Source organism: Triticum urartu, chromosome 6A (assembly GCF_056163025.1).
Source record: "Triticum urartu cultivar PI428250 chromosome 6A, HENAU_Tu73, whole genome shotgun sequence".
Classification (NCBI taxonomy): Eukaryota; Viridiplantae; Streptophyta; class Magnoliopsida; order Poales; family Poaceae; genus Triticum; species Triticum urartu.
In genome coordinates this window covers 586,769,089-586,913,267 of record NC_141878.1, presented here as the reverse complement: position 1 = coordinate 586,913,267, position 144,179 = coordinate 586,769,089, and the positions used below count along the sequence as shown (strand labels likewise).

The following is a 144,179-nucleotide window of genomic DNA, read 5'->3' as shown; positions in this document are numbered from 1 at the left end:
ACTGGATAAGGGATATATTCGCCCAAGTTCTTCGCCTTGGGGATCGCCAGTACTTCTAGTGGAGAAGAAGGATGGATCGTTAAGGATGGTTGTTGATTATCGAGGATTGAATGAAGTAACGATCAAGAACAAGTACCCACTACCAATGATAAATGATCTGTTTGATCGTTTGCAAGGAGCTAAAGTGTTTTCCAAGATTGATTTGCGATCTGGATACCACCAGTTGAAGATTCGAGAACAGGATATACCTAAGACAGCATTCACCACAAGATATGGACTATATGAGTATACCGTTATGACATTTGGACTGACTAACGCGCCTGCCTATTTTATGAACATGATGAACAAAGTGTTTATGGAGTTTTTGGATAAGTTCGTCGTAGTTTTCATTGATGATATCCTGGTTTATTCAAAGAATGAAGAGGAGCATAAGGAGCATTTGCGTTTGGTACTTGGAAAGCTTAGAGAACATCAGTTATATGCCAAATTCAGCAAATGTGAGTTTTGGTTGAAGGAAGTAGGATTCCTCGGACACGTTATATCTGGAGAAGGTATACCCGTAGATCCCGCTAAAGTCGAAACCATGACCAAGTGGGAAGCCCCAACAACAGTTGGAGAGATCCGGAGTTTTCTTGGACTCGCAGGATACTACCGGAGATTTATTGAGAATTTCTCAAAGATTGCAGAACTTATGACGGAGTTGTTGAAGAAGGATACTAAGTTCAAATGGACCGAGGAGTGTGAGGCAAGTTTCCAGGAGTTGAAGAAACGTTTGGTGACCTCACCAGTGTTGATTTTGCCAGATCAAACCAAGGATTATGAGGTGTATTGCGACGCTTCATGTCGAGGACTTGGAGCAATGCTTATGCAGGAAGGGAGAGTTGTTTCGTATGCTTCACGACAACTGAAGCCCCACGAATTGAATTATGCTACGCATGATTTGGAGTTAGCAGCCGTAGTGCATGCATTGAAGACATGGAGACATTTCCTCATTGGAAATCATTGTGAGGTGTACACGGATCATAAGAGTTTGAAGTACATTTTCACGCAGAAGGAGTTGAATCTCAGACAAAGGAGATGGTTGGAGCTTATCAAGGATTATGATATGAAATTGCATTATCATCCCGGGAAGGCTAATGTAGTAGCTGATGCATTAAGCCGCAAGAGCCATGTCAATACACTAATGACGGGAGTAATACCCAAGGAGTTAGCAGAAAATCTTCGTGAACTATGTGTGGAAATAGTTCCGAGAGGCTATGTAGCAGCACTAGAGATTCAGTCAACTTTGATGGATAGAATCAGAGAAGCTCAGAAAACGGACAAAGAGATTGCCGCTATAAAGGAGAAACTGAGCAAAGGAAAAGCTAAAGGATTTCGTGATGATGAGCACGACACCTTATGGTTTGAAGACCGTGTTTACGTGCCCAATGACCCGGAGATCAGAAAGTTGATTCTGCAAGAGGCACATGACTCACCGTATTCGATTCACCCAGGAAATACCAAGATGTATTTGGATTTGAAGGATATTTTCTGGTGGACCGGAATGAAGAAGGATATTGCGGAGTATGTAGCAGTTTGTGATGTATGTCAGAGAGTAAAGGCAGAACATCAGAAGCCAGCAGGATTGTTGCAACCATTGCCGATACCCGAATGGAAGTGGGATAAGCTAGGTATGGATTTTATTATGGGATTACCAAGGACTCATTCAGGCTATGACTCGATTTGGGTTGTAGTCGATCGATTGACAAAGGTAGCACATTTCATCCCAGTAAAGACCACTTACACAAGTGCTAAGTTGGCAAAGATATACATGACCAGGATCATATGTTTGCATGGAGTTCCGAGGAGCATCGTATCAGATAGAGGAACCCAGTTTACCTCAAAGTTTTGGAAGCAGTTGCATGAGACTTTGGGTACTAGGCTAGAGTTTAGCACAGCTTTTCACCCGCAGACAGACGGACAGACTGAGAGAGTCAATCAGATTTTGGAAGATATGCTGAGAGCTTGTGCGCTAGATTATGGATCTAGTTGGGACGATAATTTGCCATATGCAGAGTTCTCTTACAATAATAGCTATCAGACCAGTTTGAAAATGGCACCTTTCGAAGCTTTGTACGGAAGGAGGTGCAGGACACTGTTGTCATGGGACGAAGTTGGAGACCGCCAGTTGTTTGGACCAGATCTGATCAAAGAGTCTGAACAGAAAGTGAAGTTGATTCGCGATAGGCTCAAGGTAGCCCAGTCCAGGCAGAAGAGCTGCGCAGATTCTAAACGCAAGGAGACAGTTTACGAAGTTGGAGATAGAGCTTATCTTCGAGTATCCCCACTTCGAGGGATTAAGTGCTTTGGAGTTAAGGGGAAGTTAGCGCCACGATTTGTAGGACCATATCGAGTTTTGGAGCGTATGGGAGAAGTGGCCTACAAGTTGGAATTACCAGAAAAATTGGCCGGAGTGCATGATGTGTTTCACGTTTCTCAGTTGAAGAAGTGTCACGCGGAGATGGCTGACATACCTTTGAGAGACACAGTGCCATTAGAAGCAATTCAGTTGGATAACAATTTGACCTATGAGGAGAAACCAGTCAAGATCTTCGAGTTTGCCAGCCGAGTTACTCGTAGCAAGGTTATCAAGTTTTGCAAAGTTCAGTGGAGCCACCACACGGAGGATGAAGCCACCTGGGAGCGAGAGGAAGATTTGCTCAAAGACCACCCTCACCTATTTTCTAGCCAACCCGAATCTCGAGGGCGAGATTCATCTTAAGGGGGGTAGGTTTGTAACATCCCAAATTTTCAGTTTGGAATGTTATACATTAGGTCATCATGCATATCGTACTTTATTTTGCTTTTGGTTTTGATCCTAGAAAATCCTAAGCAACTCAAGGACCCACGGAGAGAGTTGGGGATTTCGTTATTTACATATTTGAGTTTTCTCAAATTATTGAAACAGGATCATTTGATTTTATTTATTTTATCATCAATTATTTCTATTACAAAAATATGAGAGAGGGAATAAAATGACTTTCCTAAAATATAGAAATATTGAGGATTTAATAAAAAAAATCAAATAAGTTTTATTTCGGAGTTTTTCGGTATTTTTATTTGAATTTAGGAAAAAATGCGCGTTTTTCAAAGTTGTAGTTTGGGCCCAGATAAATGTTCATTTTATCGGGCTTGATTTTAGGAACCCGGCAAAATTTATTTCGTGATTTTTGGAGTCCGTTTAGTATTTCTTTTTATTTTTCTTCCGAGCGGATTTATAAAAAAAAACACAAACCGACTTCGGGCCGTACCCGGCCAGGACTCCCTGGCCGGGGCCTTTATATAGCGCCCGAAGGCCCGCGAGAGCCAGCCCCACGAAACCCTAACCCTAGCCGCCGCCTTCCAGCCGCCACCGCCGCCGCCGCCGCCGTCGCCGGAGCGCGCCGCCCGAGGTTCGCCGCCGCCGCCTCGTTTTCCGTGCAGTTTTTTAAAAAAAAAATTCTGTTCGTCGTTTTTCTTTTTCGTCGGATTTTCCGCGGTTATTTTCTGATCGCGATTTCTGATCCGATTTTCGTTTTAGTATAACTTTTCGCTCGTTTATCGGAATCAGGCGATTCAAGCGCCTGGAGTTTCGTCTCGAAACCCTCTTTCCGAATAATCAACTTAAACATGTTTTTGCTACAGTAAAATTTGCCCTAGATCTGGATTACTAGAACGGAGTTGTTTTCTTTCGCCGTTTGATTTCTTTTGCTTCGTTTGATTTGATTCTTTTTGCCAACCGGAGTTCTTAAGTTCAACTTTCTGGTTAGATCTTCTATTTGAGTTTTACCTGTGCATTAGATGAGTACTTATTGTATGCTTGTTGTTTGTCTGCGATAGAATACCCGGAGTGCGCCGCCTGTTACGTTGAATCTCTAGGTTACGCGGATCATCAGCAAGGCAAGTAACACTTTGATCATACCTTTTCTACAACCCAGTTTTATTGCATTAGATCAATCCTCACACATTGCATGATTAGGATCTAATTAAATCGTGGGATGGGAAGTAGATGAGGTAGTACCTATTACCTGTTTGTTATCAAACCTTTGGGAGTTACTTCTACTTTTGCTTATTATGCCATGCTATGCTAGTAGACGTGGATTGGGTGAGTGATATCCATGGCAGATGTGAGATTGTTAACTGATGGTTTATCTAAGGTGGCAACCTAACACACATCTGGGTGGATTGAGGCACCTGGAGTTCCCAGGACTTGCCTGTTTTTATTGGACCGCCACCCAGGCCCAAAGGGATCATGAGATTATTCATACTAGAAACTTCTGTGTGCAGCCACAAGCCATTATGGGCTCTGGCATAGTTGACTAAGTTGTGCGAACTCTTACAGTGGTGGACTAGCAGATGTAGGGGTTGTAGGTGGTACGGTCTACCCGATCGTAAGGTGCTAGCGCTTCTGAAAGACTATGTCTCGGTCATCCGTCTTCTCAAACACCATGTAGTGCGAGAAACCAAACGGAGGCGATCGAGTCTTGTGGGAAAAAGTGCGCAAACCTCTACAGAGTGTAATAAACTAATCATGGTTAGCCGTGTCCCCGGTTATGGACATCTTGAGTATCTAGTACCTGGATTATCATGTGAATCTCAACATGTTACTCTAAATTAATTTTTGATGGGTTTTAATGATGTCACTTAATTGGGATTGAGGATGCTGTCAACCATTCTCATTGTTTCACAACCACCATGATAGTAATTAACTTTATTCCTTTGAAGTAGGGAAAAATTGGCTTTACGCAAAAACAGTAACCATAGAGCTTTCCACCAGCCAAATATGCATATAGTATAGCTGTTGCATTCCATTATTCTCTATGTGTTACCTTGCCAGCATATTCCATGTGCTGACCCGTTTTCGGGCTGCAACGTTAATGTTGCAGACTTTTTAGACGAAGATTAAGGAGTTTTTAGGTCGTGGTTCTATACTCAGTGATGCCGTTGGAGTTGATGGACTCACTTATCTTCCAAGCCTTCCATTGTTTTCGACACTAGATGGCCTTAAGCCATATTTATTATAATAAGTTCTCTTTTGAGACACTCGATGTAATAAGTGTGTGATTGCTACTCTGCTATAAATCCTCCGAGTACTGTGTGGTGTCAGCATTACTGATCCAGGGATGACACCGGAGCACAGAGATCAGACTGTTTGAGGTCTGGTCGCTACATGGATCCTATCTCGGATTTCATGGCCTCTAACCATTTGTCAGAATCCGGGCCCAGCACCACTTCTCCATAGCTCGTAGGTTCATCGTTGTCCAACAACATGACATCTAAGATAGGGTTACCGTACCACTCAAGAGTTGTACGTGCCCTTGTCAACCTATGAGGTTTGATAGTAACTTGATCCCAAACTTCATGATCACTATCATTAGCTTCCTCTTCAACTAACATAGGTGTCACAGAAACATCTTTCTATGCTGCACTACTCACTGGTTGAAGTAAAGGTTCAACAACCTCATCAAGTTCTATCTTCCTCCCACTCAATTCTTTCGAGAGAAACTGCTTCTCGAGAAAGGACCCGTTCTTAGCGACAAACACTTTGCCTTCAGATCTGAGATAGAAGGTATACCCAACTGTCTCTTTTGGGTATCCTATGAAGATGCATTTGTCCGCTTTGGGTTCGAGCTTTTCCGGTTGATGCCTTTTGACATAAGCATCACAGCCCCAAATCTTAAGAAACGACAACTTAGGTTTCTTGCCAAACCATAGTTCATACGATGTCGTCTCCACGGACTTAGATGGTGCCCTATTTAAAGTGAATGCAGTTATCTCTAATGCATAACCCAAAAAGGATAGTGTCAGATCGGCAAGAGACATCATAGAACGCACCATATCCAATAAGGTTCGATTAGGACATCCGGACACACCATTACGCTGTGGTGTTCCAGGGGGCGTCAACTGTGAAATGATTCCACATTGTCTTAAGTGATTGCCAAACTCACAACTCAGATATTCTCCCCCTCGATCGGATCGTAGGAATTTAATCTTCTTGTTACGATGATTCTTAACTTCACACTAAAATTGCTTGAACTTTTCAAACATTTCAGACTTATGCTTCATTAAGTAAATATACCCATATCTACTCAAGTCATCGGTGAAGGTGAGAAAGTAAGGATATCCACCACGCGCGTCAACGCTCATCAGACCACACACATCAGTATGTATGATTTCCAACAAGTCACTTGCCCGTTCCATTGTTCCGGAAAATGGGGTTTTAGTCATCTTACCCATGAGGCATGGTTCGCATGTGTCAAGTGATTCAGAATCAAGTGACACCAAAAGTCCATCAGCAATATGATCTAAGTGGCAGTGCCACAAGAAAGTGGTACTATCATTATCAACTCTACGTCTTTTGGCATCAATGTTATGAACATGTGTATCACTAGGATCAAGATTCAATAAACCATTCACATTGGGTGCATGACCATAGAAGGTATTATTCATGTAAAGAGAATAACCATTATTCTTCGACTTAATTAACAACTGTATTGCAATAAACACGATCTAATCATGTTCATGCTCAACGCAGACACCAAATAACATTTATCTAGGTTCAACATTAATTTCGAAGGTAGAGGGAGCATGCGATGGTGATCACATCAACCTTGGAAACACTTCCAACACACATCGTCACCTCGTCCTTAGCTAGTCTCCGTTTATTCCGTAGCATTTGTTTCGAGTTACCAATATTAGCAATTGAACCGATATCTATACCCAGGTGCTACTAGGAGTATTAGTAAGGTACACATCAATAACACGTATATCAAATATACTTTTGTTGAAGTTGCCAGCCTTCTCATCTACCAAGTATTTGGGGTAGTTCCGCTACCAGTGATCGTTCCCCATACAATAGAAGCACTTAGTCTCGGGTTTGGGTTAAACCTTGGGTTTCTTCACTAGAGCGGCAACTGGCTTGCCATTCATGAAGTTTCCCTTCTTCCCTTGCCCTTCTTGAAACGAGTGGTCTTGTTAGCCATCAACACTTGATGCTTCTTCTTGATTTCTACCTTCGCGGCCTACCGCGAACGACTCCGGGATTATCTCCATACCTTTCATGTTATAGTTCATCACGAAGTTCTAGCAACTTGGTGATAGTGGCTGGAGAACTCTGTCAATCACTATCTTATCTGGAGGATTAACTCCCACTTCATTCAACCGATTGTAGCACCTAGACATTCCGAGCACTCGCTCACTGGCTGAGCTATTCTCCTCCATCTTGTAGGCAAAGAACTTGTCAGAGGTCTCATACCTCTCAACACGGGCATGAGCCTGAAATACCAATTTCATCTCTTGGAACATCTCATATGTTTCATGGCATTCAAAACATCTTTGAAGCCCCGATTTTGAGCCGTAAAGCATGGTGCAAAACTATGAAGTAGTCATCAGAATGTGTCTGCTAGATGTTCACAGCATCCACATATGACGCTAGAGGGGTTGGCACACCGAGCGGTGCATCTAGTACATAAGCCTTTTGTGCAGCAGTGAGGACAATCCTCAGACTACGGACCTAGTCCGCATCATTGCTCACAATATCTTTCAACTTAGTCTTTCTCTAGGAACGTATTAAAATAGGGAGCTACAGTGCGGGCTATTGATCTACAACATAAATTTTCAAAGGCACTATTGTTCATGATAATGAGTTCAATTAATCATATTACTTAAGAATTCCCACTCAAATTAACATCCCTCCGATCATCCGAGTGTAACATGATCCAAATTCACCAACACAAGTTCGATCATCACGTGAGATGAGGTGGTTTCAATGGTGAACATCTCCATGTTGATCATATCTACTATATGACTTATGTTCGACCTTTCGGTCTCTTGTGTTCCGAGGCCATGTCTGTTCATGCTAGGCTCGTCAAGTTTAACCCAAGTGTTCCACATGTGCAACATTGGCTTGCACCCATTGTATGTGAACGCAGAGTCTATCACACCCGATCATCACGTGGTGCTTCAAAACGACGAACTTTCGCAACGGTGCACACTTGGGGAGAACTCAATTTTATCTTGAAATTTTAGTAAGGGATCACCTTATAATGCTACTGTCGTCCTAAGCAAAATAAAATGGATAAAAGGATTAACATCACATGCAAATCATAAGTGACATGATATGGCCATCAACTTGTGCTTTTGATCTCCATCTCCAAAGCACTGACATGATCTCCATCGTCGCCGGCATGACACCATGATCTCCATCATCGTGTCCCCATCAGGGTCGTCACGCCAACCATGCTTCTAGTATTATTGCCAATGCTTAGCGATAAAGTAAAGCATTACATAGCGTTTAATGATTGACAAGCAGGTCATACAATAATTAAAGACAGCCCTATGGCTCCTGCCGGTTGCCATATGCATCGACATGCAAGTCGATATAAACTATTACAAACATGATCATCGCATACACCAAATATATATCATCATGTCTTTGGCCATATCATATCACAACATACCCTGCAAAAACAAGTTAGACGTCCTCTAATTGTTGTTGCATGTTTTACGTGGCTGCTATGGGTATCTAGCAAGAACGATTCTTACCTACGCAAAGCCACAATGGTGATATGCAAGTTTCTATTTAACCTTCTACAAGGACCGCCTTTGTCGAATCCGATTCAACTAAGGTGGGAGAGACAGTCACCCGCCAGCCATCTTTATGCAACAGAGTCACATGTCAGTCGATGGAACTGGTCTCATGTACGTGGACATGTAAAGTTGGACCAGGCCGCTCCATCCCATGATACTGATAACCCACAAGTATAGGGGATCGCAATAGTTTTTGAGGGTAGAGTATTCAACCCAAATTTATTGATTCGACACAAGGGGAGCCAAAGAATATTCTCAAGTATTAGCAGCTGAGTTGTCAATTCAACCACACCTGGAAATTTAATATCTGCAGCAAAGTGTTTAGTAGCAAAGTAATATGATAGTAGTGGTAACGGTAGCAAAAGGTAATGATAGCAAAAGTAATGTTTTTGGTATTTTGTAGTGATGATAGCAATAGCAACGGAAAAGTAAATAAGCGACGAACAATATACGGAAAGCTCGTAGGCAATGGATCGGTGATAGAGAATTATGCCGAATGCGGTTCATCATGTAACAGTCATAACATAGGGTGACACAGAACTAGCTCTAATTCATCAATGTAATGTAGGAATGTATTCCGAATATAGTCATACGTGCTTATGGAAAAGAACTTGCATGACATTTTTTGTCCTACCCTCCCGTGGCAGCGGGGTCCTAATGGAAACTAAGGGATATTAAGGCCTCCTTTTAATAGAGTACCGGACCAAAGCATTAACACATAGTGAATACATGAACTCCTCAAACTACAGTCATCACCGGGAGTGGTCCCGATTATTGTCACTTCGGGGTTGCCGGATCATAACACATAGTAGGTGACTATAGACTTGCAAGATAGGATCAAGAACTCTCATATATTGATGAAAACATAATAGGTTCAGATCTGAAATCATGGCACTCGGGCCCTAGTGACAAGCATTAAGCATGGCAAAGTCATAGCAACATTAATCTCAGAACATAGTGGATACTAGGGATCAAACCCTAACAAAACTAACTCGATTACATGATAAATCTCATCCAACCCATCACCGTCCAGCAAGCCTACGATGGAATTACTCACGCACGGCGGTGAGTATCATGAAATTTGTGATGGAGGAAGGTTGATGATGACGATGGCGACGAATTCCCCTCTCCAGAGCCCCGAACGGACTCCAGATCAGCCCCCCGAGAGGTTTTAGTGCTTGGCGGCGGCTCCGTATCGTAAAACGCGATGAATCCTTCTCTTTGATTTTTTTTCTCCCCAAAAGAAAATATATAGAGTTGGAGTTGAGGTCGGAGGAGCTCTAGGGGGCCCACGAGGTAGGGGGCGCGCCCAGGGGGCAGGCGCGCCCCCACCCTCGTGGCTAGGGTGTGGGCCCCCTGGTCTTCATCTTTTGCAAGGATTTTTTGTTATTTCCAAAAAGATGTTCCGTGAAGTTTCAGGTCATTCCGAGAACTTTTGTTTCTGCACATAAATAACACCATGGCAATTCTACTGAAAACAGCGTCAGTCCGGGTTAGTTCCATTCAAATCATGCAAGTTAGAGTGCAAAACAAGGGCAAAAGTGTTTGGAAAAGTAGATACGATGGAGACGTATCGACTCCCCCAAGCTTAAACCTTTGCTTGTCCTCAAGCAATTCAGTTGATAAACTGAAAGTGATAAAGAAAAACTTTTACAAACTCTGTTTGCTCTTGTTGTTGTAAATATGTAAAGCCAGCATTCAAGTTTTCAGCAAAGATTATGAACTAACCATGTTCACAATAACGCTTAGATCTCATGTTTACTCAAATCAATAGCATAATCAACTAGCGAGCAATAATAATAAATCTCGGATGACAACACTTTCTCAAAACAATCATAATATGATATAACAAGATCGTATCTCGCTAGCCCTTTCTGAGACCGCAAAACATAAATGCAGAGCACCTTTAAAGATCAAGGACTGACTAGACATTGTAATTCATGGTAAAAAAGATCCAGTCAAGTCATACTCAATGTAAACTAACAGTAATGAATGCAAATGACAGTTGTGCTCTCCAGCTAGTGCTTTTTAATAAGAGGATGATGACTCAACATAAAAATAAATGGATAGGCCCTTCGCAGAGGGAAGCAGGGATTTGTAGAGGTGCCAGAGCTTGGTTTTGAAATAGAGGTGAATAATATTTTGAGCGGTATACTTTCATTGTCAACATAACAACTAAGAAATGGCGATATCTTCCATGCTACACACATTATATGCGGTTCCCAAACAGAATGGTAAAGTTTATACTCCCCCTCCACCAACAAGCATCAATCCATGGCTTGCTCGAAACAACGAGTGCCTCCAACTAACAAGAGTCCTAGGGGGAGTTTTGTTTGCAATTATTTTGATTTGATTTGCATAAAGCATGGGACTGGGCATCCCGGTGACTAGCCATTTTCTCATGAGTGAGGAGCGGAGTCCACTCCTCTTGAGAATAACCCGCCTAACATGGAAGATACGGACAGCCCTAGTTGATACATGAGCTATTCGAGCATACAAAACAGGATATTTATTTGAAGGTTTAGAGTTCGGCACATACAAATTTACTTGGAACAGCAGGTAGATACCGTATATAGGTAGGTATGGTGGACTCATATGGAATAACTTTGGGGTTTCTGGGATTGGATGCACAAGCAGTATTTCCGCTTAGTACAGGTGAAGGCTAGAAAAAGACTGGGAAGCGACCAGCTAGAGAGCAACAACAGTCATGAACATGCATTAAAATTAATCAACACCGAATGCAAGCATGAGTAGGATATAATTCACCATGAACATAAATATCGTGAAGGCTATGTTGATTTTGTTTCAACTACATGCATGAGCATGTGCCAAGTCAAGTCACTTAAATCATTCAGAGGAGGATACCACCCTATCATACCACATCACAACCATTTTAATAGCATGTTGGCACGCAAGGTAAACCATTATAAGCTCCTAGCTAATTAAGCATGGCATAAGAAACTATGATCTCTAATTGTCATCGCGAACATGTTTATTCATAATAGGCTGAATCAAGAACGATGAACTATCACATTTACAAAAACAAGAGAGGTCGAGTTCATACCAGCTTCTCGCATCTCAATCAGTCCATCATATATCGTCATAATTGCCTTTCACTTGCACGACCGAATGATGTGAATAATATTAAGAGTGCATGTGCATTGAATTAAGCTGGAATCTGCGAGCATTCAATAAACAGGAGAAGACAAGGCAGTATGGGCTCTTTTGTCAGATCAACAATAATGCATATAAGAGCCACTTCAACAATTTAATCATGGTCTTCTCCTGTCGACCCCCAACGAAAAGAAAAGAAATAAAACTATTTACACGGGAAAGCTCCCAACAAGCAAAAGAAGAACAGGAAATCTTTTTGGGTTTTCTCTTTTTTTTTATTACTACTATAAGCATGGAAATTAAAACTAGCTAAAAGCTACAACTAATTTTTTTGGTTTTTCTTAAGGTTTATTAAACACACAAGAAGAAAGCATAAAAAGGAAATAAACTAGCATGGATGATACAATGAAAAAGTATGAGCACCGACACCTAACAATGAGTGTGTGAATATAAATGTAATGTCGGTGAGAAATACGTACTCCCCCAAGCTTAGGCTTTTGGCCTAAGTTGGTCTATGGCCACGGCTGGCCTGGCCGATATCCATAGTAATAGTTGGGGTCGTACTGCGAAGAAGAAGACTCTGATTGCCACTGGTTGGCAATCATCTCTAGATCCCAATGGTAATTAGACTGTCATGGAGGATCAACTTGTGGTTCCGACTCTGGCTCTGTGGCTGATGTAGGGTTCCGGTAGGAGTGAATAGCCTCTAACGGAACAAGGTACTTGCCTGCAGATAAATCAAACAAGGAAGGAGCAGACAGGGTAATAGTCTCAGGATGATGTTAATCAAAGAACAATTTGTATTTAAGCTCCCCTTCCCTATTATTAACAATAAAATCGTGTGCCACCATACTCTTATAATCTAAATAAACAGGGGGCAGTAATTTTTCTTCCTTCTCATAATGCCTAATAGGTATGTTAAAATGTGCAGCTAGGTGTGAAGCATAGATGCCTCCAAAGATGGGGCCCTTTGTACGGTTCAGACTTAACCGTTTAGCAATAATACCGCCCATACTAAGAGTGTTATCACAGAATAAATCGTCCAACAAAATAATAATATCAGGAACACTAAGGTTTCCACCGTTTCCGCGACCAATTAAGCAACGATTATTCAATATTGCAAAGTAGCGTAAAACAGGAAAATGTATGCTAGTGATTCGTGCATCGGAAACCTTCCTCGTTTCCCCTACCGTGATGGTATCAATAAACCCATCCACATCACCACGGTGTGGTTCCTCTATTGTGCCCTCGGAAGGGATCAAACAAACCCGACAAAAATCATAAAGTGACATCTCCTTATGCTCATCATATAAATAAAACTCCACCGTAGGTGGTGAGCTCCTAGCATGGAAATGAAAGTTTTCCACAAAGATATTGGTGAGTAATAGATACTGTTCGCGTTGGTCGTAGAGGAAGGCAGTGAGGCCTGCATTCTCAGCAAATTCATAAAAATCATCATAAATCCCGGCTGCTCTCAAGAAATCATCGGAAGGCCATTCACACGACCGAACCTTCGCTGTGCGAGGCAGATTATATTTGGGCCTCTCTGCTTTTTCATTTTGCTTTTCCTTCGAGCTTCGGCTCGATGAGTGCTACGTCTTGAGCTTGCGTTGGTTTTCCCCGAAGAGGAAGGGATGATGCAGTAGAGTAGCGTAAGTATTTCCCTCAGTTTTTGAGAACTAAGGTATCAATCCAGTAGGAGCCCACGCTCAAGTCCTTCGTACCTGCACAAATCGATAGCTACTCGCAACCAACGCGATTAGGGGTTGTCAAGCCCTTCACGGTCACTTACGAGAGTGAGATCTGATAGATAGAATATTTTTGGTATTTTTGATATAAAGATGCAAAGTAAAAAGTAAAGGCAAAGTAAAAAAGCAAAGCAATATAAATGTGATGGAGATTGATATGATGAGAATAGACCCGGGGGCCATAGGTTTCACTAGTGGCTTCTCTCAAGAGCATAAGTATTCTACGGTGGGTGAACAAATTACTGTTGAGCAATTGATAGACTTGTGCATAATTATGAGAATATCTAGGCATGATCTTGTATATAGGCATCACGTCCGTGACAAGTAGATCGAAACGATTCTGCATCTACTAATATTACTCCACTCATCGACCGCTATCCAGCATGCATCTAGAGTATTAAGTTAAAAACAGAGTAACGCCTTAAGCAAGATGACATGATGTAGAGATATAAATTCATGCAATATGAAATAAACCCCATCTTGTTATCCTCAATGGCAACGATACAATACGTGCCTTGCTGCCCCTTCTGTCACTGGGTAAGGACACCGCAAGATCGAAACCAAAGCTAAGCACTTCTCCTGTGGCAAGAACTACCAATCTAGTTGGCCAAACCAAACAGATAATTCGAAGAGACTTGCAAAGATAACCAATCATGCATAAAAGAATTCAGAGAAGATTCAAATATTATTCATAGATAGACTTGATCATAAACCTACAATTCATCGGTCTCAACAAACACACCGCAAAAAGAAGATTACATCGAATAGATCTCCACAAGAGAGGGGGAGAACTTTGTATTGAGATTCAAAGAGAGAGAAGAAGCCATCTAGCTACTAACTATGGACCCGAAGGTCTGAGGTAAACTACTCACACTTCATCGGAGGGGCTAGGATGATGTAGAAGCCCTCCGTGATGACGGCCCTCTTCCGGCGGAGCTCCGGAATAGGCCCCAAGATGGGATCTCGTGGATACAGAAAGTTGTGGCGATGGAATTAGGGTTTTGGCTCCTGTTCTGATTGTTTGGGGGTATGTGTGTATATATAGGAGGAAGGAGTACGTCGGTGGAGCACTGAGGGGCCCACGAGGCAGGGGGCACGCCCTAGGGGGGCGCCCCCACCCTCGTGACCACCTCTTTGATCCCTTGCAGTAGGGTCCAAGTCTCCTGGATCACGTTCGGCGAGAAAATCACGTTTCCGAAGATTTTATTCTGTTTGGACTCAGTTTGATATTATGTTTATCCGAAACACTGAAATAGGCAAAAAAATAGCAATTCTGGGCTGGGCCTCCGGTTAATAGGTTAGTCCCAAAAATAATATAAAAGTGGAAAATAAAGCCCAATATAGTCCAAAACAGTAGATAATATAGCATGGACCAATCAAAAATTATAGATACGTTGGAGACGTATCAGGCATCCCCAAGCTTAATTCCTGCTCGTCCTCGAGTAGGTAAATGATAAAAAGAGAATTTTTTATGCGGAGTGCTACTTGGCATAATTTCAATGCAAATCTTCTTAATTGTGGTATGAATATTCAGATTAGAAAGATTCAAGACAAAATTTTATATTAACATAGAAAATAATAATACTTCAAGCATACTAACAAAGCAATTATGTCTTCTCAAAATAACATGGCCAAAGAAAGTTATCCCTACAAAATCATATAGTCTGGCTATGCTCCATCTTCCCCACACAAAGTATTTAAATCATGCACAACCCCGATGACAATCCAAGCAATTGTTTCATACTCTAACTTTTTCAATCTTCACGCAATACATGAGTGTGAGCCATGGATATAGCACTATAGGTGGAATAGAATGGTGGTTGTGGAGAAGACAAAAAGGAGAAGATAGTCTCACATCAACTAGGCGTATCAACGGGCTATGGAGATGCCCATCAATAGATATCAATGTGAGTGAGTAGGGATTGCCATGCAACGGATGCACTAGAGCTATAAATGTATGAAAGCTCAATAAAAGAAACTAGTGGGTGTGCATCCAAGTTGCTTTCTCACGAAGACCTAGGGCAATTTGAGGAAGCCCATCATTGGAATATACAAGCCAAGTTCTATAATGTAAAATTCCCACTAGTATATGAAAGTGACAACATATGAGACTCTCTATATGAAGAACATGGTGCTACTTTGAAGCACAACATATGAGACTTGCTATATCATGGTGCTACTTTGAAGCACAAGTGTGGAAAAAAGGATAGTAGCATTGCCCCTTTTTTGGGCCTTCTTTTTTTTCTTTGGCATTTCTCTTTTTTTGGGACAATGCTCTATTGAATGATGATCATCACACTTCTATTTATTTACAACTCAATGACTACAACTCGATACTAAAACAAAGTATGACTCTATATGAATGCCTCCAGCGGTGTACCGGGATATGCAATGAATCAAGAGTGACAAGTATGAAAGAATTATGAACGGTGGCTTTGCCACAAATACTATGTCAACTACATGATCATGCTAAGCAATATGACAATGATGGATATGTCATGATGAACTAGATGGTGGAAAGTTGCATGGCAATATATCTCGGAATGGCTATGGAAATGCCATAATAGGTAGGTATGGTGGCTGTTTTGAGGAAGGATATGGTAGGTGTATGATACCGGCGAAAGTTGCGCGGTATGAGAGAGGCTAGCAAAGGTGGAAGGTTGAGAGTGTGTATAATCCATGGACTCAACATTAGTCATAAAGAACTCATATACTTATTGCAAAAATTTAGAAGTTATTAAAGCGAAGTATTACACGCATGCTCCTAGGGGGATAGATTGGTAGGAAAAGACCATTGCTTGTCCCCGACCGCCACTCATAAGGAAGACAATCAATAAATAAATCATGCTCCAACTTCATCACATAACGGTTCACCATACGTGCATGCTACGGGAATCACAAACTTCAACACAAGTATTCTTTAAATTCACAACTACTCAACTAGCATTACTTTAATATTATCACCTCCATATCTCAAAACAATTATCATGCTTCAATCTTTTCTTAGTATTCAACACACTCAAAAGAAAGTTTCACAAATCTTGAATACCAAGCATATTATTATTAGGCAAATTACCATGCTATTAAGAGACTCTCAAATTAATTTAAGTGAAGCATGAGAGATCAATAGTTTCTTTAAAACATATCCACCACCGTGCTCTAAAATATCGAAGCGAAGCACATAGAGCAAAATTATCTAGCTCAAAGGATATAAGTGAAGTACATAGAGCAAAATTATCTAGCTCAAAAGATATAAGTGAAGCACATAGAGCAAAATTATCTAGCTCAAAAGATATAAGTGAAGCACATAGAGTATTCTATCAAATTTTAATTCATGTATGGCTCTCTCAAAAGGTGTGTACAGCAAGTATGATTGTGGCATACTAACAAACAAAGACACAAATAATACAAGACGCTCCAAGCAAAACACATATCATATTGGTGAATAAAAATATAGCTCCAAGTAAATTACCGATGGAAGTGGACGAAAAGAGGGGATGCCTTCCGGGGCATCCCCAAGCTTTGACTTTTTGGTGTCCTTGGATTATCTTGGGGGTGCCATGGGCATACCCAAGCTTAGGCTCTTGCCACTCCTTGTTCCATGATCCATCAGAATAATTCACCCAAAATTTGAAAACTTCACAACACAAAACTCAAGATAGAAAACTCATGAGCTCTGTTAGCGAAAGACAACAAAATACCACTTCAAGGTACTGTAATGAACTCATTCTTTATTTATATTGGTGTTAAACCTACTGTATTCCAACTTCTCTATGGATTATAAACTATTTTACTAGCCATAGATTCATCAAAATAAGCAAACAACACACGAAAAACAGAATCTGTCAAAAACAGAACAGTCTGTAGTAATCTGTAGCTAGCGCAAGATCTGGAACCCCAAACATTCTAAAATAAATTGCTGGACGTGAGGAATTTATCTATTAATCATCTGCAAAAATAATTAACTAAATAGCACTCTTAATATAAAAATGAAAGCAGTTCTCGTGAGCGCTAAAGTTTCTGTTTGTTTTTTACAGCAAGTTCAACAAGACTTTCCCCAAGTCTTCCCAACGGTTCTACTTGGCACAAACACTAATTAAACACAAAAAAACAACCAAAACAGAGGCTAAATAATTTATTTATTACTAAACAGGAGAAAAAAGCAAGGAATAAAAATAAAATTGGGTTGCCTCCCAACAAGCGCTATCGTTTAACGCCCCTAGCTAGGCATAACGAGCAAGAATAGATCTTGGTATTGCCATCTTTGGTATTAGGAAAGAAAAGAGCAAACTTGCTATCTATATAATTAATCCTTCTATTTTGATAAAGCACATGGCCATTAATGGTAGAAGAAATATTAAGTAAGTTACGGAAGTTTGTATCTAGGCTAGCCTTTATTTCTTTAATAGATTCATTTTGGTAAGAGAGCAAAAGAGATGTAGATTCAACTTTCTCATTCATGGGGTGCCCAAATATAGTTTTTATTTTTTCATAAGTGTCTACCACATCCCCTTGAAGGAAACCTTCTTCAAATATAGAATCTAGGACATGCTTAAAGGAAGAAGGAAGGGCAATATAAAAGCTCTTTAGGTAAACTTCAATTTGATATTGAGGAACATAACTAGCCCTGATCCTTAATAGTCTATACCAAGCATCTTTCAAAGATTCATAAAGATTCATCAAGTAAATAACTAAAAATTCCAGAATCATCTTCATCAAAATTATTAAGACTCTCGTTGATAACTTCGGTAGGTTTTTCCACAGTATCCTTTTTATAAGTTTAGCGAGGATAGAGGGGTTGTCCAAAGTACTAAAACTCTGGAGAGAACCCCCAACCCTTTTTGACTCACGCATAGCGGAAAAAGAGGGAGGATAGGGAGAGAGGGAAAATAAAACGGCAAGGGTGAATTGGGGGGAGAGGAAAACGAGAGGCAAATGGCAAATAATGTAATGCGAGAGATAGGGATTGTGATGGGTACTTGGTATATGACTTTTTACGTAGACTCCCCGGCAACGGCACCAGAAATCCTTCTTGCTACGTCTTGAGCTTGCGTTGGTTTTCCCCGAAGAGGAAGGGATGATGCAGCAGAGTAGCGTAAGTATTTCCCTCAGTTTTTGAGAACCAATGTATCAATCCAGTAGGAGCCCACGCTCAAGTCCCTCATACCTGCACAAAGCGATAGCTACTCGCAACCAATGCGATTAAGGGTTGTCAAGCCCTTCACGTTCACTTATGAGAGTGAGATCTGATAGATAGAATATTTTTGGTATTTTTTATATAAAGATGCAAAGTAAAAAGTAAAGGCAAAGTAAAAAATCAAAGCAATATAAAAGTGATGGAGATTGATATGATGAGAATAGACCCGGGGGCCATAGGTTTCACTAGTGGCTTCTCTCAAGAGCATAAGTATTCTACGGTGGGTGAACAAATTACTGTTGAGCAATTGATAGAATTGTGCATAATTATGAGAATATCTAGGCATGATCATGTATATAGGCATCACGTCCGTGACAAGTAGATAAAAACGATTCTGCATCTACTACTATTACTCCAGTCATCGACCGCTATCCAGCATGCATCTAGAGTATTAAGTTAAAAACAGAGTAACGCCTTAAGCAAGATGACATGATGTAGAGAGATAAATTCATGCAATATGAAATAAACCCCATCTTGTTATCCTCGATGGCAACGATACAATACATGCCTTGCTGCCCCTTCTATCACTGGGTAAGGACACCGCAAGATCGAACCCAAAGCTAAGCACTTCTCCCGTGGCAAGGATTACCAATCTAGTTGGCCAAACCAAATGGATAATTCAAAGAGACTTGCAAAGATAACCAATCATGCATAAAAGAATTTAGAGAAGATTCAAATATTATTCATAGATAGACTTGATCATAAACCCACAATTCATCGGTCTCAACAAACACACCGCAAAAAGAATATTACATCGAATAGATATCCACAAGAGAGGGGGAGAACTTTGTATTGAGATTCAAAGAGAGAGAAGAAGCCATCTAGCTACTAACTATGGACCCAAAGGTCTGAGGTAAACTACTCACACTTCATCGGAGGGGCTAGGATGATGTAGAAGCCCTCCGTGATGACGGCCCTCTTCCGGCAGAGCTCCGGAACAGGCCCCAAGATGGGATCTCGTGGATACAGAAAGTTGCGGCGGTGGAATTAGGGTTTTGGCTCTTGTTCTGATCGTTTGGGGGTACATGTGTATATATAGGAGGAAGGAGTATGTTGGTGGAGCACCGAGGGGCCCACGATGCAGGGGGGCGCGCCCTAGGGGGGCATGCCCCCACCCTCGTGACCACCTCTTTGATCCCTTGCAGTAGGGTCCAAGTCTCCTAGATCATGTTCGGCGAGAAAATCACGTTTCCGAAGATTTTATTCCGTTTGGACTCCGTTTGATATTCTGTTTATCCGAAACACTAAAATAGGCAAAAAAACAGCAATTCTGGGCTGGGCCTCCGGTTAATAGGTTAGTCCCAAAAATAATATAAAAGTGGAAAATAAAGCCCAATATAGTCCAAAACAGTACATAATATAGCATGGAGCAATCAAAAATTATAGATATGTTGGAGACGTATCAATGAGCCCCTCAAAAATCTCTTCATTATTTTCTGAAAAATTCTGAAATTTTTAGTAACTTCAAATAAAAGTGAGCCAAGCTCAACAATATTGATAGCAACTACTCCCACAAGTGACTAGAGCCTATATCATGCATCAAGACTACTTGGAACCACATAAATTTGACATGCAAGCTCAAGAACAGGGTCACCTAGGCAGCACAAATTCGCAATGAATAAAGCACTAGAACAAAAACTAATTGGACCAATGGAGGAGTCACATACCAAGGAACAATCCCCTCAAGCAGTTTTGTGAGAGGTGCTTTGAGCAAGGAGATCGAAAATGGCAGCAAAATGAGCTTGGACTCGGGTTTGAACTGGATAATCGTGTTTGTGGGAGGAAGGAGTGTGTGGGTGCAGGAATAAGTGGAGGAGGGCCACCGTGGGCCCACGAGGCAGGGGGCACACCCTCCACCCTCGTGGCCAGGTGGATGACCCCCCTGCTGTGTTCTCAGTGCCAAATATTCTCAAATATTCTAGAAAAAATCATATTTAAATTTTAGGGCATTTGGAGAACTTTTATTTTTGGGGTATTTTTATATTGCACGGATAATTCAGATATTAGACAGAAAATACTTATTTTTTTTATTTAATATAAATAACAGAAAGTAAAAGGAGGGTATAGAAGGTTGTGCCTCCTAGTTTCATCCATCTCATGCTCATCAAAAGGAATCCACTAACAAGGTTGATCAAGTCTTGTTAACGAACTCATTCCGAATAACATGGAACCGGAGAAATTTCGAATAACACTATGTTACCTCAACGGGGATATGCACATCCCCAACAATAAGAATATCATATTTCTTCTTGACAGTAGGAAGAGGAAATTCAAAACCTCCAAAAATAATCGATGGAATTTTTCCAATAGAATTGATACTGTGGACTTGAGGTTTTTTCCTCGGAAAGTGTACCATATGCTCATTACCATTAACATGAAAAGTGACATTGCCTTTGTTGCAATCAATAACAGCCCCTGCAGTATTCAAAAAGGGTCTTCCAAGAATAATAGACATACTATCGTCCTCGGGAATATCAAGAATAACAAAGTCTGTTAAAATAGTAATGTTTGCAACCACAACAGGCACATCCTCACAAATACCGACAGGTATAGCAGTTGATTTATCAGCCATTTGCAAAGATATTTTAGCAGGTGTCAACTTATTCAAATCAAGTCTACGATATAAAGAGAGAGGCATAACACTAACACCGGCTCCAAGATCACGTAAAGCAGTTTTAAAATAGTTTCTTTTAATGGAGCATGGTATAGTGGGTACTCCTGGATCCCCAAGTTTCTTTGGTATTCCACCCTTAAAAGTATAATTAGCAAGCATGGTGGAAATTTCAGCTTCCGGTATCTTTCTTTTATTAGTAACAATTTCTTTCATATACTTAGCATAAGGATTCATTTTAAGCATATCAGTTAATCGCATATGCAAAAAGATAGGTCTAATCATTTCAGCAAAGCGCTCAAAATCCTCATCATCCTTTTTCTTGGATGGTTTGGGAGGAAAAGGCATGGGTTTCTGAACCCAAGGCTCTCTTTCATTTCCGTGTTTCCTAGCAACAAAGTCTTCCTTATTATAGCGTTGATTCTTTGATTGTAGGTTATCAAGATCAACAACAGGTTCAATTTCTATATCATTATCATTACTAGGTTGAGCATCATCATGAACATTATCATTAGCATTATCACTAGTTTCAGGTTCATTACCAGATTGTGTTTCAGCATCAGAAATAGAAATATCATTTGGATTCTCAGGTGTTTCAGCAATAGGTTCACTAGAAGCATGCAAAGTCCTATCATTTTTCTTTTTCTTCCTTTTAGAAGGACTAGGTGCATCTATATTATTTCTCTGAGAATCTTGCTCAATTCTCTTGGGGTGGCCTTCAGGATACAGAGGTTCCTGAGTCATTCTACCAGTTCTAGTAGCCACTCTAACAGCATAATCATTATTCTTACTATTCAATTCATTGAGCAAATCATTCTGAGCTTTAAGTACTTGTTCTACTTGAGTGGTAACCATAGAAGCATGTTTACTAATAAGTTTAAGTTCACCTTTGACACTAGCCATATAATCACTCAAGTGTTCAAGCGTATCGGAATTATATTTCAATTGTCTACCAAAATAAGCATTAAAGTTTTCTTGTTTAACAATTAAATTGCAAACTCATCTAAGCATTGTCTAGCAGACTTATAACGAGGGATATCACCTTCATCAAATCTATAGAGAGAATTTACCTTTACTACCTGTGTCGGCTTATCAAGATCATATGTTTCTTCAACAGGCGGTAAATTAAGACCGTGTATTTCTTCAATAGGAGGTAAATTCTTAACATCTTCAGCTTTAATACATTTTTCTTTCATAGATTTCTTTGCCTCTTGCATATCTTCGGGACTGAGAAATAGAACACCTCTTTTCTTTGGAGTTGTTTTAGGAATAGGCTCAGGACCTGGCTCAGAAAGTGTCCAATTATTTTCATTTGTCAACATATTATTCAATAGAATCTCAGCTTCATCCGATGTTCTTTCCCTGAAAACAGAACCAACACAACTATCCAGGTAATCTCTGGAAGCATCGGTTAGTCCATTATAAAAGATATCAAGTATTTCATTTTTCTTAAGAGGGTGATCAGGCAAAGCATTAAGTAATTGGAGAAGCTTCCCCCAAGCTTGTGGGAGACTCTCTTCTTCAATTTGCACAAAATTATATATATCCCTCAAAGCAGCTTGTTTCTTATGAGCAGGGAAATATTTAGCAGAGAAGTAATAAATCATATCCTGGGGACTACGCACACAACCAGGATCCAGAGAATTAAACCATATCTTAGCATCACCCTTTAATGAGAACGGAAATATTTTAAGGATATAAAGGTAGCGAGATTTCTCATCATTAGTGAACAGGGTGGCTATATCATTTAATTTAGTAAGATGTGCCACAACAGTTTCAGATTCATAGCCATGAAAAGGATCAGATTCAACCAAAGTAATTATATCAGGATAAACAGAGAATTCATAATCCTTATCAGTAACACAGATAGGTGAAGTAGCAAAAGCAGGGTCAGGTTTCATTCTAGCATTAAGGGATTGCTGCTTCCATTTAGCTAATAACCTCTTTAGATCATATCTATCATTGCAAGATAAAATAGCTCTAGCAGATTCTTCATCCAGAACATAACCCTCAGGAACAACAGGCAATTCATATTTATTAGGGGGAGAATCTTCATCATCACTTTCATCAATATTATTAGTTTCAATAATTTCATTCTCTCTAACCCTAGCAAGTTGTTCATCAAGAAATTCACCAAGTGGCACAATAATATCAAGCATAGAAGTAGTTTCATCATAAGTATCATGCATAGCAGAAGTGGCATCATCAATAACATGTGACATATCAAAACGAATAGCAGAAGCAGGTTTAGGTGTCGCAAGCTTACTCAAAACAGAAGGTGAATCAAGTGCAGAGCTAGATGGCAGTTCCTTACCTCCCCTCTTAGTTGAGGGATAAATCTTGGTTCTTGGATATTTCAAGTTCTTCATAATGATAAGCAGATATAAATCCCAAGTGACTCAAAGAATAGAGCTATGCTCCTCGGCAACAGCGCCAGAAAATAGTCTTGATAACCCACAAGTATAGGGGATCGCAACAGTTTTCGAGGGTAGAGTATTCAACCCAAATTTATTGATTCGACACAAGGGGAGCCAAAGAATATTCTCAAGTATTAGCAGCTGAGTTGTCAATTCAACCACACCTGGAAACTTAATATCTGTAGCAAAGTGTTTAGTAGCAAAGTAATATGATAGTAGTGGTAACGGTAGCAAAAGGTAATGATAGCAAAAGTAATGTTTTTGGTATTTTGTAGTGATGATAGCAATAGCAACGGAAAAGTAAATAAGTGAAGAACACTATATGGAAAGCTCGTAGGCAATGGATCGGTGATAGAGAATTATCCCGGATGCGGTTCATCATGTAACAGTCATAACATAGGGTGACACAGAACTAGCTCCAATTCATCAATGTAATGTAGGCATGTATTCCGAATATAGTCATACGTGCTTATGGAAAAGAACTTGCATGACATCTTTTGTCCTACCCTCCCGTGGCAACGGGGTCCTAATGGAAACTAAGGGATATTAAGGCCTCCTTTTAATAGAGTACCGGACCAAAGCATTAACACATAGTGAATACATGAACTCCTCAAACTATAGTCATCATCGTGAGTGGTCCCGATTATTGTCACTTCGGGGTTGCCGGATCATAACACATAGTAGGTGACTATAGACTTGCAAGATAGGATCAAGAACTCTCATATATTGATGAAAACATAATAGGTTTAGATCTGAAATCATGGCACTCGGGCCCTAGTGACAAGAATTAAGCATGGCAAAGTCATAGCAACATCAATCTCAGAACATAGTGGATACTAGGGATCAAACCCTAACAAAACTAACTCGATTACATGATAAATCTCATCCAACCCATCACCGTCCAGCAAGCCTACGATGGAATAACTCACGCACGGCGGTGAGCATCATGAAATTGGTGATGGAGGAAGGTTGATGATGACGATGGCGACGAATTCCCATCTCCGGAGCCCCGAACGGACTCCAGATCACCCCTCCCGAGAGGTTTTAGGGCTTGGTGGCGGCTCTGTATCGTAAAACGCGATGAATGCTTCTCTCTGATTTTTTTCTCCCCGAAAGCAAATATATAGAGTTGGAGTTGAGGTTGGAGGAGCTCCAGGGGGCTAGGGTGTGGGCCCCCTGGTCTTCATCTTTTGCAAGGATTTTTTGTTATTTCCAAAAAGATGTTCCGTGAAGTTCCAGGTCATTCCGAGAACTTTTGTTTCTGCACATAAATAACACCATGGCAATTCTGCTGAAAACAGCGTCAGTCCGGGTTAGTTCCATTCAAATCATGCAAGTTAGAGTCCAAAACAAGGGCATAAGTGTTTGGAAAAGTAGATACGATGGAGACGTATCAGATACCTCCAAATCAAGAAAAGACCAAGGAAGGAAGCAATCTGAATATCAACACCCACAAACTCCTTTTCTACTCGTGATGTCATCTACGCATAGACCTAACTTTGTACCACTATTGGGGAACGTTGCATGGGAAACAAAAAAATTCCTATGCTCACCAAGATCAATCTAGGAGATGTACATCTACTAGAGGAGAGATTGCATCTACATACCCTTGATCGCTAAGCGAAAGCGATAAGAAACGCGATTGATGTAGTCGAACGTCTTCGTGATCCAATCACGATCCGTCCCCCGAACTCCCGATCTAGCGCCGAACGGACAACACCTCCGCGTTCAACACATGTACGGCTTGATGGCGCCTTCACCTCCTCGATCCAGCGAACGATGGTGAAGTAGTAGCTCGATTCCTCCAGCAGCACATCGGCGTGGTAGCGGTGGTGGTGGAGAAATCTCAGCAGAGCTTCGCTAAGCACTACGAAGAAGAAGATGGCTACGAGGGAGAGGAGGGGCAGCGCTGTAGCACGAATAGATCTATATGGGTGCGGCTGCCCTCTCTCCCCTCCTTTATATATAGGGGAAGGTGTTGGAAATATGCCCTAGAGGCAATAATAAAATAGTTATTATTATATTTCCTTGTTCATGATAATTGTCTATTGTTCATGCTATAACTGTATTATCCGAAAATCGTGATACATGTGTGAATACATAGACCACAACATGTCCCTAGTGAGCCTCTAGTTGACTAGCTCGTTGATCAACAGATGGTCATGGTTTCCTGACTATGGACATTGGATGTTATTGATAACAGGATCACATCATTAGGGAAAGATGTTGTAGCGACCCGACCCGAATGGATCAAGTCTCTGTGCTTAAGTGTCATCCCTAGATCGGTATGCTGACACACACAGTACTCGAGGATTTATAACAGAGGTAAATCACATGTATATGTAACGTAAATACTATTACCTCAATCCAAATAGCGGAAGTAACAAGGTTGTGGATTCCCATCACCAACGGCAAAGTTGAGTGTAGAAATCTTAACCCTAAGGTATCACTTACTCGTCATAAGAAAATCCTGCAACATGAGACGTTGCAGCCACAGAGGGTCAGTACATTGAATGTACTGGCAAATTCACACCATAGAGAATGATGAATAATGGCTATCACTACATGCATATATGGCTGGTGGAAAAGCTCTACGGTTATAAGGTTTTTGCGAAAAGCCAATTTTTCCCTACTATAAAGGAATAAATTTTATTTAACTATCATGGTGGTTGTTAAACATTGAGAATGGTTGACGACATTCTCAATCCCAATTAAGCGTCATCATTAAAACCCAACAATATTCATTTAAAGTAACATGATGAGATTCACATGATAATCCAGGTACTAGATACTCAAGATGTCCATAACCGGGGACACAGCTAATCATGATTAGTTTATACACTCTGCAGAGGTTTGCGCACTTTTCCCCACAAGACTCGATCGCCTCCGTTGGGTTTCTCGCACTACATGGTGTTTGAGAAAACGGATGACCGAGACATAGTCTTTCAGAAGCGCTAGCACCTTACGATCGGGTAGACCGTACCACCTACATCCCCTACATCTGCTAGTCTACCACTGTAAGAGTTCGCACGACTTAGTAAACTATGCTAGAGCCCATAATAGCTTGTGGCTGCACACGGAAGTTTCTAGTATGAATAGTCTCATGATCCCTTTGAGCCTGGGTGGCGGTCCATAAAAAAACAGGCAATCCTGGTCTACCCCGGTGCCTAGACAGGCAATCCGGGAATACCCAGGTACCTCAATCCACCCAGAAGTGTGTTTAAGTTGCCACCTTAGATAAACCATTGAATTAACAAAACTCACATCTGTCATGGATATCACTCACCCAATCCACGTCTATTAGCATAGCATGGCATAATAGGCAAACATAGAAGTAACTCCCAAAGGTTTGATAATAAACAGGTAATAGGTACTACCTCAACTACTTTCCATCCCACAATTTAATTAGATCCTAATCATGCAATGTTTGAGGATGAAACTAATGCATAAAAACTGGGTGAAAGGAATATGATCAAGGTGTGAACTTGCCTGCAATGTTGACGAAGATGATTCGCAATCAAAACTCTTGATAGATCTACTCGTCTCTCTCCAGTCAATCTATCGTAAGCAAGCAATAGTAACCACACATAAGCAATCACTCAAATGATCAGAAAGAACGAAGAAGATGATTCGGAAAACTTCAAAACCAAGCAAATAACTCTTGAAACATAAAACAATTTCTAACAGTACCAAAATTATGTGAATTTGGCCTTATCAGAAGGTTTAGGTCAAGAGCTTCGATTTGCAAAAAGAATCAACTCAAACGGAGCTACGAAACTCAAGTTATGATCAAACGAAGTTTGAATTCAAATCTGATCTAATTCAAATTTTAAACCTTTCAAAAACATGTTTAAGTTGTTTTAATAGATAGATGAGATCGTAACGAAGAAGTGCGCATTGGTTTTGTTGAATTTGGACTAACGAGTAAAAAGTTATAGTCGTTTGAAAACCAGGGGCTGATCTGTAAAGAAAATCCTCACATATAGGTCCCTGGACGAAATTAAAAAGAAAAGAAAAACCTATCTAATGAACGTTCGCTACAGAGGCATATTCGAAGAAAACCGTTCACTAAGAGGCCTAACTGGTGAACGCTCGCAAAATAAACTAAACTAAATATATAAAACCGTTCTAAAAGAAAAACAGATCTATATATATAAAACCGAAGAAAAACCGGGGTAGGTTAACTCGGTTTATACCGGTTCAATGAAAAAAGTCCGGCGGCGGCGGCGGTTAGCTCCGGCGGGCGGCGCGGCAAGACGGCGACTCCGGCGAAGCGATGCGGCAGCGGCGGCAGGCAACGCAGCAGAGCAGCGGCGCGGCGGCGGAGTGCTGCACCGGCGTAGCAGCGGCGCGACACGGCGAAGCAAAGCGGCAGCGGCGACGAGCAGCAAGCAGCGGCAGAGGCGGCGGTTGCGGCGATGCGGGGAGGAGCGGGATCAAGGGCGCGGCGTCGGGGGCCCGGTGCTCCGCTATTTAAGGAGGGAGAGGAGGCGCAAGGCGTGGGCGAGGGGCAAGCGCGGCGCGGAGTTCGGCGAGGGGCATGGGCTGTGCCGTGGCCTGGCTTCGGCTGGGCCGGCCCAGTCGGCAAGGGAAACCTTTTTTTTAAACATTTTTTTCAGAGAACTAAAATAATAAAAACCAAATAACTAAAAATATTATATAAGCATATAATATATCAAAAATTTTAGAAAAAGATTGTCTACAACATGAACATTTTCCTAGCATTAAATAAAATTCACAAAAATTCTAATAATTCAAAGAGTGCTACTGGTCTAATAAAATCCAACAAAAATCAATTTAAAAATACCAAATGATTTCAAATTAATTTTTCTCCAATTTTCTACTATAGGGAATCATGTTATCCTATTTTCCATGTATTTTATTTTTGGAGAAAAATAATTTGAATAAAACTCAAATAAATCCAAATTGAAAATAAATTCAAAAGAACTTTGAATTTAATTCTTTGAAACTCCCAACTCATATTTCATATAATTTGAAGAAGTCATTTTATCTTCTCTCATGAAAATCATTGAGCTGCATGAAGTTTATGAATTGAAATATTTCCAAATGAAATTCAATTATTTTCAAATACCCTTTCATTTAATTAAATGGAAGAAGCCATATCATCTTCGCTCAAGGGTTTTGTATTTGAAAGGAATTTGAATTCATGGAGATCAGAAAGCAAATATGATAGTTTGGGAAAGTCCTTTTATTCCCTCTCATTTAACTTTCAAAAGTTTCGAATTCACTCACTTCCAGACAATCAATCAAACAATGAGTCAAATCTATCTATTTATTATAACATTCCAAAATTTAGAATTTTGGGATGTTACAAACCTACCACCCTTAAAATGAATCTCGTCCTCGAGATTCGGAGAGGCTAGAAAGAAATAGGTTAAGTTCGGGGTCTTCTCAAAATCCATCGATCGTCTCTGGGGTCTCGGGTGCTACCACCCTTAGAAGCATGGTTACGGTTCCCTCGGAACTCATATACTCCATCCTTTATTCTTGACTGTGTCGGTCTTCTGAGATCTTTAGGATAATTCCTTATCTGGCTCTTCCGGCAGCGGCATAACCTTTTCCTTAATTCTTCTGTACTTTCATCCTGGTAAGGTTATTCCGAGACTGGGTCTTCTTAGCTGACGGGTCTGGCGCCAATACTAACTAACTATCGATATCTCATGGTGGTTAACAATTTAGGGTTTCTCCTGCACGAAATGGGTCTGGTTGATCCTCACCGTATAACCTACGGTTGGCAAAAGCTGCCATGTACAAGGGAAAATTTTATACCATTCTAAGGTTTAACAAGGTTTAATATCGCCGTCTCTCTACTATGGGTAAGTCACTCAGATTTACCATCCCATATAGCAAGGCGAATAATAAGAGTAAGTCGGTATGGTGATCAATCCATCCCGCACCCAAATCATTACCATGTATATAGTTTAGCGAATCTCGCATACTAACACTCGGTCATCCTCACAAGCATTGCAGATTTCTCTTGTCGATGAACGAAGTTCGGATAAATCCATAGATTCTGCAAGCCAAACAACCATCTATCGTTCCTTCACAACTCTCAGGTTTTGCGTAATTCCTATAAGATCGTCTATCGATAAACGTCGTATCTTCCTCCGGGGTTTTTCAGCAAAAATGGGCTTGCTTCTTGGTAGGTCCTGGGGCATGTGGGTTATGGCCCATCTCATCACTTGTAGTCCTTGAACTTATCATCGGGCAACTGATCATTATTCCAACTTCCAACTTCCTAGTATTCTTAAATCCATCTAATTGTATTGTCTTCCTTCCTTCTATTGGCACCAAACTAGGACATGATTACTCAGACTCATCATGGAGTTTCCATTCATCCATAGTTCCAACATCATACCTCCTATATATCCAATAGTAATTCATCTCTTCATCCTCGTGGAATATCCCACATACCGAGTTAAAAACTTATACTTATGAAGTCCATATTCCACTTCATGGAACATCATTATCCTTTCCAGGGTCAAGCATCCTTACAGGGGAATATTGGCCATCTCTGCACGACACTTCTTCAACTGGAAAACGTGAAACATGTCATGAACTCCTGACAGTCCTTCGGGTGACTCCAAGTTGTTGGCCACTTCTCCCATATGCTCCAAAACTCGGTATGGTCCTACAAATCTCGGGGCTAACTGTCACTTAACTCCAAATCGTTTAACTCCTCGGAGAGGGGTCACACGAAGACAAGCTCTATCTCCAATTTCATAGACTACCTCCTTGCGTTTTTTTTGTCTGCATAACTCTTCTGCCTGGACTGAGCTACCTTCAGTCTATCTCGAATCAACTTAACATTCTCTTCTGACTCCTTGATCACACTTGGTCCAACAACTGACGGTCTCCAACTTCATCCCACATACTCTTGGGGTATCACACATATCGAGACAAAACTCGTATTCATTTTGTCCGAAATCCACTCAGTGGAGTATCCTTATGTTTTCCAGAGGTCAAGGGTTCTTACAGGGTACTACCACCCTTAAAATGCACAATTCTTCCATAGACCATATTTCTCATATCCTCAGAATGGCCAAAATTCTTCTTCATAGAGTAACAACTCATAAAATCCATATCAGTACCAATGATGCTAACTTTATTCCTTCTCAAATGTTCACAATCTCTCGCTTTTCCATTACATGTCTCAACTCAGCACCTCAATATAAAAGAGAATGTTCTCACTTCTACTACTCCATTTCTTTTGTTGCAAACTCAACTATCTAGCACAAGTTTCCTTCTCCGTGGGGCATTCTCTGGCAAGGTGCCCTACTCCATTACAACTAAAACATATTACTTCTGACAAGTCTCGAGGTTTCCTTTTTGGGCAACTGTTGAGGTAGTGCCCTGACTCCTTGCACCTGTAACAGGTGATATGACTCAGGTCCTTCCTGGAATCCAATTTGCTTCTCTTCCTGGACCTTTCCATTCCAATCAGGGCTTCTATTTCCTGTGGGTCATACTCTACTTCCTCTGTCGGGAATTCTACTAGATCCCCATTCAAACAATTTTGGGAGATGTGTCCTTCTTCTCCACATGAATAGCAAGACTTAGTGCAGGGTTTACTCGGGTCTTCTTTAGGTGTGTCCTCCATCACAGCTTCTTCTAAAATTTCCATGAGGGGTCCTTTCTTTACTTCTTTCTTCTGCTGGATGGTTCTTTGTACCATGGGGTAAATGTGACACTGAGCAGGGTAGTGGGTAGTCCCTTCACACAAGAAACAAGTAATCTGCCTAATTGGGCATTCTTCAACTGGGTGACTTCCTTCACAATTAGGGCATTCATCCTTGTCTTCTTTATGGGTGTGTCCGATTTCTCCACAAATCTTGCATGCACAAGGTTTCTTCATATCCTTTCCATAAGGCTTCAGCTTCTGGGACACAAGCCGAGGCTTTAGCAAAGTCAACTTAAATTCTTTCCAAGTGGTTACTCCTTGCCATCCCTTGATGGTTTGGTGCATCCTCCACCAAGTAGCAGCACCTCTTTCAAAGCACTGAAGAGCATGCTGGGTCATATCCTTTCCGGCTATAGGTTTATTCTTCATGTGATCCTCCATGTTCTGAATCCATTGGTCCGTCTCCAATTGACTCATCGGTCCAGAAAATATAAGCTCATCTTCATTCATCCTCTATTGGGTCCATGGGTTTGGGGTGAGATAAGAGAGGTAGAGAGGGATACACACAATACAAACAAAAGTTTTGAAAAGACGGATTTTATTGTGGCTGTCGAAAACATCAAACAAATGACAGCTCACAATCGTCGCATCTAACGTAGGTGTATAACAGGGGTTTGGTCTTCAAAAGGTCAATAAATCTTCAACTCTCCAAACTCTTCAAGCCTTGTTCATGCCTCCAATGGCTTATTCCGATCATGCTTGTCTTTCTCAAGTTCTTTTGCCAGATCAACTCTGTTGACGCGAAGTCTCTTGTGACGTCCTTTAATATTCTGGAGTTGCGTTCCAAACTTCTGGTTTCAACATCCTTCACATGAACCATGGTCATACTGTCCTTCAGTTCCTGACAAATCTCCGGTATCTCGAGGTTGTAGCTCCTCCAGCTTGGCTACTTTCATCTTTTGGTTCAGAGTTCTTCACGAAATGCTTCCTTGTCTAATACGGCTTCATGGAGCTCCACCTTAACTTCTCGATGTAACACTCCAGATCCTGGTGATACACTAGCTAAGGTTAAAACTTCATCTTAATAATAGGTGCTCCATCAGCCTTGTTCCATCAAATCCATTCTGAAGAAATGCATCCTTAACAGCACGGTGACAATAGCATCAGCGGGCGATGACATCACGGATAACCATGTTTCTGCTCTTGTCATTCCCATGAGCTATCATTCCATAGTTGATATCTCCTGCCCTAGGGTCTTCTTTGACAAAACTTCGAGTTCTCATACTCCTTGTTTCAGTCTTTCTCCGATACACCTTGATCTCGGGTATTGACATCTTCCATAGTCTGCCAAGTTCCATAAGGGTAGCCTTCCTAGGTCATACTAAATCTGGAAATTCTACAGAGCCTTCAATTTCTCCTAGTCTTCGGAGTCTTCAACCGTTGTAGTTTCCATTATCATAATGTATGGTAAAATCCCCTTCATTCCGAATGGTCTCGGTTGTCTGATATCTTGTACTTCTTGGAGTGGTCTCGTCAGTTGAATCTTTATGAGGTCAAAAGGGAAAAGGGGGTATGGTCTGTTGGAAATATGCCCTAGAGGCAATAATAAATTAGTTATTATTATTATATTTCCTTGTTCATGATAATCGTTTATTATCCATGCTATAATTGTATTGATAGGAAACTCAGATACATGTGTGGATACATAGACAACACCATGTCCCTAGTAACCCTCTAGTTGACTAGCTCGTTGATCAATAGATGGTTACGGTTTCCTGGCCATGGACATTCGATGCCGTTGATAACGGGATCACATCATTAGGAGAATGATGTGATGGACAAGACCCAATCCTAAGCCTAGCACAAGATCATGTAGTTCGTATGCTAAAGCTTTTCTAATGTCAAGTATCGTTTCCTTAAACCATGAGATTGTGCAACTCCCGGATACCGTAGGAGTGCTTTGGGTGTGCCAAACGTCACAACGTAACTGGGTGGCTATAAAGGTACACTACAGGTATCTCCGAAAGTGTCTGTTGGGTTGGCACGAATCGAGACTGGGATTTGTCACTCCGTGTAAACGGAGAGGTATCTCTAGGCCCACTCGGTAGGACATCATCATAATGTGCACAATGTGATCAAGGAGTTGATCACGGGATGATGTCTTACGGAACGAGTAAAGAGACTTGCCGATAACGAGATTGAACAAGGTATCGGATACCGACGATCGAATCTCGGGCAAGTACAATACCGCTAGACAAAGGGAATTGAATACGGGATTGATCGAATCCTCGACATCGTGGTTCATCCGATGAGATCATCGTGGAACATGTGGGAACCAACATGGGTATCCAGATCCCGCTGTTTGTTATTAACCGGAGAACGTCTCGGTCATGTCTGCATGGTTCCCGAACCCGTAGGGTCTACACACTTAAGGTTCGGTGACGCTAGGGTTATAGAGATATTAGTATGCGGTAACCTGAAAGTTGTTCGGAGTCCCGGATGAGATCCTGGACGTCACGAGGAGTTCCGGAATGGTCCGGAGGTAAAGATTTATATATGGGAAGTCTTGTTTTGGTCCCCGGAAAAGTTTCGCGCATTATCTGTATTGTACCGGGAGTGCCGAAAGAGGTCCGGGGGTCCACCAAGAGGGTCCACCTGCCCCAGGGGCCACATGGGCTGTAGGGGTGTGCGCCTTGGCCTATATGGGCCAAGGACACCAGCCCCAAGAGGCCCATGCGCCAAGAGATAAGGGAAAGGAAGAGTCCTAAAGGGGGAAGGCACCTCCTAGGTGCCTTGGGGAGGATGGACTCCTCCCTGGCCGCACCCTTCCTTGGAGGAAGGGCCAAGGCTGCGCCCCCCCCCTCTCCCTTGGCCCTATATATAGTGGGGGGAAGGGAGGGCAGCAACACCTAAGCCCTGGCGCCTCCCTCTCCCTCCCATGACACATCTCCCTCCTCCCGCAGCGCTTGGCGAAGCCCTGTTGGAATCCCGCTACTTCCACCACCACGCCGTCGTGCTGCTGGATCTCCATCAACCTCTCCTCCCCCCTTGCTGGATCAAGAAGGAGGAGACGTCGCTGCTCCGTACGTGTGTTGAACACGGAGGTGCCGTCCGTTCGGCGCTAGGATCATCGGTCATTTGGATCACGACGAGTACGACTCCATCAACCCCGTTCTCTTGAACGCTTCCGCACGCGATCTACAAGGGTATGTAGATCCAATCCTCCCTCGTTGCTAGATGACTCCATAGATTGATCTTGGTGACACGTAGGAAAATTTTGAATTATTGCTACGTTCCCCAACAGTGGCATCATGAGCTAGGTTTATGCGTAGTTTCTATGCACGAGTAGAACACAAAGTAGTTGTGGGCGTTGATATTGTTCAATATGCTTACCGTTACTAGTCCAATCTTGATTCGGTGGCATTGTGGGATGAAGCGGCCCGGACCGACCTTACACGTACTCTTACGCGAGACTGGTTCCACCGACTGACATGCACTAGTTGCATAAGGTGGCTAGCGGGTGTATGTCTCTCCCACTTTAGTCGGATCGGATTCGATGAAAAGGGTCCTTATGAAGGGTAAATAGCAATTGGCATATCACGTTGTGGTTTTTGGGTAGGTAAGAAACGTTCTTGCTAGAAACCCATAGCAGCCACGTAAAACATGCAAACAACAATTAGAGGACGTCTAACTTGTTTTTGCAGGGTATGCTATGTGATGTGATATGGCCAAGAAGAATGTGATGAATGATATGTGATGTATGAGATTGATCATGTTCTTGTAATAGGAATCACGACTTGCATGTCGATGAGTATGACAACCGGCAGGAGCCATAGGAGCTGTCTTTATTTATTTATGACCTGCGTGTCAACATAAACGTCATGTAATTACTTTACTTTATTGCTAACCGTTAGCTGTAGTAGTAGAAGTAATAGTTGGCGAGACAACTTCATGAAGACACGATGATGGAGATCATGATGATGGAGATCATGGTGTCATGCCGGTGACGATAATGATCATGGAGCCCCGAAGATGGAGATCAAAAGGAGCAATATGATATTGGCCATATCATGTCACTATTTGATTGCATGTGATGTTTATCATGTTTTTGCATCTTGTTTACTTAGAACGATGGTAGTAAATAAGATGATCCCTCATAATAATTTCAAGAAAGTGTTCCCCCTAACTGTGCACCGTTGCGACAGTTCGTTGTTTCGAAGCACCACGTGATGATCGGGTGTTAGATTCTAACGTTCACATACAACGGGTGTAAGACAGATTTACACACGCGAAACACTTAGGTTGACTTGACGAGCCTAGCATGTACAGACATGGCCTCGGAACACAAGAGACCGAAAGTTCGAACATGAGTCGTATAGAAGATACAATCAACATGAAGATGTTCACCGATGTTGACTAGTCCGTCTCACGTGATGATCGGACACGGCCTAGTTGACTCGGATCATGTAATCACTTAGATGACTAGAGGGATGTCTATCTGAGTGGGAGTTCATAATATGAACTTAATTATCCTGAACATAGTCAAAAGGTCTTCGCAAATTATGTCGTAGCTCGCGCTTCAGTTCTACTGTTTGGATATGTTCCTAGAGGAAATTTAGTTGAAAGATGATAGTAGCAATTATGCGGACTAGGTCCGTAAACTGAGGATTGTCCTCATTGCTTCATAGAAGGCTTATGTCCTTAATGCACCGCTCAGTGTGCTGAACCTCGAACGTCGTCTGTGGATGTTGCGAACATCTGACATACACATTTTGATAACTACGTGGTAGTTCAGTTAAACGGTTTAGAGTTGAGGCACCGAAGACTTTTTGAAACGTCGCGAAACATATGAGATGTTTCGAGGGCTGAAATTGGGATTTCAGGCTCGTGCCCACGTCAAGAGGTATAAGACCTCCGACGATTTTCTTAGCCTACAAACTAAGGAGAAAAGCTCAATTGTTGAGCTTGTGCTCAGATTGTCTGAGTACAACAATCATCTGAATCGCGTGGGAGTTGATCTTCCAGATGAGATATTGATGTTTCTCCGAAGTCATTACCACCAAGCTGCTAGAGCTTCGTGATGAACTATAATGTATCGGGGACATATATGATGATCCTTGAGATATTCGCGATGTCTGACACCACAAAAGTAGAAATCAAGAAGGAGCATCAATTGTTGATGGTTGGTGAAACCACTAGTTTCAAGAAGGGCAAGGGCAAGAAGGGATACTCCCAAGGTTGAACCCAAACCCGAGACTAAGTGCTTCTGTAATAAGGGGAACAGCCACTGGAGCAGAATTACCCTAGATACTTGGTAGATGAGAAGGCTGTCGATAGAAGTATATTGGATATACATTATGTTAATGTGTACTTTACTAGTACTCCTAGTAGCACCAGGGTATTAGATACCGGTTCGGTTGCTAAGTGTTAGTAACTCGAAATAAAAGCTACGGAATAAACGGAGACTAGCTAAAGGTGAGATGACGATATGTGTTGGAAGTATTTCCAAGGTTGATCAAATATCGTACTCTCCCTCTACCATCAAGATTGGTGTTTGCGTTGAGCATAGATATGATTGGATTATGTCTATCGCAATACGGTTATTCATTTAAGGAGAATAATGGTTACTCTGTTTATTTGAATAATACCTTCAATGGTCTTGCACCTAAAATGAATGGTTTATTGAATCTCGATCGTAGTGATACACATGTTCATGCCAAAAGATATAAGATAGTAATGATAGTACCACCTACTTGTGGCACTGCCACGTAACTCATATCGGTATAAAACGCATGAAGAAGCTCCATGTTGATGGATCTTTGGACTCACTCGTTTTTGAAAAAAAGATTGAGACATGCGAACCATGTCTATTGGCATATATGCATGAAGAAACTCCATGAAGATGGATCGTTTGGACTCACTTGATTTTGAATCACTTGAGACATGCAAATCATACCACATGGGCAAGATGACTGAAAGCCTCGTTTTCAGTAAAATGGAACTAGAAAGCAACTTGTTGGAAGTAATACATTTTGATGTGTGCAGTCCAATGAGTGCTGAGGCATGTAGTGGATATCGTTATGTTCTTACTTCACAGATGATTTGAGTAGATGTTGAGTATATTTACTTGATGAATCATGAGTCTGAATTATTGAAAGGTTCAAGTAATTTTAGGGTGAAGTTGAAAGATCGTCGTGACAAGAATATCTATGATATGATCATAGAGATGAATATCTGAACTACGAGTTTGGCACAGAATTAAGACATTGTGGAGATTATTTCACAACTAATACAGCCTGGAACACCATAGTGTGATGGTGTGTCCGAACATCATAACTGCACCCTATTGAATATGATGCATACCATGATGTCTCTTATCGAATTACCACGATAGTTTATGGGTTAGGCATTAGAGACAACCGCATTCACTTTAAATAGGGCACCACGTAATTCTGATGAGATGACACCGTATGAACTATGGTTTAGAGAAACCTAAGTTGTCATTTCTTAAAAGTTTGGGGCTGCGACGCTTATGTGAAAAAGGTTTCAGGCTGATAAGCTCAAACCCAAAGCGGATAAATGCATCTTCATAGGACTCCCAAAACAGTTGGGTATACCTCCTGTCTCAGATCCGAAAGCAATAAGGGATTGTTTCTAAAATCAGGTCCTTTCTCGAGGAAAAGTTTCTCTCGAAAGAATTGAGTGGGAGGATGGTGGAGACTTGATGGGGTTGTTGAACCGTCTCTTCAACTAGTGTGTGGCAGGGCACAGGAAGTTGTTCCTGTGGCACCTACACCAATTGAAGTGGAAGCTTATGATAGTGATCATGAAACTTCAGATCAAGTCACTACCAAACCTCGTGGGATGACAAGGATGCGTACTACTTCAGAGTGGTACGTAATCCTGTCTTGGAAGTCATGTTGCTAGACAACAATGAACCTACGAGCCATGGAGAAGCGATGATGGGCCCGGATTCCGATAAATGGCTCAAGGCCATAAAATCCGAGATAGGATCCATGTATGAAAACAAAGTGTAGACTTTGGAAGAACTACTTGATGGTCGTAAGGCTATTAGGTACATATGGATTTTAACAGGAAGACGGACAATGATGGTAAGTATCACCATTAAGAAAGCTCGACTTGTCGTTAAGATGTTTTCCGACAAGTTCTAGGAGTTGACTGCGATGAGACTTTCTCACTCGTAGAGATGCTAAGAGTCTGTTGGAATTATATTGGCGATTACTGCATTATTTATGAAATCTTGCAGATAGGATGTCAAAACATTGTTTCCTCGACGACTTTCTTGAGGAAAGGTTGTATGTGATACAACCGGAAGGTTTTGTCAATCCTGAAAGATGCTAATAAGTATACAAAGCTCCAGCAATCCTTCTAAGGACTGGAGTAAGCATCTCGGAGTTGGAATGTATGCTTTGATGAGATGATCAAAGATTTTGGGTGTATACAAAGTTTATGAGAAACTTGTATTTCCAAAGAAGTGAGTGGGAGCACTATAGAATTTCTGATGAGTATATGTTGTTGACACATTGTTGATCAGAAATGATGTAGAATTTCTGGAAAGCATATAGGGTTATTTGGAAAGTGTTTTTCAATGAAAGCCTAGATTAAGCTACTTGAACATTGAGCATCAAGATCTATAAGGATAGATCAAAACGCTTAATGGTACTTTCAAATGAGCACATACCTTGACATGATCTTGAAGGTGTTCAAGATGGATCAGCCAAAGAAGGAGTTCTTGCCTGAGTTGTAAGGTATGAAGTTAAGACTTAAAGCTCGACCACGGCAGAAGAAAGAGGAAGGACGAAGGTCAACCCCTATGCTTTTGTCATAGGCTCTATACGGTATGCCATGCTAAGTACCGCACCTGATGTGTGCCTTGCCACATGTCTGGCAAGAGGGTACAAAGGTGATCCAGGAGTGGATCACTAGATAGCGGTCAAAAATTGTCCTTGGAGTAATAAGGACATGTTTCTCGATTATGGAGGTGATAAAGAGTTCGGCGTAAAGGGTTACATCGATGCAAGCTTTAACACCTATCCGAATGACTCTGAGTAGCAAACCGGATACGTATAGTGGAGCAACCATTTGGAATAGCTCCAAGTGGAGCGTGGAAGCAGCATTTATAATATGACCTAGAGATTTGCGAAGTACATACGGATCTGAATGTTGCAGACCCGTTGACTAAAACCTCTCTCACAAGCAAAACATGATCAAACCCAGAACTCATTGTGTCTTAATCACATGATGATGTGAACTAGTTTAGTGACACTAGTAAACTCTTTGGATATTGGTCACATGGCGATGTGACCTGTGAGTGTTAATCACATGACGATATGAACTAGATTATTGACTCTAGTGCAAGTGGGAGACTGTTGGAAATATGCCCTAGAGGCAATAATAAATTAGTTATTATTATTATATTTCCTTGTTCATGATAATCGTCTATTATCCATGCTATAATTGTATTGATAGGAAACTCAGATACATGTGTGGATACATAGACAACACCATGTCCCTAGTAAGCCTCTAGTTAACTAGCTCGTTGATCAATAGATGGTTACGGTTTCCTGGCCATGGACATTGGATGTCGTTGATGACGGGATCACATCATTAGGAGAATGATGTGATGGACAAGACCCAATCCTAAGCCTAGCATAAGATCATGTAGTTCGTATGCTAAAGCTTTTCTAATGTCAAGTATCGTTTCCTTAGACCATGAGATTGTGCAACTCCCGGATACCGTAGGAGTGCTTTGGGTGTGCCAAACGTCACAACGTAACTGGGTGGCTATAAAGGTACACTACAGGTATCTCCGAAAGTGTCTGTTGAGTTGGCACGAATCGAGACTGGGATTTGTCACTCCGTGTAAACGGAGAGGTATCTCTGGGCCCACTCGGTAGGACATCATCATAATGTGCACAATGTGATCAAGGAGTTGATCACGGGATGATGTGTTACGGAACGAGTAAAGAGACTTGCCGGTAACGAGATTGAACAAGGTATCGGATACCGACGATCGAATCTCGGGCAAGTACAATACCGCTAGACAAAGGGAATTGAATACGGGATTGATCGAATCCTCGACATCGTGGTTCATCCGATGAGATCATCGTGGAACATGTGGGAACCAACATGGGTATCCAGATCCCGCTGTTTGTTATTGACCGGAGAACGTCTCGGTCATGTCTGCATGGTTCCCGAACCCGTAGGGTCTACACACTTAAGGTTCAGTGACGCTAGGGTTATAGAGATATTAGTATGCGGTAACCCGAAAGTTGTTCGGAGTCCCGGATGAGATCCCGGACGTCACGAGGAGTTCCGGAATGGTCCGGAGGTAAAGATTTATATATGGGAAGTCTTGTTTTGGTCGCCGGAAAAGTTTCGCGCATTATCGGTATTGTACCGGGAGTGCCGAAAGGGGTCCGGGGGTCCACCAAGAGGGTCCACCTGCCCCGGGGGCCACATGGGCTGTAGGGGTGTGCGCCTTGGCCTATATGGGCCAAGGAAACCAGCCCCAAGAGGCCCATGCGCCAAGAGATAAGGGAAAGGAAGAGTCCTAAAGGGGGAAGGCACCTCCTAGGTGCCTTAGGGAGGATGGACTCCTCCCTGGCCGCACCCTTCCTTGGAGGAAGGGCCAAGGCTGCGCCCCCCCCCCTCTCCCTTGGACCTATATATAGTGGGGGGAAGGGAGGGCAGCAACACCTAAGCCCTGGCGCCTCCCTCTCCCTCCCATGACACATCTCCCTCCTCCCGCAGCGCTTGGCGAAGCCCTGTTGGAATCCCGCTACTTCCACCACCACGCCGTCGTGCTGCTGGATCTCCATCAACCTCTCCTCCCCCCTTGCTGGATCAAGAAGGAGGAGACGTCGCTGCTCCGTACGTGTGTTGAACGTGGAGGTGCCGTCCGTTCGGCGCTAGGATCATCGGTCATTTGGATCACGACGAGTACGACTCCTTCAACCCCGTTCTCTTGAACGCTTCCGCGCGCGATCTACAAGGGTATGTAGATCCCCTCCTCCCTCGTTGCTAGATGACTCCATAGATTGATCTTGGTGACACGTAGGAAAATTTTGAATTATTGCTACGTTCCCCAACATGGTCTCACTAAAGGGAATTTTTGAATAAGCTCAGAAGAGAAGAGAGGTAAAAGGTCTTTTTGAAAAGTAAAGTTTTAGAGAAAGATCTTTCCTATGGGCTTGCTGGTTTCTAGGGTCACGTCCTACAGTCAACATGTGCTCTGATACCATCTTGTAGCGACCCGACCTGAATGGATCAAGTCTCTGTGCTTAAGTGTCATCCCTAGATCGGTACGCTGACACACACAGTACTCGAGGATTTATAACAGAGGTAAAACACATGCATATGTAACGTAAATACTATTACCTCAATCCAAATAGCGGAAGTAACAAGGTTGTGGATTCCCATCACCAACGGCAAAGTTGAGTGTAGAAATCGTAACCCTAACGTATCACTTACTCGTCGTAAGAAAATCCTGCAACATGATACGTTGCAGCCACAGAGGGTCAGTACATTGAATGTACTGGCAAATTCATACCATAGAGAATGATGAATAATGGCTATCACTACATGCATATATGGCTGGTGGAAAAGCTCTACGGTTATAAGGTTTTTGCGAAAAGCCAATTTTTCCCTACTACAAAGGAATAAATTTTATTTAACTATCATGGTGGTTGTTAAACATTGAGAATGGTTGACAGCATTTCAATCCCAATTAAGCATCATCATTAAAACCCAACAATATTCATTTAAAGTAACATGATGAGATTCACATGATAATCCAGGTACTAGATACTCAAGATGTCCATAACCGGGGACACGGCTAATCATGATTAGTTCATACACTCTGCAGAGGTTTGCGCACTTTTCCCCACAAGACTCGATCGCCTCCGTTGGGTTTCTCACACTACATGGTGTTTGAGAAAACGGATGACCGAGACATAGTCTTTCAGAAGCGCTAGCACCTTACGATCGGGTAGACCGTACCACCTACATCCCCTACATCTGCTAGTCTACCACTGTAAGAGTTCGCACGACTTAGTCAACTATGCTAGAGCCCATAATAGCTTGTGGCTGCACACGGAAGTTTCTAGTATGAATAGTCTCATGATCCCTTTGAGCCTGGGTGGCGGTCCATAAAAAAATAGGCAATCCTGGTCTACCCCGGTGCCTAGACAAGCAATCCGGGAATACCCAGGTACCTCAATCCACCCAGATGTGTGTTTAAGTTGCCACCTTAGATAAACCATTGAATTAACAAAACTCACATCTGTCATGGATATCACTCACCCAATCCACGTCTACTAGCATAGCATGGCATAATAGGCAAACGTAGAAGTAACTCCCAAAGGTTTGATAATAAACAGGTAATAGGTACTACCTCAACTACTTCCCATCCCACAATTTAATTAGATCCTAATCATGCAATGTTTGAGAATGAAACTAACGCATAAAAACTGGGTATGAAAGGAATATGATCAAGGTGTGAACTTGCCTGAAATATTAATGAACATGATTCGCAATCAAAACTCTTGATAGATCTACTCGTCTCACTCAGGTCAATCTATCGTAAGCAAGCAATAGTAACCACACATAAGCAATCGCTCAAAAGATCAGAAAGAACGAAGAAGACGATTCGGAAAACTTCAAAACCAAGAAAATAACTCTTGCAACATAAAACAATTTCTAACAGTACCAAAATTATGTGAATTTGGCCTTATCAGAAGGTTTAGGTCAAGAGCTTCGATTTGCAAAAAGAATCAACTCAAACGGAGCTACGAAACACAAGTTATGATCAAACGAAGTTTGAATTCAAATCTGATCTAATTCAAATTTTAAACTTTTCAAAAACATGTTTAAGTTGTTTTACTGGATAGAGGAGATCGTAACGAAGAAGTGGGCATTGGTTTCGTTGAATTTGGACTAACGAGTAAAAGTTATAGTCGTTTGACAAACAGGGGCTGATCTGTAAAGAAAATCCTCACATATAGGTCCCTGGCCGAAATTAAAAAGAAAAGAAAAACCTATCTAATGAACGTTCACTACAGAGGCATATTCGAAGAAAACCGTTCACTAAAGAGGCCTAACTGGTGAACGCTCGCAAAATAAACTAACTAAATATATAAAACCGTTCTAAAAGAAAAACCGATATATATATATATATATAAACCGAAGAAAAACTGGGGTAGGTTAACTCGGTTTATACCGGTTCAATGAAAAAAGTCCGGCGGTGGCGGCGGTTAGCTTCGGCGGGCGGCGCGGCAAGACGGCGGCTCCGGCGAAGTGATGCGGCAGCAGCGGCAGGCGACGCAGCAGAGCAGCGGCGCGGCGGCGGAGTGCTGCACCGGCATAGCAACGGTGCGGCGCGGCGATGCAAAGCAGCGGCGGCGACGAGCAGCAAGCAGCGGCAAAGGCGACGGTTGCGGCGATGCGGGGAGGAGCGGGATCGAGGGCGCGACGTCGGGGGCCCGGTGCTCCGTTATTTAAGGAGGGGGAGGAGGCGCAAGGCGTGGGCGAGGGGCAAGCGCGGCGCGGAGTCCGGCCATGGGATGGCGGCGGCGCGTGCCCGAGCGGGTCTCCCGCTCGAGAGGAGGGAGGCGGTGCGGCTGGGCTGGGCCGTGGCCTGGCTTCGGCTGGGCCGGCCCAGTCGGCAAGGGAAACCTTTTTTAAAAAAACATTTTTTTCAGAGAACTAAAATAATAAAAACCAAATAACTAAAAATATTATATAGGCATATAATATATCAAAATTTTCAGAAAAAGATTGTCTACAAAATGAACATTTTCCTAGCATTAAATAAAATTCACAAAAATTCTAATAATTCAAAGAGTGCTACTGGTCTAATAAAATCCAACAAAAATCAATTTAAAAATACCAGATGATTTCAAATTAATTTTTCTCCAATTTTCTATTGTAGGGAATCATGTTACCCTATTTTCCATGTATTTTATTTTTGGAGAAAAATAATTTTAATAAAACTCAAATAAATCCAAATCGAAAATAAATTCAAAAGAACTTTGAATTTAATTCTTTGAAACTCCCAACTCATATTTCATATAATTTGAAGAAGTCATTTTATCTTCTCTCATGAAAATCATTGAGCTGCATGAAGTTTATGAATTGAAATATTTCCAAATGAAATTCAATTATTTTCAAATACCCTTTCATTTAATTAAATGGAAGAAGTCATATCATCTTCGCTCAAGGGTTTTGTATTTGAAAGGAATTTGAATTCATGGAGATCAGAAAGCAAATATGAAAGTTTGGAAAGTCCTTTTATTCCCTCTTATTTAACTTTCAAAAGTTTCAAATTCACTCACTTTCAGACAATCAATCAAACAATGAGTCAAATCTATCTATTTATTATAACATTCGAAAAATTTGAATTTTGGGATGTTACAGATGTCATGGACAAGACCCAATCCTAAGCATAGCACAAGATCGTGTAGTTCATTTGCTAGAGCTTTTCTAATGTCAAGTATATTTTCCTTAGACCATGAGATTGTGCAACTCTCGGATACTATAGGAATACTTTGGGTGTGCCAAACGTCACAACGTAACTGGGTGGCTATAAAGGTGCACTACGGGTATGTCCGAAAGTGTCTGTTGGGTTGGCACGAATCAAGACTGGGATTTGTCACTCCGTATGACGGAGAGGTATCTCTGGGCCCACTCAGTAAGACATCATCGTAATGAGCTCAATGTGACTAAAGGGTTGGTCACGGGATGATGTGTTACGGAACGAGTAAAGTGACTTGCCGGTAACGAGATTGAACGAGGTATTGGGATACCGACGATCGAATCTCGGGCAAGTAACATACCGATTGACAAAGGGAATTCTATACGGGATTGCTTGAATCCTCAACATTATGGTTCATCCGATGAGATCATCATGGAACATGTGGGAGCCAACAAGGGTATCCAGATCCCGCTGTTGGTTATTGGCCGGAGAGTTGTCTCGGTCATGTCTGCATGGTTCCCGAACGCGTAGGGTCTACGCACTTAAGGTTCGATGACGCTAGGGTTATTAGGAAGATTTGTATGTGATTACCGAATGTTGTTCGGAGTCCCGGATGAGATCCCGGACGTCACGAGGAGTTCCGGAATAGTCCGGAGGTGAAGATTTATATATGGGAAGTCATCATACGGTCACCGGATATATTCGGGGGTATGACGGTATTGTATCGGGACCACCGGAGGGGTTCCGGGGGTCCAACGGGAGGGTCCACCTACCCCGGAGGGCCTTATGGGCTGTAGGTGGAACGGAACCAGCCCCTAGTGGGCTGGGCGCCATCCCACCCTAGGGCCCATGCGCCTAGGGTTTGGGGGAACCCTAAAGGGGGGCGCCACCCTTGCTTGGGGGCAAGCCCCGTCCCCCTTGCCCCCCCCCTCTAGATCTCATCTAGAGGGGTCGGCCCCACTTCCCCCTTCTCCCTATAAATAGAGGGGCGAGGGGAGGGCTGTAGGACCACATCCAAGGTGCAGCCCCTCCCCTCCCCAACACCTCTCCTCCTCCGCGTGAGCTTGGCGAAGCCCTGCCGGAGAACTGACACTCCATCACCACCACGCCGTCGTGCTGCTGTTGGAGCCTTCTTCCTCAACCTCTCCCTCCTCCTTGCTGGATCAAGGCGCGGGAGACGTCACCGGGCTGCACGTGTGTTGAACGCGGAGGCGCCGTTGTTCGATGCTTAGATCGGATTCGGCCGCGATCTGAATCGCTATGTGTACGACTCCTCCAACCGCGTTCTTGCAATGCTTCCGACTCGGGATCTTCAAGGGTACGAAGATGCAATCCCTTCTCTCTCGTTGCTAGTTACTCCATAGATTGATCTTGGTGATGCGTAGAAAAATTTTAATTTCTGCAACGATCCCCAACAGTGGCATCATGAGCTAGGTCTATGCATAGTTTCTATGCACGAGTAGAACACAAGTTGTTGTGGGCGTCGATTTTGTCAATTTACTTGCCGTTACTAGTCTTATCTTGATTCGGCGGCATCGTGGGATGAAGCGGCCCAGACCGACCTTACACGTACGCTTACGTGAGACAGGTTCCACCGACTGACATGCACTAATTGCATAAGGTGGCTAGCGGGTGTCTGTCTCTCCCACTTTAGTCGAATCAGATTCGATGAAAAGGGTCCTTATGAAGGGTAAATAGAAATTGGCATGTCACGTTGTGGTTTTGGCGTAGGTAAGAAACATTCTTGCTAGAAACCTATAGCAGCCACGTAAAAACTTGCAACAACAATTAGAGGACGTCTAACTTGTTCTTGCAGCATATGTCATGTGATGTGATATGGCCAAAAGGATGTGATGAATGATATATGTGATGTATGAGATTGATCATGTTCTTGTAATAGGAATCACTACTTGCATGTTGATGAGTATGACAACCGGCAGGAGCCATAGGAGTTGTCTTAATTTATTTATGACCTGTGTGTCAACATAAACGTCATGTAATTACTTTACTTTATCGCTAACCGTTAGCCATAGTAGTAGAAGTAATAGTTGGCGAGACAACTTCATGAAGACATGATGATGGAGATCATGATGATGGAGGTCATGGTGTCATGCCGGTGACAATGATGATCATGGCGCCCCGAAGATGGAGATCAAAAGGAGCAAAATGATATTGGCCATATCATGTCACTATTTGATTGCATGTGATGTTTATCATGTTTTACATATTATTTGCTTAGAACGACGGTAGCATAAATAAGATGATCCCTCGCAATAATTTCAAGAAAATGTTCCCCCTAACTATGCACCGTTGCTAAGGTCCGTTATTCCGAAGCACCACGTGATGATCGTGTGTGATAGGTTCTAACGTTCGCATACAACGGGTGTAAGCTAGATTTACACACGCAATACACTTAGGTTGACTTGACGAGCCTAGCATGTACAGACATGGCCTCGGAACACGGAAGACCGAAAGGTCAAACATGAGTCGTATAGAAGATACGATCAACATGAAGATGTTCACCGATGATGACTAGTTCGTCTCACGTGATGATCGGACACGGCCTAGTTGACTCGGATCATGTATAACTTAGATGACTAGAGGGATGTCTATCTGAGTGGGAGTTCATTAAATAATTTGATTAGATGAACTTAATTATCATGAACATAGTCTAAATTTTTTTGCAATATGTCTTGTAGATCAAATGGCCCACGCTAATGTTGCCCTCAACTTCAACGCGTTCCTACAGAAAACCAAGCTGAAAGACGATGGCAGCAACTACACGGACTGGGTCCGTAACCTGAGGATTATCCTCATAGCTGCCAGGAAAGCATATGTCCTTGATGCACCGCTAGGTGAAGCGCCTGTTTTCCCAGCAGAACAAGATGTTATGAGCGCCTGGCAGACGTGCGGTGATGATTACTCCCTGGTTCAGTGCGGCATGCTATACAGCTTAGAACCGGGGCTCCAAAAGTGTTTTGAGCAACACGGAGCATATGAGATGTTCCAAGAGCTGAAAATGGTTTTCCAAGCTCATGCCCAGGTCGAGAGATATGAAGTCTCTGACAAGTTCTACAGTTGTAAGATGGAGGAGAATAGTTCCGTCAGCGAGCACATACTCAAAATGTCTGGGTTGCACAACCGCTTGTCTCAGCTGGAAGTTAACCTCCCAGATGATGCGGTCGTTGACAGAATCCTTCAGTCGCTCCCACCTAGCTACAAGAGCTTTGTGATGAACTTCAATATGCAGGGGATGGAAAAGACCATTCCTGAGATATTTCAATGCTGAAATCAGCGGAGGTGGAAATCAAAAAGGAACATCAAGTGTTGATGGTGAATAAAACCACTAAGTTCAAGAAAGGAAAGGGTAAAAAGAACTTCAAGAAGGATGGAAAGGGAGTTGCCGCGCCCGGTAAGCAAGCTGCCGGGAAGAAGACAAAGAATGGACCCAAGCCTGAAACTGAGTGCTTTTATTGCAAGGGAAACGGTCACTGGAAGCGGAACTGCCCCAAGTACTTAGCGGATAAGAAGGCCGGCAATGTCAAAGGTATATGTGATATACATGTTATTGATGTGTACCTAACCAGCACTCGTAGTACCTCCTGGGTATTTGATACCGGTGCGGTTGCTCATATTTGTAACTCAAAACAGGAGCTGCGGAATAAACGGAGACTGGCGAAGGACGAGGTGACGATGCACGTCGGGAATGGTTCCAAGGTCGATGTGATCGCCGTCGGCACGCTACCTCTACATTTGCCTACGGGATTAGTTTTAAACCTCAATAATTGTTATTTAGTACCAGCTTTGAGCATGAACATTGTATCTGGATCTCGTTTAATGCGAGATGGCTACTCATTTAAATCTGAGAATAATGGTTGTTCTATTTATATGAGAGACATGTTTTATGGTCATGCCCCGCTGGTCAATGGTTTATTCTTATTTAATCTCGAACGTGATGTTACACATATTCATAGTGTGAATGCCAAAAGATGTAAGGTTGATAATGATAGTCCCACATACTTGTGGCACTGCCGCCTTGGTCACATTGGTGTCAAACGCATGAAGAAACTCCATGCAGATGGACTTTTGGAATCTCTTGTTTATGAATCATTTGACACGTGCGAACCATGCCTCATGGGCAAAATGACCAAGACTCCGTTCTCCGGAACAATGGAGCGAGCAACCAACTTATTGGAAATCATACATACTGATGTGTGCGGTCCAATGAGTGTTGAGGCTCACGGAGGCTATCATTATGTTCTCACCCTCACTGATGACTTGAGTAGATATGGGTATGTCTACTTAATGAAACACAAGTCTGAGACCTTTGAAAAGTTCAAGGAATTTCAGAGTGAGGTTGAGAATCAACGTGACAGGAAAATCAAGTTCTTACGATCAGATCGTGGGGGAGAATATTTGAGTCACGAATTTGGCACGCACTTAAGGAAATGCGGAATTGTTTCACAACTCACGCCGCCTGGAACACCTCAGCGTAATGGTGTGTCCGAACGTCGTAATCGCACTCTATTGGATATGGTACGATCTATGATGTCTCTTACCGATCTACCGCTGTCATTTTGGGGTTATGCTATAGAGACTGCCGCATTCACTTTAAATAGGGCTCCGTCGAAATCCGTTGAGACGACACCGTATGAATTGTGGTTTGGTAAGAAACCTAAGCTGTCGTTTCTGAAAGTTTGGGGATGCGATGCTTATGTCAAGAAACTTCAACCTGAAAAGCTCGAACCCAAATCGGAAAAATGCGTCTTCATAGGATACCCTAAGGAAACTATTGGGTATACCTTCTACCTTAGATCCGAAGGCAAGATCTTTGTTGCCAAGAATGGATCCTTTCTAGAGAAAGAGTTTCTCTCGAAAGAAGTAAGTGGGAGGAAAGTAGAACTTGATGAAGTATTGCCTCTTGAACCGGAGAGTGGCGCAGCTCAAGAAAATGTTTCTGAGGTGCCTGCACCGACTAGAGAGGAAGTTAATGATGATGATCATGAAACTTCAGATCAAGTTGCTACTGAACTTCGTAGGTCCACAAGGACACGTTCCGCACCAGAGTGGTACGGCAACCCTGTCCTGGAAATCATGTTGTTAGACAATGGTGAACCTTCGAACTATGAAGAAGCAATGGCGGGCCCAGATTCCAAAAAATGGCTGGAAGCCATGAAATCCGAGATAGGATCCATGTATGAAAATGAAGTATGGACTTTGACTGACTTGCCCGATGATCGGCGATCCATAGAAAATAAATGGATCTTTAAGAAGAAGACAGACGCGGATGGTAATGTGACCATCTATAAGGCTCGGCTTGTCGCTAAAGGTTATCGACAAGTTCAAGGGGTTGACTACGATGAGACTTTCTCACCCGTAGTGAAGTTGAAGTCCGTCCGGATCATGTTAGCAATTGCCGCATTCTATGATTATGAGATATGGCAAATGGACGTCAAAACGGCATTCCTTAATGGTTTCCTTAAGGAAGAATTGTATATGATGCAGCCAGAAGGTTTTGTCGATTCTAAGAATGCTGACAAGGTGTGCAAGCCCCAACGCTCAATCTATGGGCTGGTTGGAACATTCGATTTGATGAGATGATCAAAGCATTTGGGTTTACGCAGACTTATGGAGAAGCCTGTGTTTACAAGAAAGTGAGTGGGAGCTCTGTAGCATTTCTCATATCATATGTGGATGACATACTATTGATGGGAAATGATATAGAATTCTTGGAAAGCATAAAGGCCTACTTGAACAAGTGTTTTTCAATGAAGGATCTTGGAGAAGATGCTTATATATTAGGCATCAAGATCTATAGAGATAGATCGAGACGCCTCATTGGTCTTTCACAAAGTACGTACCTTGACAAGATATTGAAGAAGTTCAATATGGATCAGTCCAAGAAGGGGTTCTTGCCTATATTGCAAGGTATGAGATTGAGCACGACTCAATGCCTGACCACGGCAGAAGATAGAGAAAAGATGAGTGTCGTCCCATATGCCTTGGCCATAGGGTCTATCATGTATGCTATGCTGTGTACCAGACCTGATGTAAACCTTGCCGTGAGTTCGGTAGGAAGGTACCAAAGTAATCCCGACATGGAACACTGGACGGCGGTCAAGAATATCCGGAAGTACCTGAAAAGGACCAAGGAAATGTTTCTCGTTTATGGAGGTGACGAAGAGCTCGTCGTAAAGGGTTACGTCGATGCTAGCTTCGACACAGATCTGGATGACTCTAAGTCACAAACCTGATACGTGTATATTTTGAATGGTGGGGCAGTAAGCTGGTGCAGTTGCAAGAAAAGCGTTGTGGCGGGATCTACATGTGAAGCGGAGTACATGGCAGCCTCGGAGGCAGCACACAAAGCAGTCTGGGTGAAGGAGTTCATTACCGACCTAGGAGTCATACCCAATGCGTCGGGCCCGATGACTCTCTTCTGTGACAACACTGGACCTGATGTAAACCTTGTCGTAAGTTTGGTAGGAAGGTACCAAAGTAATCCTGGCATGGAACACTGGACAGCGGTCAAGAATATCCTGAAGTACCTGAAAAGGACTAAGGATATGTTTCTCGTTTATGGAGGTGACGTAGAGCTCGTCGTAAAGGGTTACGTCGATGCTAGCTTCGACACAGATCTGGATGAATCCAAGTCACAAACCGGATACATGTATATTTTGAATGGTGGGGCAGTCAGCTGGTGTAGTTGCAAGCAAAGCGTCGTGGCCGGATCTACATGTGAAGCGCAGTACATGGCAGCCTCGGAGGCAGCACAAGAAGCAATCTGGATGAAGGAGTTCATTACCAACCTAGGAGTTATTCCCAATGCGTCGGGCCCAATGAATCTCTTTTATGACAACACTGGAGCTATTGCCCTTGCTAAGGAGCCCAGGTTTCACAGGAAGACCAGGCATATCAAGTGTCGCTTCAACTCCATTCGTGAAAATGTTCAAAATGGAGACATAGATATTTGTAAAGTGCATACGGACCTGAATGTCGTAGATCCGTTGGCTAAACCTCTTCCTCGAGCAAAACATGATCAACACCAGAACTCTATGGGTGTTCGATTCATCACAATGTAACTAGATTATTGACTCTAGTGCAAGTGGGAGACTATTGGAAATATGCCCTAGAGGCAATAATAAAATGGTTATTATTATATTTCCTTGTTCATGATAATTGTCTATTGTTCATGCTATAATTGTATTATCCGGAAATCGTGATACATGTGTGCATACATAGACCACAACATGTCCCTAGTGAGCCTCTAGTTGACTAGCTCGTTGATCAACAGATGGTCATGGTTTCCTGACTATGGACATTGGATGTTATTGATAACGGGATCACATCATTAGGGAAAGATGTGATGGACAAGACCCAATCCTAAGCATAGCACAAGATCGTGTAGTTCGTCTGCTAGAGCTTTTCTAATGTCAAGTATCTTTTCCTTAGACCATGAGATTGTGCAACTCTCGGATACTGTAGGAATACTTTGGGTGTGCCAAACGTCACAACATAACTGGGTGGCTATAAAGGTGCACTACGGGTATCTCCGAAAGTGTTTGTTGGGTTGGCACGAATCGAGACCGGGATTTGTCACTCCTATGACAGAGAGGTATCTCTGGGCCGACTCGGTAAGACATCGTCATAATGAGCTCAATGTGACTAAAGGGTTGGTCACGGGATGATGTGTTACGGAATGAGTAAAGTGACTTGTCGGTAACGAGATTGAACGGGGTATTGGGATACCGACGATCGAATCTTGGGCAAGTAACGTACCGATTAACAAAGGGAATTGTATACGGGATTGCTTGAATCCTCGACATCGTGGTTCATCCGATGAGATCATCATGGAACATGTGGGAGCCAACATGGGTATCTAGATCCCGCTGTTGGTTATTGGCCGGAGAGTTGTCTCGGTCATGTCTGCATGGTTCCCGAACCCGTAGGGTCTACACACTTAAGGTTCGATGACGCTAGGGTTATTAGGAAGATTTGTATGTGATTACCGAATGTTTTTCAGAGTCCCGGATGAGATCCCGGATGTCACGAGGAGTTCCGGAATAGTCCGAAAGTGAAGATTTATATATGGGAAGTCATCATACGGTCACCGGAAATATTCGGGGGTATGCCGGTATTGTACCGGAACCATCGGAGGGGTTCCGGGGGTCCACCGGGAGGGTCCACCTGCCCCGGAGGGCCTTATGGGCTGTAGGTGGAAGGGAACCATCCCCTAGTGGGTTGGGCGCCATCCCACCCTAGGGAACATGCGCCTAGGGTTTGGGGGAACCCTAAAGGGGGGCGCCACCCTTGCTTGGGGGGCAAGCCCCCCCCCCCTTGCCCCCCCCCCTCTAGATCTCATCTAGAGGGGCCGGCCCCCCTTCCCCCTTCTCCCTATAAATAGAGGGGCGAGGGGAGGGCTGCAGGACCACATCCAAGGCGCAGCCCCTCCCCTCCCCAACACCACTCCTCCTCCGCGTGAGCTTGGCGAAGCCCTGCCGGAGAACTGCCACTCCATCACCACCACGCCGTCGTGCTGCTGTTGGAGCCTTCTTCCTCAACCTCTCCCTCCTCCTTGCTGGATCAAGGCGCGGGAGACGTCACCGGGCTGCACGTGTGTTGAACGCGGAGGCGCCGTTGTTCGATGCTTAGATCGGATTCGGCCGCGATCTGAATCGCTACGTGTACGACTCCTCCAACCGCGTTCTTGCAACGCTTCCGACTCGCGATCTTCAAGGGTACGAAGATGCAATCCCTTCTCTCTCGTTGCTAGTTACTCCATAGATTGATCTTGGTGATGCGTAGAAATTTTTTAATTTCTGCAACGATCCCCAACAGAAGGGTGGAGGGAGGGGCGCCCCTAGATCCCATCAAGGGGTGGCGGCCACCAAGGGGAACCCCTAGATGGGTTTAGGCGCCTCCTCCTAGGTGCCTTGCCCCCAAGGCAAGTGGAGGAAACCCAAGGGAGGCGCCCCACCTCCTCAAGAAACATGGGAAGGGGGCTTGGGGGCGCACAACCCCTTAGGCCTCGTTTGGTTGCAGGGTTTCCCTGGGGGATTCCTGCTGTTTTCCCGGGCCGGAGAACCACGGGCCAAGTTGGCCCATGGAAATCGAGCTAGTCATTTGGACCGCATCGTTCTCGGGGTAACCCTGCCCGACCCACGTCCTTTCCACGGGGAGGAAACCCACGACCCCAGAGCTCAGGGAGGAAACCCATGGCTCAAGCGAGACGAGCGAATGACAGCGCCGTCGACCAAGATCCAGCGCCCCTGACCACCTCCGAGCTCCTCCGCCGGCGACAGAAGCGACGCCCCCGACCCCTTCCCTACGGTGCTGAGTATCCAAGCTCCACCTCTCCAGCGACGGCGACGGACCGCGTCCGTCACTGTTCTCCTTCCCCGGATCTCCCCTCCGCCCCAAGCTCCGATGCCCTCCGGCGACGGCGACAACGACGGTTTCACAGACGTATTCATCTAATCTGATTCATGCCTTCACCGTCCCTGATCTTGAACCACCAATTCCATAGGAGCATGTATTTTTCTTGTGTAGGTGCTCTGCACTTGTTGTAGAGCATAGCTTGCATCAGTATTTTTAACCTATTTTGACCTCTCGTTCTGAAATACATATAGCATGTGCAGCCAGTACTCTGTTATTTTCCTACATATAGTTGTATATGCATCTGAAATGGTAAGTACTTGGATGACCTTGACAACATCATACTGATTGTAATAACTTGCATAAGACTCTGTATTCGAAGATGTTCCAGTCCTGCATTATTTGTCAGAATTACCATTAAAGAAAATTTAGGACATAAATATATTTCCAGGACAGGCCAGAGAAAAGGCTGGTATTTATGGGGTAGTACTCAAACTACCGCTACGCACTAAAAAAATATATGCACCAGAACTGTGGGTCAGTTGGTTCATCTAGTTGTTCATATTTTTTGTACTACTAGGACCGTTAGCTACTCCAGTTAACAGTTGGTTGGATGAATATTATGCTGCGGAGGAATCGTGATTGATGATGAGACAGACGTAGTACCATATTACTCCATGGGCAGGATAATACCAAAAAAAGCCAGTACATCTATTTAGCTATATAGGTAATGTGAAGAAGAAAATCACTGGCATCACAACTCTTGGTTTCTTATCATCATTTGCCTGGATATTGGATTGTCTGGCCTAGTACATAACTAAATGTCCATCTCTTTTATGTTATCCATGTGAAGCTAATTAAGCTTCAACTTCTCGCAATTTATCATGCAATTCTAAACAGTAGCATATGTCTATCTACCCTACTGGGAATTTTCACTCTATATACAAATTTGAGAGGCAAATGCTGGGAGTTTCAGTCTTGTCTGATGGCTAGGAACTCAACTCTGCTACTTGTTGTTCGAGTTTCAGGCTTGTTGCATAGCTTGTAGCTTCAAGTGTACTCTGGCTTCTAGCCACAGTGCACTGCAAATTATTATAGAATTACAAAGTGTAAACAACATTGCACCTTACATGACTGAGCATTCTTTTCTTGTGAAATCAAATGCTATGACTAAGCATTATTTTATCAACTTGTTGTACACTTGCTCTGCTTGAGGCTATTGCATAACTTGTGCTTTTTAACTTGTTGTACATAGCATGCAATTTTTACTGTATCAAAGACAAAACACACGCCATTCTTTTAAAACTAACTAAAAGAGCCACACATTTGAAAAAATGTTAGATTCTTCGATATTTAATTTGGTCTCTTCTTTGTATGGATGTGTGGCAGTTCTTAAAACTGAGCAAAAACGTGTGCATGTGTCTTGTTGCCAAACCTGGGATGTATCAAACAAATTCAGGGCTGGAGACAATTATTTGCTGGTTTGAGCCTCAGTTACATCCTGATGACAGTCTTGCACATTCAGTTTTACATTCGGAACATAAGCAACATTACTAAATCGCATGCTCTGTTCATGTTAAGTTGTTGATTGCAAAGGTCACAAAGGTAGGAGAACACACATGTTTTTATTCACGTAGTGTTCATCAAGATCTTTTATACATCATTAAGCTCAGCATTCTACAGGAGAATAAAATTCAGAAGGAAAAAACATCAACAAAGCATCAGCTATACCCAATTTCTTTTCTAAGTTTCTGATTGTGTCGTCTTGCTCGGTGAAACATGCCAACCAAGGATCCGCGGCAGTCCAATTCCCCTATGCCAGCAAGCATACATGATTCTGTTTACTATACAAAATATGAAATGCTTGTCCAGATTAAAAATAACATTGCTGGATAATGATCCGAGTTGGTTCTCGGTTGAAACTAGTTTGAAGCTTTGCATTTTTTTTTCTTATAGCTGGTTGATATACTTTTTATTTTTATGAAGTATATATCTTTTACATTCTGCAATGAAGAAAAACTACCATGCCTGTAGTGCAAAAATGTCTGTCCAGAGATGCTTTATTTGCTAAGTTACATGAGTTTATTCACAGTTCTTATCTGAAAAGGATAAGCGAACTGGCAGGTGGATTAGCAGCATTTTTCCATGCTCGAATAACCCTCTTGGGTTGGTATGTGTGGTTTTCTTTCTATTTAGTAGAGAAGGGGTCAGATGTCAGATTTGTGTAACCACTAGGACAGAAAAGTGCGTGCTTATACTGATGCTTGAAAATTCAATACTTATTTGGTGGTCATGTGCACTCTTGAGAGCATCTGGCTCGAGAGGAATCGTCGAGTGTTCAAAACAACCTCCATGCTCGCAAAAGCGATCGTCCATAGATCCATGCCTATTGCTATGAATGGAAGAAGGTGGGAAACAATAGTCTTAGGGAGAGTCATCCCGTAATATATCTATTATTAAAGGGGAGTATGCGGTCGTGATGGTATATCTTGATTTGGTTTCATATGTCTGTTGGTTTCACGTGAAATATCAAGAGTATCAATCTTTGGGCGGGAGGATCACACTAATTACGGAAAGTGTCATTCTTTAGACGGAAGGATCACATTAGTTATGGAGAATATTATTCTTTGGACGGAAGGATTACGTTACATATGGAGAGTATTTGTTTTTTGGATGGGAGGATCACATTAATTATGAAAAGTACCATGGAGCATTTGACAAGAGGATCACTAGAATATGTATGCTCGTTGCAACACATGGTTAGTTAGCGATTTTTTTTAACTTGGAAATCTTTATGAAATTCAAGTAATGTTACATCATCCAGTAGCCACCTAACAATCGATATCGGTGGTTCTTCTATCCACGTGGAAGGTGGAGTCGAGGTCACTCTAGCCTAGATAATTCTTGAGAGACAACGTTCGCCTCCCTAGGGCAGTGGGCAATTAGCTAGTTATACGAGGGCAGATGTGAGGTTTTCTGGGCCGCCGACTTGGGGCGCCCAACCTCAATCTTGCAAATGTGCATTGCTTTCTATCCTAATATATAGGCACGCAGATCTCATGTGTGTTATCAAAAGAAAATGTAGCTCCAAACTTCAAATGAAGCTAAGTTCCCACATAAATAAATAAATGATTTTATACACATGGATTCAAAAGAAAAATAATAAATTCGCACATATGTATAGGTATGTTCTACATATGTGTAAAATTTCATTAAGAGATACTTAGGACGTTAGCAACAAATTTTTATGGGGTTTGTAATGACAGTGCAATCTGACATGGCCTCTTCTCTCTAAAATGTTATTCGAAAAGTTCCAAATGAGGCATCTTATCTCTGATCTCACTCCAATCAAAGTAGCATTTAAACTTGAAATTAATGCATTTTCTTTCATGAATGACGTCTAAAGGCCTCTTGTCAACAAGTCATGCACGACCCTTCCCAAAAGAAAATTGAAAAAAGAAAAAGAAGCAGTGCATGGAATTATGATTTTACTTCTCTTTTTTTTTATGTTTTCGGATCACCAACATTTGAAAGAGGACCTAAAAACCCAGTTATGGCGTGCACACGGGTAGCACCACTCGATATATCATTTTACAGTAGGAAAATATGGCTCAGAACTAAAATTATCCGGTCGCAACAAAAACGTGTGGTGGGTGGAGCATCCAGGACACGATGAACAGTGGGTTTCCACAGCCTGCACCAAATCGAGTACACACACAGCCTTCTCAAAATAAAAACCCAGTACCAGATCCATCCACATCTAATCTAATAATGCAATCGTCCATGCATGGTAGTACCTAGTACCATGTACCCGTGCCATTGCTGCCTTGTCTCGCCATTGCCATCGACCACTCAATGGTGAGGTGACGCATGACATCCTCTGTGTGTCTCTGCGTGTTAAGGAGAAGAGTGACAAACACACACACTGTGGAGCTGACGGTAGGATCAGCTGCCAAGTAGCAGTGCTACTACTACTACTACTCGATAGAGAGAGTGCGAGAGTACTGACGGTAGGAGGCAGTGCTGACTGGGCCGTGGGGCCGGGGGCGGCATTGAATAGTACGCCGGCTCGTGAGAGTCCGGGCAGGCAGCGGGTGGTGTGTGGTGCGGTGCGGTGGGGGCCCACCTGCATTGGGCTCAATGGGATCGGTACTAGGTTGTTGCCCACATCGCGGGCACCAGGGCCCGCCACCACCACCCTCAACCCGCGCACCCATCATCCGTCACATTCAGCGCCACTTTCCGTGGCTTTTCTTCCTCTCCTCCATGCATGGGTTTTCCTTCACCTGCTCTCAAGTTTCAACCCTTCCATTCACTCCAATTCAACCACAAAAATGATGATTCTCTAGTTTTCCAAGGAACAGGATTCCGTGCTGAAAATCAATATTTTACTCTTACATTTTCACAATGGACTACACCCATCTCTATCTAGATTGTCTGTTTTTGCTCCGAGCATTTGTCACTACACGCAGAATAAAAATAGATGCATGACACATGTCGGTTTTTTGCTTGATGACTAAATATGTTGACGCGGTGGTGACTAGACTAGCTCGACACCGCTCAAGAAAACCGGGGGCGCACACATACCAATCTCTTGTCTCCGACCCAGGTATTGACCACATCGACGGACAGATAGGTGAATGCAAGCAAAATGATGAGGCCACCGGTAGCTTCCGTCGGAAAGCTTCCCCATGTTTCTCTTCTCCTCTTTCAAGATTCAACTCTTTCACTCTAATTCAATGAGAAAACGGCGATTTCTGTGCTTGTTGCGAGGGAGAAAATGGTGATTGTGTATACATAATTTATGAGGAGAGTATTTTCCTTTTAATGTAGAAATTAGACATTCCAGATTCCCTTCATACGATGGATCACACCCTAGGCTCTATTGGGCCATTTCCTTATTTGCTTCAAGCATCGTGCCATGCGAGGGAGTAGATGTAATTGTTTTTCCTTGCTAGAATGAATTTGTTTGATGGGTTGGCAGCTAGAATAGAATAGATCCACTTTTTTTAAGAAAACAAGGACCACACTTGCGCGAGAGAAACCACTTGCTTCACATCTCCGCCCAAGGTATTGACTACATTGGTATTTTTGTTTTTGAGGGGTACTAGCCACATCATACTATATGTGAAGCATAGAAAGCGACAGAGTGAATTGTTGCTACAGACGAAAAATCGTCGTTAGGTTGCCGACTATTATTGTTCAGATTCCCAGCTCACAAGCATCCCACAAGTTACGATGTTGATTGTACGTGATTTTACTTCACATGTTGTGTCAGTCTATGCGGCTATGTGTCGGTCGTCCTATGTATGGGTTATTGTCCTCTCTTATCTTGAACGGCTAGCTGGATCTAGAATTCACTATGTGGCGACACATGAATCCACATGTTATTGTCCACTGATCTTTTGTACGACTAGATCTAGAAACGACTTTAATATTTTCTTTTCAAATCTCACATACAGGAGTTCATGTTCAACACAAATAGTGTCAAACAGTTCCTCTTAATCAGCCACCTGAGGAGCTCGTCCTTTGGTGGAGCAACCTTCCTAGTTTTTACCCTTTTGGTGAGGTAGCTACAAAAGTAGACGTGCAGTGCAATCATGTGTGCCATTTCTCCTCGTACTGTCCTTTGTTTCATTGCACTAAACAATTCCTTAAGACTAGTGGTGAGTCTGGTGGGTGTTGGAACCAAGGATTAGCTACAGCTACTTCTTGTTTATCTTTAGGGCTCAACTCCATAGAATCCAGGGCACCTTAAACCTCTGCAACTTTTAAGGTTTTCCCCCCACTCTTATCTGTCATAGACTAATCACAAATGACTAATAAATACGATAAAGGTTGCTTTCGTTGTAGAAAAATGTTGCTTTTGGTACAACTAAACCTAGGTCTTATCTTTGGCTCTTTGCACACTGACTTAACTTTTGCACCTCATGTTTAGCAACACCAACTTTTTTTACTAGGAACCTGCTTTCTTCTTTCTTTTCTTATTTTGCCAACTAACTAAAGCTAGCCCTAGCTCACTTATTCCTTGTCCATGTGATGTGCCCAGCCATTTGACTATGTTTGGAGGAAGAACCAATACATTTCAGAATACAACAAGCTAGCAGGTTACCTTTCGGGTGAAGCTCACCCTACCCTTTGAGAAACGATAACATAATTTTAGAATAAAGTAGTTTAACGTTATTAGCTAGGACAAATACATGAAGTTACTACCTAGTACACCTGAAAGTATATCTATTTCGAAAAGGAGACACCTTCCAGTATGTAGCTACTATGCAATGTAATGAATTCGCTTCTCTTATTTCAAAATTAATGGCACAATTGCCTCGTTTCAAATAAAATAGGGTGGGTGGAAACACCCTTATGTCAAACAAGATCCCAAATAAATACCATTTGGACTCTCACAAGTCTAATAAAATCCCACTTTATCAAACAAGGCCGAAAGAACCATGGAACTTTGATCATAGTAATTTCTCAAAATAATCCAAGGTATCATATCATGCATAGCCTTACAACAATCATAAGTACAGAAGATAGCAAAATGCTGCCAGTTTAAAAACAATGTATGGTTTCAACTCCAAGCTGGATTTAACCTTTCAATTGTGCGAAGGCCACTGATCCAACAAAATAAAAGGTACATTTTATATAGTAAAGCACATGCCAACAACTAGCTAGTAGATCGATACAAACACTCCCAAATTAATCAAGGCTGAGTCATCCTAGCTAATTAGACCCAAGTGACTTTATACTTGCAAAATTAAAGTGTTTATGATTACCCCGCATGCTTATTAACTTTTAGGAAGAAAAAAATATCACTAAACACACTAAATCCTATAAACTTGCATATTACTTGACCACACACTTGGGGAAACCTTAATTAAACACATAATTTCCTTTTATCCCTCCCTTTATTCAGGGTGAAACAAACATCCCTTTATTTTGCAGTGCAGTGATTCTAGGCCTACTTTCAACTTGCTCTCAACCATCTATTATCTGTGGCATCCATTTATTATTGGACATATATGTTAAGCATCTCCCTAATAGTTAATTCCTTAATTACAAACCAGTACGTACCTACCTGAGATGAAGCCAGTCTAGGAATCTTTGGGGAAAGGAGGCAGACCAGATGCTAGCTTTATAATTTTCGTCGTAGGCGTGAACCATAAAGTAATCAGTCTGCTCATGATCGATCCCTGCAACAAATCAAATTCATATTCGGGGTCCGTACAGCCCTTTGCATAATCTAGGTTTGGCGTCTAATGTTGTGTCACCGAGAGCACCAACTTTTGATGTCATCCATGTGTGTGCTCTTATCTGCCAAATCAGCCAATGGAATTGATTGGGCACAATTTAAGAAACTACATTCGCCTTAATCGATATGGTGCGACCATCTGTTAATTTGTTTTAGTAAATAAGATGCTCGTCATTTGAAACAACAAATTAGGAGTGCATTTCACGGTTTATTTTAGTTGCTCACAATGCAACAACAAACAATTAAACCCTCCCAAAAATGTCGGTCGCATCATAAAAACAGCATTTATAATTTCTTGTACTACCAATATAGTATGCATGTATTTGTGTATGTAAAATGGTGGGGTTCTGAACATGGTGTGGGGGAAGTATATACTTATAACGGTAGCAGAAGTTGTCTCTGTAAACAAATTATGAATGAATGCTTTGATGACCAGGGGCAAGTTGTACTGACATGTATACTAGTGGTAAGAAGATAAGTTGTTTCTTTTTTGCGACTGGTAAGAAGATAAGTTGACTTAAGGAGTGTGAAGATGTCGGCATGATCCACGGCTAGCGTGCTCATCACACAGCCAAAGGATGCACGGCTTTAATTAGCCCTAAGCATCCTGCTTAGTTTACTAATTAACCACCACCCCCATAATGTGAAGGCCAGCTGTGCCATGTACTTGAGATTCGAGTTCCAATCGCGACTCACTCAAACAAGTGAACGAAATAGAATACTTTAATTTACGGAAAAAAAATTATACCAACTGGTTACATGGAAAATTCGGTATCGTTTATACTATATATGTCTGTTTGGATGTAGCGCCATAACTTCGCAACCAACATCGGACGCGGCTAATATAAATTTCTCATTTGAAAAAACAACATCCATGTTACTCCGACTCGACGGTGTTGTGAAAACTATGCATTTCACGGCTTAGCCACGATATAGCCGCGCGCGCCTCTACGCGAGATGTACCCGTGACATGGTTGTATACCCTACCAATGATAGTTTGTAACAAGAGTGGAGGCTAGGGCCCTCTAGCAGTGGAGGAAAAGAAGAGTAACGGATTAAGTTTGTGGTGATTGAGAGGGGCAATGATTAACAGTTGGTGGAGTATCTAGTGTTGTTTCAGGGCAGATCCATGGAGAGGGAGGAGGGATTAGGGTGTGGCTGTGTGTGTGTGTGTGGTGAGAAGGAGGGCTAGGCGTGCATGTTCTTCCGGGGCCGGGGGCGGGGGACCGTGCATGGTGGCCATGGCAGCAAGCAGTACAGTGCCACCGAACAAACAGCTCAGGCTGCTCTCTGCAGCCACCAATGGCCGCCCTGCTGCCCTGCCCTGCCATTGCTGTTGCAACCTGCACCGGCCCCCAGTTTTCCTTTTCTCTTCATTCATATCCACCTCTCTTCAAAAGGAGAAAAATATCACTACTACCAGATCACAACCGTACTACATACTCTAGTACTATCTTTTTTTCCTTAGAAAAATGATGCATGTTCTGGTGTAAATTTTGTTGTGGACTATAGATACCATAATACTACCTCTGTGACATAATATGACAATTTTTGACAATACAAACCTCTTACATTATGATACGGAGAGAGTAGATATCAACTCAAAAGAAGATATAATAAATATATAAAGAATAAAAATGTGAAACAAAACCTAGCTGGATATGTCTTTCTCGGGGTCTGGTAGCCAGGTGACACGCACGCACATCCATGTCACGCCATCACCTTCACGTCAGTGAGGAAAAGGAAATGGACCTTAACTTTATTAGACACGGACTGAGTTGCTCCTTGTGCCAGTCACCATCTTGTGAGTTGTGAGTTGTGAGTGATGACTGGCATTTGCAAATTTCTCTCCTAAAATTGATACTTGCACGCACAAGCTAGACACCCCCTGCAAATTGCAAGCTTTTGAACATGCACCTGTCCCCTCCACCCATAGCCACTCCTATTTGCATAATTTCTAGTTAGTAATGGTGTATATGCCAACATGAACTTTTGGTAAAACAAATAAATCTTGAACTTTTTTCTCCCTCCCACTTTTCGTGGCGATTTCCAATGGGGGTTAATTATAGAATGCAAGGATAACCTTGTATTCATGTGGTCAAATGATGCATGATGGATGGGCTAAAAAATATCCTTCCTAGGTCTTATTGTAAAACAAAAGGTTGTTAGTGGTGGGTGTTTAGAATGAAAACAAAACTCCATAAGCATGATTCTTCCGCACAGTTAGTCGTACCAAATTTTTTCTCCAAGATGATTGCTCGTAATAATTTAGCTACTAAATCATGTGGTGTGAAAAGGACTACCTGTCCGAATTCAATCACGACAAATCACGCATACAACTATATTGTGTACTATCATAAGAAGTGGCTGCAACAGAGCATGATACATTAGTATTGTGATCAATTGCCGGTTATTGGATTTCTCATGAAATGATGTCTATTTTAGAGTGCCTGAGTTAAGTGGAAATGTTAGGCTTCATCATACTCCGTTTAATGTTTACAAGAATGATGATTTCGCCACTGACACTCTCTCCAAAATGTAACTTTAATCATTAATTTCTGTTGGATTATGGATGGTCTTAGACCCATATAAGACAATAATCCCTGGTTAATCTCTAAGGCCCATTAATGTGTACGGCAAGTGATGGTAAGTATGGGAAGTTTAGTACCATACCGCTACAGTAAGAACAGTGGACCTCTTTATATTATAAGGACTGCTCCACCACTTGCTATTGGGAGCTTGGGAATAGGAGTTGTACATGCGCGCTCCTCCTCCTCCGCCTCCCGCCTCGCCTCGTCACGACGCGGGCCGAGGGTTGCGGGAATGAGACGTTGGACCGTGGGCTGTTCGCGCAGACTCGATCGTGGGTCTGAGCCCAGGCCCATCTACCCGACGGCCTATATAAGAAGGCGCTGGCCAGTGGAGTGAACTCTAACTCAGTTCACTCACTCCCTGTTGCACAACCCTAGTCATCATCTATTGTTCCTCTCTTTGTGCTGCTTTCAGCGATCCCATCCCGATGACCGCGTGCACGGTTGGTCAAGAGAGCATGTGCCTCCGGAACCCTGTCGTTCGAGATCCTACCCGGGAGAACGACAATAAGATTTTTGGGAAGTGTCTCGACGCGACTGCTCCCGATCAGTCCCCGTCTCCGTCCGCCTCTGCTTCCACTACTTCCCCTGCATCGACTCTGTGGTTGACGACGAAGCCGCCAAGAAGAAGGCCTCGGCTGATGCCGAGGCTGCCGCTGCGTTGGCATGGCCAACCGGAGGGTATGACTCGTTCATCCCAGTTGTTCTTTCATGTGTTGGCCATATATATGTTGTTCATAGATGTTTCGGTTTTATGTACTGTACGAGCTCACATGATTAGGTATCGGTGTGAGATGCATATCATATTTGTCATGCTTACTGTTTACTCGTGGATTAGATTAGTCGAAAAAGTGCTAATATTTCCAACAATTCCCACTAAAACACCAAACCTTATAAAAATAGTTATATATCTTGAAAGATCATATTTTCTTTCAAAAGGAAATATAAGTATGATTTTCATGCATCCAACCAAAATAATATGATAAGTACCAATGGTCCAAGTTTTAAAATGTTTTACAAAATCTATGTCAAAAACGTCATTCCTTCAAGGGTGTCTTCGGTTCAAAGAAATCTTACGGGAGAGAGATTCTACTCCTTGGGAAATTTTTCTGCATGAATTTTTGGTTCATAGGATTGGAAACCACATCAATTTTTCCTATAGTTTAGTTTGCATGTAATTCCATATTAATGTTTCCATCAATTGCAAATCATGGACAAAATTATTTGCTTCCATGGCAAAAATGGCATATACCTAAGCCTTCAAGAAAGTTTTCCCGCGTGTTGACTTGTGGTGCAACCAAACAACTTATGTTATACTCCCTCCGTTCACAAATATAAGACGTTCTAACTTTTTTTCCTGAATTGAATGTATATAGACACGTCTAGAATATTTGTTCACTCATTTCAGTCTGCATGTAGTTCACATTGAAATATTCAAAACATCTTATATTTGTGAACGGAGGAAGTAGATTATTGCAATCAGAGTTCCTTTATGACTCAATGTGGCATGCCATTTCAATCTTGTATTTTCACTATCCCTACAATTAAGAGGCCCTAAAGACTGGAGGGGGCGTATTTTCTCGCGTGTGGTTGCGCAGATGTGTGAGTGCGGTGTTCGGGCTGCGTGCCTTCATCCTGGACTCCTCCCTGGAAAGTTTCCGGTGCAGTATATTCCGCGAAGTCATTATGATTGCGATTATATAATGACTAATTTAAGGAAGAAGAGGAGAAGAAAAGGGAGAGAGTGGGGAGTGAGTGTGTGGGTGGCGCTGTCATGTGCCCCCTGCGAAAACGATGTAGAAGTGGACCAATCCGGTGCCCCCCTTTGGTCTCGCCTCAACCAGCAACAGCTCCCCCTCCTCCTCCTCTCCATTTATTTTCTCCACCCCTCTCTCTCTCTCTCTCTCTCTCTCTCTCTCTCCACTGGCCAGGCTTTCATCGCCATGGGAATGGAGCTCAAGAGCTCCACCACCCGGCAGAGCTACAGGGCCACCTAGAATTAAGAAAGGCCAGCCGATCAATTAATTCCCTGGTGCACATCTTTCTCTCTTGCTACGCATAGATCCAGCCCAGGCCGGTACTACTATTCCTCTCTATCTAGGGTTTTTGGTGCTCCGCCCCTCTCTACCTTGTTCTTGCCAGAGTAGGGCTATATATAGCTGGCCGCCACCTCCCCTTGCTAGTATTGTGGAGGTGGCCGAGCCAACCAATCGATCTTGACCTAGCTCTACCTCTACCTACCTCCGTCCTCCGTGATCTACTCCACCCGCCGATCAATCTCTACTTGTAGAGAATTCCCCCCTCCGCCCTCACCCTCTCATCCTCCCTGCCCCTTCTTCTTCTTCTTCTTCTTCTTCTTCGAGTGCGGCGACGCGGCGTGGTGCGGTGGACGGCAGGAGGGAGAAGAGATAGATAGATCTATTCGCCCGGCCGGCCGCCGGCCTCCTAATTCTTTTCTGTGTTATGTTCCCTTGTTTATTAAGTGCCTCTGCCAGTTTCCCCTTTATTAATTTCTCTCCATCTACCTCTCTTTGTCTTCATCCATTGCATGAGAGACTAGTAGTATATTTTTCCTATTTTTCTTCTTCTTCTTCCGCTTCCTCTTTGTTCTTCTCCACGTACCACAATAATCTCGCCATGGAAATACATGGGAGGAATTTCATGGCCGGAGCAGAGGGAAGATATCAGATAACAGTCGGTTCTTGCAGGTGCAGCACCACCAAGATTCACATCGGATCCGTCGTCGTAAATTAAATTTATGCGACGCGACAGGTGATGAGAATCTTGATGATGCTGCATCAGCAGGCACTCGACTCGACTCACATCCTGCCGGAAATCACTGTGAAACTGCGAATCAGCTGCTGACCGAGGTATGTACTTTGAGCTTTCGATCCATCTTAGTATTCTGGCTTTAATTCCATATATCTCAAATATTCCGCTGCTGGATTTCAGTGAAGATCAATTTGACCCAGCCCAAATTGGCAAGTGCACCGACCAATGCTTTAATTCTCTCTGCTACTTGCTGGTTATTTATTATTTTTGTCTCTTCTTAATTGAAAGCTTATTGATTTCACAAGTTTTACAGCTAGCGCAAGGTAGTAGTATGAGCAATTTAACCTTGTCTTGTGTGTATTATTTGGTCCTCTTAATCTCTAATGTTCTTTTCCCAGCCGAACAAATCTCTAATGTTCTTTGACTTTTGACATCTCCATCTTCTCTTCTGATGCACAGTAAAAACTACAGCTATTTTGTTGTTTTAAGGGGAGTTAAATCCCGTGATTTTATGATATACGCCGTATGATGTACGATCGAGCTTGTTTGGAAGTTTCCATTGTGACAAGTAAGCACATCAGCGTATATTTATTATTGGCACCATGCGTACACTTGTACAATGGACGTTTCTTAGTAGCTTCCAAGCTTGTGACAAGTAAGCAAGCTCATACGTTTGCAGTGTTGTTTCTTGTACATATATGAATAGCTCGATCTCGATCCCCCTGGGCCTTTTTTTCTACTTCGGATGCTTTCATGCATGCGTTAGAAATAGGTACAACCACTAATCAATTAATAAGTACCGATGATTCCCTAATCAATCAGTGCTAATTTGATGAGTTCTCAGAGAGGGGACACAAGACATATGAACACAAAGCTTTTGAGTCACACACGCAGCTTGGGATTTTGACAAGTACTAGTTAATATGCATGTTAATTCCCCCAGCCAGTACTTCCCTGAACAAATATATATTTTTTATCTCCTAACAGTACCCAGCCAATGGGCTTTACTGCACTGACGACAGCATGCACCTGATTGACGCAGAGATATATGCTCTCTGCGTTCATATTCCCCATCATATGTTTATATAGTTGAGACGGTGCTGCAGAGCTCAATCATGCATATTCTTTAGTTATATATGTACACATTTCATTCCATTTCCTTGCTAAAGTGGAGACATGTCCAAGAAAGACACACATGCATGCATGCACTTTGAGCTTGTTCAGTATATATGCTTGCAGCTTCTATATTCTCTTGCCAGCACTTAATAGCTGTATTTTCTGTGTGCATTCCAATAGTATAGTCCTCCTGCCAGGGATATGTAGGGTGTTCTAACATGCATGTATTGGCTAGTCCAGAATGTGATTTTGGTAATCAAATGATCCACAATATATATGTCTGGTCTTACATATTCATGTCCAGAAAGTAACAAAAAAAATCACCCGATGACAGTTGACAGTAACTAGTACTATTATAAATCAGAAAAGTTGGCTGTGACTCCGCCAATCAAAGTCGGAAGACTTCCTTGAACATCTACCGGGTGGTTTCTTTGGATAATTAATCGAAGCTGCCTCGACACCAACTAAAGATGCACGTACGTAATCCGAGTGGCGATCTTAGATCGATCGATCGACACCCTTGATATTTTGATGCTAATGTGTGGTGCTCATGTGTAACCACACCAAAGGGAAACATATGATCCAGGACCAGGAGGCGAATGAATGGGAGGACAGGATGCATCAAGAACTACAGTAGCTGGATGAATTGGGTGGGCCGTGACATTGAGAGGTAGGGGGTATTCGTAGTACATTGCTATTATTGTGCCAATGGGAAGGGGACCAATATAGTGCAGGCTCAGCAGAGAGGAGAGGGACAAGCCTTGCAGCTTGCAGCAGGATGGTGGTACAACTGTACTCTCTGATCAAAGGTGAAGTTTTTTTCTTCATTTTTCTTCATCTGAAACCATCACTTTATCTGTCGTGATTATTACTCTGGCATTCTGCTTGAATGAACGAAAGCTGCAACAGACCAAGTGGCCTGCCGGCAACACAGATCACTGCACCTAGACTCTTTCCTGGTTAATCATCCGGCCAGTTTCATCTCTGATTTTGACATATATGTCTGCATATACTTCCCAGCTTCTTACTCCCTCCGTTCGGAATTACTTGTCGAAGAAATGGATGTATCTAAATGTATTTTAGTTCTAGATACATCCATTTTCGAGACAAGTAATTCCGAACGGAGGGAGTAGTTATTTATATAAGTACAGCCTAATCCATCTCTCCTTGTTGATCTAAACAAATACAGCCTTGGGTAGCTTAATTTCTCAGCAACTATCTACCGATCTACTAGCTGCTGGGTACTAACTGAAAAGGAGTACTATAATGAAGAGGAGCAAATTAATCAGTCGTACTAACTGAAAGGTTAGGCTCGGTAGAAACAAACCCAATGAAGTTTGTTGGAGTGCAGTTTTGTTTTTGCATGCTAGACATGTGGTATACACATATATACTGTTCGAGCTTTATGTGGTATATATATACTGGTGCACAAACTGTTGAGTCCTTTGAACAATTTCAGTGACAGTGCCATTATATGGTTGAGAGAGAGAGAGAGAGAGAGTGTGTCTGTGTGTGAGTGAGCATGAGTAGTGAGTACGTACGAAGTGAGACATGACTAGTGCAACTGCAAAGCTCCTATTGGCACTGCTGCTGCTGCTGCTTGGCACATCCATCAAGATGCCCTAGTAATTGGAGTAGCAGTAACATCTACCAATGGAAGAACGAAACCTGCGTGCTGCTGTCTCAAGGAAAACTTCAGACTAGCTGCCGCATGCCGTCTGAAGAAAAAACTTCAGATCGATCCATCGATCATAGCTGGTGCATGCCATCGTCTGCATTTTTTGCCTTTTGGAACCAGATCCGCTGCATGTATGTATGCATGACTTGGCTCCAACTGCAAGCGCAAACACACATGCACATATACGGTGCCATCTATCACTTGTTGTCAGATATAGCTAGCTAGCTTAGCTGTGTGTGCCATGTCTGTCTTTCAGAGTCGAGAGTACGTACTGATCGATGGAACGCAAGAAATCGTTGATCGACCGACCGATGGATCGACGGAGCTGGCTAGCTAGCTAGATTTGGTCGATTTGCTTAGATGAGATGGATGCATATGCCCGCCATTAATCAACAGCCAGAGCTACTAGCTAGCCATGGCTGAAGCAGGTGCAGTGCAGAGGCACGATGCGATCGGTGTGGTCACGGCGATCGACCAGCTAGCTAGCGTGCGAGCGTACGTACGCACGTTTCAAGTTGCATGGACCACGCACTGTCTATCGTTGACATGCCATGCACGTACCTACACACGTGCCCTCCATCCGACGGTGGTCGATGGAGCGTATGTCGATTCTACGGTGCAGCTGGAGCTCTAGCTATGTATACACATTCTATCGATGCCATGGACTGAATTGGTCCCGTGCACCGACCTGTAATTCTGCATGCACTACACCTACACCAACATGCAGTGCATGCTGGTTCAATGCCGCCGTATGCTTGCACAGGCACTCTTCTTCTGACTCTCTCCCTCGCTTTTTTCAAAGATTTGCATCGACATGCGCGCATCCATATTTTCTTCGCCCGTCTCAGTTACTCGTTCATTTGTGAGAATGGTCGTTTCCCAGTTGACCGATAAATAGAGGGTTTGACTGAGACATAGCAAAACCCTTTTTTTATGCTGTATCCATTATCTCTTCTATAAACGATTCAGCCGAAAGAAAGTGGGGGGAAATGGAGGAACCGGTCATTGGATTGGGGATTTGCCAGCAGCGGAGGGAGGAGGAGAGCCATCGTTAGGAGTAGGACTCTCGGAGTCTCTCTTGAGAGGTTAGAATGATGGTCTTAGTCGACGACTACATCCACTAGAGGCGGAGAGGATTTGATGGCGGCGTGAAACGATTCTGTTGAAAGAAGGGGGGGGGGGGGGAGGAAGCAGTCATTGGATTAGGGATTTTCCAAAGGCTGGGGAAGGAGGAGAGCCATGATTAGGAGTAGGAGTGTATGAGTCTCTCTAGAGCGGTAAGAATGATGGTCTTAGTCGTTGACGACATCCACTAGAGGCAGAGAATGGGATTTGGCAGCGGCGTCAAACGATTCAGCTAAAAAGGTGGGGGAGGAGGAAGTGGTCATTGGATTAGGGATTTGACAGAGGCGGAGGAAGGAGGAGAGCCATGGTTAGGATAGGACTGTAGGAGTCTCTATAGAGCGGTTAGAATGATGGTCTTAGTCGTAGACGACATCCACTAGAGGCAGAGAAGGGGATTTGGTGGCGGCGTCAAACGACTCGACTGAAAGAAGGTGGAAGGCGATGGCAAAACCGGTCATTAGAGTAGGGATTTGCCAAAGGCCGGGGGGGCATGGTTATGGGTACGACTGTACGAGTCTCTCTAAAGCGGTTATAATGATGAGCTTAGTCGAGAATGACATCCACTAGAGACAGAGAAGGGGAGTTGGCGGCGGCGACAAACAATTTGGCTAAAAACGATGGGAGGATATGGATGAAGTAGTTATTGATTAAGGATTTGCCTGAGGCGTCTCGTTAGTATTGCGCTAGCAAGCAATTTGGTTATGAATCGGGCTAGACAGAGAAAGAGATGGATCAAGAAACATAGGTTTGGTCATAGATATTGCTTCAAGAATAGTAAGCTTTACAAATATGACAGTTAAAAAAAGAAAGAAAACAACAACCATGAAATAGACACTTCAGAATAAAGTGCATATTAATGAGTCCATAAGTACATTTTTCAAGCAGTTTATTTTAGTCATCGGCTCTCTCTTTCTCTTATATTAAGATGGCAACAACATGTAGCATTGATGCAACCATAGCCAGGGCTGGCTACATGGTGTACTGCTTACAAATGTGCTAAAGCTTAGATGAAATTTTCGGAGAACACGGTTGATTTTTCAACCATGATATTTCCATTGTGGTTAGTCCCACCGAGTCGGAGCCGGTGAAAGTGTGTCGAAGAGGAGGGGAGGGGGGTTGAGGGTGGGGTTATGTGGTGCTGGTTAGGATTGAGGGTGAGACATCAGCGTCGAGAGGAAAAATCGTGCACCACGGTGATGGCGCATCACGAGAAGACAACATGCAGGCTGCGGTTGGACAATCACCGAGCGCAACATGACCTATGTTGCAAACAACGAGCACAGTATGAGTTAAGTTGCATGTTGGCGGGTCACATTGAAGGACTGATTGGATGGGTGTGAATCCAACTTGCTCGGAAGAAGGCGGTGGGTCTTCTCCTTGCGTCAACCCGCGGACGCATAGAGTGGCCCTAAGGAGTACGGCTCAATCGTCACGTGTAGCGCCGAGGCGCCGACCGCCGCTCTAAATACGTTACGTCGCCCGCGCCGGGCTGTAGCACTGGCACGTCCATGCATGTACCTGCACGCAGGTACGCGTACGGCGTCCGTACGCGCATCCGTTTGCTTTAATTTGCTGCCTGTTTAATCACTGATGACGATCCCGATCCATCCCGTACGTGCAGCATCTAATTCTCTTGCTCGATCGGGCCGGACGCGTCACGTACCTCAATACGTACGTGCGTGGTACCGACTGACAGATCTAGTTGATGAACAGGCATAACCGCCGCTTGTCCATTTACACGTACGTACGTACGTATCTACGTGAGGCGATGTGCGTTACTGTTGATGATTGAAGAGCGTACGTACGTGCCCATGGATTCACGCAGCCGGCAGCTGGTACCTATAACGTACTGGTCGATTCGATTCGATCGCGGTCTGATCACGATCACGACGATGGATCGTCCATAATGAAGGGAAGGGAGGCCCAGTTGCAGTCACATGTGCATGTCCGTACGTGTCCACTAACTCCTCGGCCCATGCATCATTTATCACCGGTCCTCCACACTCACACCATTCAGATTTGGGAGGAGACTATTTTCAAAAAAGAGATTTGGGAGGAGACCATACCTGTGCTACAGTAGCTTGGATGCAGTGGTACTACGGTACTGCGCCTCCATCGATCCCACGGTAACAGTAGGCATGTGATGCGGCACCTCTCTCCAGCGGTCCAGCCTGCTACATGAATAGGCACTACGTTTTATGCAATGAAAGACAGGTACAGCTCAAAACCAACGTGTTAATCATGGCCAGCAACGACGTTGTTTTCAGGCTGAAGCCAAGGGGCTTCTCTTTGCATCTTTTCACTGAGGCAAGGGGGCTTCTATTTGCTTCTGAAATAGCAAAAGTTCTTCAACTAACATCAGATTACCTTTTTTTTATGGAACCTTGCCAGAGGACGGTCAGCTCCCGCATCGCATTAAAAAGATATTTTTGGTCCACTTAATTGGGAAAACCAGACCAAGAAACCACACAAGAGCATGGCAAATTAAGGAAAACTGGCTAAAAACACCTAGACCACCATTTTCATAGGTACTTGCAAGAGCTGAGGCTTCTGGCGACCTATCTTCAAACCTAGGACGGCATTGGAAAAATGAATTCACACATACATAGCAGGATTCTTCAATTGCTCCCTGGCTCTTATGTTGAAGATACACCAAGTCAAAACAGATGTCAATGATGATGCTTGTAAAAGTGCCAAAGACTCGCCGAAAAATCTTTCTACTGCGCCTACTACCACGTAGTGTACTACCTAATCTCATAGGGGTATGCAATGCAAGTGTGAAGCTATGGGAGACGGGCTCCTTGGAGCCTGTTTTTTTTTCAAAAAGCTTAAAAAAGGTATTTCCAAGTTTCAAAAAAATTCTGCAGAAACTTAGAACTACAAATCTGTAAAATTACGTTGAAAGATACTATGATTTGTAAGCTACAAAAAAAATCCCAGCCCAACAACAACAAAACAGTCGGCCCTTTCGTGTTTGTATTTGTGTCGTTTGAATGCCCACGTATGAAAATAGGTTGTTATAAAAATTCATGTACACAGTATGCATGAAGCCCGACCTCCATTATTGCAAAAAAATAAAACTGAAAAAACGTGCCGAAAAATACACTCCTGTGTGACGAGCTGCGCTCACTATGATTGTATGAATGTTTATTGATTAATATATGGTATTTTATTTGGGAAAAGAACTGCACCGAAGCAGAGGAACAACGACAACAACAAAAATCGCCAGGCCTATATCTCGCAGTAAACGAGATATAGCGTGACCTAGTCTCTACCGCCCGGGTTCGTGGGCAGGTGCAGTATTGTAGCAAGATTATTTATGTTTCGTTTGTTCACGTTTTTGGGGGGTTTTCCTCGGTTTTCTTTGCGTGTGTTTTTTGTTCTCTTTGGTTTTATTTGTTTCATTCCCGGGGGGTTTTGGTTTTCTGTTTTTCTTTCTTCAGTTTTCTTTGGGTTTTTTTCTTTCTTTTAACATATGACTAGATTTTACGTATGCATTTCACATTTTTCTTATACAACAGGAACATTTTTGTTGCACTCATTTAATATTTTTCAAATAAACGAATATAATTTTTTGCAATATATATGTTTTCATGTTTTTTATACACATTGTACTTGTTTGGTATACATCTAACACATTTTTATATGTTTGAAAAATTTAAATACATGATTTCAATTTTTTACTAAATACTTGTCTTGAATTGTTTTCCAAACATGTGTTAATCATTTTTTTCAAATACACGTTAAAGAATGTTTTGTATGATATGAAACTTTTTTTATGAAGTATCCGAGCATTATTTTATATTGCATAAACATTTTTATGTCACAAACAGTTTGTTTCAAATGCGTGAACATTTTTCGAAACACGTAAACATTTTGTTTGAAACGTGTGAATTTTTTTTTGAAATGCATGAATGGTACAAAGCAAATTTTCATATTGTATAAGACTTTTTAAAACTCACATAAATACTTTTGAAATGTGTGAACATTTTTAAAATGTTGATACAATTCTTCTGAATGGTGGAAACATTTTCTAAAGGTAGAGCAAACATTTCTTTTACACTGCATTTACATTTTTAAATGCGCGTCAATTATGTTAAGAAAAAATAACTAAATTATTTGTTCATAATATATGTATTTAGTACTCCATCTATAACGTCAGCATGATGATACCATGTGGTAAGTGGGCCGGCCCATCACCCGTTCGCTGCAGGCGAATCTTGCATTTGCGTCACTAGGGGCGATACATAGTCGCTGCCCATCAAAAATGGAGCAATTATTTGACGAGTACCCCTTCTGGGCTTCCAATGGGCAACCTGGGGAGCAGGTGGCCCAGCACGCCACGTGCTGCCCCCTCTCACAGCTGCGCCACATGTCATGTGCTTAGGTTTCGGGTTTTGGGGTTTTTTCAGGGTTCCTTGCATGAAGTACACCATGTAAAAAGCACTGTTGTGCTTCCACATGAATCGCAGATGTACTTCTTGAAAGTGAAAATGCATAGTTGCTGAAGCACAACAGTCCTTCCCGAGAAGTGAATAGAACAAGTGTACTTCCCAAAAAAAGCGAAAAGCACAACTGTTCTTCCCGGTCTCCTTTTTTTATTTTCTGGGTTTTTTTTCAGTTTTTATTTTTCCCAATTTCCTTTTTTTGGTTGTAGGTTTTTCAGGTTTTCTCAGTGAAAGAAATTTGTTCAAATCATTTAATTTTTGAAAATCTCAATGCGAGAAACCCTACAGTGAAAATAGGTCATGATTTGGACGCACGGCTCGATAGATATAACATTTTCAAAAAATGATTCTACGCAAAAAAATCATAAAATTCACAGGTTGTGACAAGTGTCGTACGTAGTGTGCCGTTTGTCACCACCAGAGAAGATGAAAGTGACATTTACAAAGAGTATCCTTTAACTAGTGATTTCACAAACAAAAAAAGGCAAGCAAAGTGGATAACTACCTGAATCCTCCTAGAAGGATTGCACGGAGTGTATCCAGGTCACGAGAAGCCCACTCGCAAACTGAGGCCCGTGGAAGAAGAGAGATCGTTAGTTTTCTCTTCCTTTTCTAATATGTTCATTTTCCACGGGGAGTTTCTTCACTTTTCAGTGATTGATTAGTACAAGAGGCTCGAAAATATTGACACCAATAATTAGAGACTCGAGAAGTGGAGATGTCCAGTAAAATAAAAGGAGACACAGCAAACCACCACCACCAACTAGTAAAACAAACTGTGTGTAGTACTCCTACGTAGTAGTTGTTGCTGTATCAGCTTCCAATCATTTTACTGCTCCCTCCTCCAGTTGAAAAGAATCCAACCAGTTGTCGAGAGAAAGAAGATGGTGCCAAAAGGTAGGTACGTAGTAGTCTTTGCGCATCGCCCGCCGCAGCAGCCTTGCTCTGAATCTGTGGCGGTACATCTGCAAAGGCATAGCAGGCCCATGCTTCTCCCTCTTTTGCTCTGCGGTCCAAGGGCCGGAAGCCGCTTTCCTCTGGCCCATGTAAAAAAGCAGGCTCACACTGTAGCACTCCGTGCAAACTCCAGTGCTACAGTGTGGTCTAGTACTGCGCAGAACATGCAAGACGGACAATTTTCTTTTCAGCAGAAAAAAAAGAAGAGTTGCTGCAGCATGCAGTGCAGTGCACACCTCGCTCACATGCCAGATTGCCAGTGATCCCCACGACCTGACGATGTACATGTTGGCCTCAGTGAAGCCCAATTGACGAGAATTCTCTTTCTTCAATTCTTTTTTTTACAGGGAATTCACTTCATTTTTCAGTGATCGGAAGAAGAGAAAAAGAAGCACGAGACTACCAATCCCTTCTGAAAAAGAGGCTCGAAAGCAGCAATAATAGTAATTCTAGATGTGAAATTGGAGTATGGACCTGGAGCTCCTGTGATGGTAGATGAGTATGGACCTGGAGCTAGGTAGCATTTCAAGAGAATCCATCCAATTGAACTGGTGCTGGAGACAAAGAAGAGGTGCCAAAAAGGAGTCTTTGGAGAGCCAGCAGCCTTCTTTTCTTCAGACTGCAGTTCTGAGATGGTGCAGTGCATCCTCTTTTCTCTGGGAGGCCCAACACCAACACCACACCACTCTCTGCAGCTGCAGACCCGACTGCTAGTAGTGCTTGCTGGGTACCAATGCTGCGGCATGCATGCATGCACACCTCACTCACTAACAAAGTAACAATGCGAGTCATCTCCACTACACTACCTGACGATCTACGATAACGCAATCATGCTGGCTGGGCTCAGTTCAGTGCCTCCCAACCAGGAACCAGCCAACATCACACGATGTGGATTCTGAGGTGCAAATACAGGAGGTCTAAATCGACGGCCACCCAGGCCGGACAGCTCACCAAGATCACATACATAATGTAGTACTACAATCATATTTTTTCTTTTCAATCGAGACCATAGAGCCTTAGAGAGAATAACTACAGAACACAATGTTCCATCAGCATAGATCATAATGCAGTACCATCCATGATCCATCCATCACAAGAGCTTCAGAACACGTACAAATTCCAGGAACACGACACGCAATTCTCCGGTCCAAATGCACGCGAGAGAGAAAGTGGTAGGAGTGGGGTGCCCAAAAGTAGCCTTTGCGCGTCACCCTCGCAGCCTTGTTCTGGACTTGTGATGCCACGCGCATCTCCTGCAGATGCAGCAGCAGCCAGCAGGTCCTCTCGCTGTTCCCTCTTTTGCTCTCCCGTCCAAACGACACAAGCCGCTTTCCTCTGGCCCCAAACCAGCACCCACACACACAACCACTCTGCGCAAACTCGAGCACTGCCAGTGTGCTCCAGTACTCTCTGCTCTCGCACAACAGGCAAAACAGACAAACCATTTCTTATCTGAAGAAGCAAAAGATAGATGCTGCAGGAGCATTGATCGTAATGCAGCAGTACCTCCAACCAGGAACCAACCAAGACGACACGGTTTTGAGGTAGTACATTTCACGGAGATCATACATAATGATGTGCCGTCATGGATCATAATGCGGTACCATCCATCACATCACATCACATCGCAAGAACTTCAGAACATCTACATGCTTCAGCAGTTCACCCCAAAATCGATCGATCGCGGCAGCAGCCAACGGTTCCCATCAACAAGCCATCATCATCAAATTGCCAAACATGGCCAAGAATCTGGTAAGAAGAACTTGCATGCACATTGCGCTCCCATCCCACCCAAAAAAACATTGTAATGAACCAACGACTGAATTCTACGTCGATCTCTCCGGTAGCCTGTACCAAATTCAGGTTTCGCCCAAACCTCCTATCTATCTACTATCTGTCTGTCAGTCCGCCGGTCACCACCGAGCACCGGCGAGGGTCACTCACATGACGGCGCAGGCGTTGGGGTTCTCATCGCTGAGGAGGAACTCGGTGGCCTGCATCGCCTGCTGGTCGTAGAAGGCCGTCTTCCACAGCTGCAGCTCCGCCGCCAGTGCCTTCTCCGCCGCCTCCTTGCACTGCTTCCCGTCGCCCCCCTGCTGCTGCTGCTGCTGCGGCTTCCCGTCCTTGTTGCACCCGTCCTTCTCCTTGTCCTTGTTGTCCCCTTTGCCGGGCGCCACCACGTCCACCGGGCGGCGCAGCTTCTTGCGGAGCTTCTCCGGCAGGGCCTTGGCGTCCATGGTGCCCGTCACCGTCACCTGGTTCTTGGCCGGGTCCATCTTCACCTGCTCCACGCCTGCAACACACAATGTAGGTTCCCAATTAGAGGTCTGCGTGCTCGGCGATGCGAATGCGCAGGTACAGGGAATTCAGTCGAGCAGCTAGCGTGCATGCGCTGTGTCCGTCTCTTGAAGAAAAAATGTGGCGTGCATGCGGGATGGGGCAGGTGGAGGAGACGCAGTGCGTGCGTACCTTTGATCTTGAAGAGCTTGCAGCGGATGCGGTGCATGCAGCCGTCGCAGTGGAGGCCGGCGGAGCCGATCTTGAGCACCACCGTCACGATCACCGGCTGCCATCAAACCAAATCGAGAATTCAGTCGAGCAGAGCAATGTCATCATCAGCATACGCATACCATTACAAAGTGGCAAGAAGGATGGATAGGATCAACGAAGGACGCACCACGGCAGGCTTCTTGTTGTCCTTGCCGCCCTTCCCCTTCCCGGCATTGCCGCCGCCGCACTTGTCGTCCTGCTCCTTCTTCTCCTCCTCCTTCTTGCCCTCGCCGTCGGCGCACTTGTTCTTGTCCCCGCCACCGTCGCCGCACTTGTCCTTGTCCCCGCCACCGCCGCCGCCCTTATTGTCCTTGCCGACGACGAGCTCGACCTTCTTCCTGGTCTTGGAGGCGACGCGGGCCTGCAGCTTCTTGGCCTCGAAGCGGCCGACGACGGTCATGGAGCCCTTGTCCACCTCCATGGCCACGCCCTCCACCCCTGCATGGCCGACAGACACGCGCAGTTACCCACCGGGCCGATCATCGCCAGAAAATTAAGGGAGAAATCATGCACGGGCATGCGCGGAGAACACAGAACAGTGCACGCGCCGCGCCGCGCACGCGTGACAGAGAGGGGAGAGGAGAGGATCGTGCTCGTACCTGGGAAGCGGCGGACGGAGGCGCGGATGCGGTGCGCGCAGCCGTCGCAGTGCATGTCGACCTTGAGCACGGCGGTGACCACGGGGAGCGGGGGCGGCGCCTTCTTCTCCTTGTCCTTGCCGCCCTTGTCGTCCTTGCCGCCGCAGCCCTTGTCCTTGTCCTTGTCCGCCTTGTCGTCCTTGCACCCGCCGCCGCCCTTGTCCTTGTCCTTGTCGTCGGCGGGCTTGTCCTTGGGCTGGCCCTCGCAGCCGCTCCCGGCGTCGGCCTCGGGCTTCTCCTCGTGCTGGCCCCCGCCGCATCCTCCTCCTCCTTCGCCTCCACCACCACCACCCCCGCCGCCGCTGCGCTTCTTCTTCTGCAGCCGCGAGACGAGAGACGAGACACGGAGACAAGGACGGTCAGAGCGGCGGAAAAAAGGAACGGGCCGGAGGCGATTCGATCGAGCAGATGGGCGTCGACGAGGTGGTGGTCAAGCATGTACGTACCTTGCCCATGGCCGGCGCGCGCGCGTGTCCGGCCGGCCCTCCTCCGATCGATGGAGAACCTTCCTGCTCTGCCGCTGCGGCTGCGATGGGAGGGGAGGGAGGGGTTGGGTTGGGGTTTTAGCCAGAGAGAGGGAGGGGGGCTAGCTGGCTATAGGCACGCCTGCGTACCAACTCGCCCGAGGTGGCAATGGCATCCTCCTGCCGTCTGTTCGTACCCATCAGATCACCGGTGGAATGCCAGTGGAATCTACCGCCTCCTTTTGACCCCACCGGCCAGCCACGCGGCACGGCACGGCACCGGGAAAAGCCGCTGCGACGGCGTGTGGCGCGGCTGTCACCGTCAGTGGGTTCCCAGTTACCGTGTGGCAGGATGGACAGTGTGCGTGCGTGCGTACGTGGCGGCCGTGGATGGCCGTGCGGCGCGGCAGGATCGCCGTGCTGCGACACGGCCAACGGGATGATCAATGAGGAATTGATGGATGGATTGATGTCGTCCCTCTCCGGTCCGTTCGTCTATACGGCCGGCCGGAAGATCGATTGAATCGATCGGCCGGTCGGTTTACGCGTGGCGCGTGCTTTGGCAGGTGCTGGCTGTGGCCTAGCTGGGTCTGGCTGGGTGGTGTACGGCCGGGCTGCATGTTGTTGGCGCTGCCGTTGCTGCGGCAGGGAGGGAGGGCGGACTCCGCCAGGGGAAAGGAAAAGACGATCGTATCGTAGTACGGCCGTCGCCTCTGCGCGCTCCGCCTGCCCGTACGCGCGCACGGCCCCTCCTCCTCTGCTGTGATTCGTGACTCTGGCAGCGCAGCTGCGGCGACGGCGGTGGGCTTTGGCTTTACCAACAGCAGCGATCGACGACCACGGTCCAGTTCCAGCAGCGTTTTCACTAGTCACGGCTCACAGCCCCATCATGGTCCCTCAACTACTAACCTTCTTGATCCAAACCAAGACGATCAAACTCAGCAATATACTACTCCCTCCGTTTCAAATTACTCGTCGCAAAAATGGATGTATCTAAAACTAAAATACATCTAGGTACATCTATACCTGCGACAAATAATTCGGAACTAAAATACATCTAGATACATCCATTTCTAAATATAAGTCTTTGTAAAGATTTTATTATGAACCACATACGGATGTATATAGATGCATTTTAAGTGTAGATTCATTCATTTTGCTTCATATGTAGTCTACCTAGTGTAATCTCTACAAAAACTTATACACCCTCTGTCCCAAAATATAAAAACGTTTTTAATACTACACTAATGTAAAAAACGTTCTTATATTATGAGACGGAGGGAGTAGTATTTAGGAACGGAGGGAGTACTACACTCCTAGTATATTGTCCTAGTGTACCAATTAACGGACGGGTAGGGACCAAAAGACGTGGGACGTAGTACATCCAGCAACATGCCAACATGGCAACATGAATATAGAGAATCTAACTTACCGGATATCCAGTTTGGATCTAGGGAGCACACGCTCTTGCTCTTGCGTGCCAAAAAGGGATTTTACAAATGTCTCCTTTTGTTTTGAAAATAAATACATGTGTTTGTTGTCACACCCAATGGTGCATGCAAATTTGCAAGTGAAACACAAGCATTCTGGCATATGTAAAAAAAAGGTGGAACGCCAAATGTTGCTACAAAATCTAACACTTGATTTATTTATTCTACACTGACGAAGCACTCCTATCGCATATGACATGAAAATTGTCAAGCACACTTACCACACTACGAATAGGGACATCGACAAAAAAACACAGAATTTTAAAAATTCTACTAACTAATTTATTTTAAAATGTGGCGGCGTAACGCGGCGGCCGGCCGTGGACGGACGCCGTGCGGTGCGGCGCGGCAGGATCGGCGTGCGGTGCACGGGCAAGGCGAGATGATTAATGCTGGATTGATGGATGGAGTGATATGTGTCGAGTGCGTCCGTCTATACGGCCGGCCGGAAGCCTCAAGCCTGGCAATGGCATTGAGATGGATCGGCCGGTCTGTTCGCGTGGCGCGTGCTTTGGCAGGTGCTGGCTGTGGCCTATACGGTGGTCTGGCTGGGTGGTGTACGGCCGGGTTGCATGTTGGCGCTGCCGTTGCTGCGGCAGGAGAGGAGGGCGGACTCCACTCCGGGAAAGGAAAAGGCCAGCGGAGGAGACTGGCTCTGCGCGTCCGCTGCGCCACGGCCCAGCGCGCCAGCCTCCTAGTACGGCCGTCGCCCATCTCGCAGTCTCCTCTGCGCGCTGCGCCTTCCCGTACGTACGTACGCACGGCGCATACACCTGTCACCCCACGGCCCCTCCTCCTCTGTTGTGATTCGTGACTCTAGCAGCGCAGCCCTGCGCTGGGAGTGGGCTTTGGCTTTACCAAGGGGCAAGGGCAGCGATCCACGACCGTGGTCCGGTTCGAGCAAGACCAGGACACGTCCACCGGCCACGGAAACCGCAACCTGTTCCGTTTTCACTGCTCACACCTCATTATCGCTCCACTATTGACCTTCTTGATTGATCGAAACGAAGACGATCAAGGTCAGCAAGATACTTAGACCAACTCCAATCAGGCGACGCGTGTTTCGTCCGTATTTTGTTTGTTTGGGTCCGGCCAGCAACTCCAACCCACACGCGCAACGGTTAGTCGGCTCGGCCTTAGGCATCAGGCGGTGAGCAGCGGCGGCGACGGTGGCACCACATGTTCGCCGACCGCAGAGAGGGCGAGGGCCTTGGCCCACCTCGCCATGTAGTCTGCCTCCTCTGCCTTGCGCCGCTCCTCCTCGATGGAGGTCTTCATGGCCGCCCGCCTGGTAGGCAGCCTCCTCCTCCTTCTCCTCCGGCATTTTTACTATATACATGAAGAACAAAAAGGTAAATTTGCCATCAAAGAAGACTAAGAAAAACGTATCTGTATTGTTTAAGCCATGGTAGATTTGCCATTGTGATTCATGCATAGTGCGAAAAAATAAAAAAAAGGCAAAAGGTGTATCCTAATAAATAATTGCCATAGTCTGTTTCAATTTGCTCAGATTTTAAAAAATATGAATGTGTCATGGTGCGAAAAATAACCCTTCCATTCTATGAGGAAAATTGCCATGGTTCAAAAACAATGTTGCCATGATAGAGAACGAAAAATAATATTCCATGGATTTTTAGTAAATTTTCCATGGCTTAAACAAAAAGAAATTATCCATGGTACATGAAAATTAAATTTGCCATGGTCCTTGAAGTAAATTTTGCCATGATCTAGTTTTCTTTTTTGCAATGGACCAAAAGAATAATTCGTGGCAAATTGCATCTGTAGATCGTGGCAAAAATGCGGATTAAATTTTTATGGCATTTTCACTATATGCATGAAGAACAAAAAAGTAATTTTCCATCATAGAAAACAAAAAAAAAAGTGTACCATGTATTGTTTAGTAGAAATTGCCATGGTACATGAAGTGAAGTTGCTATGGCAATAAATCAAGTTCCCATGGTTTAAAAGAAAAAACAATTCCTTGTGATTAGACGCACCATTTGTACACACACAAAAATGCAAAAGATATTTTGTAGATAAAAACTTCTTACATCTGCCATCTGACTATTCCAAAAATGTTTCAATTTTGCTATGATGTACGAGGGACAGTTTTTCCAAAATTTGACATATGATCAGTACACACATATGAGCATGCCACGGTAATAACATGTCCTAGGGACCAAGTTTTCATAAATTTTTCCATTTTACTGTTACAGAATTTGCCTTTTCTTTTGTTTGTCATGATGTAATAAACAAATTTGACTTTGTTTGTGGGGGCACATTGTTAGCTAAAACTCCTCGTATGTCCACAACAATAACATCAAAAGTTGGGGGCCTTCTAGATTTTTTTTTGGTAGAAAATGTTACCATGGCATGCTCATTGACACACTTTGTACAAAAAAACTGCAATAATAAAAAATAAAACATGAGCATGAAAAATTGCCATTTTGTTATACCAAAACTCGCATGCATGGTAATATTTTGCCATGGTATTACATGACAATTTTTTCGAAAATGATAATCTATGGTGCAAGGTAAACTTAGAACAGGTTTGTGTACGTAAATTTTGGGAATTTGAGTTATAAGATACATGGCAAATTGGTGAGTAAACAGTACTTTCTTGAATTTTCCCGTGTCATTTGTCAAAACAATTGCCATGTGACTTTACAAGAAATTACCATTTGACAAAGAATACAATTTTATCTAAATGAAAATTACCATGTTTCAGCACACACAAAAAATTCTGAATTTTGCCATATGATTTCTCTAGAAGTTGCCATGTCATTCGACGAAAGTGCCAGGTTAGCATTTACTGTTACTTATGCCATGGAACAACAAACTAAAAATTCAAAAAAAAATATGTTATTCCTAAAAATGCTCGCACTTTTGCCATGGGAAAATTTGGTACATGGAAAAAATATTGGACAAAAAAATTGTGCCATGACAGAGGTGCCAACGGCCTTGGAGGCCATGCCTACAAGGTCACCATCCGGGACCTTGCATAGCTTTTTAGTTTTTTTAATTTTCAGCTGAACTCATCCGTTTTGCATGTAATATAATGAACTTGCTTAACTCTTGTTCAATTTTCATAATTTTTGTGTGCTTGTTTTATTATCCATTTGAATTGTGGGAGTGATTCCTGCTATGTTCGGTCCCGCTAGCGTTGTCTGCGGATGTCAAGCGCGTCCGTTCTGATGGACCGTGTTGGACATACCCTTACCATATATATAGTTTGAAATTGAGTAAATCGTATCATAGGTCATCGGACCATTTCAAAGGTGTCTGGCCCCCTCGGCACATGTGTGTTTCTCCTTGGCCCTCCCTTTGATTCTCTCCTAGCTCCGCACTGGTCACGTAGGACCTTGAACTATGGAAATCATCATACAGATACTGAAAAGTACGATATGGGTCTCATCCAGGACCTCGAACTATGGAAATCATCATCCAGATACTGAAAAGTACGATATGGATCTCATCCAGACCCTCGAACTATTCCAGATATCACATGTCTACACAATTATATTACTCCTGAAGGATTTTCGACGCCCTGAATGGCACTTTTCATGGTTGGAGGACTTGCGTGACACCTTCGAAATAATTCAAGGAAATAGGAAGCACTTCAGTCTTTGAAATTTGAACGCGGTCCCGTTTCACGCACGTACGCAAAAGCAGTTTTCGTCCGCCCAGAAATATTGGCATCGCGCTGAAAGCAGGGTCCGTCCAGATTTAAGGATGTGGCAAAAAAGAGACAAGCTTTCGCGGCCGGTCCTGCCTGGCTGGCTTCTTCTTGTCTTGTCTTGTGCATGCATGCATGCATGGCTGTTGCCTCCCTATGAACCCAAGAACTCGACTGACGACGGGCCCGCGTGCAGGCGCACTGTTCCTGTGGCCCTTGTTGTGCCCCATCCTGTCCGCGGCTCGCACTCCAGCACTGTCGCTCCTTGGCGTTGCGCGTCTGGATTCCATCCGCACCGACGGAACGGACGGGCGTACACGTACACCGGGTCGGATCGAGTAGATGATATCGGACCGCACCGCCGGCCCTTGACCGACGACGGTTCCCATCTCAGCCCGGTCGACGATGTCTCGACGGATTCGGTGGCCGGTGCACTGTCGTACTCCGTTCTAGATGCATTCATATTCAAAACAAGTAATTCTGAACGGAGGGAGTACATCGTCTCTCTCACAGGCTGGATGTATCTATCTAGTTTGGCGACGATGTGGTGCGTGCACGCAGCTTTTTTTTTTTTTTTTGCGAAATGATTGCACACAGCTGTTGCAAAAGGAAGGCACCGCTGCGCCAGTGATCTCTGTCCCGGTACGTGCTCCTCCGGCGAACCACACACAGTACTAGTACAACTCCAACTCCAAAAGAAGCAGCAGATGGACCGAACAAAAGTATCAACAAGTATCTGCTTTTCTGCCTTGGCCGCTTCCGCCTGCCTGCCCTGCCCTGCCCTGCCCTCTGACTGTGGCCCCGGGCGATTGCATTTGCAGGTGGTGTGGGGATACAGCACAGCTGCCGTGCCCGCACTGTTCGTTCCTGTACCGTGGGGGCCTGGGCCTCAGCCTTTCCCCGTTGCATGCCTGTACCGTCGCCTCGCCGGCCGGCCGGTAGATGCGACGCCGGCTGCTCTCTCCTCTCCCCCTGTTCACAGAGAGACGACACAATGAAATCAATGGAGGCGGACGAGATCGCGTGATACACAAGCCCGATGTTTGAGTACCCACTGGACAAGCTCGCTCCACTAATTCGAATGTCCTCACAATCCAAACACATTCATCCTCACAGTTTTCCAATGCATTAACCATCTAGCAAATTTGCAATGCATTCATCCTCACAATCTTGCATTCACCATAGAGAAAAATTAGGATAAGTATATTTTTCGTCCTCAAACTCTGTCGAATGTATAGAAAGCGTCCCTCAACTCTAAAACCATTAAAACTCAATTCCTCAACTATTTAAACTAGATACTTTTCGTCCTCGTAACACTTACAGTGGTTTTAGTATGACGTGGGCCTGATTTTGACTAAGACCGTCCATGTGCCCCGGTTTTGACCGCCACGTCACTTAAGTGGCTAAGGGCATGTACAATGATGGCATATGGATATGGATGCACCCTGACAAAAAATAGTTTGAGGCATCTACAATTATTTTTTCTTCCCAATGCAAGCTACCACTACTGGACCTCATTAAGAAATAGAAAATAAAGACTCTAGTACGTATGCATCTCCACTTTTCACTCAACCCTTTTCAGCTTTTGACACCGGACCACATTTTTTCTCTTCAAGCACCCGTCTCGTGCAGAGGATCATGCTTCCTTATCCGAACCTACTTTACCTGCTATCCAATCTTAAATGGCATGCGAGGCATCACCATGGAGCTATGTATTGTACATGCCCTAAGGGCCGCTGCCCCTCTGTCTCCCGCATTTACTCGATCCCCTTTCTCTCACGAACCCTGGAGCAGCGAAGACGGCGATTCGCCATGGGCGGCGACAGCTGGAACTGAGGCGTGGCCTGGTGGGGATGATTCATGCGTGCCGGTTGCTGGCTGGGCAGGGCGGCGGCAACGGCGATTTAGGTGGCAGCATCGATTCAGGCGAGGGTCGCACGATGAATCCCTTGGCTGGGCATACAGATGGAACAACAGACCCGATTTTTCCCCCTATGCAACGATCCAACATCCCAATCCTCACCGACGGCGACGAAGAGACCTTTGTGTGTCACCAGATGAGCTGCTGCTCGAGCATGATGTGGTTGTGATGAGGAGCTTCGATGTCACCAGCGCGGGTGACCCTCAAGGACGCGACGGCGACGCAACCCTCCACCACCACCGAGTATGAGTAGGTCAGCGTTTGCCGTTAATACCGTGATATTATATCTCACATTCGTGTCCGGCGTCCCGATCTGGCTAGAAATTGATTCAAAGGATGGGCGAATCACTCGTAGCTTAGCTTGCGATGCATGACTGCTATGAATTGGGAGAGATCCATTCTCTGCCTTTTAATCTCGAGATTTTCCTCACTTGATTAATTTTGCAAATTTTCCTCTTCATGGAAGCCACTTGAAACGAAGCCGGCAGTGCGCATGTTGGCAGGAGTCTCTGCAAATTACTTGCATGATGGTTTTGCATTCAGAATAATTAGCAACCGAGTTAAGTGACGTTGTGGTCAAAACCAGGCCACATGGATGGTTTTAGTCAAAACCGGGTAGACGTCATATCAAAACCACTTTAAGCGTAGTCAGGGATGAAAAGTATCCGGTTTAAATAGTTGAGGGACTGAGTTTTAGTAGTTTCGGAGTTGAGAGATGATTTCTATACTTCCGCCAGAGTTCGAGAACGAAAAATATACTTATTCCAGAAAAATTTCTCATATACATAACATTGAAAAAAAATGGACCAACATATATGCATTCACCAACATATCTTCACATATCTTGCAATGCTTTCACCCCCATATCCTTAGATAAGCCACTACTCAATCATATGCTACTAAACAACTAAAACATCATAAAAAAATCAACATGAAAACCTAGGTTGCACCTAGAGCCAATAAAATCTTCAAAACCACAAACTTTATTGCAAAAACTGATTGGAGGGATTGGAGGAGCTTACCAGCCTCTTCGTTTTGCCCCAAAGATCAGCACAAATGGTGAGCTCTAGAGGGGAATCGACAAGGGGGGAGGGGGGGGGGGGGGTCGTCGGCCTCTGTTTCGCGACAAGGAGAGGAGGGCAAACACCCAATGTGTGGGTGGGGCCTGCCCGTAGCCAACACTGGGAGGAAAGCTATTTGACACCCTGCCTTAACAGACTCTGACGGTAGGGCATCACACCCTACCGGTACTGTCTCTGGCGGTAGGCACTTATCCACGTCAATGTGGTTGACGGTGCCGTCTATGTTAACCAGGACCCTATCACCAGAGCCTGTGACGGCGGCTCGTTCTAGCCTACCGCCAGATCGGGTGGCGGTAGGAAAATAATCAGATTCGAAATTTTTTCTCGGAAGGGTCAAGACGGTGAATTTGGTCTCCGGGTGCGTGTTCCTGTGCCAGCTCCGGCGAGCCACAGTACTACTATACCACTCCAAAAGAAGCAGCAGAGGGATGGAACAAAAGTATCAACAAGCATCTGCTTTCCTGCCTTGGCCGCTTCCGCCTGCCCTGCCCTCTGAACTCAACGCAGCGTCTCAGCCCGATTGACTGTTCGTTCGTTCGTGTACCGGGGCCTCAGCCTTTCCCCGTTGCCCGCCTGTACTGTCGCCTCGCCTCGCCCGCCGGCCGCTCTCTCTTCTCCTCTGTTCACAGCAGGGAGACGACACAACGAGACCAATGGAGGAAGACGCGATCGTATACACCAGCCCAGCCCTGTGTTTAGTTTCCCATTGGACAAGCTCGCTCGTGTGATTCGCGTCTTCCCACAATCCAAACACTGCTGCATTACGTTCTGTTTTGTTACAGCGTAGGGTACCTTCCCGTGACTGTTGCGTTGTGTTTTGTTACGTTACGTGCAGTCTTTCCCTACAGGACAGGGCAACAGAACTTTGGACACAAGAAAACGACGGCAGTGAAGCAGGTGCAGTAGAAACTCCGACGATTTTCATATGCATATATAGGGAACTAAACCACTCAAGCGAAAATATACATGAACAAAGAGCAAAGGAAGCAGTACTATATCTGCTCCCTGGATTCAGTATCGATCACTGCTGCTACTACTACCACTGCTCGATCAACCGCCCGATTGCTACTGATTAACTGAACTGAGATATACTACTGCTAGCACAAAAGGAGTACGCATATGTATATGCCATCGTCGTCAGGTGCTCGCCCGTCTCCGGCCCGCGCGGTCGGCTCGGTCGACGCGGAGCGCGCGCACCGATCAGTAGCCCTGGCCGTGCCACGCCGGCGAGCTCGTGCCGTAGTAGCCGCCGTGGCCCTGGGCCGGAGCCTGCGCCTGAGGAGCGTACCCGTAGCCGCCGTACGCGCCCCAACCAGCACCAGCGGCGGGCGCAGCCGGGTAGTAGGAGGCCGCAGAGGAGGGCTGCCACGGGTACGCCGCGCCGTAGCCCCCGGCCCCGGCGCCGCCGTTCCACCCGCCGCCGAGGCCAAGCAGCTGCTGCTGGTGCTGCTGGCTCGCCGCCCACGCGCCCTGCCCGCCGTACTGACGCGCCGCCGCCTGGCCCCCGTACTGGTGGTGCAGCTGCAGGTCGGCGAGCAGGGCCTGGACCGCGGCGGCGTCGACGTCCGCCTTCTTGCGCTCCTTGGCAGGCGGGAAGACAAGGTCGACCTTCTTGCCCGTGGCCTTGCGGAGGGCCTTGCGGAGCCGCTCGGGGTCGGCCGTGGCCAGCACTCGCACCTCGCCGGTGGCCTCGGCCGCGGTCTGGTCCACCGCCTCCACCCCGGGCGCCAGCGTGAGGTCCCGCACCGCCGCGCGCAGCCTGTCCGTGCACCCGTGGCACTTGCAGTGCATGGCCACCTTCAGCGAGAACTCCCTCGCCGCCACCTTCTCCACGCCGCCGCTGCTCTGCTTCTTCCCCATGGCAGGCAGACTACTCTGTCTCTCGCAAACACACACCGAACGAGCTGAAAGAAAGTGGTGCTAATGAGGAAGCAGGGGAGTGGATGGAAGTGTGGTGGAACGAGGAGCGCCGGGGCGGGGTTATATAGCCGACGGGGAGTAGCAGCCGCGGCCGCGTGGAGTGGGACCGTGGGAGAGAGGAGTGTGGGCGGGCGCGTGAGTATGGATGGACATGGACCGGCGGGTCAAGGCGAGTCAACCGGAGCAAACCGGGTGGGACGCGACGGAGCTTTCCGTGTTGGTACGCTGGAGTAGCTCATCTGTCGCCGTCCGGTCCGGTCCGACGTGATTTTGATTTGTGATGAGGTGACTACTCACGTAGCTCACTCAGCTCACTCTGCTAGCTAGCTGCTGCCATGCACTGCAGACCCAGCTCAGCTGACTGGAGTGGAGAGAGAGGTCTGCTCTTTGACCGCCGGTCCGCGGGGGGGATCCATCGGTTCCTTCGTTGGGAAGGAACAACACACACACAATTTCCAAACCCTGAACGTGCAGCATGGTCTATTTACAGTATGGAATGCTGCTCCTGCTTCACACGTACCGAAAATTGACCACTCGTTCACGTAGCAAGTAGTAGGTATATGCAGTGCAAGGATGATAGGCTGGCAGCAGTTCACAATGCTCCTAAATCGGATTAATTAAAAAGAGGAAAGGTGGAAAAAAAAACTTAGTAAGATGGTATGCTCTGCTGCCATACCGTAAGGCAAAAAAGATGGGTTTGATCTGGACGGGCTGTTCAGTTGTTCTTCACGCGGCCTGCACGCCGTTCACTTCGCCGTGTCCCGATGGGGGATGGCGGCAAACTTGTTAATCCGCGACCACGTGGTGGCAGGCAGAACAGAAGAAGGAGCTGCGCAATTCGTGGCTTCACAGAGCAGGAGTAAACTAAAGACTGAAGCCCATTGACCGGACTGGCTCGAGTCGCGTCCGCCTCCGCGTGATCGATCGCACGGTCGGGCACGCTGATTGGCGGTTACTATCGCTGTGGGATCTGATCTCATCCGATCCCACCCCAACCAACCCATGTTCCAACATCTATTAACTTCGTTTTTTACTGGGCTTGACGCGCTGGACACGGCTTCCATGCATGCATTTCAGTTGCTTCCTACGCTATTTCCCCCTTTTTCTTTTTCTTTGACACTTGCTTCTTATTTACTGAGATGAGGTGAGAAACAGGATCACTTCTCAAGGGCATCCACGCACCGACGCGATCTATGTCTACCTGCCAGGACACTGATAGATACTTACATAGATATATACCTGTTCATATGAAAACATACCTTGAAAAGTTTTTTCCTTTCATTCGATAATCGATAAATAAACATCACTTAAAGGTTAATGCTGATCATGGAAGAAAAGCGCATGCACAAGAAATCAGTCAGCAAATGCTCCGGGCATCTCCACACAAGAGTGGAAAATTTCGTTATTATTTTTCCAAAATGCTAAAAACATGATATCGGATTTTTAGCTGTTCAGATCGAATGCCTTTTGTGTCGTTGGATCATCTCACACGGATATCAAAGCAAAGCTAATGCCATTTCAATGTCAGATTAGTTCTTGAAACCGAGCAAACATTCACGTCACCCCCTTTCCTCATTTACCTCTTCACTGTCTCGCGGTTGTCCCTCATTTCTCCTCCACCTGTCCTCCCCTATCATCGACTCACTCTTCTATTCCAACGAGCAAATGTGGTGGCAAACCGTCATTTTGTCGTTGTTTCCAAACGGTTGCCGGCGGTCAGAGGCGAGTTAGGTTCCGCCTGGTGCTGGTGGCCGGGGCCGCAGTTGTGGTGGTTGGATCTGTGGGTTATTGGTTGCCGCTATTGAGCAACCACGGTCTCCGGTGTTGGGCAGTGTAGACGGTCGTTGAGGATGCCAGACTTGGAGTAGCCAATGAGGTAATGAGGCACAGGCCGCAGACGGAGGTTAAGATGCGGATCCCACTGTGAATCTCGACGAGGCGCATGGAGGTGTGCTTGATGGTGATGACGAGGCCAGAGAGGAGCATAACCTTGTAGACGGCCTTGGCTACCCTTCCTAAGAAGCGCAACATTGGTTAACTGGGAGTTGGCGGTGCGACGTCGGAAAATCGTAGTGTGGGACCTCGAGCTGCGCGGTAGGGAGAAGTGCGGTGTGGTGCCTGGAGCTGCGCGAGACAGCCAGATGGTTGTTATGGAGCGGCACGTCGACACGGATGCTCGGGGTAGAGTGAGTTGAGGTGCAAGTCGGGCTTGGCCATGGAAGGTGACGTCCAGCATGCGACTGCGGGTGCGCCTGCTGCTCTTTGCTCCTGTTTCGTATTGGGTTCCTTTGGAGATGAATTTTTCGTACGGCATTTTGGTAGATGATCGCAGGAATTGATTAAGCACGGACGATGGTTAGGCTTAGTTATGTCCCAGGCTTCAGAATATGAACCTTTTGTAGTTGCATAAAATGTTTTTCAAATGTCACCCATGGTAAAAGCATTCACACTTATGCGTCTGGCAAATTTGATTAAGTGCATGTCATTTTGTGGTAGATATCGTTTTGGATTGTATCTTAGTCACATGGCAATTTGTAGATATTTCGTTGTCTTACAAGAGAAGATGCAACATGCCATGTGAAAGTTGTTTGAGTGGAAGTGAAGTACTCCCTCCGTTCCGAATTACTTGTCGCAAATATGGATGTATCTAGATGTATTTTAGTTCTAAATACATCCATTTCTGCGACGAGTAATTTGGAATGAAGAAAGTATGTGAGTATGATTTCACAGAAGATTACGAAAATAACATGATTTTTTTAACAAGTGTGTATGTGAAATCCGAACTCATATCGGATCTCAATTCATATTTGTGTTCGCCATTAGACCGGTACTCTGTGCTGTGTCCATGTGCATAATCTGGCGTGGCAACGATACATTGCCTATCAATTACAAAAAAAACCGGGTGGGTTTGATTTGGATGCAGCCATGCAGGGTTGTTGTTCTTGTTCCACGCGCAATGCACGTCGCTCGGTTCAGCGTGTCCGTCCCAATGGGATGGAGCAAAGATTGATCCCAAGAAAGAAAGATTTGATTCGTGACCACATGGCATGGTGGCAGGGCAGGCTGCTGCCACGAGACGAGCAGAGAAGCTAATCAGTGGCAGCAGCGGAAGAAGGAGCTGCGCAATTCGTCGCTCCACAGAGTAGAAGTAAACTAAGGGCATCTCCAGCCATTGACCCGACTCGCTCGAGTCGCCTCCGCGTGGCCCATCGATCGTTCCATCAGGCACGCTGAATCGCCGTTGTTGTTAACTTGTTATTGCTGCGATCTCATCTCCTCTCCACCCCAACCAACCCATGTTCCAAAATCAAATGCTTCGTTCTTTACTGCACTGGACGCGCAGGACCTGGCTTTCCATGCATGCATCTCAGCTCCTTCCTGCACTATTTTTTCTGACAGTTGCTTCTTCTTCTTCTTCAATTAAACATCTCTTTCTCGAGTGTCTCTTGCGAAATTATTATGGCGATCAATACATATTGCTTTTAACATACACCCTCCTACAAGCATAAACACGTTATTTCAAACGTGGCTCAATGGAGTGGACAGTCACATAGCTAAACATATTCGGATAGGGATATGCGATTTATTTTGGACTATCTGAAATACTAGAAATGATTTGTTTTTAATGCAACAAAGTTCAATATTTTTTTGCAGGTTATCTACAAAGCTACAGTCTGGATCCGTATGTGATCGTTACTAACTAATGCGGACTTCAGGGAGCTTTTGGCTATTGGGTGCAACCGTTGAGAGATAGTAGCATGAGCTATCATTAACCGATTTGGATGGCGAGCTAATAATAGGCTAGGTGTGTAGGCATCGTAGTATATTCTTTATCACCGAATGTGGCACTTTTCCTTTTGTGTTTCGTTTTAAGCTCAGGCTATGAGCTTTTCTGGATCTTGAGACTTTGTTACGTTTTTATCCCCCTTTTAAAAAAATGCATATCACTGCTCATATGGAAACATGCCTTAAAAGTTTTTTTTTCTCTCTTTCATTCAAACAAATAAACACCACTTAAAGCAGATCGTGGAAGAAAAATGCACACACAACAAATCAGGTGGCAAGTGCTCCGAGCATGGCCACACAAGAGTGGCAATTTTCATTATTATTTATATGAAATGCTAATTTTCCCGTTCATATTGAACGCCTTTTGTACCATTGGATCATCTCGTACCGATCTCAAAGCAAAGCTTATGCTACGTTGGCATTAAAATAGTTCGCGCAACTGAGCGAATATTTGGTCCCATGGAAAATTTAATTTTCTGAAAATGCCAAATTGATTGAACAAACCATTGTTAATTATTTTTTGTACACCATTGCATATCTATTTTTTGAACATTTCCATGGCAAATTTGTTTAATGGTACTTTTTTGTACACCATTGCAAATTTATTTTTATACACCGTTCGTTCGGCCCATGTGATGGGTTTGCTAGACAAAACCCATGCATCCGTGCATGAATGCCAATGGAACATGTGGTACGGCGGCAACTATATCATGCTTATACGCTGAAGTGTCTACAGTAATTGGGTCAACTTATTCGTGCACAGTTAACAGAAATAGGGAAGGAAAAAAGGAGCTCGCAGGGTTCGATCCCTGGTCACCTGAAACACAGCCCGTTCGTGTTAAGTAGTTGGGGTGCGACCTAGTTGACGTGAAACAAGGCAGGTTTTCCACTGGTTTTTGCTTTCTCTTTTATTTTTCCACGGCCTTTACTCCATTTTGGTACCCATTTTTCGTTGGTATTTTTCTTTTCTTTCTCTTTTCGTTGTTTTTCTTTCTCGATTTTCTTTGTGTTTTTTCTTTTCTTTCTTCTTTCATGTTTCTTTTTTCAGTTTTCTTTAGTTCTTTCTCGATTTTTACTAGGTTTTCTTTTCTTTTTCTTCAGGTTTGTTTGTTTCCTTCATGTTTATTGTTGGTTTTCTTTTCTATACACATTTTTGGTATATATCTAATACATTTTTAACACACGTTTAATATTTTTTAAATGCTTGATTAATATTTTTTAAATACCAGATTAACAATTATTGAATACATAGTCAGCACCTTTTCTATATATGTTAACATCTTTTTCAAATGCTTGATTAACATTTTTGAATACAAGCTTAATAGTTTTTAATATATTGTCAACATTTTTCCAACACACGTTGTATAATTTTTTGTATACATTTCCATATACATGGTCAATATTTTTTCGATAGACATTTAATAATTTTCAAATGCATGATTAACATCCAACGCAAAAAATGCATGATGAAAAATATTCGGAACAGTATGTAAAGTATATTTTCGTAATATATACTTGAAAGTGTAAACAAAAGTAAAAAAAGGAATAAAAATGAATTAAAAACGTGTAAAAAAAACCGAGGGCATGGCCTCCCGCGCACTTGGCCGGCGCATATGCTCGCGGGACTGCGAGTCGCAAGTTTTTCTCGTACGTCGCGTTGGCAAACTCTCACGGACGGATGGACGGACGGCAAAACCACGCATCCCCTGTCTTGTGAATTTGGGAAGGATGATGGATCCATTTTGTGGCACCGACCGACCGACCGACCGTCCAAAGCATTGCCCTTGCTTTCTGGCCCAAGCCAAGCGGAGGAGGGGAGGGGAATTGGGTGGATCCTTCCTTCCCTCCCTCCCTCATGCGCGTCGTGCATTGCATGCTTCTCCCAACACCAAAACGCAGGATGGATGCATGATGAGTACGTAGTAGAAACTTGAGGCACGCACATGCCACAGCCACAGCCACATGGAGGAGGCACAAAGAAGGAAGGAACCGCGCAATTCCTCACCAGGGCACTAGGACGTATATATCACCCGGAGCCGCAGCACGTTGACCCGGGCTACATGCATTGTGAGTCGTGGATCGATCGGGCCGGCCATGCATGCATGTTCCACTTGAACGACTTCCTTCCTTTCTCTTCTGTGTAGCATGTTATCATGCATCGGCGACGCGACCGTGGTTGACTGACTTGACGCTCCGTCGCCAACTAGTCGCGGTGGACATCAAAGTACGTTGCGGTGAAACGCGGGTTGAACCAAAAAAGACGCTGCCGCTGCCCCACTCTCCTCCTGCCTCTCACCTCAACTCACATGCACAGCCTGCACTGGTGGCTTTACACTTGCACAGCCTGCACTGTTCGTTCGTCGTGTACCCTCGCCGGCTGCTCCCTCCCCTGGCTAATCAAATTGTTTTCCCTGTCAACTATCTATCTGTCTACATATCTTTGTCTCTAAAAAAATAATAATAGAAAAATGAAGTCCAGTCCATATTTGTTTGTCAAAAGTTAAAAATAAAGTCCAGTCCATAAATCTAGCATCGCACTGCACTGGATCACAGTCGGTCACCATCACAGTGCGCATACGAACGTGTGTGTCATTGTCGAGCAATTGCGGTGTGCACTACTAGAAACGAAGGTGACGTCGGGCGTCATGTTCAGGACTTGGCCTTTTCTCGAATCAAACGCGCGTATATCTTCCTACGTTAGCTAGCTAGGGCAACGACACTTTCGGGACGGGGGTGACTTGATGAAAAGATCCTATCATGCATGCATGTCCATTAGGAGCTGAAACGCTGTATAATACTCCTACTATCAGGGTAATATCAGATAGGGCCGGATCTGTTGGGCGATGCATGCATGGTCGATCCCATGTTCCCCGTTGCCCTTATCTGCTAGTCCTAATTTGTTGCTAGGCGGCTGGCCACTGGTCTGGTGACTGTTGCCTCTCAGCTCTACTCAACCAAGGTAACACGCACGGGCACGGCACCGCGCTGTCCGTTCGTAACTTTGTGTGCCCCGGCCGGGTCCAGCCCTCTCCCCATTGACACGTAATAAATAAAATGAGAGTCTGCACTGCAGTATAGAGTGTATAGTCTCAACGATCTGCACACTTACGTATACGGAACTTACCAAATATACAGGCTTATTCTGGCTAGCTACTATACTAGCACGTAGACATAGTATTGACTTAGTAATGATCGATCAGCCATTATAGCTGCTGGCACACATAAGTGTATACGTATATATGTAAGTCGGTCGTGTCGTGTCGTCGTCTCGTCATCACGGCGCGCTGGGGCCGCCGGTCCACCACGGCGCGCCGGGCACGTAGGGGCCAGGCGGAGCCGTCGCCGGAAAAGGGTGGCCGTATGGTATTGGTACCCAAGAAGGGGGCGGCGGGCCCGGGTAGTAGGACGGCACCGGAGGAGGGTACCCCTCGACGTAGCTGCTCCCGTACCGAGGATGGCCCGGCGGCGGCGCCTGGTCGTGGAGCTGCGGGTCGGCGAGCAGCCCCTGCACCGCGGCGAAGTCGACGAGCCGAGGGTCCTCCTTGCCGCCGCTCCAGCGGCCGGATCGCTCCTGCTTGTTGGGCTTGGGCGGGATTAAGACGAGGTCGACCTGCTTCTTGCCGGTGGCCTCGTGGAGGCTCCTGCGGAGGCGCTCGGGGTCGGCCGTTGCCAGCAGGCGCACCTCCTCGGTGTCCTCCGTCGCCGACCGTTCCAGCACCGCCACCACGCCCGGTGCCAGCGCGAGGTTGTTCAGGGCGGAGCTCACCTTGGGCGTGCACCCGTCGCAGCGGCAGTGCATCGACACCTTGAGCACGAGCTCCCTCGCGATCGCCTTCTCCCCGCTGGCTCTCCCCGCGTGCCCCATCGACTGGTTGCTCTCCGTCTCTGGCTCTCTCTCTCACTGTCGCTCACCGTCACCGAACGAGATGAAGCTCGAGTCAATGACGATTGACGAAGCAGAAGGATAGGTGCAAGTGGCTATATATAGAGAGACCAGTGGAGGCGACGAGAAACATTGGCAGGTGTAGTGAGGGGGTCGCCTACGTGCAAAGGTCATGATTTTGCTTGCAATTTCACTGAACAAGCGCTCGTAATTTCCTCACTTGATTGCTTCATCGGCAAGGAGTGAACGAACGCGCAAAGATCACAATTTCCCTAGCAATCTCCACTGAACAAGCCCGGTCAATTTGATAATCTCCCTCATCATGCCACCCACCCGGCACTCGCCTACGTTCGTATACTACTACGTACAAGGGAGGAAGTCAGGACAGGAAGCAACCGCGTAATCAAGCATCGACCGTAGTACTAACACGGAGCAGCAGCACGTACGTAACGGGACACGGCCGCGGCAGGCCGCAGTTGCATTGCATGCATGTGCATGTCGCGCCGCGTGAGAGACATGCAGCAGCAGCACCGCCACGTGGAGGGTCAGGGCCTTCGCTGCCGGCGCTTATTTACGTAACGGCGTTGCTTCTCTTCTCCATGGCCATGGGCGAGGTTGACGCGTGCTTCACTTGACGCCAAGGACTCGGCGTCTGCACACACTGAGCAGTGGGCGCTGCAGCGATGAGTGATCTGATCTCCAACTCCAACCCATGTTTCCAAAATCTAACGACATCATTAATCCATTCTTTTCTAGCGCCGGCTTGACGCGTTGGACGACCTGCCTCCCGTGCCGGTACAGGACCATCTGCGAAATATCTCCAATTAGACCCTCCTTTTTCGTTTTCATTTGTAACCAGACCCACATAGAAAATCTTCACCCAAACGAGACCGCCGAGCTTTGCTACACCTACAAAAAAATAATACGAAAACTAACGTAAAGGATTAGTTGGCAAAATTTTGATTGGAGGGAAGGGGAGTCCACCCTGGAATTCAGGGGGGGCAAAGATTGAGAGCAAGACACCTAATCAGGTAAGCTAATTTTCGTACGATTGTTTCGCAGGTGTACGATTTCTTCGAGACCGCCCCTCATATGACGAGTTGCCCGGCACATCATTGGCACCCCTGGTTTGGATTTGAGGCCGCCCAAACGCGTCCGCAACAACGGACCGCCCCTGACTGGCCCACCTTGACGCCACAAAGTTTCATTTATATCCTCTCCCTGGATCAAACCCTAATCATTTCTCTCACTGTCCATCTTCTCCATATCGAGCAACGGATCTGAGCTCGCGAGTCCGGTTCCAACAACGGCGTTGACAGGGAGCTCACTGTCTGCTCGGGCGAGGAGGAGATAGCCCTCCTGCCCATGCTCCGCTGCTCCCGGGTCGAGACACGAACTCCATGTCGCCTCGACCCAAATCCATTAGTGGCGTCAAGGTTAATTAGCTAGAGTGACTTGAAATGAGTGGTTGCATGCATGTTCATTTTCTCGAAGCTAGTGGCGTCTGGTTGTAATGGAAGTGTCATATACTAATATCATGTATGATACTATCAGTTTAGCTAGATTTCAGTTAGCTGACTTTTAGCTTTGTGGTCAGCCGATTTTCTAGCCGTTCAATTATGCTTTTAGATTTGTGTAGTTTTTTTTCCTGTCAAGTTTTGCTGCTGGTCGTACAGGGGCCGTTTGGATTTGACTGACCCCTATTTTGGGTCAGTCCATTTTCCTCTTGGGCTGGATTTTGGTGCAATCATGCTTTTCTTCATGGGTTTGCTTTTGCTTTCTGCACGTGTACGCTTCATTTTTTTATTTATCAGTTGAGTTTTTTTTCTTTACGTGTATTTCCGATTGTTGAGTGTGTGTCAATATATACATGCAAGTACTATATGTACAAATTACATTAGAGTATGTAAACTACACTCTTATATATTTATTCTACATATTATAAAAAGTGCATCTATGTGCTAATTGTGTGAACCTTTTTATATACTTTTTATTCTTTTAAGAGTAATACCAATGCTAATTGTTTTGTGCTGATTAAATTCATTTTTCTATTATTTTGTGTATGTGTGCACGAAAGTACTAAACAATATGTGTGCAAATTATACTAGATTGCATTATTATATGTGTATTCGCTGCATATTTATAAAAAGTGCAATTTCACTATAAAGTTGTGTGCAAGTTTTCCTTTATTTTCTTTCTTACTAAGAGTAATACCAATGTGATTAATTTATTCTCTCCGAGAAAACTTTATTTGTTAGTAAGTATACACGCAATTTTGATACACCACGTCTGTACACTATAGTAGAGAGCAAAAAATGCAATATATATATATATATATATATATATATATACTATTTTTTCGCATATTTACAAAAGTGTAAATTTAGGACATACTTGTGTGCAAGTTATTTTTAATTTTTCTTTCTTCTTAAAAGGTTTCATTTTCCCCTAGAAAACTTCATTATTTTGTTTTAGTTTTAGTTTTTATATTTTCTTTCTTCTTAAAGGGTTCCATTCTTACATAGAAAACTTCATTATTTTGTTTTAGTTTTAGTTTTAGTATTTTTTTTCTTAAAGGGTTTCATTCTTCCATAGAAAACTTAATTATTTTCTTTTTCTTTTTTTCTTCTTAAAGGTTTCATTTTTCCTAGAAAATTTCATTGTTTTATTTTTGTTTTTTATTTTCTTTCTTCTTAAAGGGTTTCAATCTTCCCTAGAAAATTTCATTATATAGTTTTTGCTTTTTATTTTATTTCTTATTAAAGGGTTTTATTCTTCTTACCTAGAAAAATTCATTATTTTTAGTTTTTTCATTTTAATTTTTTAACGGTTATACCAATATCGTTACACTATTATATGGTTATTCTTTCATATTACTCCCTCCATCCGGAAATACTTGTCATTACAATGGATAAAATGGGGTGTATCTAGACATATTTTAGTTTGAGATACATCTATTTTTATCCATTTTTATGACAAGTATTTTGGGATGGAGGGAGTATAAAAAGCGCATTTTTGTGTAAAATGTGTGCCATTTTTTTTTCATTTTTTTCATTATCATCATCATCATCATCATCATCATCATCATCATCATCATCATCATCATGTTCATCTTAAGAGGTAATACGAACAACAATAATTCATTCATTCTTAGACAAGTTCATTTTTTATGCGAAAGTTCCACTATTATATGTTTATTCTTGCATATTAGAAAAGATCGCAATTTGTTTGTAAATTGTGTGCAAATCTTGTCCCTATTTAGTTTACCTTCATTTTCTATCTTTTTAAAGGGTAATAATTTTTTTTGCGGGGGACTTAAAGGGTACTACTAATGCTACTAATTCATTATTCTTTAGAAAACTTCATATTTTGATTTTGTTTGATTTTTTATTTGATTTTCTTCTTCTTGAATGACAATACCAATGATCTTAATTCATTCCTTCTTATAAAAAAATCTTGCAAAACTACACTACTATATGCTTATTATTGCATATTATTAAAAAACACAATTTATTTGTAAATTATGTGCAATTTCTATCTTTATTTTCTATTTTAGTTTTCATTTTATTTTCTTACCATTCCTTCTAATTTATTCCTACTTACAAAGCCCTTTTGTTTTAGTACAATAGTATAGGACAGTCAAAACCTTGTGCATGGCCTTCTGTCCAAGGCTTGACTTTGTTCTGATCCAAAAAGAATAATCTATCATGAGAACAAAACTTTCAATAGACTAAAATTCAGTGACCATGTTGCCTTTTTACTATCATAGGAAGGGACTGTAGTAAATAGTCCATGAACGTGCAGCCTTGGGTGCTTTTTTTTTTGAGCATCAGTACAGAGTACAGACAGAAGCGCTCATATACACACGCATACACTCACCCCTATGAACGCACGCACGCACACCCTATCCCTATGAGCACCTCCGAGAGACTGGGCCGGCATATCATCTTGAGATTTATGAAGTCACCGTAGGCGCCTCGTCGTCGACGGGAACGTCTCCTCCCACTGAAAGCGCATCGCCGGAAATCCTGAAATAAATCCAGAAATACTGCGAGCACCAGAATTTGAACCCTGATGGGTTGAGGATACCACTGTCCACCTAACCAACTCAACCACAGGTTGACTCGCATGCAGCCTTGGGTGCTGATCGCACTAGGCCCTGGCAGGTTTGCTAGCTGTTGTACGCATGAGTTTGGGGCTTTGGGCAGCACGTTTGGACGTTTGATGACCCTGAAAGTTAACAAAATCTTTTTTTTTCTGGCCTAAGAAAAATTAACTGACCCATTATAATTTCAGTCGACTGACTGTTAGTCGCTCCGTGATACTATCTTCCTAATGCATAGTATCATATATTAGTATCAACTAGTACTTTATTTATTGTCATGCACGACACGTAGTAACATTGTATCTATTATGATAGGGTATCAATGATATGAAACTCAACACTCTTTTTTTTATTTAATTTTATGACATATCATCAAAATTATCTAGTTGACATGCATGATACTAGTTATTGTATTCCCATAACCACCGGTCTAATTATCTAGAGTGACTTGAAATGAACATTTGTTGATCAACAAGCATCAGAGTTGGAACACTGAACACCCGTGATAGTATCTGAATGAGGTCAGATCATCGGCCCGACCTTTTGGGTGATGCGTGCATGGTTGATTCTATGTTGCTACGCGTCTGGCAGCGTAGCACGCGCACGCCCAGGGCCAGGGCTGGCGCGGCGGCCGGGTCTGCTACACTCGACGCGGCGGCCCTGGTCCTGGGCGTGCAGAACAGAGCAGCTGCTGCAGCCTGTGGCCTCTGAGCTCAGGTCAGCCCAACTGACAGGTATGCACGGCGGCTCAATGTTTCGTTTCCCACTCGACGCGGCACCGGACACGTAACAATAGTTCTGTTTACAAAACGAGAGTCTGCACTGCAGTAGCTTCAACGGTCTGCACACATATGCTTTCGGAACTTATACAAAATAGGTTATTCGGGCTAGCTACTATACTAGCACATGGTATTAACTACAGTAGTAACGATCGATCTGGCCAGCACATATATGTTCAACTGACTGTATTAACTCGACTTGTACTGTCTCGTGATCTGGTCTGCCGTACGTACTCCGCCGCTCCGTCCATCAGAAGCCCAGGCCGCTGTGCCACGGCGACGCGCTGGGGTCGAAGTCGCCAGGTGCAGCCCGCGCCGGACGAGGGTGTTCGTAGTTCGCTCCCAGTCAGGGGCTGCGCCCGACGCATTTTAGGGTTTAGGTTCACTTATAATTTTCTCCGTATGTAAGTCTATATTAAATTTTTAAAGTATTATATTTAAAAACGGAGGTGTTAGTTGGTAAACTAAGAATCATTGCACTGCGAAGTCAAATAGTGCAATCCCCTGTGCTGCTGTTGTCTGCTGGTGGATTTGAACGCTGAGAAACTAGATAACCTTTGAGAATGATGATGTGATACGATCCTTTGATGAGGCTATCTTTATGATTATTCTTTTATGATGTATCGGGCAGGTTTACTCAAAGGAGCAAACATGGATCTGTTTCATGGAGGAGTGCGTGTGCTGACGAAGGAAGCTACACTGCTCGCTCGGCAGATGAAGCCGCCAGTGGCTGCACTTGGTGTGGGACATGTGGTTGGGGCTTGATCTGAGTCCTTGTCCTTCGTGCAGCTCGGTGTTCTGCAGTGTCTGTCGTCTTCGTGGCTAGTTTTGGTAGCTTGGTTCATTAGTCTCATGTTGTTTTTTAGGCTGTCGGGTCATCTGGATAGTGTCATTTGGTGTTGGCTGGACATGTTTTAGCTTCGTGTGGTTATTCTATGTGTCGTCAAGTTTTTGCTCGGTAATGGTATTTTGATGTCGAGTATCGGTGCCGGGTTTCATGGCAATGTACCAGCTCTCGCTTCCGTTCGTTTCCTCATCCCACTCTTGATTGTAATGAACTTGGAATTTTGTATTTCCGTTAAGCAATTAATGGAAAAGGGAAGAAAATAGTGCAATTTAATCCAAATATAATCATAATCATAACAAATTTTCCTACTTCTCAAATAACACATTAAATTACTACTTCCCTGTCTCAAAATAAATGACTCAACTTTATACTAACATTAGTAAAAGTTAGTACAAAATTAAGTCACTTAATTTAGGACGGAGGGAGTATATGATTAGTGTCTGGTCTGGTGTATATTAGAATCCAGATTGCACTTTCGAAGAGACCCACGGCACCACACTAGAACCGCCGCTGTATCTTGTTTCTGAAAAATCAAAGGATAAAGTTCAGTCTATCTATCATCGCACTACTTTGGATCCTGGTCGGTCAGCATCACGATGCGCGTAGGTCCGTGTCATGGCGGATCGCACCGATTGGGGTGTGGAGTTGAAATGCACGTGCGTGACGTGGGGTCGTGTTCAGGAATCAGGACAACAGCAGCTTAGGAAAACGTCACTTTGTGGACGGGAGAATCATGGAAGGAGCTGCATGCACGCATGCACACGCACGCATACCATTTTCTCCCGAGAAACACTTTGTACCTAGTACCAGTGAGTGCGTTACCGCTGCTGATCAACAAGCATACCATTTTCTCCCGAGGAACACTATGCACGCACCGTACTACTATCACGATAAGATCAGATCGGCCGATCGACCTTTTGGACGATGCATCATGGTTGATTCTATGCATGTTCATTCACGGCCGGCCTTATTATCTGCTAGTCTTCCTTCACTCTACTCTGAAGTATCATATGTAGTATCATGCATGCTAACTAAGCAATTTTGATGAGGTGACGTAGAAATAAATAAAGTAAGAGATTCTTGAGTATCATGTTAAATGATGTGCTGCTTTGTGTCATGCATGGCAATAAATATAGTCATGTATAATACCAACGTATGATACTATGCATTACGGGTGTGGTATCATACACTAGTATGAATATATGATACTTCCCATTACAATTAGTTTTATTATCTGCTACTCTTCCTCGAGTCTACTCTGGTGGCCGTGGCCTTTTGTGAAATTAAATCTTTCATTCAATTGCCACTATAGCGCAGAGCCCCGAAATGTTCTGGAAATCCCACTTAGCGGCTAAAAATTCAGCATTTATATAACTACAAAAATCATCCCCCCAAATGAAAAGCTGCCCGCAATAACTGTGGAGAGAAGCCGCCACGAAGACTATTTTGTGACATATTATGTATATCTCTTCATATTTTCAGCCTTAGTGTTTCTGGAGGAGACTTGAACAAGAGGATGTATGATAACAGGCATATGCACTGATTAGGGGAGTGTTGAGAATTAACCAAGTTATTATTTAATTTAGATTTGATCCCTGCTTATACGGTATACGCAAATTGCCCACGGTTGCTACGCCTATTGGTTCATGTTCTTTGGATCGGCGTGTATAAATAGCAGTTACCATTTGTCAATAAAGATTGCACTTGATTCATTTTGTTGCCTGTTGATCTCCTTCCATCTCTACTCGTAACAGTTAAAAACGTTGTTGGCCTCTGAGGTTTGAGCTCAGCTCAGCTCAGCCTAACTGAGACGCACCACAGAGTCGTGTACGTATACCCCTAGCCCTAGGTACCGCCCCCCATATATTGCCAACAAAGCCAACAGAGGAGAATGATCATAGCATCAACGGTCTGCAAACATATGCATACAACGGAACTTACAAAATGTATAGCAGGCTTATTTGGGCACGTTTATTAATCAGTAATGATCCATGGAACATTTTATAGCTGCTGGCACATACGTATAAGCATAAAGGTATACGTGTCTATATAGTTATATATGTACGTGGATCATCGTCGTCTTGTGATCAGGTCTGGCGTACGTGCTCGTCTCCGACTGGCGCGACCGGCTCTGCTCGGCCGCTCGATCGATCGTTCTGATCGATCAGTACCCGGGCCGCCGGCCCACCTCGGCGCGCTGGGCCAGTAGGGGCCAGGTGGAGCCGGCGCTGGAGCAGGGTGCACGCAAAAATCCTAGACTTACGGGATGGTTTCACGAAAGTGGGCTATGAGGTTTACGTGTCCCACCCTTATTAATCCACTCCCCCGTGAAATTCGTGATGTGGGTCTTTCTTTCCCTTTTATTTGCAATGACAAGTTGACAACTCAGCCTGTAAGCTTGCTTTAATATAAATCTGCCCGTACCTCTAGCAAAACACGGATGCACGTACGGTACCCAAGCATGGGCCGGCGGGCCCGGGTAGTAGGGCGGCGCCGGAGGAGGGTAAGCATCCACGTAGCCCCCGTACTGACGATGGCCCGGCGACGGCGGCGGCGGCTGGTCCTCCCTCACGCTCCTCCCACCACCGGAGCCGGAGCTCTCATTGTTGGGCGGGAAGACGAGGCCGACCGTCTTGCCCATGACCTTGCTGACGCGCCTGCGGAGGCGCTCAGGGTCAGCCGTGGCAAGCACCACCACCTCCCAGGTGGCCAGCGCCCCGGACTGGTCCACCTCCAGCACGCCCGGTGCCACGGCGAGCTCCGTCACGGCGGCGCGCAGCTTGCCCGTGCACCCCAGGCAGCGGCAGTGCGTCGGCACCGTGAGCACGAACTTCCTCACCGTTGCCGCCTCGCCGCCCTCCTTCTCCCCAGCGTCGCGGACTCTGCTGCTCCCCTTGTTCCCCATGACTTGATCGGTCGATGCTTTCCTCCCTCTGTCTCTTGCCTCGGGTACAGACTGCAGAGAGCTAATGAGGAGCAGGCAGGGCAAGGGCAATGGCACATGGAATGCAAGTGGCCAAACGGGCACTCTATATAAAGCGAGGAGCAATGCTACATCTACGGGCTGGTTGTTACGTATCTTACATAATGGATGGCATGGCAATGTTTAATTGGATGTTTAGTTATGGGGAAGGAAGATTACGTAGAGTACGTAAAGGAGTTACGTAGGTGTAGCATTTTTGTAAAGCGAGCGAGCGAGGACGCGGCTCCTCTCTAACGTAGAGTACTACCCACACACTGACGCGTGGACCCGGCTGGGCTCCTCTAGACGACTCACGTGTCACGGCTGGCCTCACTCTTTTGTCCGCTCTTGCTCTTTCTCTGCCAAGTGTAGTCAGTTAGTGTTGTGTGGCAACTCACGTCGCTAGCTCCTCACTGCTCGCCGTGCCAGTGGCTCTCTCCTGAACCTATCTTTCTGTCTATCTGCACGCGCTTGCTGCCTGGCTGACTGGCTGGCACCCATGGCCATGGATGGGGCCGGCCGGCCGGAGACCCTCCTCCTTGGCCGGTGGCCGCCGGCCCGATCCATCCATCCATCTTCCCTCCGATTGCTTGCTTAATCGGTAAGGAATGAACGAACGCGCAGAGGTCGAACACAATTTCCCTAGCAACTCCCACAGATCAACTGAGCCGGACCTCATAATTTTCTTGCTCCCTCGTCTCGCGAACCACTTGACATTAGGCGCTGTACGAGAGATCTTGTGGATCTTAGTCCTGCGTATGATAACACGGATCAATCACATCGGCATTGGCCGGACCGGACCTGATGCAAGGAACCATGCCATGCCATGAGTATGTCCCAGTCCCAAGCGTCCTTGTCTGACTCGCTTGACGCCTAGGTCGATCGTGGCTTCCTTGCTAGTTTTAGTAGCAACTCCCGCTGAACAAGACCGATCGATCACAATCTGCTAGTAGGAGTAACTTTCTCGTCTTGTGAACCACCCGGCACCCGGCCACTAATGTTGGAGTAGCACCACACAAGAACGGACGTGGCAGTAACACAGCTCCACATACACGTGATTTGATGTGAAACAAACCCGAGGTTCATCGGCCGAAATCACTATTCTGACCTTTTCAACAATCTTTGTCATAAAATGAACTCGACATGAAAGTATTTCACGATCTAACCCTTTTAGCAACGCCACATCCCGAAACGTTTCTTCTCTATATAGAAACGCCGAAGTAGCTTGCGTTTCAAATCCACATTCAAACGCCGAGCTAGCTAGTGTTGTCGATTCACATAGAAACGCCAAGCAAGTGGGCGTTGCCGCCCTGGCTAGCAACGCCATGAGCATTGGCGTTTCCATGCCATGGCCAGCGACGCATGCCACTAGCTAGTACAGGGCAATAACGTACACGTTCAGTAAGCTGGCCAGAAATTTCGCTGGTACGAGAGCATCACTGGCGTGACTTTTTAGCCCGCGTATTTCCTTGCTGATAGTATAACAACTGCCAGTTGTTTTGTCAGAACAGTTGGCGCATGTTAGACTAGGTATATTGTAGATATTACGTGTTGTAACACAATACATGTATATATACGTTCTCTCCTATATATATGACAACCGTACCCGCTTAGGGTATCGAATATTGTTCCAAATCCTAATTTGTCTAACATGGTATTAGACGACGCGTTCGATCCGTGCCGTGTTTCCGCCTCCTCTGCCGCCGCTGCGTCGACCTCCACCGCCGCGCCGTCTCTGTCAAACCTGGCGACGGACTCGCCGTTCACGGCGTCTACGCCGCTCGCCTGGGCCCGTCCGGCTGCGGCGGGATCGCGCCCGCCAGCGCCCCCATCGCCCGCGATCCATCCTTCCGTCGCCCGTGATGCGTCGTTTTCCCGTGATGATGCGCCGAACTCCTATCCCGCGGGGCATGTCCAGGTGCCATACGGCTCTACCCGTGATGCGTCCCAGCCAAATCGGGATCCATCGCTGGCGTCCCAGCTGCCCCGCGATGCTGCGTACGTCGCGCCGTTGCAGTATGGCGTCCCGGCGCGGTTGCCCTACGGTGGGATCCAATCGCATGCTGCGCCGCCGGCTTCAGGTTCGCAGGTGCCCTACGGCGGCGCATATCCAGCGCCGTACGTCACGCCGTCGCCGTACGTCCCGCAGGCGCCGTATGCTTCGTCCTTCGCGGTTCCCTACGAGGCGCCGTATGGCGCTCCCTATACTGTCCCTGTGTCACACGTCGCATCGCTGCAGCTCTACAGCGTACCTCCGACGGCGCCCTACGGTCATCACCAACACTACCGTGCGCCTCCGTCGGCCGATGCACTGACGTCGTACAGTGCTCCTCCGACGTACGACTCGCAGCTCTCCGCACCGGTGGCTGAACCAGGACCATTCCACTTCGCTCATCTGGTGACGGTGAAGCTCTCTGCTGATAACTACCTCCTGTGGAGCGCTCAGGTGTTGCCGCTGATGCGTAGTCATTACCTTGAGGGGTATGTTGACGGTACGCTGCCGTGTCCCCCGGCCATGGTTCCGGTGCCCTCGGCTGCTGGTGGCTCCGTCATGGTGTCCAACCCTGCTCATCGTCGGTGGATCACTTAGGATCAAGCTATTCTGGGTGCCATTCAGTCCTCGCTCACTCCCTCCGTTGCCGGCATGGTGGTCTTTGCTGCAATGTCGAGGGATGCATGGGCCACGCTCGACTCCAGCTTCTCCTCGCAGTCGCTGGCACATTCTTCTGCCATTCGTAACCAGCTGGGCGAGATCAAGAAAAATGATCTCTCCGTCACGGCCTTCTTCAACAAGGTCAAAAGTTTGGCTGATACACTGTCATCTATTGGGAAACCTCTCCGTGATGAGGAGTTTACTTCGTTCATTCTTAATGGGCTTGATGAGGACTATGACTCTCTTGTTGAGAACATCAATGGACGTGACACGCCGATGCCGTCTCGTGACCTCTACGCGCGCCTCCTCAACACGGAACAGAGGCTCGCTGCTCGCCGCTCTGTCGGAGTCTACACGGAGGGCCCTTCTGCAAACACTGCTCACCGCGGGGGTGCCCGTGGTGCCAAGCAGAAACCGTCGCCGTCCACGGGCAACCAGCCCCGTCCGCCCGTTTCAGCTCCTCCACTGGTTGGCCGCAAACGCCTTCACTGCGAGGCATGTGGTGGTGGCGTTGACTGTCAGCTCTATGGCATTGAGGGGCACTTGGCGTCTCGATGCCATCGTCGCTTCAAACGTGATTTCCTTGGCATTGGGAACAATGGGAAGGGCAACGAGAAGCAGGCCGCTCTCGCTACGCAAGAGCCTGGGTTCACTCCTTCATATTCTGTGGACCCTGCCTGGTACATGGACACAGGCGCCACGGACCATTTGACGAGCCAGCTTGACAAGCTGACCACTCGCCAGCCCTACACCGGTCATGATCAGGTCCGCACTGCCAATGGATCAGGTATGCCCATCTCACATGTTGGTCAGGCATCTCTTCTTTCGCGTACCACTAAAACCTTGCGTCTTCTTGAAGTCCTTCGTGTTCCTTCAGTCACACGTAGTTTACTCTCGGTCCCTAAATTAACTCTTGACAACAATGTGTTTGTTGAGTTTCACCTTTTCTATTTTTTTGTTAAGGACCGGGACACGAGGGACGTTCTACTTAGTGGTCGAGCTCGCGACGGCTTATATGCGCTTGATGTGCCACGAGTGTCTCCACGAGTATCTCAAGTTTTCAGTGGGGTTCGGGTGTCGTCTTCACAGTGGCATTCTCGTCTTGGTCATCCGGCCACTCCCATTGTGCGCCATGTCCTTCATCGTCATCATCTTCCTGTTGAGTCAAGTAATAAGGAGTTTCTAGTGTGTGATGCATGTCAACAAGGCAAGAGTCATCAGTTGCCTTTTTCTGTATCGAGTCGTGTTGTCAAGGCTCCTCTCGAATTTGTGTTTTCGGATGTATGGGGCTATGCCCAAACTTCTGTCAGTGGTCATAACTATTATGTTAGTTTCATCGATAATTTCAGTCGCTTTACTTGGATTTATCTTATTAAGCGCAAATCTGATGTATTTCATGTCTTTATGCAATTTCAAGCACATGTTGAGCGGTTGCTTAAACACAAAGTTATTCATGTTCAGTCTGATTGGGGGGGGGGGTGAATATCGTAATCTTAACACCTTCTTTCAGAAGCTTGGCATCTCACACCATGTGTCTTGTCCTCATACACATCAGCAGAACGGTGCAGCTGAGCGCAAGCACCGTCACATAGTTGAAACTGGTCTAACACTTCTAGCACATGCCTCTGTCCCGTTTCGGTTCTGGAGCGATGCTTTTGTTACTGCTTGTTTCTTGATAAATAGGATTCCCACACGACTTCTTCACATGAAGTCTCCTCTAGAAGTGTTGTTTCATGAAACTCCAGATTACTCCTTCCTCAAAGTGTTCGGTTGTGCGTGTTGGCCGCATCCAGGGGCGATTTCACCGTTCGGGCACCCTGGGCACGTGCCCAGGCTCGAGCGCTGCGGATTTTTCGAGTGGCCGGGGTCACAATCCATGAATACGTACGATCTAGGCGGAAAAATACAACAACTTAATGAATTGGGCTAGTTTAGGCGTTGCTTTTGCGGTTTGGGCTTACTCACGCCAAACGAGAATGCCTAAGGCTCATCCATTAATTTCTTTATTACATGGGCCACGCTAGGTTAGTCAGACTCAGATCGATGTCAAGCCTGCGGCTGCATCGCTCACCTCGCCTGTTTGCCTGCCTCGCACACTGTTTGCCTCTACGCCGCGCCGCAAGACTGTGCCCTAGCAATTCCGGCGTCGTTGGAGGTGGTGGCCGGCGAGGTGCGTGGACTGATGAAGCACCGATGACCGGCAAGACCGCAAGATATGGTGCACGACCGAGCCTCCAATTAGGCTACGATTCCACCAAGTAAAGATCGGGATCTGAAGCGAAAGCGCAGGAGTCAAAGCGGCATCCCCTGTGATGTGAATTCTCCTCCGACGGATGGTGGCTCGTCCTCATCATCGTGGGCACTTCAGCGAGCACTAGTCACGCGTGCAGCACCAGCAAATGCCCAACCTGCGCAAGGCCATGGCCAAGAGACAGCAAACAGCCAACGGCGAGGGCCACCAATGGCAGCGGCAAACGACAACTAGGTGAGTTATCCGACTCCAACTATGTTTGTTCAACTACATAATTGAGCATATTATTTAGTGACACTAGTGTGTTGGCGGTTTGATAGACCAAAGTACACTTTAGTTTATATCGTGCCCAGGCTTTGGGAATTCGCTAGCTCCGCCATTGGCCGCATCTCCATCCGTACAATAAGCACAAACTCGAGTTTCGCTCTAAGAAGTGTGTGTTTCTCGGATACAGTCCTCTTCACAAAGATTACAAGTGTCTTCACATTCCGACAAATCGTGTTTACATTCCCCGTGATGTTGTGTTCGATGAGGCTGTTTTCCCTTTTTCCACACTCTCACCATCCACTGATACTACCGCTACCGAGCTGCACTCCTTTCCAGTTTTGCCTGATCAATTTGTAGATGCTGCATATTCTCCTCTGTTGTTACCTAACCACGGTGCAGGAACTGAACGGGACGCTCGCCTTGAGCTTCTTCACGATGACGTGGTTGCCGCTGCACCAACTGCAACCGTTACACCGGTTGGGTCGCCCGACGGGGAGCTCGACGTCGACAACACGTGCGTGCCTCATGCACCTGGATCAGGTGGAGCGGCCGCCTCACCTAGCCCGGCTGCCCGTACGTGCATGCCCCATGCACATGCATTGGGTGAGCCGGCTGCCCGTACATGTGTGCCCCATGCACGTGCATCGGGTGAGGCTACGTGCATGCCCCATGCACATGCATCGGGTGAGGCTGCAGCCTCGCATAGTCCGACTGCTACTGCAGTGCTGCCGCCCTCGCCCGGCCTGTCTTCGCCGGCCACCCCAGGCCCAGTAGCGCTTGTGGACTCCCCCTCGGCAGAGTCCATGGACTCGCCTGCTGGTGTGTCTTCCGCGCCGCTCCTTGACGTTGGCTCTTCTGCTGCGGCGGCTTCTCCGACACCTCCGCCGCCTGTCACACTTCGCCCTCATACGCGCAGCAAAAGTGGCATCTTCAAGCCTCTCCAGCGCATGGATGGTACCGTCGCATGGCTTGCGGCCTGTGTTGCTCGTGCTGAGGCTGATCCTACGACAGAACCGCGCCATTTTCGGGCAGCGCTTGGCATTCCACACTGGCGCGCTGCTATGGAACAGGAGATCCATGCTCTTCGAAAGAATAATACCTGGCGCCTGGTTCCACCTCCCTCTGGTGTCAATATTATTGACTCTAAATGGGTGTTCATGATGAAGAAACATGCCGACGGATCCATTGAGAGGTACAAGGCAAGATTGGTTGCCAAAGGGTTTAAACAAAGGTATGGCCTTGATTATGAAGATACGTTTAGTCCTGTTATCAAACCCACGACTATTCGTGTTCTTCTTTGGCTGGCTGTTACTCGAGGATGGTCACTTCGTCAGCTCGATGTCCAGAATGCCTTTCTTCATGGAGTTCTGGAAGAAGAGGTATATATGCGTCAGCCACCAGGTTTTGTTGACCCTGCTCAGCCACATCATCTGTGTCGCCTCGACAAGGCTCTCTATGGTTTGAAGCAGGCTCCTCGTGCGTGGCATGCACGTCTTGGCGCCGCTCTTCGTGCACATGGGTTTATACCGTCTACAGCAGACACGTCTCTGTTCATTCTTCAGCGACCTGAGGTGACTATGTACATTCTGGTCTATGTTGATGACATCATACTTGTCAGTTCGTCCGTCACTGCTGCAGATCGACTTGTGGCTTCTCTAGGGGCTATTTTTGTTGTTAAGGATCTTGGGAGACTGCACTATTTTTTGGGCCTGGAGGTTCTTCATTCTGACAGTGGCTTGACTCTCACTCAGCAGAAGTACTCTCAGGATTTGTTACGACGTGCGGGTATGATGCAGTGTAAAACTGCTACGACTCCTATGTCCTCCACAGACAAATTGTCAGCTTTTGATGGGGACTTGCTCTCCTCTGAGGATGCCACTGAGTACCGCAACATCGTTGGTGGACTGCAATACTTGCTCGTCACTCGACCGGATATATCATTCGCAGTTAACCGTGTGTGTCAGTACCTTCATGCACCGCGTGGTCCTCATTGGACGGCGGTTAAGCGCATTCTGCGCTATGTTCGACACACTGTTTCATATGGTCTACATCTGCAGCCTGCGGCTTCTGGTTTGATCTCAGCCTTCTCTGATGCTGATTGGGCTGGTAGTCCCGATGATAGACGATCCACGGGGGGACATGCTGTGTTTCTTGGTCCTAACTTGATCGCCTGGCAAGCTCGCAAGCAAGCTAACGTGTCTCGGAGTAGCACTGAAGCTGTGTACAAAGCAGTTACTAACGCCATAGCTGAGATCATATGGGTGCAGTCATTGCTTCGAGAGTTGAAGGTCTCTCAAGTCCAGTCGCCTGTTCTTTGGTGTGATAACATCGGTGCTACATATCTTTCATCCAATCCGATATTTCATGCCCGAACGGAACCCATCGAAGTTGACTATCATTTTGTGAGAGAACGTGTTGCACAGAAGCTACTTCAGATCAAATTTGTTTCTTCTAAGGATCAGCTTGCTGACATTTTCACTAAACCCTTGCCCTTACCTTCTTTTGAAGGATGCCGACGCAATCTTAACCTCCTGAGTGTTTCAGGACATAGTTAAGATTGAGGGAGGGTGTTAGACTAGGTATATTGTAGATATTACGTGTTGTAACACAATACATGTACCTGTACGTTCTCTCCTATATATACATGACAGCCGTACCCGCTTAGGGTATCGAGCATTGTTTCAAACCCTAATTTGTCTAACAGCGCAGCATAGCTTTTGGCGTATTTCCTTGCTGATCATCTTCTCAACAAATCATTTTGCTGCTGTATCCATCCCTTGCGTGCTACATAATTTTTATTTTTAGGATCAGGAAAAGTAGCTGTTCCATCCCTTGCGTGGTACTCAAAAAGATTACGCAGGATCGGGGAAAACTGCACAGCAGTACATGCATGCATGCAACGCATGCCACTAGTACAAATTAAAGATGGATCAGTTCAAAAAAAATTAAAGATGGATATCCCCCAAAGTACATGCATGCATGCATGATGCCTTGGACAGGAGTGCTGCTAGGTCCATGCATGGCCTTTGGCATTTCCATCTAGAAACGCCATTGTAGCAACCTGTGCAAGCATGCATGTCCACCAGTCTATAGCCTTGCATGCAAGAAGTAGATTGTGGTGCATCACATTGTTAGCAGCCCTTCCAAGCATGCATGTCCACCAGCCTATAGCTAGCTTGCAGGAAGTAGATTGTGGTGCAGCGCATCGTTAGCAGCCCGTGCAAGCATGCATGTCCACCAGCCTATACCCTAGCCTACAAGGCACTTTGTTTGCAGCGTATCAATGCCAGAAACGCCATGGCCCCGGGCGTTTGTAGTCAAGCTAGAAACACCAACAGCTCTGGCGTTTCCAGCGTGCCATGTCAGCGAGCGACGCCAGCTCGGCCTGGGCAGTAACGCTACCTAGCTTGGCGTTTCCATGTGGAGCAGAAACGCAAGCTTGCTCGGCGTTTCTATGTTGGGCGGCAACACCGCGGACTGTGGCGTTGCTAAAAGGGTTAGATCGTGAAATACTTCCATGTCGAGTTTAGTTTGTGAGAAAGATTGCTCACAAGGTCAGAACAGTGATTTCGGCCAGGTTCGTCGTGGCCACCCGGGCTGTGTGTCCTGCGACGAACTCTGCCACGCTCGGATCTTGGTGCCGCTTTCGGCCGAAACGAGGTGGATTTGGGTGTACCCTTAGGATGTGTTTGGTTAGAGGGAGATGTTAAGGTGGATATGGGCATCCCTATCCAGTTGGATAGGGATAGCCAATTTTTCTGTTTGGTTGTGTGGATAAAGTTAGCCCATATTTTGTTTGGTTAGAAGGATGAATCATGGTTGGGGATAGCCATTTTTCTGTTTGGTTGGTGGGTGAGGCTAGCCCATTTTTCAATATGAGGCAATCAAATATGATACAAAAACATTGTAGAAAGAAGCAATCATACCCAAACAAACTCATCAGTGGTACAAGCTAAATGTTAACTTCAATACACATCATAGTTCAGCATTTCCATATATAAAACACAAGTGCATAGAGCACATAGTTCGACATTCCATATAGTAGTAGATCAAATCTATATAGTTATACAACCCATGCATAGTTCAATGTTTTGGTTGTAATCAAAAGAACAAGTCCATACAACCCATAGCTCCATTGTTGGTTGTCATCAAAAGCATAAAGTTAAACACCCATATAAGATCAGCATGCTTCAGCTTCAGGAAAGGTACTCTTCACATACCTAGAGACCCAAACCTTTCTTTGAACACCCCCCAGGACCTTGAATGCCGTTGCAACACGAGGATTGTCAACCAAATAGGCATAGTAATGTGCAAGGGAATCCATATCAAAGCCAGGGAGTTCTTTCATCTCATCCCAAAGACCATCAATGGCGGGGTTGACGTCGCTAGCAAGTTTCTCAATGGCAACAGCAATCCTTTCACTTGAAGCCATTATGGTTGCAACCATCCTATCTTCTGCAGAAGGATTAGTTTTGGCTTTCTTCAACTTGGGAGCGGCTGACTCATCACAAGTGTGTGATTGGGCAACCTCTTCATTCGAGGCAGCGACTTTGTTGGTTTTCTGTTCTTCAAGATCAATCACCTTCGTCGCTAAAGGGTCACTTGAGCCTTTTGCATATTGCCCCGTAGCCATGCCTGCTCCAACAATAACCAGCATCTCCTCATAATGTTTAATAGGCTTGTTCAGGAAGGGTTCATCTTCTTTGTGGTCCTTTGTAAACAAAAGTAATCATTTCAGCAAGGAATGTGAGTATAAATAAATTCCAGCAAGTTATAATGCATGAAATAGCTCATTTCAGCAAGAATTTGGCTATAAAAGCTCATTTCAGCAACTAGCATGGAGTATACATAAGGTCCAGCAAGTGGTAATGCATAAAAGAACTTATTTCAGCAAGAATTGGTCTATAAAAGTACTCATTCCAGCAAGGAAATGGAGTGTAAAAAAGTTCCAGCAAGTGATAGTGCATGAAAGAAATCATTACGGCAAGTACTAGGAGATATGGAACCAATTTCAACAACTATTTTTCATTATAAAGCTCATTTCAACAAGTATTTTGGACAAATGGAACCAATTCTAGCAAGTACTAAAGGGCAGAAAAATAGATACCTTAATATGGTTTGTGTAATGCTCATGATCAAGAACAATCATAAAGTTATCTTCATCCCAAAGTGCACCACTCAATGATTTGAGATGCACTATCTGCTTATACTTCCTTTTCCACGTCCTTGTGTGATTTGTGATGTGGGTTCCAATCAAGTCTGAAAGAACATGTGGTGCCCCCATGTTTGGTTTTGGTAATTGATGACAATCTCTATGGGCTAATGGTTTCCTTGAGTTATATTTGAAGGTTTTGTCCATAGGCTTTTCTTGGAGTGCATGTGTTGATTTCAAGGAGAGTTTGTGTCGACCAAGGTGTTATTCAAGGAATTATCCAAAGATTGGTCATGTGAGAGTTGAGCTTATTGCAAGCATGTCTTGAAGAAGAAGATTGTGTGATCATTCATGTCTACCTTCAAGACATCATTCAAATGAAGAGAATTGGAAAGGTTCAAGGTTGATCAAGACTAAGTCAAGAGTGAATCAAGTTGATTAACTCACAAAGCGTAGAAGATGTACCAAGAGGGATCAAGTGATCCCATGGTACGGTAAGAATTGTCAATTACGCTTTGTGTACTAACCCATGGTCTTCGTGAGAGTTCTTTGTGGGGTTAGGTTGCGGTGTGCAAGTTCAAATGGAGCATCACGAAGAGATCAAATGCTTGAAGCTTGCCGTCCTTTGTGGTGATAATGGACTTGTGAAGATGTGCGGAAGAGTGGCTCACCCATAGTGGAGTATGGGGGAGCAATCAACTAGTCTTCATCGAGTCAACACAATCAAGAAAGATGGTCCAACTTGAGGGAGTCAAGATTGTCATCATCTAGCTCAAGTGGACCATGTGCAAGGCAAAGGTTTGCCCTTGATAGGTTTTCTATTTTACCGGTCTCATGATGGTAGTGGGAGACCGGGTTATAGGATCGATTGCCGTACTATCAAGGGGGGCTCTCGATGAGTAGCTTGATCGTATCGTTCGTAGAGAGCTCAAACCATTGCATCCTTGCATCATCTTTCTTGGTTCTTGTTTGGTTCTCTTTGTGAGTCTTAGAGCTTATGGTCATCTTGATGACAAGCTTGAGTTCATCGAAAACGGAGTTCGCATGCATCTTCTATGATGTTTTCGATGTTGGAGGTTTTGCCGATTCTTCTCGGTTGGAGGTTTCACTCCTCTTTTTGTTAGGCATACCTCCCCTGCCTCTTCTTACTATTACCAGTCGCTGTTTTGATGCTACTCATCGTCTTGTTTCCAACAAGCTTGAGTTTGCTCAATTCGGAGCTCATATGCAGAAGTTATGGCAGTTCTTGTTTTCTTGGAAGTGGTTTTTTGTCTGGTCCCAGCGGTAGTACCACGAGCCCCTGCGGTAGTATTGCTTGGAGCTCTCAGCCGTTGTACCGCTGCTTCCGGGCGGTGGTACCGCCAACTTGCTCAGCAAAGTCTTGGGCGGTTGTTCCGGCCAGGCACCGCCCAAGTACCGGCCAGGCCTCTGTTTTGATGCGGTACTCGGGCGGTGGTGGCCCGGTTGGTCCGGTCGTACCGGTACCACCGGTGTCCGGAGCGGTTCTACCGCTCAGGACTTAGCCGCCCGAGCGCTCAAGGCCATGCGGTTGCACCGGCCCGGTACCGCTCGACTACCGCACTCAGGGGTGACTCCCTTCTGTTCCTATGCGGTGGTTGAGCGGTGGCTAGGCGGTTGCTCCGGTTGTTCTTCTCAACCGGTGCTACCGTCTGGTCGCCCGGTTGTACCGCCTGGTAGGGTTCTGCACGCATACTGTGAGTCCCAGTTGTACCGGGACCAGGAGCGGTAGTACCACTCATGTGCGGGCTGAGCACATAACGGTTGGATTTCCCCCCTCCTATAAAAGGGGGTCTTCTTCCCCTATGAACCCAATCTTTTGAGCTCGTGTTCTTCCCCCATTGTTGATCTTCTTTGAGCTTGCTAACTCTCAATCCCTCCATGGTTTCTTGCTAGTTTTTGAGGGAAAAGAGAGAGGAGATCTAGATCCACATTTCCACCAATCACTTTCTCCTCTATGTGAGGGGAACCCCTTGGATCTAGATCTTGGATTTCTTTGTGTTCTCTTTCTTGTTCTTCCTCTCATTTTCCTCCCTAGCATTAGTTGCTTCGGTGGGATTTGAGAGAGAAGGACTTGGGCACTCCGTGTGCCCTTGCCATTGCATTTGGTGCATCGGTTTGAGTTCTCCACGGTGATACGTGGAAGTTACAAGTTGAGAAGCTTATTACTCTTGGGTGCTTGGTACCCTTGAGCTTGTTCCTCTTGGGTGCTTGGGCGCCCTAGACGGTTGTTGGTGGTCGGAGCTCAATCATTGTGGTGTAAAGCTCCGAGCAAGCGTCGGGGTCTCCAATTAGGTTGTGGAGATCGCCCCGAGCAATTTGACGGGTTTCGGTGACCGCCCCCAAGGGTTGCCAAAGTGTACGGGTTCGGTGACCGCCCCCAAGGGTTGCCATTTGTACGGGTTCGGTGACCGCCCTCAAGGGTCCCTTAGTGGAATCACGGCATCTTGCATTGTGCGAGGGCGTGAGGAGATTACGGTGGCCCTAGTGGCTTCTTGGGGAGCATTGTGCCTCCACACCGCTCCAAACGGAGATTAGCATCCGCAAGGGTGTGAACTTCGGGATACATCATCGTCTCCGCGTGCCTCGGTTATCTCTTACCCGAGCTCTTTACTTATGCACTTTACTTTGTGGTAGCCATATTGTTTCTTGTCATATATCTTGCTATCACCTAGTAGTTTATCTTGCTTAGCATAAGTTGTTGGTGCGCATAGGTGAGCCTAGTTGTTGTAGGTTTTGTGCTTGACAAATTAACCGCTAGGTTTATTCTGCATTTGTTCAAGCCTAAACCATAATTATTTTAAAAGCGCCTATTCACCCCCCTCTAGGCGACATCCACGATCTTTCAAAGTCAGTGCGCTGAAAATGTTCATCCATAGCAGCGGCACAACCATTCCAGTGGACATTCTTGAAGGAGGTACCTGGTCTATGGCCACCAGTCACCAAACCACATAGATGGGCTAGCATGTACGATGACATGGTAGGTGTCCATGAGATTTGCCTAGCAGCCATATCCTACAATTTCACCAAGCATATCAGCAAGTATTTGGAGAGAAAGAACCAAATCAGCAACCAATTTCAACATAAAGAATTAAATTGGACATGTATTTGAATAGAAAGAAGCAATTCTGTAAGTATTTCAACATAAAGAATTGAATTTCAGCAAGTATTTCAACATAAAGATTAAATTCCAGCAGGTACTTGGAAAGAAGAAGCAATTCAGCAAATATTTCAACATAAAGAATTAAATCTCAGCAAGTACTTGGAGAGAAAATAAGCAACTCAACAATAATAGTATGTCATTACAACAAGTAATATGTCATTACAATGAAATTCCCACAAACACATAGTTCAAATAAAGTACAATAGTTCTTCCCACATTTGAATGACATGGTAGCTACTACATGTTTTGATACTGCAAATAGTTTTGTCGGTCTTCCCACATTTGATCAGCAAGTCCTTGCCTAAAATTAGCCATGTATGCATGTTCTTGTGCTTGGCCAGTTGATGATGAAGCATGAGTGATATTGGCCACCCATTCATCCTCGGGTATGATATATTCATCAATGCCATCATTTAAAACCTCACGCCACGAAAAGGAGGCAAGAAGCCTGGTTTGGCTCCATATCCGGCATCAACTAGATAAAATTTTCCTAAATACGAGGAGCATTTGGGTTACTTACATATATATCAAAATCCCATTGACAACATGTATCTACTTGGTTAATCTATTACCTTGTGGGACACGTAGACCATTTTCACGTCCTAAAGCATCGCGTAAAACTACAGCATCATGTGCTGTCCCCTCCCAACCGGCCAACACATATGTGAATCGAAGGTCAAAATCAACAGCCGCCATCACATTTTGAGTAGTATATTTCTTTCTACCACGAAAGGCAGCCTCCGTATCAGGTGTAACAGAGGCATGTACATGTGTACCATCAATAGCTCCAATACAATCCTATTAAGTGGAAATAAAAACAAAAAAATAGGATCTAAACAGATTTGTGCCTACACTGACAAAATGTAGTTGTCACTCGGTGTCATACCTTAAAGTATGGATCCCACCGATGGTTTCCTTCTATTTTCTTTTGGGTCCCCAATGAAGGCTTCCTAATAAGTTCATCTCGAAGCTCACCAATTGCATGGAGTACTTTTTTAAAATAGTGGCTAACAACTTCACCAGATCTACCAAAATTCCCACCAATTACTCTATTCCGAATATTGTGACCAACAGTGTGCAAAAACATTGCTACTTGCTGCTCAATGGACATATGGATTGTGTCCTTTAGCAAATTGCGATCTCTAAATAGTTGACAAAACCGAAAGAAAGGAGCTCTCCGAAGCCTAAGCATGTTCATACAAGTTGTGTCATTCTTCCATCCTTTGTTATCAAAGTACTCTCTTCTCATCCTATCTCTCTCATCAATTGGGGCATATGTAATTGCCTCTCTCCTTTTTCTTTTTCTAGATTGGACAACCAAAGCTATCATATTGATAAACCATTGTGCTGCTGCCGCACAAATTAACATCTTTGTTTTTTTGTCCATCTACAATGCAATGGTACAAATGACATTACTTCATCAATTACAAATGGTGTTACTTTAACAAAAACAACTCAGCATGCACATCATCAGTCAAGCAGTACATACGAGGAACATTTGGTTTTACTAGTAATCAAGTTACCTTTGATCTTGCAGAAAATCAAACAGAGGAGGGAGATGTAGCCCCTGACTTCAGCCTTGCCGTTTCCCTTTCAGCTCCTGCATGAAAAACAAATCAAACGTCAGCGCACACACACACACCACACACAATTTTACACCAGCAGCACCATGTACAGCCCCATCAACATGCCCAGCTGCTCCTGTACGCAAGCACACAGCACGCACACGTTCACACCACGAGCAGCAGCTCATGTACGCAAGCACGCCCGCGAAGTTTGCCAGCTTCCTACATCTGCTGCCCGCGTGCGAGGCGCATCTGCTCCCACGCCGCCCCTGCATCTACCTCCCGCGACACGCCCAGCTACAGCTGCCGCCGGCACCACGCCCAGCTGCGGCAACCGCCGTGCTGCACCCATCACCGGCCGCCGCCGCCACACCCATCTGCGGCTGCAGCCGCCGCGGAAATCTCGAACGAAGGACTAAGGACAGGAAGAAGATAGCACCAATGCACTGACCTTGAGATCCGCCGGCCGTCTATTCGATTTGCAGCCGCCGGCACCGACGGGAGACGAGACGAGAGATTTGAGGGAAGAAAGGGGGAAAAGATAAGGTTGGAGAGGTGGGCGGGGCCGAAAACGTTTCGGCGCGAGCTTGGCTGCCCATGTCCGCGAGATTTTCGCGCGCGCGCGGAGCTGGATTTTTGGCGAATATTCCTAGCATCTGGTTATCCACGTCCTGCCTCGTCCAACCTCGTCCATGAACCAAACATGTGGTATCCACCCTAAATATGGCTATCCCTGTCCCTTGGGTGGCTATCCCTCCAACCAAACACATCCTTAACCTCCGTGCGTCCTAGGCTAGGCTAGGCTATGTCCTGTGTGAGTGAGACATCTTGGTCGATCTTATCTCCTAGTACTAGCCACTTGGCAACGGAGCCAGGCTGGCACGAGCAAAGGCTAATTTGCTTCACTTCTCCATGACCACGAGCATGCTTGACTTGACGGTTCACGCCATGGATCGACTTGGCACGCATTGTGCAGTTTCTTTTGTACCACCAGCTTAGCACGTAGAACAACCTGGCTTCCCGTGCCACTCGGTACACGATCGACCATCTATGAAATACTCTGTACCATCAGCGCTAACGAGGAATCAAAGAGTGTATGGAAGTGGCTTTAAATTAAATATAATACTCCCTCCGTTCCTAGATATAGGGTGTATAGTTTTTGACATGGAAATTAAAGAACGCACGTGAAGGGAAAATTTCACAAGTTTTGAGTGAGATTACAGATGACTAATTGACATGATAAAATAGAGGAGCTTACATGATATAAGGAAATGTAATCAAATCCCTAAAAAAAATTATCCAAACGAGTGGTGCAACGCAATAGACCTTATATTTCGGATTTTTTCCTCAAAAATCTATACACCTTATATCAAGGAACGGAGGGAGTAACAGAATAGCCCCTTCAAAGTAGGGGCTTCACAACCCGCTTCTCTTCCTTAATTTAGTGAATGGTGGGTTAGACAACAAAGAAGAGATTAATAAGATATCGTATTAAACATGTACAAATGTACAATCAAATAGGTGTTAGAGGTATTCGTACAACACCGGGTCTAAATACACAATGATGTACAACACGTACAGGGGCGGAGCCAGGATTTGACGAGGGGGGGGGGAGTATTCAATGAACATATTGAAGTTTTGTTTTCCTAACAATGACCATTCTATGAGGAATACAAGATAATATGGATTTTGCAATTAGAAAATGGTAGATTTTCATTAGTTTGAATGTGGTTCTTATGCCTAAAACTCACAGATCAAAATGTATAATCTTACATGGTGTGTTTCCAATTCTAGCTTGTTGTGTAAATTTTACTCATGCCAGAATATTTGATTAGTCGTTTCTGTATAAGCTAATTCCGTATTTAAGTTATCATGTATACAAACTGGTATGTAATTTTCTAACTGGGCTAAAAAATAGAAACTAGAATCTACCAGTTTGTGGAATTCTAACAATAATAATAACTTGCGATGACGTAGACATGAGCTGATGATATGCCTTAGATTTGAGGTGAGTCCTGCTGAGTTGTCCTAGGGCAAATTCTGAAACTAAGGTGGTGTTTGGTTCTTTAGTCATAGGACTTTTTCTAGTCCCTAGGACTTTTTGAAAAAGATTCTCAAGGAGGTGCCTCTAAGGACTTTTAGCAAAAAATTCCAAAAAAGTCCCACCCTGTTTGGTTTGCTAGAGACTTTTTCTACTCCCAACACAAAAAAGTCCCTGGAACCAAACACCCCCTAAGATTATAGAATCAGTGCATACCTATTTTTTTAGAATAAACAAAAAATTGCCGCCCTAATTAATCCCATCAAAGGCAAAAACTTTCTAGTCTTTTGGAGAAAGATGCGGATTAGTTCATCAGTATTCCATGGTATATATATAAATCAATGAAGGAACCAAGAAGACTCACTGTAAGATTACTCCGCCATGGGCGACAACGGCGGCGCTAATCTGCTGTACGGATGCCCTCGTCTAACTTCCACAGGCGGCTAGGCTACGTGCATCGAGCTCTTGTGCGTTTTTTTAGGGAAAGCGAGCTTGTGTACGTGGTGCGTCGGGGCCGAAACGATCGAAGCCATAGAGGATGCTCTCGATCATGGCCTGGTCAGCTTCCACAACTACCAGCAAGGGCTATTTGTTTAATACATGGGCTTCAACTTGCAAAGTTCCTGGGCTTGAAGCCTTCTTGACCGCACTGTTAGGGGGGGGTCCTAAATCTAATTGGCCTTGCCTAATTTAAAGTGCAACTATCCCTAGTTGGTTTTGGTAATTCATAACAACATATAGCTCATTGAGCTAATGCTATTCCAAGATGATTATTTCAGGAAAGCTCAATGATTGGCATGGCATGGATGTGAAAGTGGAACCCTCAAAATGCTAAGGACAAAGGATTGGCTCAAGCTCAAAAGCTCAAGACTCTTCACTTTATATTTTAGTGATCCAAGATCACATTGAGTCTTTAGGAAAAGCCAATACTATCAAGGAGGGATGAGGTGTTGCTTAATGAGCCTCTTGCTTCATGTGCTTAGTGATATGCTCCAAAACCCTCAACTACTTTCCCATATCCACATATGACCTAAACCCTAAGCCAAACTCGGTCCTACCGATTCTTCCTATTCGGCACCACCGAGTTTCACTTGTCATTAGCCACTGCCAAACCCTAGCAATTTGGTCCTACCGATAAGGATCTCGGTCTCACTGAGATGGGGTTGCAAACTCTCTGTTTCCCTTTCATAACTTTTCGGTCTCACCGAAAGAGCGAATCGGTCCCACCGAGATTGCAATGTAAACTCAGTGTTTCCCCTTTGTAACTTTTCGGTCTCACCGAAAGAGCAAATCGGTCCCACCGAGTTTGCCTGACCAACTCTCTGGTTAGCTAATTACCAAATTCGGTGTCACCGAGTTTGTGTAATCGGTCTCACCGAGATTACGTTATGCCCAAACCCTAACCACATCGGTCCTACCGAGTTGCATGTCAGTCCCACCGAAAATCTCTAACGGTCACTAGGTTTACATTTTCGGTCCAACCGAGTTTATTGATTCGGTCCCACCGAGATTGGAAAACTGTGTAACGGTTGGATTTTGTGTGGAGGCTATATATACCCCTCCACCTTCTTCTCATTTGATGAGAGAGCCATCAGAACACACGCACCATTCCAACTCATATGTTCTGAGAGAGAACCACCTACTCATGTGTTGAGACCAAGACATTCCATTCCTACCATATGAATCTTGATCTCTAGCCTTCCCAAGTTGCTTTCCACTCAAATCTTCTTTCCACCAAATCCAAATCCTATGAGAGAGAGTTGAGTGTTGGGGAGACTATCATTTGAAGCACAAGAGCAAGGAGTTCATTACCTACACACCATTTGTTACTTCTTGGAGAGTGGTGTCTCCTAGATTGGCTAGGTGTCACTTGGGAGCCTCCAACAAGATTGTGGAGTTGAACCAAGGAGTTTGTAAGGGCAAGGAGATCGCCTACTTCGTGAAGATCTACCGCTAGTGAGGCAAGTCCTGTGTGGGCGATGGCCATGGTGGGATAGACAAGGTTGCTTCTTCGTGGACCCTTTGTGGGTGGTTGCTTCTTCGTGGACCCTTCGTGGGTGGAGCCCTGTGTGGACTCGCGCAACCGTTACCCTTGGGTGGAGCCCTGTGTGGACTCGCGCAACCGTTACCCTTCATGGGTTGAAGTCTCCATCAACGTGGATGTAGGATAGCACCACCTATCCAAACCACGGGAAAAACATCCGTGTCTCCAATTGCGTTTGAATTCTCCAAACCCTTCCCTTTATATTCTTGCAAGTTGCATGCTTTACTTTCCGCTGCCTATATACTCTTTGCATGCTTGCTTGAATTATGTGATGATTGCTTGACTTGCCCGAAATTAGCTAAAATCTGCCAAGAACTAAAATTGGGAAAAGGTTAAGTTTTTATTTGGTCAAGTAGTCTAATCACCCCCCTCTAGACATACTTTCGATCCTACAAGTGGTATCAGAGCTTTGGTCTCCATTTGCTTTGATCTCCATAGCTTTTGGTGATCATAGCCTTGGTTTCACAACCTAGGAGAGTATGGCGTCTAGCGAGGGAAATTATCACCGTAGAGGTCATTACTTTGATGGTACTAATTTTGCTAGTTGGAAGCATAAAATGAAAATGCATATTCTTGGACATAACCTCGCCGTTTGGGCTATTGTGTGTGTTGGTTTGCAAGGTGACTTCTTTGATGGGAGAGAACCGAACCGTGAAGCTACCACGGATGAGTTGAAGATGTTGCAATACAATGCTCAAGCTTGTGATATTCTCTTCAACGGATTGTGCCCCGAAGAATTCAACAAAATCAGCCGCCTTGAGAATGCAAAGGAAATTTGGGACACTTTGATTGATATGCACGAAGGTACCGACTCCATCAAGGAATCCAAGTTGGATGTGCTTCAAAGCCAACTTGACAAGTTCAAGATGAAGGATGGTGAAGGTGTCGCTGAAATGTACTCTAGGCTTGCTCTCATCACAAATGAGATTGCCGGCTTAGGAAGTGAAGAGATGACCGATAAATTCATCATCAAGAAGATTCTAAGAGCCTTGGATGGAAAATATGATACCGTGTGCACATTGATCCAAATGATGCCCAATTACAAAGATCTCAAGCCAACGGAGGTGATTGGGAGAATTGTTGCTCATGAGATGTCACTTAAGGATAAAGAGGAACTTCACAACAAATCAAGTGGTGCCTATAAAGCCTCATGTGAAGCCCCTACATCATCAAGTGAGAAACAAGACTTCAATGAAGAATTGAGCTTAATGGTGAAGAACTTCAACAAGTTCTACAAGAGTAGAAGCAAAGATAGAAGCTCCAAGTCAAGGTCCTACAATGACAAAAGATCTTCTAGTCGAGAGCGAAACTGCTACAATTATGGAAGACCCGGACACTATTCCAATGAGTGTACGGCTCCCTACAAGAGAAGAGAAGATTCTCCAAAAGGAAGAAGCAAAGGATCACCACCAAGAGAGAGAAGGAGTAGAGATGATCGTTACGAACGAACATACTCACGGAGAAGCAAGGATTCGGAAAGGAAGGAAAAATCATCAAGGAGCTACACAAGACGAAGACATCAAGCTCATGTTGGTGAATGGGTATCCGGCTCCGACTCCGACAGCCACTCCGAGAGAAGTTATTACTCCGACTCCGAAGATACTCAAGATGAAGGTGTTGCCGGTCTAGCACTTGTGTCAACCAACCCCTACGACATATTTGACTCACCAAATGAAGGGATTGGAAGATGCTTCATGGCCAAAGGTCCTAAGGTAACACACCCCGAGTATGTTGATTTCAATAGTGATGAAGATGACTTGTTAGGTGATGATTTGCTTGGTGACAACTCTAGTGATGAATACTATGATGAAATGTCAATTAATCATGCTAATCAAGATAAAACGAATGACAATGATAAGGAGAAAATTGAGGCCCTAACTAAAGAACTAAACACTCTTAAGTTAGCTCATGAAACCATCTTCGAAGATCATCGAGAACTTTTAAGAGCTCATGAGAAATTACGCTTTGTAAAGCTCAATCTTGAGCAAGAGCATGAGTTCTTAAAGGCAATCAATGATGATCTTCGCAAGAAAAGTTCTTCTTACATTGCCAAGCATTTACTCTTATCCACTTACATGCCTCAAGTCAAGTCTAGTAACAAGAAAGATTCTTCCTCTAGTAGTAACAATGATCATGCTAAATCCAATATTGTTGCTTCTAGTAGTTCTCTTGATTCCACTAATGATTCTCTTAGCCAAGTCACACTTGAGCAAGAAAATAGCTTATTGAAGGGAATTATAGAGAAAGGAGTGTACAAAAGCCTTGCCGGGAGTAAGCAATTCGAGGAAATTGTGCGCAAGCAAGGAATGCACCGGAAGAATCAAGGTATTGGTTTTGAACGAAAGTTCAATGCCAATGGAGTTGAGTGGGAAGAAGATCAATACCCCAAGACAAAGTTTGTACCTCAACAAGACAATGGAGTTTCAAGGGGACACAAGCTCAAGATGATCTTCCACCACAAGGCTACAAGCAAAAAGGCAAGGACAAGCTTCAAGAGGAAATTTATGCATTTGAAGAAGCTCCAAAGACCTTAGTCAAGTGGATTCCCAAGACTACTTCAAGTTCCACTTCATCAAGTACGACTACAACTCCAAGGATTCCCATCAAGATGATGTGGATCCAAAAGAAGAAGAACTAGAGAGTTCTTGAGGGTGACTCCGCCAACATACTTCACTCTTATCATTTTGGCAAGAACAAGTGCAGTCAACTTCCACATCTTGCACTAGTTCAAGGAGTCACAAACTCTCTTGTTGGTAAGACAAGGGACAAGGTAACCTAAAAGTTTTCATGGACATCATCCTTGTGTGCATCACTCTATGTCTATGGATATCCTTGCTTGTTCCTTGTGGGACTAACCCATGTAGGTATTGAAAGTGCAATTCACTCAAATGGATAGCTCCAAGAGATCTACATCAACATTGAGCATCCACATATTCAATATCTACATGAAGTCATCATCGACAAAACCCAAGGTTAGTTCATCCCTCTTAGGGGGGATATCACATCTAGGGGGAGCTTTACTCTAAGACTTGAGCTAAAGCAACTCTAAAGATGTGAACATATCAATGCTTTATGTAAAATTGGTAACCCCACTTGAGCTTAAACGATGAGTATGACCTATGATCAAGTGTTCTCACTTGACTCCTAAGTCAATATACTCATATATAGATGACCTTGTCATCGCAAATTGCTTGATAGGTGCTAGAATTGGTTGTGCATGCCTTGCCACATATTTCATTTGCCATCTTATTGTGTGAGCATGCTGGTTGCATATTTTACTCATTCGAGGACATCCACTTGTTGTTTTGATTGTTCGGATTTATCTTCTTTTGCCAAGTGGATGGACAAGAATGCCTAAGAACCTCCTCTAGCTATCTATGCTTTTTCTCGTCTCAAACTCTATTCATGCTGCATCACAAAATTTGATCAAGTCAGATTCGAACCACTCTGTGTGAGGAGCGCTCGGAGTCCCCGATTCGTCATAGACTTAAACTTCCAAAACCTCTTTATGATTCTTGGTCTGACCGATACTCCACTTTCGGTCCTACCGAGATCATTAAGTTGATCTAGGTTTTCGATCTTGGTGCAACCGATTTGAACACTTCGGTCACACCGAGTTTCAGTAACTGCTTGCAGTTATGAATCTCGGTGCCACCGAGTTGTTCCACTCGGTCACACCGACAGGGTCGGGCTATATATAGTCACGGGCAAAATTTTGGAAATTTCTCCGAACCCCTTCGCCCGCGCGATAGCCTGCTCTGCCCTCGAGGTCTCCGGATCGTCTTCTCGCCGCCAGCAGCCCCCAGTCGCTGGTCTCCGTCGCCGTCAACGGGAATTCTGCCCCGCCGTTGCCGCCGTAGCAAGTCCCCGCCGAACTAGGGTATGGACTTGATCTTTGTGCTATTCCCCAATCTGATTCCTAGCACATTGTGATCATATTGATTCTAGCCATGATTGAAACACTCCTATCCAGTCAAAACGCTCATAGATTAGGTTTGATTCGAAAATTCTAGGTTTAGGTTTCCGCCAAAACTATCTCGGACCCACCGAGTTGAAAAACTCGGTCCCACCGATTTTGCTTATGCCATTGCACAAGTGAGACTCGGTCTGACCGAGAATTACTTATCGGTGTGACCGTTTTTTGAACTCAGTGAAACCCTAGCAGTCTCGGTGCCACCGAACTGTGACTCAGTCCTACCGAGTTCACTAGTTTAGGTTCCAAAACTGCTTCGGTATCACCGAGTTTGAAAATCGGTAGATCCGAGATGATTTCAGTGGGAAACTAAAACTAAGTTTTTGGATCATTCTTTTGTAAAAATCTCTGTATTTTGTGATGCTCATCCACTCTATCTCTTCTATAATCTATTCATAGGGTCAGCAGTCAGTTTGCAGCATGTCTGATCAAAGTGATAGCCAAAATATGTCAGAGCAGCAAGTGGTGATGAGTGAGGGCACTAGTCCCTCAAGTTCTTCTGATGAAGGCAGCAGGAGCACTCCTAGCAATTTTCCAAAGGCTGCCACGAGACAAAGGAAGAAGAAAACTTTAGACTCTGAAGACGAGGACTATGTGGCAGAGGAAGAGGCCACTTCCAAGAGAATTGAGCCAGCTCAAGGCACTAAGCCAGGCCTGAAAATCAAAAGGCCAGCAGGCAGGCAACCAATGTCAAAGGTCAGAATGTCAACTAAAAAGCCCATAGAGCCAGTTGCAGCTGAGGGCAAGAAAAGGAAGGAAAGGGTAAAGAAGACTGTTGCTAGAGTACTTGGCAAAGCTTCCATCATGGAAGAGGAAGAAGAAGAAGAGGCAGCTGCACCAGCGCCCAAGGCACCCAAGCTAATGGGAGATGCCATAAAATCAGGGGGAGCTGCTTCCAAGGCCAAGTCAGCTCCAAAGCCAAAGCCTAAGAGAAATACAAGGAACATTCCTGCAGCTGAGAAGAACAAGGCCCTAGTGCCTGAGACTGTTGCTGAAGAAGAGGAAGAGAATGTCCTGAGAAAGCTAAAGCCCAAGATCCCAGACCACAACGATGCTCATCCTGTGGCTGAGGACATGAAGCTCAGGAGAGATTCAGGGCTGAGGAAATGGAGAGAAGTAGACCTGTATGCTTCAAGGAGAAGGACTGCCGTGGACTACAGGTTTCACACCAAGGAGCAGCAGGATTTTTATGAGACTGTTTTGCTAGATAAGAAGCCAATCGTCTGTGACATGATATGGGTTGACTGGACCTACATGAGGGAGAAGGAGGAACACTACCCAGGAGATTATGACAGCTTTCATGCTTGTGGAGTAGCCGACTTTGTTGGGCAGAAGCTCACAAAGTGGAACAAGGAGCTTATCATGCAGTTCTACTCCACAGCTCACTTTTATCCAGATGGGAGGATCACTTGGATGTCTGAGGGTACAAGGTACCAATCCACAGTTGCTGAGTGGGCACAGATTATTAATGCTCCAGAGGAGCAAGATGATGACTTGGATATCTATGCCAAGAAGAAGATGGACCATAACTCCATGTCCAATATGTACAAGGAAATTCCCAATGAAGCTCTTGACACCTTCAAATTTGGGTCTGTGCATTACCTTCTGTCAGGACTGCCTACGATCAACTGGATACTAAGGCACACCTTACTGCCCAAGTCTGGAGATCACAAGATGATCAGAGGCCATGCTATCAACTTGCTACATGTGTTTGATGTGCCTCAGAAGTTCAAAGTGATGAGCCTCATAGTGGAAACAATTAAGAGGACTGCAGCAGATCAGAAGAGGAGCTGCGGATATGCCCCTCAAATTCAGGAGCTCATCAACTCCAAGATGGGCACGGGCATATATCTATTGGACAAGGAACACCTGCCCATCCGTCCAGATTTCGAGGACAATCAAGTTGTCATGACTGAGAATGAGCCATCATCTGCCCAAGCATTTGCAAAGAAGGAGAAGGCGAGGAAGGAGAAAGCTGCCAAGATGCCTACCCAAGAGGAGGCATCTGAGTACTTCTTGAAGGCCAAACAAGAGCAGCTTGGTTACTTGATTGCATCGACGCTGAGGATTGAGCAAAGTCTGGCCACCCTCACTCAGAATCAGCAGAGCCTAGAGAGAATCATGGAACAGAAGTTCTATGACTTGGATGTCAAGGTAACGGAAGTTCAATCTGCAGTGGAGCAGCTCCAGGAGGACATGCAAGAGAGAAGAGGCAGGACTACCACTGCCTTTGCCAGAGTGCCAAGAGGTCCGAGGTCGTCTGCCGTGCCAGTTGCTGACACCAGAGCCACCACTTCAGCACCAGCTACAACCTCAGCTCCAGCATCTACTTCAGCTCCAACTCCAACGACTACTTCAGCATCTACCGAAGCCTTCATCCTTGGAGTGGTCCGGACTCCACCACCACCAGAAGATCAAGCCTGAGCGTCGATTTAGCACTATGCATTTTCTAGGAACTTTTTGGTAACTTGTTGCCAAAGGGGGAGAAGATGTATAGATCATAGGCTTCGAGAGAGAGAGAGTGTTGCTTTTCTCTCTTGCTTTATTTGGTGGTTTTTCAAACTTGTTTGCTTTTGAGTGCTTGAGATACTACGTCATTATTTGTGAGACATTGATGATCATGTGTTTGATCATAAGCTACACTTAATGTTTGCTTATTGCAATTATCCTATCTATCTTGTGTGATCATTCACTATTCTTGGTGATGAGTGCATGTATTTCATTCTTATCATTTTGAGCGCTCCACCAAGATGTATGTGACATGGAAGAGTAACCCATGACTCTAACTCTTTGTGCATTTGCAGTCCAAAGCAAATTTTAAATATGCAAAAATTTAGGGGGAGCTCTTACTTATCACATACTTCTCAAAGCAACGATATATTTCATGCTTATTATCATTTGTCGAAGCTTTGATCTATATGTTGTCATCAATTACCAAAAAGGGGGAGATTGAAAGTGCAACTATCCCTAGGTGGTTTTGGTAATTCATAACAACATATAGCTCATTGAGCTAATGCTATTCCAAGATGATTATTTCAGGAAAGCTCAATGATTGGCATGGCATGGATGTGAAAGTGGAACCCTCAAAATGCTAAGGACAAAGGATTGGCTCAAGCTCAAAAGCTCAAGACTCTTCACTTTATATTTTAGTGATCCAAGATCACATTGAGTCTTTAGGAAAAGCCAATACTATCAAGGAGGGATGAGGTGTTGCTTAATGAGCCTCTTGCTTCATGTGCTTAGTGATATGCTCCAAAACCCTCAACTACTTTCCCATATCCACATATGACCTAAACCCTAAGCCAAACTCGGTCCTACCAATTCTTCCTATCCGGCGCCATCGAGTTTCACTTGTCATTAGCCACTGCCAAACCCTAGCAATTTGGTCCTACCGATAAGGATCTCGGTCTCACCGAGATGGGGTTGCAAACTCTCTGTTTCCCTTTCGTTACTTTTCGGTCTCACAGAAAGAGCGAATCGGTCACAGCTAGGGGTGCGCGGTGGCAAGCAGGCGCTGACAAGATAACCATCGTGGCAAGCAGGCGCTGACAAGATAACCATCGTGGCAAACGGTGGCGTACCTAGCGGTCCATTTCGGTACTGTTTAGGCGACACAGACGGGCAATTAATGCCCCTGTCCCTTGCCGCCAGGGTTAGGTATGATAACACTGTAACAGGTAGCTGTACCTATGTAAGTGCATCTAGTGCCACCCCTAGTTGGTTTTGGAGTATTGACGACAAACCTAGTTGAGGGACTAACGTGTTTGTGAGAATTGCAGGAAAACACAGGTAGAAGTCCCTCATTGATTCGGTTTTATTACCGGAGATGACCCCTAAAAATGTACGAAGACATTGAAGACAATGGTGGTTTATGAAGATATTCATATTGAAGACAATGACATGTGAAGACTCCCTATGAAGCTTATGGAACTCGAAGACTTAGATCCTTCGTAGTTTCATTTCATTTATGTTGTGTCGTAGGAACCACCGTACTGTTAAGTGGGGTCCAAGAGAACCAGTCAGAATGACTGAAGTGATGCCTAATTCAAATCCTATGTCTTCGAGCAAAGACTTTGAGAGAAAATCTTGTCCAGAGTCAGACAAGTCAGCTTTACTTGTAGCCCAAGTAAAGTTGCCGTGTGAGTTCAAAATTCGACCGTTGGTACACGTGTCAGTTCCTTAGTGACCCAGGGTCATTTCGGACAGATCAGGTCGGGTTGCCAAGTGGCTATAAATAGTCCACCCCCCACAACCATAAACGGTTGGCTGCTTAGATTTCAGTGCACGGCTTTTGTCGTTTGAGAGCAACCCACCTCGAAGCCTTTGAAAGAAAAATTCCTAGTGAGGAGAAAAGCCCTAACCACCCGGAGCCAGAGTAAATTGGGCATCACTTAAGTCTTCGTGTCTGTGTGATCTGAAGACTTATTACACTTGAGGACTGTGCATCCTCCAGACGGTTAGGCGTCGCGTTCTGAGCATCCAAGAGAAATTGTGGATTGCCGGTGAACGAAGTCTGTGAAGGTTTGGGAGTCTACCTTGAAGACTTACCAGAGTGATTGGGCGAGGTCTGTGTGACCTTAAGCTCAAGGAGAAAACGGTGAGGACTGGGTGTCTTGGACTAAGTGTCCTTGACTGGGTGTCCGGGACTGTGTGTCCTTTGGTTTAAATACCTAGCCGCTCCAACCAGACGTACAGTTGTCACAGCAACTGGAACTGGTCCAACAAATCATTGTCTTCAACGTGTCACTGGTTTCATCTTCACTTCCTTTTACTTACAGTTATTCATTGTGAAGCCATTGCATGCTTGCTTTATCTTTTGTCTTCACAACATGAATGTATGATCTGTTTGGCTTCATAACTTCTTCCTACCCGATCCTTATTACACTGAAGCTGGTTGTGATTGCGCTTTCACTCTATTGAATACATGACCATGGCTGGCCTAGTGTAATCTAACTTCCGCTGCATAGTAATAGGCATAATCTTCACTGTTTGTCTTCATAACTCTCACGTTTTGAAGACTTTCATAAAAATCGCCTATTCACCCCCCTCTAGTCGATATAACGCACTTTCAAATTGTATCAGAGCAAGGTGCTCCCTTGTTCTGTGTGATTCGGTTTAACCACCTGGAGTTTTAGCTATGTCGACTGCAGGGATAATCAAAGTCTCCGCTGCTTGCCCCGTCTTCGATGGAACTGAATATCCCTACTGGAAGAATAAGATGCGCATGCATCTTGAAGCCATTGACGTCGACCTATGGTACGTCGTCGAAAATGGTGTTCCCAAGGCTGGAGAAGGTGTCACTGCTGCTGATGTCAAGAAGTTCGATCAACTGGACTCTACTGCCAAGAATATCATCTGTGGTCATCTGACCAAAGGACAGTATGGCCGTGTGAGTGCCTTGAAGACATCCAAACTGGTCTGGGACTGGCTCTCCAAAGTTAATGAAGGCATATCAACTCAGAGAGATCAAAGAATCAGTGTCCTTCGCAATCTCTTCAACCGCTTCAAACGAAATGACAATGAGAATGTCCAGCACACCTTTGATCGGCTCACTGACATCACAAATGAGCTACAAGCCCTCGGCGCTACTGAGATCACCAAACATGAAATCGTCAAGACGCTGCTGAGATCACTTGATAGTTCGTTTGACATTCTGGCCCTGATGATTCAAGAACGTCCTGATTTCAAGACACTCGATCCGTCTGACATACTTGAGAGGCTCAACACACATGAGTTTCAGCTTTCTGAGAAAAGAGATATCTACGGTCCAAACTATGGGCGAACTCGTGCCTTGAAGGCGAAAGCTGTCTCCTCATCTGAAGAAGAATCTGACTGCAGTTCTGATGATCCTGAAGACATTGGAAGAGAACTTGCAATGCTAGTAAAGAAGTTTCAAAAATTCACCAAGAAGAAAGGCTTCAGAAAATCTTCACGATCAAGCTCAAGGAATGATGAAGCTTCTGCTCATGACTACAAGAAGAAAACATGTCACAAGTGCAAGAAAACTAGACACTTCATTTCTGAGTGTCCACAGTGGGACAATGAGAACAGAAGGAAGAAGAAGAGCAAAGAATATGATTCTGACGACAAGAAAAAGAAGAAAAACTCAAAGTCTTCTTCCAAGTCTTCATCAAAGTCTTCGTCACACAAGAAGAGCTCATCTGGCAAGGCACGTGCGTTTGTAGGCAAGGAGATGGATTCAGAGGAGGAATCCGCATCTGAGGAGGCAGAGGTGGAGTCTGAGGACGAGTCTGATTCTGGCATTGCGAGTCTGGCTACAGCATACGTCGCCAAGTCCATCTTCAACACTGAAGACAATAACTGCATCACCGACACCGACGCAAATGACAAGAACGACTCCACTCCTACCTACTGCTTCATGGCACGCGGTGCCAAGGTAAACACACGCACCACTCGCTATGAAACATCCAGTGACGATGACTCTGAATGTGATTCAAAACCTAGCTACAAAACACTTGCTAAAATTGCAACTGAACAACAGAAAGCTATGGAACATATTCAAAAACTGTTAGACAGAAGCGATGATCTGTTGGGTGCTGAAATGACTCGTTCTGAATCCTTAATTGAAGACATAAAAAACCTTCACGTTAAGTATCAGGAACTTGAAGATCGTCATGATACTCTCTCAACAACTCATGAAAAGCTTTCCTATGACTATCTTCAAAGGAAGCAAGAACTTGAGAAATTGAGGGTGGCTCATGAAGATCTTCAAAAGGAAAACGAGTCACTTCGCGCCGAACAGATCAGTCCCGCTCAGGAAGGATTTGAACCACCATGTCTTAAATGCATTGAGCGTAATAATGCTAATTCTGTTGCTGAATGTTCCACTACTACTACTATTCCAATATCTTCAACTGTTGATGTGGCAACTAACCCCTCTGCTGAGGATACCACTGCTATTGCTGATGAGAATGCTAGGTTGAAGACATTGCTTGAAACAGGGATGTACAAAAGTCTGAAAGGGCATCAAACATTATGTGATGTCCTTAAGAAGCAGATTCTGAACCGAAACCCTAGGAAAGAGGGTGTTGGGTTCGTGAGGAAAATCAATGCAGATGGCTCTTACTGGAAACCTGAGCAGTACCCCAAAACTACATGGGTTGCTGCAAAGGAACTTTCAGCAGATCCATCCAATTTATCTGGCTTCACTTGTGCTAACCCAATTATCATTGGTGAATCCTTTGATGCAAACTATAAACTGTTTAAGAATCAGAATGGTGAAGTGTTTGCCAGGTACATTGGTACTAACTGCAGGAATGGACCGCCTATGAAGAAGATCTGGGTTCCGAAAACATGTCTGGAAAATCTTCCTGTGAATGTCTTCATGACACCTCACTTGAAGAAGACAAACCTCGGTCCAAAGGCTTCATACAGACAGAGGACTCACCTGAGTCACACTAACGCAAATGTTTTGCAGGGAAACCACACTCAGGCATAGGAATATGAGAGCGGTTCATCGAACCGTCATGTTCATATGACCAAAAATTATTTTGCTTATGCCCATGAGTATTATTGTCCCCCTGCTAGACTGTTTGCTAAGGCTTCAAAGCCAAAATTCTCAGATGCTGCACTTAGACTCATAGTTTCTAAGCCACCCTTGAAGATGTGGGTGGTTAAGAAAGCTTAACTCTCTTTTGCAGGGAAAGGTCTTCAGCACAAAAACAAAATCGTCTGATGCTATTGCTGGGGACCATAAAAATCTTGTGGGGCGCAAGATAAACTGCCCAAATGGCATCATTATGTACTTCGTTCCTGAATCGCATGCTACTCTCCCCATTAGTCCTAATCTGGATCTAAGTTTTCATAACCCACTGGTTCGTCAAATGTTTATGCTTCACAACACTCTTCGTGAAGCCTATCCCCCTAACTGCACTGTAGGGTACGATACCAGCGACTTCAAAGTCTTCAGAATGGATTATTGACAGTGGGTGTACAAATCACATGACTGGCAGAAGAAGCCTTCTCATGGACTCAACTTTACGTCCATCCGACAAGAGCCACATTACATTTGCTGACACTGGTAAAAGTAAGGTATTGGGTCTAGGTAGAGTTGCAATCTCAAAGGATCAACACATGGATAAAGTCATGCTTGTTGAATCCCTTGGCTTCAACTTAATGTCTGTCTCAATGCTTTGCGATTTGAATATGATTGTAATGTTTGGCAAATATCGCTGCCTGGTGCTAATGGAATCTGACAAATCTCTAGTGTTTGAAGGGTATAGGAAAGGTGATTTGTATGTGGTAGATTTCTCAGCAGGACCACAACTTGCAGTATGTCTTCTTGCAAAAGCTTCAGAATGCTGGCTTTGGCATCGAAGGCTTGGGCATGCTGGCATGAGGAACCTCCACACCCTTGCGAAGAAAAAGCACGTCATAGGCATCGAGGGCGTCAAGTTCAAGAAAGATCACTTATGCGGTGCCTGTGAAGCAGGGAAGATGACAAGGGCAAAACATCCTTCGAAGACAATCATGACCACTACTCAACCCTTCGAACTGCTTCACATGGATCTTTTCGGTCCCACTCACTACTCAACTTTTACTACTTCTGCATGCCTCTATGGCTTCGTAATTGTTGATGATTATTCTAGATATACTTGGGTGCACATAATCCTTTACAAGACTGAAGTGCAGGATGTCTTCAGACGCTTCGCAAATCGAGCTATGAACAATTTTGGCGCCAAGATAAAGCACATCAGAAGTGACAATGGCACTGAATTCAAGAACACTGGCCTTGATACATATCTGGATACCTTGGGCATCACACATGAATTCTCAGCTCCATACACGCCACAGTAGAATGGCGTCGTCGAACGCAAGAACAGAACACTCATTGAGATGGCCAGAACAATGCTAGATGAATACAAGACTCCAAGAAAGTTCTGGACTGAAGCCATTGATACTGCATGCCATACAATCAATCATGTTTATCTTCACAAGCTTCTGAACAAGACATCTTATGAACTCCTAACTGGCAAGAAGCCAAATGTCAGTTACTTCAGAGTATTTGGCGCAAAATGCTGGATCAAGGACCCACACCACACCTCAAAGTCTGCACCAAAAGCACATGAAGGCTTCATGCTTGGATATGGAAAGGATTCGCACTCCTACAGAGTCTTCAATCTCTTCCACTACAAAGTGGTTGAAATAGTGGATGTGCGATTTGATGAAACCAATGGATCACAAAGAGAGCAATTGCCAAATGTGCTAGATGAAGTTCCAGCAAATGAATCAATCAAGCTTATGGGAACTGGAGAAATTGTACCTTCTGAAGCTCATCCTGAAGAAGAACTTATCATCTCAGCACCTGATCCACATGAAGACAATGCTCAGCCTGAAGATATACCTTCAAATGACCACATAGATCAGCAAGAGCAAAGTCTTCGCCCCACACACCCTCGTGTTGCAAATGAAGTACAAATTGACAAAATACTTGACAGCATCAATGCACCTGGTCCACTCACTCGTTCAAGGGCAACTCAGCTAACAAACTTCTGTGGGCATTTCGCATTCGTCTCAATATCAGAACCCAAGAAAGTTGAAGAAGCCTTCATGGAACCTGAATGGATTCAAGCTATGCAAGAAGAGCTTCAACAGTTTGAACTAAATAATGTATGGGAACTGGTTAAGCGTCCTGATCCACGGAAGCACAACATAATAGGCACCAAATGGATATACCGCAACAAGCAAGATGAGCATGGTCAAGTTGTCAGAAACAAAGCTCGTCTCGTTGCTCAAGGATATACTCAAGTGGAGGGCATTGACTTCGATGAAACATTTGCTCCTGTGGCTAGGCTTGAAGCCATACGCATACTGCTGGCCTATGCAAATCATCATAACATACTTCTCTATCAGATGGATGTGAAAAGTGCCTTTCTCAATGGCAAGATTGAAGAAGAAGTGTATGTTGCACAACCACCTGGGTTTGAAAATCCAAAACATCCTGATATGGTATACAAGCTCAACAAGGCACTGTATGGCCTCAAACAAGCCCCTAGGGCCTGGTATGATACACTCAAGTACTTTCTGAAAAGCAAAGACTTCATACCTGGTTCCCTGGATCCCACTCTTTTCACGAAGACATATGATGGTGAACTATTTGTGTGCCAAATATATGTGGATGACATTATCTTCGGCTGCACCAATCAGAAGTATAGTGAAGAGTTTGGATATATGATGCAAGAGCAATATCAGATGTCCATGATGGGGGAGCTGAAGTTCTTCCTCGGTCTTCAAATACGGCAACAACGCAACGGCATCTTCATATCTCAAGAGAAATATCTTAAAGAGTGCCTGAAGAAGTTCGGTATGCAATACTGCAAAGGCTTCACAACACCAATGCCAGCCAAGCATCATCTGGGTCCCGATGACAATGGTAAAGAGTTCGATCAAAAGGTATACCGCTCCATGATTGGGTCTTTGCTTTATTTATGTGCATCTAGGCCAGATATCATGCTTAGTGTTTGCATGTGTGCTCGATTTCAAGCGACACCAAAGGAGTCGCATCACTTAGGTGTGAAGCGAATTCTTCGATATTTGGCTCACACCCCAACTCTAGGATTATGGTATCCAAAGGGCTCAGAGTTTGATTTGGTTGGATTTTCGGATGCTGATTATGCTGGTGACAAGGTTGATCGCAAGTCTACATCAGGCACATGTCACTTTCTGGGACGATCACTTGTATGTTGGTCTTCAAAGAAGCAGAACTGCGTATCACTCTCCACTGCTGAATCTGAATACATTGCTGCTGGATCTTGCTGCGCTCAGCTTCTATGGATGAAGCAAACACTCAAGGATTATGGCATTCATCTGAAGCAAGTGCCACTTTACTGCGACAACGAAAGCGCCATCAAGATTGCCAACAACCCAGTTCAGCACTCGAAGACAAAGCACATTGAAATTCGTCATCACTTTCTCAGAGATCATGTTGTGAAGGAAGACATTGATATCATACACGTCAACACTGAAGAGCAATTGGCAGATATCTTCACAAAGCCCTTGGATGAGAAGAGATTTTGCAAGTTACGGTGTGAGCTAAATATCTTGGAATCCTCAAATGTCCTGTGATCAGGCACACATCCTAACACTTAAGCATATTGATGACTTAGATGTGCAACACACGAAGTAGCGTATATCTTCAAACAATGAAGACATACATTCTAAGTGTGAATACATTAATGTGGAATTTGACTTCGGAGCGCCATGATAATTGTGTGCCGTGTCTGGGTCTAATACTTCCTATACGGTGGGTAACGCCACCACCAAACGTTCCATTTTGAAGTGTTTCTCTCATGGCGTTACCTCTCAATGTCTTCACAGTTGGTTTGGCTTCATTCTCAGTATGTCTTTATGATTATCTTCACTGCGTTGATTATATGGATATATATGTACTGATGTTCTGTCCTCTACAGCATTCACTTATAGCTATGTCTTCTTGGTTGAATCTTTTGAACTAAGTCAATGTGATCGGACCCTAACCTCTCTATGCTTTCTATCTCAAACTCTATCTCTCCAAGTCATATGCATTCTGTTGTAACTGTCAAATGTCTTCACTGTGTCCTTGTCAGCTGAAGACATAGTGACAACCATAAAAGTCCGTTTTTAATGCTCATTCCTCCACATAAGATCCGGAGAAGCAGGAACGACCGCCCGACAATTTAGGCGTGCGTGGGACGTGGAACAAATCCCAATCTTCCTCTAACTGGCCACGCGTGCCTCAAATGCGAACCGCCAGGGGTACCTGCGTAATAGCGCAGTGCCGCCTCTATCCCTATAAATATACGATTCACTGCGGTCATTATCTTCTTCTTCCACCCTCGCACGAACCCTAGCGCCACCGCTAGCACTCGACGACGCCGGCGACGAAGCGCTTCACTGCCGCAACCTCTCCGACGCCGTTTTCACGCCGACAGCGGACATCGCTCTCTCCGCCGTCGCCGTAGGTGTCTTCCGTCGCCAAGTTAGGGCACGGAGGATCGAACTGCTCGGCCTCAACTCTCACTTCGTCTAGCAGTTCCAAGTGTGGTAAATAAAACCTCTTTTTACAGCCTCTTTTGATCCTATAGTTCAGTCACTTTCTTCCATAAGGAGTTTCTCTTCACATCAGTTAGTTATCTTGCTACATCTCATGACATGCCTAGTATATTCACTTGTGCTTCATAAGGTAGTTAGATTCCTCACTTGTACTGATCTGTGGGTTCGTACAAATCTGGAACCAACTTCTTATCTGTGAGTGAATGTCTTCGCACAATGAGGTCTATGTCTTCTAAACTGATTTATCTTCAAAATCTTCTGAGAATGCATATGACCTCTTCCCCTTCCCTCGCACCTTAATGCTGTCACAGGTACATGTCCGTGGGAGAATCCTTTGGTTCTCATAGTCTGCATTCATTTGCAGAGTACTTGCAGCATCACATCAACTCTCCTGAAGCCAGTTCTTGCAAAAGGAAGCCTTTGAAGCCTTTGAACATCTTGAAGCCTTCCAAGTTATTCATGGCTTCAGAAACAGCAGCAAGGAAGGGAGGTAGACAGCGACGTGGTGAAATGTCCAAAGATCTGCCTGATGAATTGGCAGAGATGTACAAAACTGATCCTGAAGAAAGCTATGGTCAGCGCAAGACACGAATCCAATGGATTCGAAGATATTGGGCAGAGCAATGGTTCCACTACCGCTTCGTCACTCAGGAATATGCGGAGAAGTGCGCCATCAAGAGACCGTGGGGAGACGTACTATACAAAAATCTTGTACCCAGGTCCAGAGTCGAAGCCATTGCTCAAGGCTTCTATCCATGCATGGTGAGAGGACCACAGCCAGCTGAAGCACATCCGTCATCACTTCTCTGGTGCCGCGATGATAATCTCTTCAAGCGCAACTTTCAGTTTGCACAATAGTCAGCGAAGATAAACAAGAAGAAATTTGGGCTTGACTTCAACCCTGGTCCCTCCTCACCAAGGGCAGATGGCACACGCGACGCCGATCCCAATATCATCGGGCCGTATGCCAATCTTGCAGGCCTCATCACTCGCATCCTAGTCCAAGGGACTGCTGTGAATGACCCTCCAGCAGATACTGAGTCAGATGACGCCCCTGCTGCTCCGAAGCCAAAGCAGAAGAAGCCAAAAGCTCCAAAAGCTTCAAAGCCAGCCGCTTCTCCCAAAATCTCACGAGCGAAGCCATTGGCAACTGCACCTCCTGAAGCCAGTGTGCAGTCTGAAGACATATCACGATTCTCCAAGCCACAAGAAGCCAAGAAGCCTCAGCCACACACAGGCAAAGAGCTCACAGCTGCTGCCGTTCTGCGCTGCGAAAACATTGATCTATCAAGCGATGAAGATCTTGGAGATGACGCACTTGAGCAGCTCATCAAGAGCAAGGAGGAGGCTGAAATCTTCAACAATCTGCCTCTGTTTGATGTCGCCATCATCCACAACTTCATCGATGAATGGTTTGACACACCAGACATAAGCTTCAATGATCTGCAGCTACCCATAGGCCTCAGCGTTGCCTTTCAAGGTGCAATTGCTTCAGAACTTGCAATAGCCCAGCGAATTGTAGAACTGAAGCAGAAAATTGATCATGAAAAGGCTCAGTTCAAGAAGCACGTGGCCAAGCTCAGTGTGCAAGAAGTGAAAAACTTCAAGATCATGTTGCACGAGCTGAAAGAGAACTTCCTGAAGACGCGTGCCGAAGCTCAAGGCTCGCGAGAACGCATGAAGACTTTGGCTGATCGCTGCGTGCAAGCCTACAATGAGGCAGAAAAGCGCAAGGCACTTGGGCGTCCCGGCATTGACCCCAGGATGGCCGCGAAGAAGAAAAAGAAGGCGGCTGTGCCCGAACCTGAAGCGCCAAGGTCAGAAACTGCTCCGATTGTCTTCCCCGTTGCAACGACTGGCTCGAAGCCAAAGAGTTGATCAACCGCCTCACAGCACAAGAAGACACGGACTGCAGAGGCTGAAGCTAAGAAGAGAAAACATTCTGAAGCCTCTCCTTCTGAACCCATCATCAAGAAGCGCAAGACCAAGAAATCTCGGGCTGCTCCCACAGAGCCCCTGATAGTTGAACCCCTCTCCGTCCGCTATCCTGACACAGATCGTCAGTTGACTGTGCATGAACCCAACACTGAAGACATTCCAGCAGACGAACCCAACGCTGCTGAAGACATTGGTCTCCAAGACAATGTGCAAGGTGATGCAGCCCTTCCTCAGCTTGAGACAAGCGAACTGATCAGTATTGGTCGTCCATTGACGCCAATCACACAAGATGCATCGTGGGCAGATCGCCCACAGGAGGAAGATGAGCCACAGCCCACTGCAACTCCACAAGCGTCGCCCAAATTCCGTAGGCTTCGCAAAGGGCCAAGGGCTCAGGCTGCTGACAACATTCCGGCTGCATCAGCCGAAGAGCATGCAGAGATACCACAAGCTCCAACTCCCCCACACCAACAAAAAGCAGTTCTCCAGGAGAACGTGCCCGAGTCTGCAAATGTTGAGGCTGCCACAAACAACGCCGAAGCAAATGTGGAGCCCAACCCAACAATAGCTTCAGAAGACAATGAAGCTACTGCTCCTGAACATTCTGTGCCTGAGTCTGCTGCCAGACCACAATTTAACTATCATATTGCGTACAGACCCCAGGTCCAGAAGCCGATCCCACGACTGCCAAGGTTCCCAGGTCCTGCATCAGCTCCTGGTTCCTTCAACATCAACGGCTTCAGGGCAGATAACACGTTTTTCGACCGCTCCAAGAACCCTTATTCAAGGGAACGAATTGTATCAGATAGGTTCTGG

The 144,179-nt window shown here is 44.9% G+C and overlaps 5 protein-coding genes across 5 annotated transcripts; all 5 read right to left on the bottom strand.

Moving 5' to 3' along the window:
- Positions 1-77,779: 77,779 nt before the first annotated feature.
- On the bottom strand, positions 77,780-79,991 carry LOC125515467 (heavy metal-associated isoprenylated plant protein 6-like). The gene is made up of 5 exons (XM_048680937.2): positions 79,779-79,991; positions 79,294-79,648; positions 78,822-79,132; positions 78,614-78,710; positions 77,780-78,437 (listed from the first exon to the last, which is right to left on the bottom strand). The coding sequence occupies exons 1-5, from the start codon at positions 79,785-79,787 to the stop codon at positions 78,085-78,087; spliced, it is 1,125 nt and encodes a 374-aa protein (XP_048536894.2). The 5' UTR covers positions 79,788-79,991; the 3' UTR covers positions 77,780-78,084.
- Positions 79,992-88,863: 8,872 nt separating this feature from the next.
- LOC147966703 (uncharacterized) lies at positions 88,864-89,936 on the bottom strand. Its single transcript, XM_087529037.1, has one exon. It carries the CDS (start codon positions 89,823-89,825, stop codon positions 89,166-89,168), a length of 660 nt encoding a protein of 219 aa, XP_087385163.1. The 5' UTR covers positions 89,826-89,936; the 3' UTR covers positions 88,864-89,165.
- A 6,847-nt stretch (positions 89,937-96,783) lies between these two features.
- On the bottom strand, positions 96,784-97,842 carry LOC147966702 (uncharacterized). Its single transcript, XM_087529036.1, has one exon. The coding sequence runs from the start codon at positions 97,534-97,536 to the stop codon at positions 96,946-96,948; it is 591 nt and encodes a 196-aa protein (XP_087385162.1). The 5' UTR covers positions 97,537-97,842; the 3' UTR covers positions 96,784-96,945.
- A 7,644-nt stretch (positions 97,843-105,486) lies between these two features.
- Positions 105,487-106,280, bottom strand: LOC147966701 (uncharacterized). The gene has a single exon (XM_087529035.1). The coding sequence runs from the start codon at positions 106,188-106,190 to the stop codon at positions 105,558-105,560; it is 633 nt and encodes a 210-aa protein (XP_087385161.1). The 5' UTR covers positions 106,191-106,280; the 3' UTR covers positions 105,487-105,557.
- Positions 106,281-115,421: 9,141 nt separating this feature from the next.
- LOC147966700 (uncharacterized) lies at positions 115,422-119,600 on the bottom strand. Its single transcript, XM_087527354.1, has 3 exons — positions 119,444-119,600; positions 116,526-116,677; positions 115,422-116,129 (listed from the first exon to the last, which is right to left on the bottom strand). Exons 1-3 carry the CDS (start codon positions 119,598-119,600, stop codon positions 115,599-115,601), a joined length of 840 nt encoding a protein of 279 aa, XP_087383480.1. The 3' UTR covers positions 115,422-115,598.
- Positions 119,601-144,179: the final 24,579 nt, after the last annotated feature.

Bases quoted from the DNA above. Each gene is read 5' to 3' on its own strand.
- LOC125515467 (XM_048680937.2), bottom strand. The intron at 79,133-79,293 runs GTACGAGCACGA...TCGGCCATGCAG, and splicing joins CTCCGTCCGCCGCTTCCCAG to GGGTGGAGGGCGTGGCCATG. The intron at 78,711-78,821 runs GTGCGTCCTTCG...GTTTGATGGCAG, and splicing joins ACAACAAGAAGCCTGCCGTG to CCGGTGATCGTGACGGTGGT.
- LOC147966703 (XM_087529037.1), bottom strand. From the start codon at position 89,825: ATGGGGAAGAAGCAGAGCAGCGGCGGCGTGGAGAAGGTGGCGGCGAGG.
- LOC147966702 (XM_087529036.1), bottom strand. From the start codon at position 97,536: ATGGGGCACGCGGGGAGAGCCAGCGGGGAGAAGGCGATCGCGAGGGAG.
- LOC147966701 (XM_087529035.1), bottom strand. From the start codon at position 106,190: ATGGGGAACAAGGGGAGCAGCAGAGTCCGCGACGCTGGGGAGAAGGAG.
- LOC147966700 (XM_087527354.1), bottom strand. From the start codon at position 119,600: ATGGCTGCTAGGCAAATCTCATGGACACCTACCATGTCATCGTACATG. The intron at 116,678-119,443 runs CTGACTTTGAAA...ATGTTCTTTCAG, and splicing joins GGATGAACATTTTCAGCGCA to ACTTGATTGGAACCCACATC. The intron at 116,130-116,525 runs GTATCTATTTTT...TTGTTTACAAAG, and splicing joins ATTACACAAACCATATTAAG to GACCACAAAGAAGATGAACC.